This window comes from Anolis sagrei, chromosome 6, assembly GCF_037176765.1.
Source record: "Anolis sagrei isolate rAnoSag1 chromosome 6, rAnoSag1.mat, whole genome shotgun sequence".
Lineage (NCBI taxonomy): Eukaryota > Metazoa > Chordata > Lepidosauria > Squamata > Dactyloidae > Anolis > Anolis sagrei.
In genome coordinates this window covers 118,011,467-118,155,645 of record NC_090026.1, presented here as the reverse complement: position 1 = coordinate 118,155,645, position 144,179 = coordinate 118,011,467, and the positions used below count along the sequence as shown (strand labels likewise).

At 40.1% G+C, this 144,179-nt stretch overlaps 2 protein-coding genes across 4 annotated transcripts in view; both read right to left on the bottom strand.

The window, feature by feature from the left end:
• Positions 1-49,944, bottom strand: part of NCAPG2 (non-SMC condensin II complex subunit G2) — a 55,542-nt gene extending 5,598 nt beyond the window's left edge. Inside the window, exons 1-24 of the mRNA XM_060782573.2 lie at positions 49,829-49,944; positions 43,016-43,121; positions 41,397-41,585; positions 38,623-38,737; positions 37,711-37,871; positions 36,198-36,332; positions 33,639-33,733; positions 31,362-31,431; positions 28,943-29,029; positions 27,787-27,882; positions 25,333-25,458; positions 22,874-23,053; positions 21,976-22,128; positions 15,941-16,163; positions 15,231-15,334; positions 13,740-13,913; positions 12,488-12,558; positions 12,141-12,294; positions 11,846-12,019; positions 9,311-9,427; positions 9,081-9,218; positions 4,146-4,245; positions 1,901-2,088; positions 738-884 (exon numbers count right to left, since the gene is read on the bottom strand). Coding sequence (XP_060638556.2) covers positions 738-884; positions 1,901-2,088; positions 4,146-4,245; positions 9,081-9,218; positions 9,311-9,427; positions 11,846-12,019; positions 12,141-12,294; positions 12,488-12,558; positions 13,740-13,913; positions 15,231-15,334; positions 15,941-16,163; positions 21,976-22,128; positions 22,874-23,053; positions 25,333-25,458; positions 27,787-27,882; positions 28,943-29,029; positions 31,362-31,431; positions 33,639-33,733; positions 36,198-36,332; positions 37,711-37,871; positions 38,623-38,737; positions 41,397-41,585; positions 43,016-43,093 — 3,075 coding nt within the window. The 5' untranslated portion in view covers positions 43,094-43,121; positions 49,829-49,944. The remainder of the gene's footprint in view (positions 1-737; positions 885-1,900; positions 2,089-4,145; positions 4,246-9,080; positions 9,219-9,310; positions 9,428-11,845; positions 12,020-12,140; positions 12,295-12,487; positions 12,559-13,739; positions 13,914-15,230; positions 15,335-15,940; positions 16,164-21,975; positions 22,129-22,873; positions 23,054-25,332; positions 25,459-27,786; positions 27,883-28,942; positions 29,030-31,361; positions 31,432-33,638; positions 33,734-36,197; positions 36,333-37,710; positions 37,872-38,622; positions 38,738-41,396; positions 41,586-43,015; positions 43,122-49,828) is intronic.
• Positions 49,945-60,454: 10,510 nt separating this feature from the next.
• Positions 60,455-132,788, bottom strand: ESYT2 (extended synaptotagmin 2). Of its 3 annotated transcripts, XM_060782571.2 has the most exons (24): positions 132,330-132,787; positions 113,065-113,106; positions 111,299-111,433; positions 98,343-98,419; positions 97,550-97,622; positions 97,253-97,342; positions 90,121-90,176; positions 84,855-84,975; positions 83,237-83,413; positions 82,407-82,489; positions 82,035-82,083; positions 81,157-81,246; positions 80,452-80,547; positions 78,141-78,242; positions 74,640-74,702; positions 72,264-72,338; positions 71,901-71,987; positions 71,319-71,468; positions 69,730-70,115; positions 68,148-68,246; positions 65,585-65,716; positions 64,338-64,443; positions 62,726-62,775; positions 60,455-62,638 (listed from the first exon to the last, which is right to left on the bottom strand). In XM_060782571.2, exons 1-24 carry the CDS (start codon positions 132,684-132,686, stop codon positions 62,593-62,595), a joined length of 2,742 nt encoding a protein of 913 aa, XP_060638554.2. In that variant the 5' UTR covers positions 132,687-132,787; the 3' UTR covers positions 60,455-62,592. The 3 variants fall into 3 exon arrangements, with proteins under 3 accessions (XP_060638554.2, XP_060638552.2, XP_060638553.2); XM_060782569.2 differs by lacking the exon at positions 78,141-78,242 and having other exon boundaries at positions 132,330-132,788; XM_060782570.2 differs by lacking the exons at positions 74,640-74,702; positions 78,141-78,242 and having other exon boundaries at positions 132,330-132,786.
• Between the last annotated feature and the right edge of the window lie 11,391 nt (positions 132,789-144,179).

The following is a 144,179-nucleotide window of genomic DNA, read 5'->3' as shown; positions in this document are numbered from 1 at the left end:
TTATTGAAGCTTAGTAAATAGCTAGTAAAATAAATGCTTGTAAGGAAATAAGAAGGTTCCAAAAAGTAATAAGTCAGTAAAATGCAGTAACACAAAGCAATGTCCACACAAGATATAAAAGCAGTTCCAAGACAGCGTTTATCCAGGCAGGAATCAACAGGAAGCAAAGATAATTCAAAAGGCTAAAATTCTCCTCATGAGCAAGACCCCATGAACAGGATTTCCATGGCACATGAACTTGATTTCCAAATTATGCCTGATCTAACAGATTTTCCCTTATATCCCAAAGCCCAGAAATTGGTTTTGCTTTCCCCCACACTTGCCCCTTATCTGACGAAGCCTTTTGGAGCAACGTAAACACTGAGTTTGCTGTCAATCCTGGCTCATCTCCAGCCGCCTATCTTTCAACTCCCTAACTGGCTGCTCATTAAAATTTCCAGGTGTCAGATTGTTTTCCAAACCCAAAACTTGAGAGCTCACAGAAAGAGGGAGTAAACCATCATCCCTAGGCTCAGTAGGAATATTCTCATGAGAAATTGCCCTTTGCACTGAGGCCTCTCTGTCATTGTCTGTATGAAAATCATTGACCAAATCATCTCCATCTTGCACCTCAGCCTCAGCACCATCATTACTCTCATCATAAGCATCATGATCCTGGAACACAAACACAGGCTGATTCCCAACACTCCCATTCATACAGAATATACTTTTAAAGACAGTATAATAAAACCACGTACCTTGTGCTGCAGAGTGTAGCCTGTCTCAACTACTGCTGCAGCTAACAAGGAAGAAAGGACCCCGTGATGAACAGTCGGGCAAGTCCAACTACAATTCTGAACCATATGTATGAACTTCCCAAGAGGCTCTTGAACAGAGTGAATTAACTGAAAGAAGTGAGAAAATGTTTTACTAAATAACATATATTAGATTTAGCTTCTTTAAAAAATGCAAGTATTTATTCAATTAATGCACAGCAAATAAAGAAATGAGACAAACTAAAACAGCTTTCTGGAGCCCCTGGTGGCACAGCGGGTTAAACCACTGAGCTGCTGAACTTGTTGACTAAAAGGTTGGCAGTTCGAATCCATGGGAGCGGGGTGAGCTCCCGCTGTTGGCCCCAGCTTCTGCCAACCCCACAGTTCAAAAACATGCAAATGTGAGTAGATCAATAGGTATCTTCTATCTAACATATGCTCCTGGTGGCGCAGCGGGTTAAACTACTGAGCTGCTGAACTTGCTGACTGGAAGGTTGGTGGTTCGAATCTGTGGAACGAGGTGAACTCCCAGTTTCCGCCAACCTAACAGTTCGAAAACATGCAAACATGAGTAGATCAATAGGTACTGCTTCGGCAGGAAGTTAACAGCACTCCATGCTGACCACAAGTCCTTGGAGGTGTCTATGACCAAAGCTGACTCTTGGACTTAGAAATGGAGATGAGCAACATCCCCCAGAGTTGGTCACAATTAGACTTAATGTCAGGGGAAAATTTTTACCTTTACTTAAAACAACTTTAAAAATATTTTAAAACTGTACACTAATAAGACAAGCAGAAGCATACTGGTTTTAAGGACTAAAGGCTGGACGATGCCATTCAGCAGGCATGGGCAAACTTTGGCCCTGTGGTAGGGTGTTTGGAATTCTGGGAATTGAAGTCCAAAACATCTGAATGCCCAAAGTTTGCCCATGCCTGCCATACAGTCTTGCCTTCCTCATTAGCTACTAATTTCCAAAATTAGTAGCTAATACTCTTCTTTTCGAAGTAGTGTCCAAGCCTTGCCTGACCAATACAACTGGGAATCTTAGCTGAAAAAACGTTCCCATCTCATCACATTAAGTCTTCCATCCCCACCATCACAGATAATAAGTAAGTCATTCCAGCCAGATAAAAGCTACAAATACCTGAATCCCTTCTTCCCGATGTCTCCTGAGCCTGAGTGCCATGCATTCTAAAATCTTCTGGAACATTTTCTGAATATTGTTAAGAACTTCCACCACCAAACATTCACTGTCAGCGTTAGGGGCCAAGGAAGCCTCAACCATCTCTGTCAGGATGCCAAGTAACACTGGGATGAAAACACAGCCTCGGTCTAAAGCAAGCAAAAATGGGGGAAAAACTATTAGAATATAGTCTTAGCATTTGCACATCCAAAATAAACAACTGGAATAATCCTTAATTTTTTAAAATTACACAATCCTTCAATAAATCCAAAATTACAGGCAAACTTATCAACTTTGCTCCTATATGTGAGTATAATAACATGTGTTGTCAAAGGCTTTCATGGCTGGAATCACTGGGTTGCTGTGAGTTTTCCAGGCTGTATGGGTATGTTCCAGAAGCATTCTCTCCTGAGGTTTCACCCACATCTATGGCAGGCATCCATAGAGGTTGTGAGGATGCCTGCCATAGATGTGGGCGAAACGTCAGGAGAGAATGCTTCTGGAACATGCCCATACAACCCGGAAAACTCACAGCAACCCTTTAATAACATGAATGTTTTTACAAATAGTAAAACGAAAGAAAAAAAATACTTCATTATATTCTATCACATCTCCATTTGCATCTACCCTTTCATATTTTGACAAGTACAATAATAGAATATCTAATCACCCCAAAATAACTATACCCCCAAACTGTATTTTGATAATATGAGTAAATAGGCTCCCAAATCCCATCAATTTATTTTTGAACATGCACACCTGCCCAGTGAAAGCAACCTATAGTCACAAAATAGATAAAAAGCATACTTTTTGGCTTTGCTGTGTCTTTTTGCTAAAATGGGTAAAAATCCCAGTGAATACCTGAGGGCACTCAATGAATTATGGCATCAGCACACTGGCTGGAATTGATTTGTGCCCTGAATATATTTGTAACTGACATCACTGTGAATTATGCAACTCAGGGTAGCATCTGGATCAAGAACATGTTGAAATTGCTAACTTTTAGAAAACTTCATTTGACTTTTTTTGGTAATATATTATTATACGATACAATTAATACTTTTTTTCATGTCTGGAGTGACTTGAGAAACTCCAAGTTGCTTCTGGTGTGAGAGAATTGGCCATCAGCAAGGACATTGCCCAAGGGACGCCCGGATGTTTTACTATCCTGTGGGAGGCTTCTTTCATGTCCCCACATGGAGAGCTGGAGCTGACAGATGAAAGCTCATCCCGCTCCCCGGATTTGAACCATCGACCTTTCAGTCAGCAGTCCTGTCGGCACAAGGGTTTAACCCACTGTGCCACTGGAAGCAATTAATATTATTAGTACCAAATACAATAAACTTATTTTATGGACATTATCTATATAAATAAAAATGTAATGTTTTGTTTGTGGGATTAACATAACTCAAAAACCACTGAATGAATTGACACCAAATTTGGACACAATACACTGATCAGGCCAACGAATGACCATTACTCATAAAACACTGAAGAACACAGCAGAAGAGACTTAAAAAGCCAAAAAACAAAAAAGATTACATTAAAATGCATGCTCAAAACCACATAAATATGCAAACACACTTATATATTTACATATACACAAATATATATACAGGCACATATACACATATATACACACACAAAACACATATACACAGACTGGGCCACAGCAATGCGTGGCAGGGGACGGCTAGTGTTACAATAAATATGTAATTTCATCTTGTATCAATGTTGCTGGTTTGAACGTAAACATGACCCCTAAATATTAACAATAATACTGTTAAAGAATATTTGTAGTGTATTTGCCATACTTCTGCTAACCTAGCAGTTTGAAAACATGCAAATGTGAGTAGATCAATAGGTACTGCTCCAGCGGGAAGGTAACAGTGCTCCATGCAGTCATGCTGGCCACATGACCTTGGAGGTGTCTAAGGAAAACACCGACTCTTCCGCTTAGAAATGGAGATGAGCACCACTAAGAAGAGTCAGACATGACTAGACTTAACATCAAGGGGAAACCTTTACGTTTTATTTGCCATACAGATGTTACTATTCATTAATAATGTACTGGTGTTCCAATGACTACTGTATAAATGAAGCGATCTTTACTACAGCTCACAAACACAATGTTATTTAATCACAAACTTTTGTCCCAATTATTTCCCTAAGTCACTATGGGGATTATGCATTATAAAGAGCATACCTCCATCTAGAAGCATGGCTCCCATGGTCAGAATTCGTTCTTGAAACTCGGAATCACCAAGACCAACAGCAATCATATCTTTGCACACTGTCAGGTAAGTCTACACAGAAATAACAGAAAATTTAGCATGATGCTTAGATTTTTTTTTTATAAAAAAAAATCACTTTTCAGATTGTGATTTGTTACAAAATTGACTATAGTTGTTCAAGAACAAGGCAGAAACTAATTTTTCATATTTGACAAGATAACACAATCTAATTACTGAATGACTTTCAGTGATTTAAAAAAAACTTGTGGATTGTGTCCTGCTGTCCTTAAACCAGTGATTCCCAACCTGTGATCCGTGAACCAACAGTGGTCCGTAAGAACTAAAATATGGGCCTCACCATTAATACACTGTTGCAACAAGAGTGACTGGTCAAGGTTTATTATTTATTATTTATTTACTTATTTATATCTCGCCTTTCTTGACCCTGAGGGGGACTCAAGGCAGCTTACAGCATAGGCAATAATTCAATGCCTTAAAAACAATATACCTCTAATATACAATTAAATAAACATTTTAATTAAATTTTTAAATGAGGTTAAGAGCATGAACATATATAAAACATTGCAATTACAACTATAAAACCACATTATCCACAATCATAGTTAGGCCATTCCGGTAATCATTACATATAAATCCAAGTCCATCTATTGCACTGTGTCATTTGCTAAAGGCTTGATCCCAAAGCCACGTTTTTACCCACTTTCTGAAGGTCAGGAGGGAAAGAGCTGAGCTAATATCACCGTGGAGGGAGTTCCATGGTCGAGGGGCTACCACTGAAAAGAACCTGTCTCTCATCCCCACCAATCGCACCTGCGATGGAGGCGTGACTGAGAGCAGGGCATCTCCGGACAATCTTAATCTCCGAGATGTTAAATATGGTTTTCTTTGGGTAAGCAGATGGTTACTACTGAATGGCATATGTTCTGTATCTGAAACTGATGTGGTCTATCCAATGTAATTTTCTGAATCAGCACCCCAACTAACCAAACCGAATCTCAAGTTCAGAAAAACTCATTTGTAACCCTTTTGGTACGAATATTGGAAGTGGTCCCTGGTCAAAGTGGTCCCTCTCTGGTCAAAAGAAGGTTGGGAACCACTGCCTTAAACTAATTCTTAAGTAAAGAGAGTGTTTATTTAAATTGAGCACCTACACAAGCCGTTCACAGCAGTTCCCTATCACGATAACTGAGTTGCCTTCGAGCTGAGAAAGGCGGTATATAAATGTGGTAAATAAGTAACATTATTCTTCCATAATCTTGGAATTTGTAGAATGGTAAAGTATGTATTCCTGCCAGGGAGAATTATAGTAGTACCTAACAGAAAATTTAAAAGACTCCATCAAACCACAAATCCCAACATTCTGTAGAATGGAGCTACGGCAGCTCAAAGTCCTCCCCTACTAAACCTCAACATGAAGCTTAACTCAAGAATTTAAGGAAGCCAGACTCAAATATTTTCCAAGTAAATACCTGCAGATTGTTTCAAAGGACAACAAACTTGGAAGATTTGAGATGACTTGATCCAGCCACTTATTCAGTGCTACGCCTGTAATGCAAGACAAACCTAGTGCAAGCATGACAAACAGCTGCTTGGTTCCTGCTTGAAGTATCTTCAACATTAGGAAACTTCCCCTAATTTCTAGCTCAGTGATTCCCAACCTTTTTTTGACCAGGGAGGGACCACTTTAACCAGAGACCATTCTCCAACATTAGTACCAAAAGGGTTATGAATCAGTTTTTGGTCAACTTTAGATTCGGTTTGGTTATTTGGGGGGCTGATTCAGAAAATCACATTGTATAGACCACATCAGCTCTAGTTTCTGATACAGATCATATGCCATCCAGTAGTCACTATTTGCTCACACATAGGAAACTATAATTAATAATCTAGAGCTGATGTGGTCTATCCAATGCAATTTTCTGAAACAGCACCCCAAATAACTCCAGGAACAGGCCTAAAAGTGAAGACACCAAGGCACGTCCAGGTGCCACATGGAACAGCTCCACTCTGTGGGAGGGAGGGAGGGAGGGAGGGAGGAGGAGGAGAAGCAGCAGTCAGGAGGTTTGCTGTTGTGCCTTTTTATGGGTAGTCAGCCTCTCCCCTCCCGACATCCATTACTTTGGCACTATAAGAGGGTGTAATGAGACCATTCGCTCTCATTGCAATGGTGTAGTAACAGTGAGGCCATGGACCATATTTTAGTTCTTGGGAACCACTGGTGGTCACAGACCACAGGTTGGGAACCACTGGTTTAGCTGAAAGCTGTTTCAATTTTTATGCAATGTTTATAACCCTGTCCTGGGCCAAACAAAAAACCATTCTGCTCCACCTCATGCGTAGATGTCTTTTAGATATTTAAGCACAGCTTCCATGTCTCCTCTTAGTCTTCATTTTGTCAACATAATACTAGCAAAATTCCCAGATAATCTTCCATGATTCTAATGAAGACTCTCTGCTACATCCTGCATGTCAGGCATTTTATTTCATGGTCATTTCATAGCATTTAGAAGCTTTGCTATGATTTGGCATCTTTTCCGAATTGATGTTATCGTGGTTCAACTATCAGTATGCAGAACAGAATATAATAAAATAAGTCTCGTGGTTTTAAGGAGATTTTGCAAACCACATTTTGGTATGAAGGCTTTATTTATGATTGATTCCTTATCTCTTAAGTTCCCTCTAGCAACTGCCCGGAATTGCTGAGCAGATGAGAAGGGAAAAAAGAAAAAGGACACAATCTTCAGCCTCTTGAAAGAAGGGCAATACTTTTATAATCATGTAATAAAATAAAAGGCAGACAAGTACTTCCAAATTAATGGATTTCTAAACAGAGAGAAAACTAAATGTGAACAAGCAAATCTAATCTTTGAGTTGCCTCTGTGTCTGGATGCCAAGCCAAGTTTCAGACTGCTCTAAACTATTTATCATATATTTAAAGTATGTCTGTATTGCCTCCGACAAGGACTCAAAGAAAAACCAGTGAAAACAAAACAGAGCTAAACATTTTCAAATCATACCAAATTCCTCTTTAAAAACTCTTAAAAAGCAGTCTATTTATTTGTATTGTCAAAGGCTTTCATGGCTGGAATCACTGGGTTGTTGTAGGTTTTTCCGGGCTATATGGCCATGGTCTAGAGGCATTCCCTCCTGACGTTTCGCCTGCATCTATGGCAAGCATCCTCAGAGGTAGTGAGGTCTGTTGGAAATAGGAAAATGGGTTTATATATCTGTGGAATGGCTGGGGTGGGACAAAGAACTCTGAGGATGCTTGCCATAGATGCAGGTGAAACGTCAATGCCTCTAGAACATGGCCATATAGCCCGAAAAAACCTACAACAACCCAGTCTATTTATTTATTTACTGTATTTGTATACTGCCTTTCTCAGCCAATCGGCGACTCAAGGCAGTTTCCAACAAATCAGTACACATAAAACATAATATAAATTTAAACATTAAACAATATAAAACACCACAAGAGCAATAAAAACATCATCATTAGCATCTCCTTATTATCAATCTTTGTCCAGTTCCATTGTTAAGTCATTCGGTTTCCTATATTAGCTACTCTGCATTTGTAAACGCTTGCTCGAACAGCCATGTTTTTACTTGCCTACGAAACGTTAAGAGCAAGGGAGCAGATCTGATCTCCCTAGGGAGGGTGTTACATAGCCGAGGGGCCACCACTGAAAAGGCCCTGACTCTCGTCTCTGCCAAAAGCACTTGTGACAAAGGCGGGACTGAGAGCAGGACCTCCCCAGACGATCTTAAAGTCCTGGATGGTTTGTAAGGGGAGATACTTTTCTCATCCGGGGAGGCCCTGCTCTCGCTCCCGTCAACAGCACAGATGCGCCTGGTGGGGACGAGAGACAGGGCCTTGTTGGCTGTGCCCCCCCACCTATGGAACACACTCCCAAGTGAGGTAAGATCCACTCCCTCCCTCCTGGCTTTTAGAAAAAAATTAAAATAATGATTTTGGGACCAGGCTTTCGGGCAGTAGAAGTAAATGTATGCAGAATTTCAGAAAGACAATGACTGGAACGGCGATTCGACAGACGAGACTGTTTTATTGTTTTAATGATTGTTTTATTGCTCATGGATGTATATTTTTAATTTAATTTATGTCTAATTGTAGTGTATACTTGTAATTGTATTGGCACTGAATTTTTGCCATTACTTATGTGCAAACCGCTTTGAGTCCCCCTCAGGGTGAGAAAAGCGGTATATAAATACTGTAAATAAAAATAAATAAGTAAATACGTTCAGACAGGTAAGCTGGGCCAAAACTGTTTAGGGCTTTATAGGCCAAAGCCAGCAATTTGAATTGGGCCCGGTAGCAGACTGGCAGCCAGTGGAGCTGGCACAGCAAGGGGGTTGTATGCTTCCTGTTAGCAACCTGGCTGCTGTTCGTTGGACTAGTTGAAGCTTCCGAACTGTCTTCAAGGTCAACCCCACGTAGAGCGTGTTGCAGTAGTCTATACAGGATGTTACCAGAGCATGGGCTACTGTGGCCAAGTCAGACTTCCCAAGGTATGGGTGCAGCTGGCGCACAAGTTTTAACTATACAAATGCTCCCCTGATCTAAAAACAATCCTAAAATCCAGCTGAAACAGCAATTTCGAACACTGAATTCCATATGCAATAGTACTGGCTTGTGTGCCATCAGAAGCTATACCAGGCATGGGCAAACTTTGGCCCTCCAGGTGTTTTGGACTTCAGCTCCCACAATTCCTAACAGCCTATCGGCTGTTAGGAATTGTGGGAGCTGAAGTCCAAAACACCTGGAGGGCTGAAGTTTGTCCATGCTTGGTGTAGACTGAACCAATGTTAGTTCGCTTGCTTAGAAATTACAAAATGTGGAGTGCATTTCCTTCACAGCCACCCATTACCTGGACCACAAGCTGAGAGATTTCACTGAAGTGTCTTCCTTCTTCCTCGTCTGTTAAAAGGGTGGGCAGAATGCTATTTCCTACCCACGCTCCTGTTTCCTCCAAAGCTGACAGGTAATCCTGACCATCTGAGGCAAACTGTTAAAGCAGAAGAAGCAGAGGCATCATGGTCGTGCCAACTGTAACAAAAAGCATTTCTGCTCTACTGTTCACTCCTAAATTTACCATACCTTGTATTGAAGATGTATGTTCAACCTACAGTATAGGCCAAAGGCTCTCAATGCAGTTGGTTTGCAAAAGCCGGAAAGCCTTGCATCACTTTCTCGAATATAAGACTCCAGGTCATCCTGAAATTTCAAAAATTATATAAGAATTAGATAACATTGCAAAGAAACAATGTGAGTAGGCAACACAGATGTTGGATAAGACAGTGCAAACTTTTTTCCACTTCAGAAGACATGAAATCCCCATTCGTATATTAGAGCTAAGGTATTAAGTTTATTTATTTATTTAATGGCTCTACTTGTATACCGCCTTTCTCAGCCTTATCGGCGACTCAAGGCGGTTTACAACAAGTCTGTACACATAACAACAAAACAGTATAAAACCCACAATAGAAGCAATAAAAACAATAAAAGCCAACATCATTATCATCAACGTCTCCTAGTTAAATAAAGTTGTCCAAGTTTCATTGTCGAGTGATTCCATTTCCTATGTTAGTTACTCTGCATTTGTAAATGCTTGCTCATATAACCATGTCTTAAATTGTCTCCGAAATGTTAAGAGTGAGGGAGCCAATGTAATCGCCTTAGGGAGGGTGTTCCATAGCCGAGGGGCCACCACAGAGAAGGCCCTGTCTCTCGTTCCCGCCAAACGTACTTGTGATGAGGGTGGGATTGAGAGCAGGGCCTCCCCGGACGATCTTAAAGTCCTAGATGGTTCATAAGGGGAGATGTGTTCAGACAGGTAAGTTGGGCCAGAACCGTTTAGAGCTTTATAGGCCAAAGCCAGCACTTTGAGTTGGGCCCAGTAACAAACTGGCAGCCAGTGGAGCTGGCGCAACAAGGGGGTTGTATGCTCCCTGAGCGGCGCTCCTGTTAACAACCTGGCTGCCGTTCGTTGGACTAGTTGAAGCTATACTCACCAAAGAAGGCTAAAGATTTTGTGAAACTACAACTCTGAGTAAGGGCAAATATAGTGGTGTCAAACTGGTAAATTGGGCCAGAACCGTTTATGTTATTCTGAAGTTACGATATTCTGAAGCTCTTCAAGTATTCAGTTCAAACAATTAAGTATTGAATTCATTCAGTTAATTCAATTCATGCACTTAAGAGCTATACTGGAATCAAAATGGGAGTTGCATCAAATATTAAATATTTCAACACCAGTACTGATGTAAGAGGTGCAAAATGATTACATGTAAGGTAAAAGGTAAAGGTTTTCCCCTGACATTAACTTTAGTCATGTCCGACTCTGGGGGTTGGTGCTCATCTCCATTTCTAGGCCGAAGCGCTGGCATTGTCCACAGACACCTCCAAGATCATGTGGCCAGCACGACTGCATGGAGCGCTGTTACCTTCCCGCAGAACTGGTACCTATTGATCTACTCACATTTGCATGTTTTTGAACTGCTAGGTTGGCAGAAGCTGGGGCTAACAGTGGGAGCTCACCCCACCCCCGATTTGAACTGCCAGCCTTTCGGTCAGCAAGTTCAGCAGCTCAGTGGTTTAACCCACTGCACCACCGGGGAGTGGTGCAGCGGTAATTTTAGAATTAGTAATTTTAGAATTACTAAAATACTTAATTACTAGGCAGCACATCTTGACTTTTAAATTGTGTTTATCTTGGAGCCCCAGATGGCACAATGGGTTAAGCCCTGGTGCAAGCAGGCCTGTAGACTGGAAGGTTGGCGGTTCGAATCCAGGGAGTGGGGTGAGCTCCCGTCTGTCAACTTCAGCTTCTTATGCCGGGACATGAGAAAATCCTCCCACAGGATAATAATAAAACTTTATCTACCTAAGAGAACATAAGGCAAAACATTCAATTGCCATAAGAAAAGTCTTACAACAAAATTAAATATTGGAAAACTTAAACATAAATCCTATTAAAATAGTCACAAAAATTTAAAAACCAGTTCCAATTTTACTCCATCAAACGGAATTCAAAATACCAATGGCCAAAATTAAGAAGTGGACATGGTCAGCTATGAAAGGACTGGGCTAGAGCAACAGAGTATCATAGCGCTGGGGAAATGTATAAAGGGAAGCAGGGTCCTAGCTGATGGCCAAGGGAATGGTAAAACATCCGGGCATCCCCTGAACAATGTCCTTGCAGACAGCCAGTTCTCGCACACCAGAAGTGACTTGAAGTTTCTCAAATTGCTCCTGACAAAGAAAAAGGAAATTATGGAGTTTACTGCATCTAAATGTCAGAAATATGAACCTGAACTCAGATGGCCAAAGTGATATTCTTGACTAGTACCATGCAAAATAACAAAAGGGTTATCATGGTAAATGCTTGATGGATTCCTTTTTAGCAGACAAAGTTATTTGAATTGACAGTTCTATATTCCCATTTTTGCATTTTGCATGGAAATAATCTTTTGCACAATTTGATCCATAATATCAGTTAGTGAAAAAGGAAAGTCCTTGCAACATTAGAATAATCTGAATTAAGGAATTATTTGGCAATTACATTTTGGGGAAATCCTTTTAAGACAATTAATTCAGAGTACTGTACAAGATCATGAAGAAATGAGGGCTTACTTTTGCAGCTTCAAGAACTTTCAGAAGTTGGTTCAGCTTCTCTTTGGGCAATGACAACAGACAATTCCGATTCATATAATGCGTCAGCAAATACTCTATATAATCAAGTGCCAATTCTGGTTTCGATTCATGTGTTTCTTGGATACGTACTCTCCGTTCAGATACCCGGTTACTCTAAAAATTGGAGGGGAAAAATCTCATTTCTAAAAACAGTATAAGATGTCATTTAAAATGTTAAGGAAAGCAAATCAATTGCAAAAAAATCCTATATAAACCAACACTCTTAAAGTCCTACCTCTCTCCTGCTTGGCTCAGCAGCCAACCAATCACAGATTAATTCAAGAACGTGGCCCACTTTTCCCCAACGGCACAGACAGTCAAGCAGGGGAGAGTATTTATTTTCAGTTGTACCATTTTCCAGATTCTTCAGTTTAGAGATCACGCCACAACTGAAAAAACAACCCCGACAAAAACTTGATGTGTTATCTTATTTAAACAAACTCACATGTCAATTATTTATAGAACTTTTCAATACCTTTTTGATGGAAATGTTTACATTTATTGTTAGAGTTAAACATATACAATTAGGAGTAAAGAGTGTCTATCCACCATTTTATTTTTTCTCCCAAAATAAATAAATACCTGAATGTAGGAATACTTGCAGGCGTCATGAAAGATGCTATAATAATTATGGGTGCCGTACAACGTTCATCCTAGGTTGAAACAAGAAGAAATGTATTGACACAATCATTTTGCAAAAACAGTTCTAATACTAGGGGAAAGGAGGGATATATATAAAAGAATAACCATAAGACTGAGGCATAGACACTGAGAACTGGGAAGCCCTGGCCCTTGAGCACTCTAGCTGGAGGTCAGCTGTGACCAGTAGTGCTGCAGAATTCAAAGAGGCATGCATAGAAGGTGAAGGGAGGTGCATCAAACCAACTCTGACCAGGACCGCCTTCCACCTGGAAACCAATGTCTTCACTGTGAATCAAGAATAGGGCTCCACAGCCACCTACGGACCTACCATCAAGACACTACACTTGGAGGACCATTATCCTCAGACTATGAGGGATTGCCTAAGTAAGTAACCACAAGACTAAGGTGAAGACTAAGTAATGGCTCTCTGTCCCTGCCTTATAGGAAATTGGATGAATACGCAACTTTTCATATATATATATATGATTTGTATTTTATTGATTGTTTATTGATGTTGTTTATTGATGTTTTGTTTGTCAAGCTAAGGTGCAACTTGACAGAAGCAAATGCTAGATACACCAGATACAGGTGTAAAATCATGGACTCTGGAGACGTCAGGTTACAAGGAAAACTCAGTTTACTAAGCACATCTAAAACACGTCCATCTACAGCGAGCGACACACAGGAAAGCACGGGGAAAACTGAAAGTCAAAACAGTTCTTTGCAGCTGCTTAGCTCTGCTGCTCCAAACGGTTAACTCCCTAAATTTTCTCAGCAGCAGAGAGCATATCTCAAGGTCACTCAATCACAGCCTCAACATAAACACTTCAGTATAGCATTACATTCTAAGTGACATCCATATTGGCAATACAAGAATTACATTTAAAACACACAATATACCTCAACATATTCTGACATTGTTTGATGTACTTTGGGCTTGGCCTCATGTAATCCGCACCGAGTCCCTTGGGGAGATGGTAGCGGGGTACAAATAGCGTTTATTATTATTATTATTATTATTATTATTATTATTATTGGCAGAGGTGACTTATTTATATTGCTTCTTTTTCTTTATTCTGCTCCAATTGAATGTCAGACTTACTGCCCAGTAAAGAGTCATCCCAATAATAAATTAAAATCTGTGCTTTCAACCAACCTTAATCATTTTAAAGGTATTTGGCAGGGGATGTACCTTAAATATCTTTAAATATTCAGGAAGTACCGATGCAAATTTTTGAACAATATGATTTTTTCCTCCTTCGTTACTATCAAGCGCTTTGCGAATACTTCTCCAGAGAATCACGATGACTTCGAGCAAGCCGGCCATAGAAGGCACATCATCGACAGATAACACATTATCCGAAATCTGAAATGTAAATATTCGAACAACAGTATGTAATTACTTGGGCCTCCTGGTGGCGCAGAGGGTTAAACCGCTGAGCTGCTGAACTTGCTAACCAAAAGGTTGGCAGTTTGAATCCGGGGAGTGGGGTGAGCTCCTGCTGTTAGACCCAGCTTCTGCCAATCTAGCAGTTCAAAAAAATGCAAACCATAGAATCAGAGTTGGAAGAGACCTCATAGGCCATCCAGTCCAACCCCCTGCCAAGAAGCAGGAATACTGCATTCAAAGCACCCCTGACAGATGGCCATCTAGCTTCTGTTTAAAAACCTCCAAAGAAGGAGCCTCCACCGCACTCCTGGGCAGAGAGTTCCACTGCTGAACGGCTCTCACAGTCAGGAAGTTCTTCCTAATGTTCAGGTGGAATCTCCTTTCTTGTAGTTTGAATCCACTGTTCTGTGTCCTAGTCTCCAGGGAAGCAGAAAACAAGCTTGCTCCCTCCTCCCTGTGACTTCCTCTCACATATTTATACATGGCTATCATATTTCCTCTCAGCAGTCTCTTCTTCAGGCTAAACATGCCCAGCTTTTTAATGTGAGTAGATCAATAGGTGCCGCTTCGGTGGGAAGGTAACGGAGCTCCATGCAGTCATTCTGACCACATGACCTTGGAGGTGTCTACGGACAATGGTGCTCATCTCCATCTCTTCAGTTTAGAGATGGAGATGAGCACCACACCCCAGAGCTGGACATAACTAGACTTAATGTCAGGGGAAACCTTTACCTTTACCTAAGCACAAGTAAGTGCAGTTCCCCAAATCTACTCTTCCAATAAGGGATAAAGAAAAACAGATATCTAGGGAATACAATGTGCCTTATTGCAGTTTCCCACATTAGTTTTTTATTATTATTTTTACAAATGATACCAGACAAGAGCAATCCCTGGAATGGATCAAGCATCCAAATTGCATGTGGATTTGTACCTTAGCTATTAACTTCTGCACTTTTACTAGGCATTTCAATGCTACGAACAATTAAACTCATCAGTGACCCCATGATTAAACTGTAATTTAGGCAAATCCTTCAGACATCATATTAAGACAATCCTCAATTCCCTGATGCTTAAAAGTGTCCATAAACATTCTTGATGAAGGTGACAATACAGGGTTAGTCAAAATGAATAGGCCAATATATATATATTATATATATATATTGGCCTATTCATTTTGACTAACCCTGTACATCACCTACATCTTGTCAAAAAGAACATGTCAAGAGAAAGGCCCGGTGCAGACGCCATAGAATTACTTAGCATTTTCATATTAGAAGACTGCTGAATCCTTACACTCATGTTTTCTTTTTCGCTGTCTTCATCACCGCTGTCGGATGCCTTTAATCCCTGCTGGATGCAGGCGTTCAAACACCTCTGAATGGTAAGCATCAATTTAGCTAGAATTAAAGAACAAAGTGTACAAATGCAAAGGATTAATCAGAACAGGAACAGCGTAGGAAGTAAACAACAGCGTAGTTTAAGCATTTGGGGCTGCTTCTCTCATTAAAGAACAGATTTAAATGTAAATTTTGAGTTTAAACAAACAATAAAAAGTAAAACAGTAAAAAAAAAATATGTTGCTTAGAGCTTAATATTCCATTCACTGTTTTTTCTTTCTTTCTTGTTCATGTTTTCAATTGATTGGTAGAGACTTATACACTCTATTGTCTACATATTCTAAAATAAAAGACACATGAATTATTTAAATGTGGCTGGAGTTAACACCCTGGATCACTCAGAGACTGTGCACTGGGGAAAGTTTTAAGTACCACTCGCATTTAAAAATAAGCAAGCCAAATAGACACAAGCTTATACGCATGCATAATGCAAGTCAAGAATACGACCTCTCCAGCCGCATGCCGATCTTGTCTTTACTGGAATTTTAGAATCCAGTAGAAGCAGTTACAGGCGCGCAGGCATTTACAACAAAGCTCTGTAATTTATTTTAAATTATTTATTGTGACCTAAGCTAGCAACATGGACACAGCTTTCTAGACCTTTACCTATGTTGGTTGGGGTTGTGTTCTCGTACGCGTACTGATAGAACTTCCTGGCTGCGGCCGGATTCATCTGGATCAACGCAACGCAGCGCTCACACCAGACTTCTTCTGACTGATTGGTGGGGAAAAAGGAGCTGAACAGGAGACTTACTAGGCGCCGAGACACGGGGCGCGAGTCCATCTCAAGGCGGATTAAGAGACTGTCTATCGAACAGATTTTCCAAAACTGATTTGTCAGGATGGGAGGTGGGGGAGGAGGAGAAAAAGAAAGTTAGCATTATTAGAATAGTTATCCAGATTTCTTATCCTTTAAATATCCAAACCAATCCAATAAGCCTTTATTGGCATTTACATAGCAAAGAGGTATAAAATACAGTACAAATAATAGAAAAAGGAACTTCACATTTGCTACACATTCAGTTTTCAGACTTCATTCAGGAATCTTGCCATTGAAAGGCAGCAGCTAAAGTCTTGACAATTTAAAAACATAATTACTTTGTCTGAGTCACTGTAGCTTTTCACGGAATCTATAACATGTGTTAGTAAGCTAGATCTTAGATCCTGGTAAAGTGGGGGAAATGCTGGGGAAAGTGGAAGGCAAAAGGAAGAGGGGCCGACCAAGGGCAAGATGGATGGATGGCATCCTTGAAGTGACTGGACTGACCTTGAAGGAGCTGGGGGTGGTGACGGCCAACAGGGAGCTCTGGCGTGGGCTAGTCCGTGAGGTCACGAAGAGTCGGAGACGACTGAACAAATGAACCACAACAACAACAAAGTGAGCAGTGCAGAAGAATATGCGGGATGGAATCCAGCTGTCCTGTGCTACAGGGACAAAGCCTCTTATTGCATGGTAGACCATTGAGTCTTCCTCTATGGAGCGGAGATGGCATGATGTTAAATCTAGCCAGCATGCAGGCTCTTCTGTAAGAGGGGTTAGTGAGCTCTGCAATATAAAAGGCTGGGTTTCCCTGTATGAATGGAATTGCCATGTTAATAGGTGAACAGGATTTATTGGCCAAGCTCAACAATTGGTTATAGTCCCTTTCTAGCAGCCTCGTTTTAATAAGGGTAAAGATCTCGGTGAAAGTTAGCAAGTTCAAGAAATCGCTATCATAGCCCAATTGCCCGATCTTTGCTAGAACTGTAGAGCACCATTTTGAGTGGTGGAGTTCGCTCAAGGTGAGTTGGGTCAGAGAGTTGCTGGGCCTTTGGTAGTGGATAGATAACCAAAATTTAATAATGTTTAGCCAGATAGTGGCCTCTATAGAATATTGACCAGATTCTAGACATAGAACTGCATACGGGACACAGTTCGGGACACCAAATAATTTGTGGAGGCATTTCGAGTGGAAAGATCTGATGGCACTGTTATCAGGGGTTAACCAAATGGGTGCTCCATAGAGTAGTTGTGACATCGCCTTTGCTTGGAAGACTTGCAGAGCTAGGGGGATATATTGGTTGCCCCTGTAGTGGAAAAACCTCCTGGTAGCCCTGCCGCTTTAAACATATTCTCTACCAGTGGTTCCCAACCTGTGATCCATGAACCATCAATGGTCCACAAGAACGAAAATATGGTCCATGGCCTCACCATTACCTTATTGTTGCCTTGAAACCACACAGCAACGAAAGCAACTTGTCTCGCGAAATCCTCTTATACTACCACGGCAATGGGGATGTTGGGAGGGGACAGGCTGACTACCCACGAAAGATTATTACTACCACATCACCTCTAGATTATTAAATATAGTTTTTTGTAGACGAGCAAATGGTGACTACTGGATGGCATATGTTCTGTATCAGAAACTAGGGCTGATGTGGTCTATCCAATGCAATTTTCTGAATCAGCACCCCAAATAACCAAACCAAATCTAAAGTTGACCAAAACTTGATGCATATCCCTTCTGGTACTAATGTTGGAGAGTGGTCCTTGGTCAAAGTGGTCCCTGGTTTTTTTTTTAAAAAAGGGTGGGAACTACTGCTGTATACATACATGCCCTTTCCTCTGGCTAACAATGTGCTTCTGGTATGTATTCAAGCTCTGCTGCTAGTTTTTTTTTTTTTTACCGTGTCAGGAGCGACTTGAGAAACTGCAAGTCGCTTCTGGTGTGAGAGAATTGGCCATCTGCAAGGACATTGCCCAGGGGACGCCCAGATGATTTGATGTTTTTATCATCCTTGTGGGAGGCTTCTCTCATGTCCCCGCATGAGGAGCTGGAGCTGATAGAGGGAGCTCATCTGCCTCTCCCCGGGTTCGAACCTGTGACCTGTCGGTCTTCAGTCCTGCCGGCACAAGGGTTTAACCCATTGCACCACCGGGGGCTCCTATTGCTAGTTTATACAGTATTACTGTTCTGTTCTCATTACACACAGATGTGTATGAAACTATATTTTTGCAACAGATTGAATGATGAAAGCTGTATTTTTAATAGCTTCACACCCTTATTTTGGGTAACACATTGACATACTGTAAGTGTACATACACGGCTGCCTGATGCCTGGAAACACACCATGTTTCTTTTTCCATAACTAAGTGTAATAACAGATATATATGTGCAGTCTTATCCAGTCTTAAATTTATTTTATTTTTCAAAAACCTAAGACTTCATTGTTATGCATTCACTGGAGCAAATGAATAAAAAAAGTTTCAGGACAAAACAGACAACAGATACATTTTAACTATAGAAAAGAAAGAATGGCATCCTGTCCCTGCCAGACTACACACTTTTGTGTTGTAATTGTGTATATATTTGTATAAAAAACAAATTACATGGTATGTAAAGGCCTAATTCTCATTGTTAGTCTCATCTTGAGAAGACCAGTTGAATAAACAGGATCGAGATTTAGCGTCAAGTATCAACAGCATAACAATGACACCTAGCTGATCTCTATTTACCAAGGTCCCGGCAGCAGACACCATTGCACTAATCATCCAGAATTTCCCAGAAGACATCACAGCCCTGTTTCACCATTTCTCTTATGCAACGTAATGGACTAAAATGCCTTATATATAATGTAACTGAATATAATGAAGTAGACTTTGCTATATCTGAAGGAAATATGCATGTATGTGCATGCCTATCTATATGAATTCTTATACCAAATAGCATGAAATCATACCAAAACTGTCCATTCCTTTCCATGTAAATATCCTGGAACTCTTTTAAGATTTGAAAGAAAATTGCCTTATATATAAGGCATTTTAGTCCATTACGTTGCATAAGAGGAATCTTCTATAAAGCCATATAGCCATCACATCATATTCATCAGTAGATTCATAAGGATCTTAGCTCTTACTATGCAGCGCTTTAGCAGATGAGGCAAGAAGCAATGCACATAAGAACATCAGCCTTCTAACTCAGTTAACATACAATGTCATCCTAGTATCATCATAATCAGGCGCTCTCTCTCATCGTCTAGTTTTCCAAATTGTCTGCTAAGTCATTATATAGGCAATTCCTAAAGCCTTTTGCACACCTTATACTGTTAGTTATTTTATACTCAACCTATTCTCCATGCCAATCTCATCTATTTGAGAAATTTTACCTAATTAGCAGGCTTCAGCGGAACACAGGCACTCAAGAGTTAAACATAATGGGCTTTTAAAACAATTCTTAACTTACATTAATCCAATATAAGCATTATCTTAGGGCAGGCCCGTAGCCAGGATTTTGATTCGGGGGGGGGGGGGGGGGCTGAGTTTGAGTGAAAGAGGGTCTACCCTAGCAAACCTTTTGTATCATTACCCCAATACTCCCAGAAAGTCAATGGAATCATAACCTCTTGTAACCTTTTGGATCTTTGTCATGTTTTTCATGTATTTTTATTCCCTGGATTGTTATGTGTACTAAGGTTCCAGTTATAAGACTTTGCCTCTGCCATGGTCTTCTGGATTATTGCTTCCAAGTTTTAAGTGACTGTTTTTTATGGACAATTTTATATTTTAATTGGTTTTATTTTATTTTTTTGCTGAAGCTACATTTAATCTTCAATAAACTGCTTTGCTTATTCATTGGATTCTGGAGTATGGGTCTGGTTCAGAGGTGCCTTCCCAGCCCTAGTGTGTGACACATACGGGGAGGAGGAGGATTAGCACTTTATTTAAATTCTGATTCAGCTCATGGGGATTGACCTTTGTCCAGGTGGCTTATTATTAGAGAGATGGGCCAAAACTAACAAAATGAAGTTTAACAGTGACAAATGCAAGATACTCCACTTTGGCAGGAAAAACGAAATGCAAAGATACAAAATGGAGGACGCCTGGCTCAAGAGCAGTACCTGTGAAAAAGATCTTGGAGTTCTCGTGGACAACAAGTTAAACATGAGCCAACAAAAAAAGCCAATGGGATTTTGGCCTGCATCAATAGGAGCATAGTGTCTACGTCCATGGAAGTAATGCTACCCCTCTATTCTGCTTTGGTTAGACCACACCTGGAATATTGTGTCCAATTCTGGGCACTACAATTCAAGAGAGATATTGACAAGCTGGAATGTGTCCAGAGGAGGGTGACTAAAATGATCAAGGGTCTGGAGAACAAGCTCTTTGAGGAGTGGCTTAAGGAGCTGGGCATGTTTAGCCTGAAGAAGAGAAGGATGAGAGGAGAAATGATAGCCATGTATAAATATGTGAGAGGAAGCCACAGGGAGGAGGGAGCAAGCTTGTTTTCTGCTTCCCTGGAGACTAGGAGGCGGAACAATGGCTTCAAACTACAAGAGGGGAGATTCCATCTGAACAAGAGGAAGAACTTCCTGACTGTGAGAGCCGTTCAGCAGTGGAACTCTCTGCCTCGGAGTGTGGTGGAGGCTCCTTCTTTGGAAGCTTTTAAACAGGGGCTGGATGGCCATCTGTCAGGGGTGATTTGAGTGCAATGTTCCTGCTTCTTGGCAGGGGGTTGGACTGGATGGCCCATGCGGTCTCTTCCAACTCTTTGATTCTATGAGCTGTTTGATATGTTTTAAATGTGTTTTAAATTAGAGAAATGTGTCCTGATTATTTATTTTGTATATTTAAATCCCTTACCACTAATTTGAGTGGTTTTATAATTATATTCTGATGTCCTCTATATGATGGTTTATTATTCCAAGTGCTTTATTATGTTATGTTTTATAGGCATTGAATGTTTGCTGATTTTTTGTTGTTGTTGTTGTACACTGCTCTGAGTCCTTTTTGGTACATAGGGTGATATAGAAATAAATTATTATTATTATTATTATTATTATTATTATTATTATTATTATCTGCACAACCTGAAGAGTTGCCAACTAAATGCCATCACCATATTTGTAAGTGTCTTAAACCATATTTGTCCCAATGTTTTTAAGACACTTTGAATCCCAGTACTGGAGGAAAGTGGAATATAACTGAGTAAATAATATTAGGATTTACATAAATGTTGACTAGGCAGTCAACAGTTGATTCAATGAGGCTTGTCAGGTAGGGAGGGACTAGGAGTTGGATTCAAGCCAGAGCACTCAAACAGAGCACATAGACATGAAGACATGCTTATTTACCAACTCCTGTGATCTAACTTGCTGAACTGAGCACAAAATTATAATATCCATTTTCTGTGGAATATTGTTCTTCATGGTCCTGTACCCTTGTAAACAATTCAGCAACATCCTAAAACCCCCACCATCAAATCATACACCTTGCTGAATTCTCAAATATCACCCATTTATGGACAGCTTAATTTTGCAGCTACAAAATATCAAGGCATTTACAAATGACACAGAAGAAGCTCTCATTATTTTTTAAAAAATAATCAGGAGATAATTAAATAGCACCATTCAGTTTTTACTTGATTGCTGCACAATCAAGATAATTGCGAGAAAACCTGGAGGGAAAAAGATATTTAAACTTTCTAGGTACTGATTAATTTAAAATGCAACAATAGTAAATAGTCTGGCATGAAGTGTTAATGGGCTACTTGCACCCCTTTCCGAGTGAGATTGTTGAAATATTGATGAATGTACATCGCCTGAAATAAATTGCCTAGTTCTTTGCGCCCTGTCTGCAGCCTAGCAAACCTAATTTATCCTACCTTAGCAGCCTTGACAGACTTAATTTTCAGCAACATATCAACAAAAGCCACTCTAACTTTCTCCGAATTGTCATGGAGATTGTATTTCAGAGCTGGCAGTAGCTGTTCCAATAACGGGTGGCTTAGTACGTTGTCCAAAATTATAGGCAAGCACTGCAAGACAGAAAGGAAAACATCAATAAAAGGTTATCACAAGGAAACAGAGAATACAGCACTGAAACTATTCTAATTGCTAAACGCACGCAGCATGGAAAACTGGCCCAGGAGAATGACAAAGAGCAAAGCAACACGTTTTATTAAAATGTGATGTCTCAACGCAAAGTGCTATGTGTTCTGCTTATAAAATTTCTCTATTAATATTCCTTCTAGGAAGGTACGGCTGAACCGGAACAAAGACGGAGAATTATATTTACGGAGACACAAAGAAAAAGTTTTTACAGCTCCGAACAGCTACTTAAGCTTTCAGTCTCCAGGTACAAATATTATTAGCGTATGTTTATGCTTCGAAAAGTTTTATGATGTCTTCCTGCTTATTAAGATTGTATTCTCATTCCAATCAGATGTAATCGCCACATAAGTTTACTATTAGTTTAATGAATAGAGCCAAACTGCCTCTGCAACCCTTCCTCCTTTTAAATCTGTCATTAAAAGACTGAAAACGTCAATTTATATTGGCTGCAAAAGCACCTGGTGTGTTATTCTAGTGGCTCAAGTGAGAGCAAAATTTAATCGTCTCCAATGGAGCACAAAAAAGTCATGCATTTACATTTAAGACACTCATTTATATTACTGCAAATCATGGTTCACTGAGAGTGATTTTACAGGAGACATTAGCTTGCAACTTAAGAGAAACAATACTGTCTTAAAAGAAGAGATGTCGTTTAATTCCAAAACTTACTTTAAAAACAGAGCACCGGACATCTGCTGACGAGGTATCAAAAGCAAGCTTTTCAATGACAGCTTTTAAAAGATCAGCCAGCACAGTTGCAGGAATCATTTCCCAATATCTGAATGCTATTTTACTAACGCCAAGTACCCCTGTTGAGCGAACCAGAGGCTGAGGATCCTCCAAGAGACTCTACAAATTTGAGGAAGGTGATAAAAAAATGCGATTAATGTTACGATTGCCTTCTTCTTTGCAAGCAGGCAACAGTTATTTTGACAGAAGGCCTTCTTAAGAGATGGTGCTTAAAACATTTTCAGAAATGTAAACTTTTTTCTGATTTCTTCTATGCTTATATTAGAATTTACCTTGCTTAAATTTATTCTATTGCTATGAGGGTTATCCGGAAAGTAAGGTTAAAAGATTCCAATGCGCCTTCAGTGATTGAATGTAAGAAACTCCCTGACCAAACTTTGCACTAAACATCCTTTGTTGTTGTTCATTCGTTCAGTCGTCTCCGACTCTTCGTGACCTCATGGACCAGCCCACGCCAGAGCTCCCTGTCGGCCGTCACCACCCCCAGCTCCTTCACGGTCAGTCCAGTCACTTCAAGGATGCCATCCATCCATCTTGCCCTTGGTCAGCCCCTCTTCCTTTTGCCTTCCACTTTCCCCAGCATAATTGCCTTCTCTAGGCTTTGCTGTCTCCTCATGATGTGGCCAAAGTACTTCAACTTTGTCTCTAGTATCCTTCCCTCCAGTGAAGCACTTTATTTATAGTTCGTGCAATTGAATCCCCCCTCATTCTCGGATCCTCATCCTGATGATCTGCACCATCCTATCTCCCAGAGTTTTTAAAATTTTAGCCTTGAATGTGGCCCTGCCCAGTGAAATCCTGTTTTTAAATGCATGTTTTATATTGCCTGTGTCGTTTATTATATTTCTTTTCATTTTATGTATTTTATTTTCTGGTTACTGGTATGTTTTTGTATTACCATGTATGTGCTACACTGATGGGCTTGGCTTCATGTAAGCCGCACCGAGTCCCCCTGGGGGAGATGGAGCGGGGTATAAAGTTTATTTATTTATTTATTATTTTAAAATACAAAGAATGAATATATTTTAATCAAACTTGCCTGGATTGTCACATAGGGATTGCATTATTTTTTCACATAATCACCATTCGGTTCAATACATTTTGTCATCCATAGGACGGGTTTTTGATGCCTGTCTCATAGGAGTTCCCTCCACTTTTTTCAGCCATTTCATCACTTCAGTTTTCACCTTGTCATCGTTGGAAAAGTGTTTTCCACCAAGGAATTTCAATTTAGTTAACAGATGATAGTCACTGGGTGTGAGATCAGGACTGTGAGAGGGGTGGCTTAAAACATCCCAACCAAATGAAGTCAACAACTCGTGTTGCATGAGCAGTGCGCGGACGCACATTGTCATGAAGGAGACAGACTCCCACCGTCAGCATCCCACAACAAGTTTATTCATGGCTTCACAATATATTCCGTCACACACTGTCTTGACATTCTGTCCTCTCCATAAACTGAAACGATTTCACGATGAATCACAGCGGCATTCATGCCCTTAGCATTTAGATAGCATATTACAGCATAAACTTCGCACTTGGAGGGAAACGAAATGGGGATGCTCATCCCTAACCTTCACCACAATGCCAGTCGATGAACTACTGACGACTGGCAGTGCTCGTTCATTTCTGTTGGCTTCGCACTACATGGCAGTGATACCAACTTCCCCCATGAAAATTTCTCGTAAAAGCTACATGTCTTGTAACCTTACTTTCCAGACAACCCTCGTATTACAGCACCGTAGCTGTATAAGATGTTCATTGTTTTGCATCTAATTAAGTGACACAGTATTATTGCAAGGCTGGAAGGAAAGTCATCAACATTTGCTATTCTGCCGTCAATGAATAACTGCATTTTATTTATTTATTTAATGCACTTTTACCCTGCCCTGCTCCCCCCGAAGGGGACTCAGGGCGGCTTCACACAAGCACCATATGATGCTGTCAACAAGTAAACAATTCAAAGTACAATTAAAACATTAAAAACCATTAAACACATTATATAATTCATTAGACAGTAGACTGAACATGCCAGTAAAATCAAATCCAAGTCTAGGCAGATTCAGTGCCGTAAATATCCTAAGTCTTCTCTCCAATTGTCAGCCAATCCTATAAGGAATTTGGTTATCAGACTTTTCACTATAAATATGGCAAATAATTTTAAAGGCATAAGGTTTTCACTTCATTAGGTGCATGGAGTGCTATCCTCCATTAACACCAAAGATTCCAAAATAAAGCATTATTTGTTGTCTGTGAGAAGAAACAATTTTAAACTTCTAACATCACTTCAATGCAAGTAAAAGAAAGTGTTCTATTGCTTCTGCTAAGGTTTTGTGAAGCTGAAATATTTTTTAAGACACAATCCCAAAAGTACTTACAAAAAGTTCGTCAAATTGCCTTTGGATTTCATTATCAGTATCTTCTCTGTTGAAACCAGGATCCAAAATAGGAAATGCATCAACAAATAGCAATGCTGCATTTGATCGAACTTCTGAGTTCCTGGCCTGTTACACACGAGGGAAAGGGCTTAGATAAGTCACCGAATTGTAATTGGGTTGCCTTAACACCAGAGAAGGAAATTTCAGGCCCAATATCAGCTTTGCTGGGCTTTCTTTCACCGAAAACCAGCAATTTATGGCTCCTTCCCTTTTCAAACTACCCCCTTCCTAGCTGGCTATGATAACAAATTTTCCACTCAAATAGCCTGAATTTGATTTGTTCACATTATAATTAGGTCACTGAAGAACGGAAAACAGTTGGTAGTTGCAAAAACTGAGGACAAAGATCATGGCAAGAAGCTTATTAATGAATAAAAAATAAGTAAAAAAATTATAATAAACTAATGGAAGAGTACTAGGAATCTCTCAAAACACCCATGTTATCTGATCCCTCCTGAGATGCATAAACATTGCTGAGGGCCCTTCTGTCCCAGGATCTGATCCCAGGTTTTCTGCTTTAAACTGAATAACATGAATCCACACTGTCAGATAATCTGGGATAAACAAAAAACCTGGGATCAGATCTTGGGATAGAGGACCTGTCTGGAAGGGCCCTGAGAGGTGAATGGAGGAAAAGAAAGACAATAAAATCCTTTTATTTCATTGGAGAAAACAACTGAGGTTGAGAGAGAAATGAGGACAACTGGTGGTGTGATAGAAAAACATAAAGGGCAGCAGTGATACCTGTTAAATCTGAAAACACATTTGGTAGAGCTCCCCACTTTAGTTTAGTTCCCTGCCCCTTGCAGCAAGTGGGATTACACTCTGTAACACAATTTTTGTTCCTGGTTTGAAAAATGTCATTTCCTAACTCTCATAAAAACATGGGAAAATTTCATTAAACTGAAAAAACTTTGTTTTTGAGGGACATTAAAGAACATTTAATTTACTGATGACTCAATTGATGTAATTTTATTGGTATCTATTTCTATTTTGAAGTTTACCAGTAGCTGCTATATTTCCCAACCTTGGCTTATACTCGAGTCAATACGTTTTCCCAGTTTTTGGGTGGTGAAATTAGGTGCCTCAGCTTATATTCGGGTTGGCTTATACTCGAGTATATACGGCATGTTGTTTCCATTTACTCTAAAGAAGAACCATAAAGTATACAGGATGCTACTCTCCTTCCTCGTTTTGGGGGTTAGCATTTTAGTGCTGATGTTGGCCAAATATCTTTGCACTGACATTTTAATTAGGATTGACCATATGAATACAAGCAATCAAAACTCTTTTTATTAAGCTGACATCCTTTTGGAAGGCTCATAGTGATGTTACAAGTCACAATCAGTAGTTTTGCTGCATTTCAGAACCAAGGCACATATACGGCTCTGAGTAATAGATTTTATGAATAAACATCAAAGCAACACTTAAAATGGAGTGATTTCAAAATTAAGACTAGATGCCAAGCAGCCACGGCAGCTTGGCTTCCGAAAAAGGCTCCAGTCGTAAATTTCACAGTGCAAAAAGAAATGCAAAGGGACTGTGCATACGCAATGGCTTCATAATCTTATAACTTGGGAGATCATCATAAAGCTTATTATTATAAGTGCATCTTGGAAGTATGTATCAAGCTGCTCAGTGACATGGCTCTCAGTGATCAAAGGAAAGTAAGACTGACAGATTTATGCCAGGAATAAGAGTACAATACAATCGCCAGTATACTGTAAATAACGCTAAAGCCAACCACAGAATAAGGTCACAAACAAAAGCATGGGAAAGTCAGAACCATAAACAAGTGCAGAGGCAATGGTCACCAGTGTCATATTTTGATCCTCCACTAAACCCTTCCTTAGAGCTAGGTAAAACGTTAGGACATGGAGACTTCAAACCTTGGAAATTTGGGGGCCATTAAAGAGAAAGATTTCTGAAAAAGGTTGAGAACCACTGCTTTAGTCAGTTTTGGTATCACAACTCCCTCAATCCCACATCTCATCCTTGGCTTCATGGAGGTCATTGGCCAAAAACATCTGGAAGGCCAGAATTGCATCTGGTACATTATTTTACAGGTCCCAAATTACTGTGCACAATCTCTGTTTTCATTTACCATCCTGCATACATCCGAGCATAATAGGCACCCCACAGAATTCAACTTTCTGAGGTTTATTCATTTATTTACGACACTTGTATCCCGCCCTTTTCACACCAAAGGGGACTCAGGACAGCCTCACAAAGGGAACAATTCAATGCCATATATACATATCAATAAATAAACAAATGCATTAAAATCCAAAATAATTAAAACATCAAACAATAAACAGTACTGTTTTTTTTTTTTAAAAAAAAGCAAGGTGCTTAGAATATTTACAAAACATTACATTCTTGAGAAAGAATCACCTTTAGCGATCTCCAAAGAATAGGCTGGTAAAGTCGGTAAAGGACTTCTTCAACTCCTTGGCGGGATTTCGTTTGTTTGTGGAAATAGCTCAGGAACTGATAAAATAAAAAGAGAAGAAATGACCATACAGTTCATAGAATCATAAGAGTTGGAAGAGACCTCATGGGCCATCCAGTCCACCCCCTTGCTAAGAAGCAGGAATATTGCATTCAAATCACCCCTGACAGATGGCCATCTAGCCTCTGTTTAAAAACCTCCAAAGAAGGAGCCTCCACCACACTCCGGGGCAGAGAGTTCCACTGCTGAACAGCTCTCACAGTCAGGAAGTTCTTCCTCATGTTCTAATGGAATCTCCTTTCTTGTAGCTTGGAGCCATTGTTTCACGTCCTAGTCTCCAGGGAAGCAGAAAACAAGCTTGCTCCCCCCTCCCTGTGACTTCCTCTCACATATTTATACATGGCTATCATGTCTCCTTAGCCTTCTCTTCTTCAGGCTAAACATGCCCAGCTCCTTAAGCCGCTCCTCATAGGGCTTGTTCTTATAGTTGGAAGGGGCCTTATGGATCATCTATTCCAAGCCTCTGCTCTTTGCAGGATCTCCAGTTACAGCATCCTCATCAGACAGGTTTATCAGCTACAGCATGCAAGTCAGAGTGGACGCAAAGGATTTTGTCTGAAAATTATCATGCAAATTATTCACAGTGGGCCTTTTGAGGAGTTTGCATTCTCTTCTTATGGGACAGACCATAGAAGACCTCTGACTATTCAACATAGTTCTGGTGGATGATGCTGGACAGATGCAATAGTGGCAGAGAAGTATAATTTATTTGCTGTTGCCACTGCTGAAACACAGGCATTCCAACAGATCTGGACTAAATTCAGCCAGAACAGCTCTTAATATTACACACTGCTCTTAATACGCCACTCCTTTCATCTCAGCCAGTAGTCTAATAAACAACAGACCTTCAAGAACAATAGCATCTACTGCCCCAATAATTTGAGCATTTATTTGCTTGTGTAAATGGAAGATGCACCTTAGAAGGCTCCAGGGAATCTTCAGCAACACTTAAATGAATGGGCACATCAGCACAGGAAAGGATCCCAGAATGAAAGAAGTCTAAAAATCACTGTTTTAAAGATGTGAAGTAACACGTACCTCTCGTACTTTGGGATGCAATGGTGAATTCCTGGGAAGATGAATTGCATGATGCATGAAATCCTGGATGCAGCTGTGTTCAATTACCTGCAATAAGAGCAATGAATTGTTTCAAAGCCCAGTTCAATTTGTCAGTGATGGATTTCATATATAATAATATATAATGTGTATATAACCTGAAGCCTTTTCAAATATTAACCTAACCCACAACCGAGTTTCTCTCTAAAGACTCTCCTCGGCGTCCCACTGTTCCCAAAAAGGTATATAATGAAAAGAAAACAATTCTTTGCACAGCTTCATATGGGTTTCTGGGATTCATCTTCCAACTTTCTTCAAGGGTTTCTGCCAAGGTGTTAAAATGTCATGTTATGGGATGATGCTGTGACTGTAAGTAGTGATGAAGCACAAACTGAATGGAATTCGGCCTGATTTCGTGCAGTTTAACTTATTGATGTCAGGTTTAAATTACTGATGTTAGATCTTAATTTCATGTTAGGCTTTAATGTCACTTTTATATGTGGGGGTTTTCTGGTATTTTATGTTAGTATTGTGTGTATTATGTAGGAATTGAATGTTTGTCATTATTATGTTGGAATCCGCCCTGAGTCCCTTTGGGGAGATAGGGCGGAATCAAAATAAAGTTTTATATTATTATTATTATTATTATTATTACTATTACTATTATAGTGGCACCCAAACTTTGGTCATCTAAGTGTTTGGGATTCCAATTCCCAGAATTCTAGTTAGGAATTCTGGGAGCTGAAGTCCAAAATCCCTTGAGGGCCACTAGTTTAAACCAAAGTGGTCAACTTGGAGGCTCTCAAATGAACTTCAACTCCTGTTTTCCAAGCATGGGCAAACTTGGGCTCTCCAGGTGTTCTGGACTTCAACTCCTACTGGCTGTTAGGAATTGTGGGAGTTGAAGTCCAAAACACTCGGAGGGCCCAAGTTTGCCCAAGCCTTCTGTATACCTTCACCTTCTGGCTATGCTATATATATTTTTGAAAAATTAATTGCTGGTAGGCACTATGAGTTCTGTTAAATAAACAGGATATATATATATATATATATATATATATATATATATATATATATGAGAGAGAGAGAGAGAGAGGCAGGATATTAAAAAAAATAAACAAGCAAACTGCTGAATAGGAACCTGTTATCTCTGAACCAGTTTAATGGACTCCAATTTCCCTGTGATTCAAGCTAATGTGAAATGGGATTATACAACTGCTTCTTCCCATGAATAGACTAGTAAAATAATGAGTGCCTCTTATCTTTAAAAGTGTTTCAACACAACGCCAGGCTATTTGGTCACTGTACTGAAAACTTGAATACACACACTATGTCATTGTCAACATTGGCATGCATTTAAGGGGGCCGGGCTTTAGCACAGCAGGTTAACAGCCAATTTTGCCAATTGAAAAGTTGACAATTCGAAGCCCAACTTCTGCCTACCTAACTGTTTGAAATAGAGTAGATAAATAAGTACCACTTTAAAGTGGGGAGGTATTTAATGCACCCATAAGGAAATCAAGGAGGAAGTTTATGAACAAAGCTCTTCGGCAGGGAAGATGGGGCAACAGCACTTCCCATGGCCAGAACCAAGCACAAGCACCCAAGATGCCGAAGATGGGAAAGCCTATATATACCTCTATCTATGTCCAGTTGTTTGCCTTGTCAATGTATAACGGCACTGAATGTTTGCTGTATATGTGTTCTGTACTCCACATTGTCCCCTCTGGGGTGAGAAGAACAGAACAGTAATACTGCAAATACATAAAAGTTTAAAATAAATAAATAAATGTGCCTCACTGGAATAGTCTCCAGGTTGCTTAATAGTACCATAGCCTCTGTAGGCACATTTAGAGAATTTATTTGTGCTTCTACACAATGAAATTGCATGCCTCCCCCCCCCCCCCCACACACACACACACCACAAAACCTCACAACCATCCCTCCACACCACCACCACCACACAGCCCCAATGCCACAGCAGTGCAAAATCATGGAGTTCAACATAACCATGGATCAAGGATAAAGCTATCCTTCAGTTTTTTGTCCTTGCCTTTGTCACCCTGTATCGCCTGCCAGATGGCAAGAATTCAAAAAAAGAATATGCCGGGTTAGATGGATCCCCAAGAATGCTCTGAGCTTTCTTAAGGCTGCAGGACCTATACAGTTCTTCCAAAGAGGACTGGGCAACCAATCATTCGTTGTGCAGAAGTGGTGACCCTTTGGAGCACCTTCTTATTGCCACTGTGCAGTTACCAAACCATGTTCAGATGCAGTAGGTTCAAGATCAAAAATACACATACACTGAAGAGTAAAACCATATTAACAGTTTGGTTTTTTGAAACAGAATGAAAACCATATCTTGAAATGGAAAAAAAATGGTCAATTTTAAACAATATACCTCCAATATCTCTCCTGAAGCTTTCTTCCATGCTCGGAAATAAATTTCAGCAATATGTGTCACCAAAGACCTATGCGCATATATTAAGAGACAATTAGGGAAACAGAAGTCATAAAATGAGCATAGAAACATTTATTTATTTTGAATGCACATCCATGCATGCTGCATTCTTCCACACACAAAAAAACATTCAATTTTAGTAGCTAACAGAATATGAGATCCGTCTCAGTTTTTGTCTTTGTTGATAAACTCTAAAAGCTGGCTGGCCTTGCCCTGCCTGATGCGCGACATGAAGTTGCTGCTAACTGTGAGAGAAATAAGGTTGAACTCTGTGAAAGCCATCCTCTGTATGACTATGAGCCTCCTCCCAGTAGACTCAAATTAAGGAAACACTTAATGAGAACCACCACTCCTCTTTATGTTTCCCTTAATGCAAGAGAAACCAGGAAATCCCAAATAGATGACCCCCCACAAGGGTCTGCCTCCAGGAGCAAACCAAGAATAAAAATACTGTAAATAAATAATAAACCTGGCAAATTGGCACTACCTAGAAGAATCCTCCACCTTGTGCGATTGTGGAGCAGAAAAGGCAATTCTGCATCTGTATGCTTGCCCACAATGCCCTGCCTCATGCACAAAAGAAGAATTGTTTAAATCTACAGACAATGTGGTCGCTGTTGCCCATTTTTGGTTAAAAAATTTACTTAACTGCTTGTGTTTCCTCTATTTTTATCAGTTTTATACGTATTTATGCAATGCTTCAGACACAAAATAAATAAATGTTGCCTTCTGTGTTCAAATACATCTAAAACCTGGATAAAACACTTCATTGTTGTTTTATTAGCTTCTGCAATGCTAAGCCATTTTTCTTGCCTATGTGGACACTAGTACAGGGCTGTGCGTATTATTGAATGCAGATGTATCAAGTGGCAATTTCTTTATGAGGGGTTTTGTAAGACAACTGTTGGAGCCACATCTTCACGTAAAGAGAAATGTTACCATTTCCATCACTCATTCAGACCCAGCCTAATCATTTCAGCAAGTACAAGCAGGTAAGGTGAGGGGTAACCTGCTTGTAACAAAGTGGAGGTAAACATTCTCCATAGTGGAGAGAGCTATCCCATTTCATTTGCCTTAATCATTTGCTGATCTCATCAAAGTTTTATCTATTTATAAGTATGTGTTTTTAACTGTGTTGTGGCCTGCTTTGAAGAGAGTTGTGTAAGAAAAAAAATCTACTACTACTACTACTACTACTGCTGCTGCTTATTATTGTTGTTGGGATTTAACCCAACACTACCCAAGTTTGAAGTCCTCAACAAGTAGTTAGTTAGCATTAGAACAGTCTGAGGGTTTCCCTTCCCCATGTCTTGTGGATGATAGTTGGAATGTATCTATTTTGTTTTCTGTTTGGTTCTCATTTTGATTGGTTGTTTAAAATTGATCCTTTTCTACTGCAGGCTTTTTGAATCTGACTTCTACCTTCTTACACTTTAATATGAAGAGTATGTGCTGTGTGCTTTGAGATCTCTCTCTGCTTGTGTGTCAAGAGAGATGTAGTGATTTGTGTTTCTCTTTCTCTTGAAACCTTAGAAGAGATGGGTGTTAGAGTAGCTCAGACCCAGATCTTGATTATTAAGAAATGCAGTTATTTCTTAATATTGTAAATAAACCTTCTGTGATTTTTTAAGATTGGACTGCTATGTAATCATCCAGAGGAGCCCCTGGTGGCGCAGTGGGTTAAAGCCCTGAGCCGGAAGGACTGAAGACCGACAGGTCGCAGGTTCGAATCCGGGGAGAGGCGGATGAGCTCCCTCTGTCAGCTCCAGCTCCTCATGCGGGGACACAAGAGAAGCCTCCCACAAGGATGATAAAAAAAATCAAATCATCCAGGCGTCCCCTGGGCAACGTCCTTGCAGATGGCCAATTCTCACACACCAGAAACGACTTGCAGTTTCTCAAGTCGCTTCTGACATGACAAAAAAAAAATCCAGAGGAAGATAGTTGAAAGTATTACTTTCTCATACTTTCCCTCTACAGCCCCAGAAATGGCCATTTTGTGGGGAGGACATCCAAAAAGAGGATTTAATGGGTTTAGAATTCCAACCTCTACAGCAATGTAAAAACTGGGGGAATTCCTAGTTCCTAAAGCTGGACCTGTTTGGAAGAAGAAGCCATGTTTGTCCAAGTATTTGTATTCATAAACTATAAATAAGGATTTTGTTTCAGAATTCTATCATCTTATATGAAAGTATTTAGCTGGTAAGTGAAACATACCTAGGAGAACACTGCAACTGGTTTTTCACAGTCCCGTGTATCAGCTTAATGAAGTTGACATTCCATGTGAAAACAAAGCTCAGAAATCTTCTTCCCTGTAAAGGAAGGATCATTTAACTACAGGCAGTCCCCAAGTTACGAACAAGATCGGTTCTGTAGGTTTGTTCTTAAGGTGAATTTGTATGTAAGGAGGAACAGGTACATTTGGTTTGTTCTTAAGGTGAATTTGTATGTAAGGAGGAACAGGTACATTCAAGTGTAACTCCAGCCAAAAAATGTATTTCCTAGCTTTGGATAACATAGGGAAATGTTAACATCCCTGTGGTCTTTCCTTTGCTGTCTGTGCCTCTGTTCAGAAGATTTCACCTCACGTTCTGTCCATGTGAAAGATTTGGTTTATTAATTAATTAATTATTATTTATTTACGACATTTATATGCCGCCCTTCTCACCCCGAAGGGGACTCAGAGCGGCTTACAAGACATATATACATACAATATATTATATTATTAGCATAGTACAATGTCAGTATTAATTATTACTATATTGTACTATACCATTATATTGTAATATTATTAGTAATATTACATGTAATATAAATATATAATTATAATATCATATTATTATTAGTTATTATACTGCATTACATTATAATATTATAAATATTGATGGAAAAGGCCATCAATGTATCCCATATTGCTGTTGTTCTATCCCTATTTCTTGCGCAATAGTTTCTTTCTGCTGCACTCCTGATATTGTGAAGTGGAGAAGAATCGTACAAAAACACCCAAAAGCTTTACTGCACAATTGTAGCAAAATTGGGGGGGGGGGGCACAGAACATATATGTTGGATGGGACGGACACAAATAGGAATTGAGACAATGAGAAAGACTAATTGTGAGGTTTCCTTCACCAAAGTGCCAGTTTGGTGTAGAAGGATTGGGGATAAAGCTTCAGTGGGACATCTTTTCCCCATGATGAGTGTATTTCCCTTCCGAAAGATATTTCTCTCACTTCCTGTTCTCTCACCTTTGTTCTTAACTATGAGTCATTTGTAAAGTCGCATGTTTGTAATTCAGGAACTGCCTGTGCTGTTATTCCACAAATAGTCACATTCCCCTTTTAAAAGGCAGCAGAAGAATATTGCAAGAACCATATGGCTTGTACTGATATACAGTTAGGGCAGAATTCCAGCTTCCTTGGAAATAAGCCCGCAGCATGTCTTCAGCATGTGATTCTAAAATAGCTATCACAGCAGGACCATTTTCAGGGGGGAAAATCCAAGCAAAGAATAAATTAATTTAATTATGTTGTAGCTAAGTGGTTCTCAACCTTCCTAATGTTGTGACACCTCATGTTTTGGTGACCCCTAACCATAAAATTATTTTCATTGTGACTGTAAATTTGCTACTGTTATGAATCGTAATGCAAATATCTGATATACAGGATGTACTTTCATTTACTGGGCCAAATTTGGCACTAATACCCAATTTGACCAAACTTGAATACTGGTGGAGTTGGGGTGGGGGAAGATTGATTTAGTTATTTGGGAGTTGTAGTTGCTGGGATTAATCGCTAATACACAATCAGAGTATTCTGGACTCCACAACAATGGAATTGAACCAATCTTGGCAGACAAAACTCCCATGACCAACAGAAAATACTGGAAAGATTTGGTGGGCATTGACCTTGAATTTTGGAATTGTAGTTCTCCTACATCCAGAGAGCACTATGGACTCACACAATGATGGATCTCAACCAAATTTGGCACGGATACTCAATATGCTCAAATCTGAACAGTTGTGGAGTTTGGGGGAAATAGACCTTGACATTTGGGAGCTGTAATTGTTGAGATTTATAGTTCACCTACAATCAGAGCATTCTGAACTCCACCAACAATGGAATTGAACCAATCTTGGCAGACAGAACTCCCATGACCAACATAAAATACTGGAAAGGTTTGGTGGGCATTGACATTGAGTTTTGCAGTTGTAGTTCACCTACATCCAGAGAGCACTATAGACTCACACAATGATGGATCTGGACCAAATTTGGCACGGATACTCAATATGCACAAATCTAAACAGTTGTGGAGTTTGGGGAAATTAGACCTTGACATTTGGGAGCTGTAATTGTTGGGATTTATAGTTCACCTACAATCAAAGAGCATTCTGAACCTCACCAGCGATAGAATTGGGCCAAGTTTCCCACACAGAACCCCCATGGCCAACAGAAAACACTGTGTTTTCTGATGGTCTTTGGTGACCCCTCTGACACCCCCTCACAACCCCCCTGGGGTCCTGACCCCCAGGTTGAGAAACGCTGTTGTAGCTGAATGCCACAATTTTTCAAACATTAGTCAAATATCATAACCACTTCCTTCAAAAAACTGAACTGAACAACCGGTGAGTCTCAGGTTCCTGACAAATGTCAATAACACATGAGAAGTCTCAGCTCAGCTCTGTGTTCCCACTGTTTTGTCATTTACCCACTTATCTCCCATTTTAGTCATTTATCTGCCTAGAATCCATTATTTTAAAAGCTGTAAAAGTTTTCTTACCTCTTCTTTTTTCATATGCCAAACACTCATAAAGCATCGAAGTAACAAATCCTTCACTTCGTTACTCTCCTCTGAATCGTAATCGAAACACAGTAAGGCCCGATGAAAGTGCCATAAGCGGACTATATCTGCTCCCTAAGAGAGATGCACAATTACATTTTGGTGAGGATTATGAGGGACATAACTCCCATCAATCAACAGAGAAATACAAACAAATATTGTGGTCACAAAGATATCCACAAACACAGACAATAACACGTATCAAACTTAACACCTGCGGGACAAATCCAGTCCGTCAGGTCATTTTATGTGGCCTTCCAGATGCCTGACATTTTTATTCCTTATCATTAAACATCATGACTAGAGTTGATGGGAGTTGTGATACAGTAACATCTGGAAGGTTGGACTTTGTTGTTTAGTCAGGATAGTGGAGTTTGAAGGTAGATACAAGACTTGAGTATCTGATGTCTGACTTTAAAATGTCCTCTAACCTTTCCCCAACCACAGAGCCACAAGTGTTGTTGGGTTGCAATTCCCATTATCCCCAGTCCACATGGCAAATAATGAAAAGTGATGGGAGTTGTCATTCAATAACATCTGGGGACCCAAACTGGGTGAAAACTAAAGAGAACTGACTACTATGTAAAAAATACCAGTATATTTGCCCCTTGATATCCACGGATTCTCCGTCCATGGATTCAACAGTCCTTTGAAGGCAACGCTAAGGCTGATGTGGCCCTTGATGAAAATGAGTTTGACACCCTTGACTATAACATACACATAAGGGCCAGACTTAATCATCAGCAGCAATAGATCTTACCAATCAAAAGATTGGCAGTTTGAAGCCCGGGTCGGGGTTAGCACCCGACCTTCAGCCCAGCTTATTGTCCACCTAAGCAGTTCGAAAATAGCTGTGAGTAGAGAAATTAGGCACCATTTAAGCAGGGAGTTATTTTACGGAGCTATAAAAGAAATATCAGAAAATGCTGGTGATCAAAGGAAGGAGGATGTCTATGATCAAGGGTTCTTCTGGAGCGACAGCACCCCCTTGTGGCCAGACTCGAGCACAACCTCCAGGATGCCGAAGTTGGGGAAAATATCAACATATTTCTATCTGTTGTCTGTCCTGTCTGTTTAACAGCACTGAATGTTTGCTGTGTATGTGTTCTGTCATCTGCCCTGAGTCCCCTTTGGGGTGAGCGAGGCAGAATATAAATGCTGTAAATAAATAAATAAAGCTATGTTCTGCTATGCGATGAGATAAATAGATGAAGACTGTCAAACTGAGAATGTAAACATGGGTGCCATGATGTTTGGCCATGCTTTACTCATACAGTAGTAAGCTTAATTTTCTACTCTTCACCTATCCCTGTCTTTATTCAGTTGTAATAATTCTCAGGGATAGGTTTTCCCTCAGGAAAAAGGCAGGAGAGATCCCCTTTTGACCCTTATGGTCTACAACGCAATTGTGGCTGCCACAAATCAAACAAAAGTCTAAAAATATAAAGCATACCGCAACTGTTTTCTTCTCAAGGCTGCATTTCAAAAAGTGGACGAAAGTGGTTTTCCCAAATTGTTCCTTCCCATTCAGTCCCTTTGTCCACCACTGTTCACACAGGTCCTGGAGGGCTCTCAACAACGATTTTTCAGTGTCTGGTAAAGCAGAAATAATGCCTACCAGGAAAACGAACAAATAAGTTTACTGCAAGCATTACAACATTTCGGAATCAAAAAACGAATGCTAGCAATCCGAATGTTATTATAGACATGGTTTCTCAACCTGGGGTCGGGACCCCTGGGATGGTCACAAGGGGCTGTCAGAGGGGTCACCAAAGACCATCAGAAAACACAGTATTTTCTGTTGGTCATGAGGGTTCTGTGTGGAAAGTTTGGCCCAATTCTATCGTTGGTGGGGTTCAGAATGCTCTCTGGATGTAGATGAACTACAACTCCAAAGCTCAAGGTCAATGGCCACCAAACCCTTCCAGTATTTCTGTTGGTCACGGGAGTTCTATGTGCCAAGTTTGGTTCAATTCCATGGTTAGTGGAGTTCATAACACTCTTTGATTGTAGGTGAACTATAAATCCCAGCAACTACAACTCCCAAATGTTAAGGTCTATTTTCCCCAAAGTCCACCGGTGTTCACAATTGGGCATATTGAGTATTCGTGCCAAATTTGGTCCAGATCCATCATTGTGTGGTTGCCACCCTGTTCCCAACGATACAAAACACAAGTGAGTAGAAGTCTCTGTGCATCAACTTTAAAGTAACGCCACTTTCATCCTCCCCCCCCCCCCCCAATAATTCAAAACAAAGCTACCATACTCTGGTTAGCACAATGATTCGAGATTGATCAAGGACAAATCTGGTGCATATAAACAACAGACCAAAGGCGTTGCATAAGTTATCACACAAAATACATACCGTTTAATATCAAAGCACATTCCAAAAGAGATTGGTAATTTATATTTTCATCGGCTATAGGTATGGAAGTGGTGACTACAGTTGTCACGCCTTGAATCACAGCTATGGATCGTTCCTAAAAGTGACGAGGCAACATAGTTAAAAGGAGAGAGATGAGTAATGGGAACATCAGAAGCAGCTAATATTCAAAATAAATATCACAAAGATTTTGGAAACATTCAGGGATCTCCCCAAATTCCTTCCTCTGTATGTAGTGGAGGCAAAGGTTGTAGCTATACAGAAGAATTAATGTAGTTTGACACCACTTTAACTGTCCAGGCTCAAAGCTATGGAATTGTGGGAGCTGCAGCTTTACAAGTCAGGAATCCTTCTCAGAAACCCTGCTATTGGAGAATACCATGCCTAGATGGAAGCTAAAATAATGAGCTTTGTGGCGTAATGTAAAATAAACCATGTGTAGTTCACATTGGATCAGCTCACACATTGCCTTGCCAGAGAAAGAAAATATGCCACACAGCTGAATAGTAAAGAACAAGTAGTTCAGAACAACATATGTCCAATCTAATCAGTTGCATCAATTCACTACATTCCCTTTTATGAGAGATTTAAAATGGTCCTTTCTGTGTCCATATAAGAGATCTTCTTTCAGCAACCAAGAAGTAAATCAGTCTCTCTCTCTCTCTTCTTCTCTCTGCACCTGCTTAGCTCGAACCTGAACTAAAATGTAACAGTATCCAAAAGTCCCTGGCTCAGCCATCACCCTGGGCAATCAGCTTCATGAATCTTATATTACACCTGACACACACAAACTCAGATTCCTTGCATGCTCCAACAAGTCTGAAAGGTAAGTTTGGAGACCAAAGGGAGGCAGATGATGTGAAAAATAACTCCCCAGCATTCCCTTTCCTGCAATTCTCATCTGCATACAAGTGGTCAAATCTTTGAAACCTCTTATTTTCAATGCCATATAGTGCTACAGTGGGCATGAGCAAACTTTGGCCCTCCAGATGTTTTGGACTTCAACTCCCACAATTCCTAATAGCCTCAGGCCCCTTCCTTTTCCCTCTCAGCTGCTTAGTGGCTGAGAGGGAAAAGGAAAGGGCATGAGGCTGTTACGAATTGTGGGAGTTGAAGTCCAAAACACCTGGAGGGGCGAAGTTTGCCCATGCTAGATGCTCTCAAGCAATACTATGCTGCCTTTGTAGAAAGGGAGAGCTATTTTAACTACAGACAAGCCTTCCTTTCATTCATATTCACAAGACACTTGGGAACATTAAATGCAAACTGTTATTAGCATGTTTTTCTCACGGGCACTGCTGCAAATTGAAAGGGGACAGGGAACGTTTTGATATGAAGCTGAAGTTTGAATTTGCCCTGAACAATTCACAGAGTGGCCAGTACCTTAAAAGCACATAATAACTGCCTATCTATCTATCTATCTATCTATCTATCTATCTATCTACAGAGGTTGGACTGGATGGCCTTTGGGGGTCTCATCCAACTCAGGGAATCTGATGAATCAATCAATGGAGGTTGGACAGGAAGGCCTAGACTAGATGGCCTTTGGGGGTCCCTTCCAACTCTGGGAAGCTATCGATCTATCTATCTATCTATCTATCTATCTATCTATCTATATATGGAGATTGGACTTGATGGCCTTTGGAGGTCTCTTCCAACTCTGGGATTCTATCTATCTATCTATCTATCTATCTATCTATCTATCTATCTATAGAGGTTGGATTGGGTGGCCTTTGGGGGTTTCATCCAACTCAGGGAATCTGAAGAATCAATCAATCAATCAATCAATCAATCAATCAATGGAGGTTGGACAGGATGGCCTGGACTAGATGACCTTTGGGGGTCCCTTCCAACTCTGGGAAGCTATCCATCTATCTATCTATATATGGAGATTGGACTTGATGGCCTTTGGAGGTCCCTTCCAACTCTGGGATTCTATCTATCTATCTATCTATCTATCTATCTATCTATCTATCTATCTATCGAGGTTGGATTGGATGGCCTTTGGGGGTCTCATCCAACTCAGGGAATCCAATGAATCAATCAATGGAGGTTGGACAGGATGGCCTAGACCAGATGGCCTTTGGGGGTCCCTTCCAACTCTTGAAAGCTATTGATCTATCTATCTATATATGGAGATTGGACTGGATGGCCTTTGGGGATCCCTTCCAACTCTGGGATTATAGTTATCTATCTACCTATCTACCTACCTATCGAGGTTGGACTGGATGGCCTTTGGGGGTCCCTTCCAACTCTGGGATTATATCTATCTATCTATCTATCTATCTATCTATCTATCTATCTATGGAGATTGGACTGGATGGCCTTTGGGGGCCCTTTCCAACTCTGGGATTATAGGAATCTCTATCTATCTACAGAGGTTGGACTGGGCAGCCTTTGGGGGGTCCCTTCCAACTCTGGGGGTATTGCTATCTGTCTGTCTGTCTGTCTATCTATCTACCTATCTATGGAGATTGAACTGGATGGCCTTTGGCGGGCCCTTCCAACTCTGGGATTATAGGAATCTCTCTCTCTCTCTCTCTCTATCGCCAAGCATGGCAGTGAGAGAAGATCACTCTGAATATGAGCAAAAGTATGTACAGTCTCTGGACTAAAGGCCCATCACAGGAACATATGTGCCATAGAGTACTGTACTGGAAGGAAAGATAAGTGCCAGTTCCACCAGATGCTCACCCCGTATATCACCCAGCCACGACCTCTGTGTTCAGCTCTCTGGAATCGATACTATTACTTACCTTTTTAGAGGCTGTTTCAGTTTCCATGTCATCCTCACCATCTTCACTCCCTCTCTGCCATGCTTCTACTGGATCTTCCACCAAAACTTGGGCTAACATTTGCTTTAACTTCTCCCATAATGCTTCTTTCTGTTTCCTTGACATTTCTTGAAGCCGCTCGTTCAGGTCAAACGGATCACTGGCATCCTTCTGCAAAATTATATTTTTAAAAAATGTATTAAAATAAAGTACCAAAATGTTTTCATACTTCATGCCACACTGCAGTAAGACGAATTCTTCCTTGAACATGCCACCAGTTGCAAACAAAGACAACTGAAAAACCAGGATGGAGAAAATATGGTCAAAAACATGTTGAAGGCTTTCATGGGCGGAATCACTGGGTTGCTGTGAGTTTTCCGGGCTGTATGGACATGTTCCAGAAGCATTCTCTCCTGACGTTTCACAAACATCTATGGCAGGCATTCTCAGAGGTTGTGAGGTCTGTTTGAAACAGAAGAGCTGCAAGACCAAGAACAAGTCAGGAGAGTAAAAACAAAGATCCATCCAGAGGAAAAATGCACTTATCATACATCAAGGGAACCACTTACCCCATAGGGAAGCTGTTGAAGAAACACAACCTACAAATGATTTACAGACCCGCTAAGAAAATCCAACAAATGCTACGTTCAGCAAAGGACAAGAGGGATCCTCTCACATCTGCAGGAGTCTACTGTATATCATGATGCTGTGGACAAGTCTACATAGGGACCACCAAACGCAGCAAGGCCAAACACGAATCAAGGAACATGAAAGGCACTGCAGACTAACTCAACCAGAGAAGTCTGCCATAGCAAAGCACTCAATAAGCCAGACTGGACACAGAATATTATTTGAGAACACAGAAAAACTGGACCACTCTAACAAACACCATGTCAGTCTACACAGAGAAGCCATTGAACTCCACAAGTATGTGGACAATTTCAACAGAAATCTGGCTACCAATATTTAAAAAAACTCTAAAATCAGGACAGCAAACAAAGAACAACACTCAAAAAACAGGGGAATTCCAGACAGGAAACAATCAGGGCAGCTAACACCTCTCAACAAAGGATTCCCCCATGCAGCAACCAGCCAGGCTTTGAAGCTACAAGGCCATTCACTGCTAATCAAGGTGGCCAACTGCAACATTCACACTTGCCTCAAGTAGACAAGAGTTCTTTCTCCCACCCAGGACATTCCAGATACATAACCCTCACTTGCTTGGCTTCCAACACACCTCATAACCTCTGAGGATGCCTGCCATAGATGTGGGCGAAACATCAGGAGAAAATGCTTCTGGAACATGGCCATAGAGCCCAGAAAACTTACAGCAACCCTATGGTCAAAAAGTTTCATGTGATAATTCGGGGCTCTCCAGTGCTCCTCAAACTTCTGAGAAAAACAAACTAAAAATCTCCACTTTTGGTAGTAGTAATAGGCAAGAAGGGCAGAAAGATGCCCAACAATATTTTACAATCCCTGCCCTGTTCTCTTAAAATTAATTGGTGGAACCCGCTGATTTAATGAAGCTGCAACTTGTGCGTCAGCCCAAGGCTGCCTAAGTCTCTTCCTACATGAACCAGACAGATTTATTTACTTACATGAAGCTGGATGAAATGCAAGAAGTCATCAGTGGCACCATTAAGTACAGCTTGTAGAAAAGCCTCGCGTTTTGTCATGTTGTATTATTTTATAATTCACAAGAGTCTGCGGGGGGAAACATTGTAAGAGGAAAATCAATTCAATAACATAATTGCCGTTCGGACAGCTTAACTTTATGGTAGCAGTTCTGTAGACCCGACTGCCTGAATCAATATTTCCCAAAAAAAGTATATATATAAATACCACTGTAATTTTGCTTTAGGTAAAGGTTTTCCTCTGACATTAAGTCTAGTTGTGTCCGACTCTGAGGGTTGGTGCTCATCTCCATTTCTAAGCCGAAGAGCCAGCATTGTCCATGGACACCTCCAAGGTCATGTGGCCAGCATGACTGTATGGAGTGCCGTTACCTTCCCGATGGAGCGGTACCTATTGATCTACTCACATTTGCATGTTTTCGAATTGCTAGGTTGGCAGAAGCTGGGTCTAACAGCGGGAGCTCACCCCACTCCTTGGATTCGAACCGCCAACCTTTTGGTCAGCAACTTCAGCAGCTCAGCAGTTTAACCCTCTGTGCCACCAGGAGGCCCAAGTAATTATATACTGTTGTTCAAATACTTACATTTCAGATTCCGGATAATGTGTTATCCGTCGTGCCGTTATCTTCCCGACGGAGCGGTACCTATTTATTTCTACCCCGTCCTTCTCAACCCCTGAAAGGGGACTCAGGACAGCTTACATTTGGCACAATTTGATGCCATTGAATATAACAAAGCAAGATAACATTTAAAACAATAAACAGAACATTAATTAAAGCAATAAAAACAGTATTAACTGCCGTATCACCATTCTAGTCAAATTCCATATCCAAAGAGCTATTTGTGCCTGCTGTTCAAAAGCCTGGTCCCAGAACCATGACTTCAATTTCTTCCTAAAAGACAGGAGGGATGAAGCGAGCGTACCTCGTTGGGAAGCGAGTTCCACAGGCGGGGGGCTACAGCCGAGAAAGCCCTGCCTCTCATCCCCGCCAGACGTATTTGCAACACTGGCGGGTCTCCCTGGATGACCTTAAACTGCAAGGCAGGACGTAGAGGGAGATGTGTTCAGACAAGTAAGCTGGGCCAGAACCGTATAGAGCTTTATAGGTCAAAACCAGCACTTTGAATTGAGTTCGGAAGGGGATTGGCAGCCAGTGGAGCTGACACAACAAGGGGATGGTGTGCTCCCTGTATGTCGCTCCAGTTAGTAATCTGGCTGCAGTCCGTTGGACTAGTTGAAGTTTCCGAACAGTCTTCAAAGGCAGCCCCATGTAGAGTGTGTTGCAGTAATCTATTGCAGTAATCATTAATGAAAACTAGTCTAAAAGTGACTACTACATCTGTTATAGACGCCCACAGAAATACTATACTTCTCAAACCAACATTGTAGAAATTGGGAGGTACCTTAGGAATAATGCTTAGTTTCTTCTGCTAATGTCTTTTTTCACCCCAACAGCATCTACTTTCAGGGATGGGATTGGCCTACATACTCCCGGCCTTTCAGTTGCAAGCAAAATAAAACCCTTGCTTTTTCTAAGGGATTTTTTTTTTCAGCTGGGTAATTGGATGTTTCTGCCGGCTGCCGTTTTAATTTGGTTATGAGTCACTGTTCATCGGTCTGTTTTTTTATGGGTAGCAGTGGACGCTTCACTGTTGTCTTTGCCAATGTTTGCCCTTTTGGGGGCTGTCGCTGGGCAGAAAGGCTGTCTGGACCCATTTAGAGAAGTAAGTGGAAGAGTGGCTGTGTCAATAGGGCAGAAGGAGTTGTGTCTGCTCAGAGAAGAGCTCCCTAATTACAGCCAGCGGTCATCCTAACCTGCTGCACTTTTCAGAGAAGAAAGCACAAAGAGAAAAATACAAATCAACTCCCTGGAAAAGAGTAAAGTTTTTCCCAGAAAGGAAGACCAGCTGGTTTTGCCAGCTGTCTTGGGATTGCAGAGTAAAAAGGAAATAAATAATACTAACATTTCCAAAGCGGTTTTGTGGTTCAAACCAAGGAGTGATCTAGATAAAAAGCTGGTGGAGTTCAGAGGTAAATAAATGCCCCTTGCAACCGTATATTCCAAGTAAACCAAGAGATATGGTATAATGTGTGCTGGTACTTTGATGCTATGGAGTCGTGCCTACAAAGCATAAGTTGCTTTGGGAATTGCTTACCCTTGGGACTCTGACCCTCTTATTTAAAAGATTCCAGCACAGTGGTCAAGAACATACATTTTGAGGGCCTTAAAAAGCATGGGATGTGATTGCCTGATGCCAAAAGGGGTAACACAGTAAGCACTTTCATAATTAAATCATTTTCAAAAAATTAAAAGAATTTGTTGGTGTTGACTCTAATCCAGGCATGGGCAAACTTTGGCCCTCCAGGTATTTTGGACTTCAACTCTCACTCCAAGACAGGAATAATCCTCTGACTTTAAACACTACACGTTGAATAGGAAAAAACCAATTCTTTTATTGAAGATAAGTAAAAAACAGTAAAGCAAAAAGCACTTTAAAGAAATGGGTAAATCCAATTAGGTAAGAAGATAAGCAGGAACTAATTAGTCCAAGGTGGAGTTCAGCAAAGTCCACACAACTCTAATACAATCTAGAAAATCAGGAATACATTGATCCAAGGCTTGGGTAAGCAACTATGAAATCCAGGAATCAAAACAATGAAACAAGAAATATCCTAGCATGAATCTTTAAAGCAAGGCTTCCATGAACAAGGACAAGAACTTGGCGTGATTCTAAATGATGTTTCATCTAACTACACATCCCAAACTTGAGACTTTTATCCCCTCGTTAGCTAGGTCACTAGCGGTCAGAAATCGGTTTCTCTTTAATTGAGGCTTTGTTATTGTTTTCTGTCGAAGCCTGGCAGAGCGCCGAAGCCATTGCTCAGCTCTCCTGTTTTGACTGATCTCTTCTTGTCTATCTTTTGGCTCATTATCTACTTGCTCATTAATTTTTGCAGCTGGGCCAGGTGCCGAGCTGTTTTCATGTTCTCTCTCATAAGAACTCTCGGGTAACAATTCAGAAAGCACACCATCATCCCCACACCCCTCAAGGACATTCTGATGGGAAACTACAGGGATCTCCTGGTCATTCTCTGCATCAATATCACTGACCAAACCATTGCCATCTTGAAACTAGGAGCCCCCGGTGGCGCAGTGGGTTAAACCCCTGTGCTGGCAGGACTGAAGACCGACAGGTCGCAGGTTCGAATCTGGAGAGAGGCGGATGAGCTCCCTCTATCAGCTCCAGCTCCTCATGTGGGGACATAAGAGAAGCCTCCCACAAGGATGATAAAAACATCAAATCATCCAGGCGTCCCCTGGGCAACATCCTTGCATATGGCCAATTCTCTCACACCAGGAGTCACTCCTGACATGACAAAAATAAAATAAAATAAAATCTTGAAACTCATCCTGAACCTCATTAACATCATTCCCTACTTCCAAAGCACCCTGATCCTAAAACACAATCACAGGCTGAACTCCAACACACAATTCCTAATAGCCTACCGGCAGATAAGTCTAACAAAGATGAAGGGGTGAGAAATTCATATGGGAACGCACCTGTTTCCGACTTAAGAAAGCAAGTACGCATGCACATTCGAACAGATAGCCAGATTCATAGATCATCACGGCTTCGTGGGAAGCAGAAATTCCAGGGTAGATGTAATGCTTTCATGTCTGTTTATTAATGAGCTAATGGGCACCTTGCTCTTCAGTTCAGGCAACATGGCGTTCAAGTTAATAGCTGCACCTGGCTCTCTCGTTTCAAGCCTTGGTTTTTGATCCAAGTATCTCATGGTCTTGTTTTGCATTCCTGTTCCAAGTATTGCTCATGGTTTTGGATCTTAGTGTACTCGAACTATCTTTGGACTATTTTACCCTTGGATTTACAAGAGAGAATTGATTACCAACTACTTGGATTAAATACCTGATTTCTTTATTGCTGTTTTTTTCCTATATATATCTTTTTGTGTGTTTTACAATAAACTGTTTGCTTCTATCTTGGACTCTTGTGTGATGCTGTGGTCATAGGTGGCTTCAGTTCCGTGCTGTGACAGGGATCAATCTAAGTCCATTTATTCATAGACTAAGAGCAGCATTGGAAAAGAATAAACCTCACTTTTCCCCAGATAGAAAATCGAATTGGTTTTGTTAGCTGCCTTGGGACTGCAGAGTACTAACATTCAACAGAATAAACAAGTAGTAAAGTTACTGTGGTAGGACTATTAATTCTGGCTTGCGTGCTTTCGAGTCTCATCTGACTTATGGCAAGCCTAGGGTTTCTTGGCAAGTTTTGCTTTGCCTTCGTTGAAGGCAAATGGGTTTCCACAGCTGATTGGATATTTGAACCCTGGTCTCTAATTCTACTCTCAAGCCACTATACCACATTTATTCATTTACTATATTTATATACCACTACTCTCAACCTGGAGGCGACTCAAGGCAGTGTTTTGCTCTCTAGTGCTAGTAATCCATGTGCATGGACAAACTTTGGCCCTCCAGGTGTGTGTGTATATATAGAGAGAGAGAAAGAGAGAGAGACCCCGGTGGCGCAGTAGGTTAAACCGCTGAGCTGTTGAATTCACTGACCGAAAAGTCAGTTCAAATCTAGGAAGCGGGGTGAGCTCCCACTACTAGCCTCAGCTTCCGCCAATCTAGGAATTTGAAAACATTCAAATGTGAGTAGATCAATAGGTACCACTTCTGTGGGAAGGTAACAGCGCATCATGCAGTCATGCCGGCCACATGACCTTGGAGGTGTCTATGGACAATGTCGGCTCTTCATCTTAGAAATGGAAAAGAGCACCATCTGCTAGAGTTGGACACGACTAGACTTCATATCAAGGGGAAACATTTACCTTTATATATGTGTGTGTGTGTTTTCTGCTTCCTAATGGGAGGCGGGTATTCACAACGAGGTTTGTTTGTTCCTTTCATAATAGCAAACTTATCCTGCATGTTATTCCACAGAAACATGGGGTATATTATTTATTTCCTAAAATCAGAAAACAGCCCTGAAACCACCAATGTTATCTTTTAAAACTCAGCAGAGGAAGCAACAGGCTAGTAGGAAGAAAGAATGAAGAATTACATGGCAACATGTAATGGTAAGAAAGGAAGGTAGAGAACATGACAGTGTGTGCTCATACTTTTCTATGGTGTAGTGATTGGAGCACTGTCTAGGGAGCATCTACACTGCAAAATTAACGCAGTTTGATACCACTTTAACTGCCATGAGTTCCTAGGATTTGTAGCTTGGGGAAGCACCAGCATTCTATGGCAGAGAAGACTATAGACCTTGCAAAACGACAATTCCCATAATTCCATAGTAATGAAAGTGATATAGAACTGCATTAATTCTACAGTGTAGATGCTAGGGGGGCTCAATGCTGGGATTTGTAGTTTGGCGGGGCACCAACACTCTTTAGCAGAGAAGACTCCAGACCTGGCAAAACCACAACTCCCATAATTCCATAGCAGTAAAAGTGATATAGAACTGCATTAATTCTACAGTGTAGATGCTAGGGGGGCTCAATGCTGGGATTTGTAGTTTGGCGGGGTACCAACACTCTTTAGCAGAGAAGACTCCAGACCTGGCAAAACCACAACTCCCATAATTCCATAGCAGTAAAAGTGATATAGAACTGCATTAATTCTAGTGTAGATGCTAGGGGGGCTCAATGCTGGGATTTGTAGTTTGGCGGGGCACCAACACTCTTTAGCAGAGAAGACTCCAGACCTGGCAAAACCACAACTCCCATAATTCCATAGCAGTAAAAGTGATATAGAACTGCATTAATTCTACAGTGTAGATGCTAGGGGGGCTCAATGCTGGGATTTGTAGTTTGGCGGGGCACCAACACTCTTTAGCAGAGAAGACTCCAGACCTGGCAAAACCACAACTCCCATAATTCCATAGCAGTAAAAGTGATATAGAACTGCATTAATTCTACAGTGTAGATGCTAGGGGGGCTCAATGCTGGGATTTGTAGTTTGGCGGGGTACCAACACTCTTTAGCAGAGAAGACTCCAGACCTGGCAAAACAACAACTCCCATAATTCCATAGCAGTGAAAGTGGTACAGAACTGCATTAATTCTACAGTGTAGATGCTAGGGGGGCTCCATGCTGGGATTTGTAGTTTGGCGGGGCACCAACACTCTTTAGCAGAGAAGACTCCAGACCTGGCAAAACGACAACTCCCATAATTCCATAGCAGTGAAAGTGGTACAGAACTGCATTAATTCTACAGTGTAAATGCTAGGGGGGCTCAATGCTGGGATTTGTAGTTTGGCGAGGCACCAACACTCTTTAGCAGGGGAGACTCCAGACCTTGCAAAACAACGACTCCCATAATTCCATAGCAGTGAAAGTGGTACAGAACTGCATTAATTCTACAGTGTAGATGCTAGGGGGCATCTACACTGCTGTTGCTCAATGCTGGGATTTGTAGTTTGGCGGGGCACCAACACTCTTTAGCAGGGGGGACTACAGACCTTGCAAAGTAACAATTCCATAACAGTGGAAGTGGTATAGAACTGCAATAATTCTACAGTGTAGATGCACCCTCTGAGCAATTGGAATTCGTTGAAAACAAAGGGGGGGAAATGGAAGGAGAGTCTGTTTACAAACCTAAAAAGCTTCCTAGCAAGGACCGGATTCGGCTCCCAAATCCCCTTCCTGGAAATATCTAACTTGCCTGCCAACAATTCAATATATGTATATGACTTATCCCTTTTCAAAGAGAGTATACACAAAAACACGCCCGCCCTTACCCTAAAATTCTCGTTTTCAAACTCGCAACGAAGAATCCATCTCTCCGATTTGGCGCTTTCTCGCGGGACCGTTCAAATTCTCCCGCGGGCGGCGCCACTAAACACCGCCCTTCTACACTCACTGCGCACGCGCCCGCTCTAAATGGCTGGAAAGGGAGACGACTGACGAAAGAAAGCGGCGAAAGGAGGGTTCCTCCTCCGGATCCCCTGCTGCGCATGCGCACTAGTGCTTGACTTGCTGCAAGTAGGACAAAGCTGCACTCTGCAGTCAAAACAGGTTAAAAGTATCAAAGTTCAATGCAGTCGCCTCCGGGAACTATAGGATGAGGAATTGCAACGGTGAAATAAATATTTGCATTTAATTATGCATTTATTAAATATTTTGAAAATTGTATCAGTCCAGAAAACAAAGGGTATGTCTACACTGTAGAATTAACACAGTTTGATACCACTTGGGCTGCCATGGCTGAGTGCTGTGGAATCCTGGGAGTTATAGTTTGACAAGGCTTTTACCTTTCTCTGCAGGGAGTGATGCTGCCCCAGCAAAGGGTCCCTTGGCACTGAGCCATGGCAATTAAAGTGGTGTCAAACTGAATTAATTCTACAATGTGGATGCAACCCAGTTCAATGAATGACTAGCCGTCCCCTACCACGCATTGCTGTGACCCAGTCTGTGTATATGTGTTTTGTGTGTGTATATGTGTGTGTATATATTTGTGTATATATGTATGTATGTATATATATATGTGTGTGTCTGTGTGCATATATGTGTGTGTGGTTTTCAGTGTTTTTATGAATGACTAGCCATCCCCTGCCACGTGTTGCTGTGGCCCAGTCTGTGCATATGTGTTTTGTGTGTGTATATGTGTGTGTATATATTTGTGTATATGTATGTGTGTGTGTGTGTTTTTAGTGTTTTTATGAATGACTAGCTGTCCCCTGCCACGCATTGCTGTGGCCCAATCTGTGTATATGTGTTTTGTGTGTGTATATGTGTGTGTATATATTTGTGTATATGTATATGTGTGTTTGCATATATATGTGTGTTTTTAGTGTTTTTATGAATGACTAGCCATCCCCTGCCGCGCTTTGCTGTGGCCCAGTCTGTGCACATGTGTTTTGTGTGTGTATATGTGTGTGTATATATTTGTGTATATGTATATGTATGTATGTGTGTGTGTGTTTGCATATATATGTGTGTGTTTTTTTAGTGTTTTTATGAATGACTAGCCGTCCCCTGCCACGCGTTGCTGTGGCCCAATCTGTGTATATGTCTTTTGTGTGTGTATATGTGTGTGTATATATTTGTGTATATGTATATGTGTGTGTGTGTGTGTGTGTGTGTGTGTTTGCATATATATGTGTGTGGTTTTCAGTGTTTTTATGAATGACTAGCCGTCCCCTGCCACGCGTTGCTGTGGCCCAATCTGTGTATATGTCTTTTGTGTGTGTATATGTGTGTGTATATATTTGTGTATATGTATATGTATGTGTGTGTGTGTGTGTCTGTTTGCATATATGTGTGTGTGGTTTTCATTGTTTTTATGAATGACTAGCTATCCCCTGCCACGCGTTGCTGTCGCCCAGTCTGTGTATATGTGTTTTGTGTGTGTATATGTGTATGTATATATATGCGTGTTTGCATATATATATGTGGTTTTGTGCAAGCATTGTAATGTATTTTTTATTTTTACTTTTTAAGTCTCTTCTGCTGTGTATTTCAGTGTTTTTATGAGTGTCGGTCACTTGTTGGCCTGATATGTGTATTGTGTCCAAATTTGGTGTAAATACGTCCAGTAGTTTTTGAGTTATGTTAATCCCACAAATATACATTACATTTTTATTTATATAGATGTGCTGTTGAAGGCTTTCATGGCTGGAATCACTGGGTTGCTGTGAGTTTTCCAGGCTGTATGGCCATGTTCCAGAAGCATTCTCTCCTGACATTTTGCCTGCATCTATGTCATGCATCTTCAGAGGTTGTGAGGTCTATTGGAAACTAGGCAAGTGGGGTTTATATATTTGTGGAATATTCAGGGTGGGAGAAATAACTCTTGTCTGTTTGATGCAGGTGTGAATGCTGCAATTGCCCACCAATCAGCAGGCAAAGGAACCAGTCAGTGGGCACACGTGCAGTGAGTGTAGAAGGGTGGTATATAGTGGCACCGTCCGTGGGAAAAATGGGAACTCCAGACAAGAAACAATCAGGGACAGCTAGTCACCCCTTGACAAAGGATTCCCCCAGGCAGTAAGACACACCTGAAACTGGCAGGCCATTGAATACTAATCAAGGAGGCCAATTGCAACATTCACACCTACCTCCAACAGACAAGAGTTCTTTTTCCCAGGCTGGATATTCCACAAATGTATAAACCCTATTTTCTAGTTTTCAACAGACAACCTCTGAGGATGCCTGCCATAGACACAGGTGAAATGTCAGGAGGGAATGCTTCTGGAACATGGCCATGCAGCCCAGAAAACACACAACAACCCACCTATATGGATGTATGTTTGTTCCATCAAGGCTCCTACATGGCTTCATGGATCCCTACCTAGCTTGGCACATGTATCCTTCATTATCCAACTTAAAATCTTGGCCAGGTTTCAGCTACAAACACTCACCCCATTGGGGGTTAGGAACCCCAAAACAAGTAATTATGTATATATGCATGCAGTACTCAGAGGCAACCACAAGAGGGCAGTATAGATAGGCTGCCTAAGAGAGGCAACAAATGTAAGGTAACTACAGCACCAGCAGAGTTAACGTGTGCTGAGAAGCTGAATCTTGAAACTTTTATAAACCCACTAGCACAGTGTTCCTCAAACTTCCTGATGCCATGACCCCTTAATACAGTTCCTCATGTTGTGGTGACCCCCAACCATAAAATTATTTTTGTTGCTACTTCATAACTGTAGTTTTGCTCCTGATATGAATCATAACGTAAATATCTGATATGCAGGGTGTATTTTCATTCATTGGACCAAATTTGGCACAAATATCCGATACGCCAAAATTTGAATACTGATGGGGTTAGAGGGGATTGATTTTGTCATTTGGGAGTTATAGTTGCTGGGATTTATAGTTCACCTACAATCAAAGAACATTCGGAACTCCACCAATGATCGAATTGAACCAAAGTTGGTACACATAACTCCCATGACCAACAGAAAATACTGGAAGGGTTTGGTGGGCATTGAACTTGAGTTTTGGAGTTGTAGTTCACCTACATCCAGAGTGTACTGTGGACACAAACAATAATGGATCTGGACCAAACTTGGCAGGAATACTCAAATATGCCCAAATGTGAACACTGGTGGAGTTTGGGGAAAATAGACCTTGACATTTGGGAGTTGTAGTTGATGGGATTTATAGTTCACCTACAATCAAAGAGCATTATGAAACCCACCAATGACAGAATTGGACCAAACTTCCCACACAGAATCCCCATAACCAACAGAAAATACTGCGTTTTCTGATGGTCTTTGATGACCCCTCTGACACCCAAAGGGGTCCCGACCCCCAGGTTGAGAAACACTGTCATAGATTCTCAGCTGGTTCAACATAGTTTGTGGCAGCCACAAAAACAAAGTTCTGAAGTATTACAATTTGTTTCAAAGTAAGTATCACACAATTAAACAGGGAAATAACACTTTGAAACCAGAACATTTTTCAAATTTTATTACATAATGTTATTGTCATCATTACTAATAATTTGACATTGCATATTAAGCAGAGTATTTTTATTTCAGTAGTTCTGCATTAAAAAGAGAAAAAGTGACAAGGAAATCACAGCAGGTTGAATAATACGAAACATCAGCAATATGCCAGAAAACCCAAAGGTAGACACATGTAGGACTTTTGTGATTTTTCTCAGGATCACAAGTACAAGTAATAACGAGCCCACCACCCATTGTCAGGGTTTTTTTTAAAAAAGGTGCCCTCTTTCAACAACGCCCCCGTTTTGACAGGTCTGTGTGTCACTCTGGAATAATCTATACCTTTTATATTAATCTCGCAGTCATTATCGTCGTCCTGTCAAATCGAGTTAAAGCAATCTCAGGAAGGCGGCTTTCCATGCGGCGTTGCTGAGCGACGGCAAATGCAGTTTTGCTTCCATGCTGTCTTTTCATCAGGCCGGATCACGTTTCCTTCCCCTTAAATGAGCCTTCTTACTAGCTGTCAAGGAGACTCAAATGCCTCGGGCAAACCATTGTAATTTATTATTATTATTATTCATTACTGTTATCAACAGTATTACGAGTAAAATATTCCCTGTGATACTGTACAGCAGATAGCTGGAGAATTTCTTTTGATGGTATACCATGCCTGGCCCTTCAGGGATAGCTATTTTGACGCGAGAATCAGTTTTATTTTACACACACTTGACTTGAGCTGTGAGACCCTTTGAGAATTGTAAGTTATGCTATAGGAAAGTTTATTTTATATTCCACCAAGTAAACCCTTTTAGTATGTTTCTTTATCATTCACATTTAATTACAGCCTCCTTCCATTTCTATTTCTTTCATTTATTATACATTTTATATCCCACTTTGCTGGGATGGATAGAGCAGCAATAATATTTAGTTTTAGATGAACTTTTATTTTGCACATGTATACGCAAGTATTGTTATTTAAAACCACATTCCCTGCCATTTAGGGTGCAGAATATAATAATAAAACTTTATTTATATACAGCCCTATCTCCCCAAGACCACTTGGGGAGATAGGGCTGTATCTCCATGACTAATAGATAATACTGTATTTTCTGATGATCTTGGTGACCCCTCTGATACTCCCTGGTGACCCCCCAGGGGTCCCAACCCCCAGGTTGAGAAACACTGGTATAGGGCTTTATAGGTAATAACCTGCACTTTGAATTGGGCCCGGAAACTCATCGGCAGCCAGTGGAGCTGCTTTAATAGGGGCATGGTATGCTTCCTATAACCAGCCCCAGTTAGTAATCTGGCTGCCGACCTTTGCACTAACTGCAGCTTCTGAGCCATAGTAGTCTTAAGAATATAATGTCCACCTTCCCAATGTGCCATATTCACTTCCTTCCCATTCAGGAAAATGGAGAACCATAACTAGAATTGAAACTATTTTAAAATATACACTTAAAACAAAATAAACTGGAAATCTGGGGAATGTGCCACATCCCTGTCTTCCTGAGCAACAGCTGATCAATAAAACGTAATCTACAAAACACTCAGTTGTCATCAGGGGTAGTGAATATGCATAACTTTGAAGGCACTTGTATGCTACCCGTTGCATGCATGGAAGAGTCCACATACACTATATTCCAATTTTTTATTTTCCTAAAGGATTGCAATTTCTTGGAAAACTGCAGTGTCCACTCTTGTGGAGGTGACAATATTTCTCAACGCAAGCTTGCCTTTTTACCATTTTGATTTCTGCATGTTTAGCTTATGGTGAAGTGCTACAGACTGGAGATGCTTCTCTTTCACATAAGTCTGTTCCAGTGCTGTTCATCATTCCCCAACATTTTCACTGTAGTAATACACACTGATTTATTACAGGAGACATTTTTGTAAATGTCTCAGTAATGGTAATTACACACACATTTTTGGTTGGCTTCACATTTTTGTGTATTATATGAATTCACATTGATGAATCTCAACAGTTTTCTTTTGGGGATGTTAATTTGCAGAATTATGCAATTTCAATGAGCATGTAAATCTAAATATGCCGCCACAGGGGTTTGCTGGCTACAGCTAGTAATCATGGCATCAGTTTATGAAAATTTTGTTCCATTTCCCTCCCACCATTCAACAATTTACAGATGGAAAATGTGATTCTGTGTAGGCTAGCTTAGAATCGCAAGGTCAAAGCTAATTTCTGTAGATTCTTGTGTAGGCAGTAGAGGTCACATGCATTTACACACATTTCCAAATTAGACAGCTTTACACCTTTTATCCCCGAGTGAGACGTGAATGGGAAGAGAAGTCATTCATCAGGAACTGCAGCACCATCTAGTGCTATGTTGCATAAACAAGACAGCATTGGGATGGCACACCTTGTGCCGTTACAGCTTCATTTTTTAAAACTGAGAAACAAGGGAAAATCACACAACTGTTGTCCATACTTTGCATTTACAATAAATAGTAAATATTTTTCATATTTCCTTTTCATGTTTATTCCCATGCTCAATCGAAATCCTTTTCTCATTTTAGTGTTCTCATTTTAGTGTTGAACTGCAAATCTTAAACTCAGGTCCTCTCTGATAATACATCTCAGAAGCAGAGCTCAGAAAGTTAATTTTTTAAAATGGTCTCCTAAAATCATTCCTAACAGAGCTGTGGTCAGTTACACGACCCTGAGCACTGTCCTGTTGTTATGTATAGCTTATTACGTTCATTCTTCTTAAATAAATGGATTGGAACAAGCATATTAAAACCTGTATAAAAGCACATACCTCCCATAAGGCTTCCAGACAGAAAAAACAATTTTTTATGCTTATATTGTTATGTTAATCTTATGGTTATGTTGTTTACTCTGTTTAAGGAGCTCCATTGGCTGCCATTCATTTTCCGATCCCAATTCAAGGTGCAGGTTCTTAACTACAAAGCCCAGAACGGTTTGGGACACGCCTACCTGCATGACCGCATTTCTGTATACGAACCCACGCGATCTCTTCGATCATCTGGAGAGGCCCTGCTCTCGCTCCTGCCTCCTTCGTAAGCGCGATTGGTGGGGACGAGGGAGAGGGCCTTCTCTATGGTGGCCCCCTGACTCTGGAGCTCACTCTCTAAGGACATCAGACAAGTCCCCACATGGGCAGTCTTTAGGAGGAGCCTGAAAACGTGGCTGTTCCAGTATGCCTTCCCTGAATAAAGGAAACAATTCCCAGCAAATATCTTGAGATGCACTTTAATTACCCGTTGAGTTGTCCTTTACATTTCGTTTAAAACCCTCCTACTAGATACACCCTCTGTTCATGTCCAGTATTTATTTTAAAGTTTTTACTATTACATCTGGCCCGGCCATAGGTTTTTAAATCCTTGTTTGTTATTGTCTATATGTGAGTTATATTAATTGTATTATTTTGCTTATTCCCTGTTGTTTTTATTGATGTGTTGTTGTTGGGCTTGGCCTCATGTAAGCCACTCTGAGTCCCTTGGGGAGATGGTGGCGGGGTATAAATAAAGATTATTATTATTGTTGTTGTTGTTATTGTTATTATTATTATTATTATTATTATGTATTGATGATGTTATTTGGAAAACGCTCTGAGTCCCCTTGGGGAGATAGAGCAGTATATAAAGTTTTATTATTGTATTATTATAAAAAAACCTGTGTCCTCTACAAATGCTGTAGTTTTTTACATTCAGTAAGGCCCTATTTTTGAAGTACCAAAAGCTGCTGTGTTGCATTTTTTTGAAATAAATTTTATTGGTGACACATGGTTAATTTTGTATTATACTAAAATAAAAAAAATGTAGAAGAAAAGGGGTCTGGGAAAGAGGGAAAAAGAAAAGAAGGATTTTTAAACCAAAAATAATAATGCAGATAGAGGGAAAATGGGAGAAAGAATTCCCATCTAAATTCTTATTTCCATCTTTAATTGCTGGTATGTTGCATTTTGAGACACTTATTGAGATAGTGCCATAGTTCTGAACATTTTCTGGGTCACATATAACTTTTGAGACTCAGATGAAAGTTATGGACCTCCTCCTCAGAAAAATGCACCAAAATACAATTTTAGAACTAATTCAAAAGGGAAAAATACATTTTGTTTTTCAATCTAGCTCATAGACTTCTTTAAAAACAAGAGACCAAGAATTGTGGAAATTAGATTGTATTGTTTGAATATGCATTCTGAACACTGCTGAAGCCAAGAGTGGTGGGAATATAGGAAACATGTGGAGACTGATAAAAGAAGGTAATAGCCAACTGGACAAAAGGATTATGTAGGAAAGTACTTTGACATATGTTTTAGTTGTCTCATTTGTCTTTGCTAGAAGACTGAAATATCCTCATCCTTAGTTGTCTTCTGAACTGTAAAGAAAATATTCTCACAATGGAACCAAGGTCCAAAAAAATGTTGCTGCTTCATCCAATTTTTTTATTGTGTCAGAAGTGATTTGAGAAATTGCGAGTGGCTTCTGGTGTGAGAAAATTGGCTGTCTACAAGGACAATGCCCAGGGGGTGCCCAGATGTTTTGCCATCCTGTGGGACGCTTGTCTCATGCCCCTGCAAAGGAAGCTGGAGCTGTCAGGTGGGAGCTCACCTTGTCTCATGGATTCAAACCGCTGTCCTTCAAGTCAGCAGTTCAGCTGGCACAAGGGTTTAACTCACTGCGCCACCACGGCCAATCAATTAGGATGAGAAGTAACCAGCAACTCCTTTTCTCTTCTCTACATCATTTTTGGAATATCTCTCCTGTAATACAATAGAGCATTTGGATAATGGGATGTGCCAAATGCACTAATGACTGCTAATTAAGTTACAGACATATTTAAGAACATCTTGGGATGGTGAAATAAAAGACAACAGCCACAGTGACTTCCATATGAATCATTTACTGAATAAATACATGCAATTGCAAAATTACATAAGCAAAAAAGGCAATCTAAACTGACCACCCTTTCTTTTCCTTTCACCAGTTGCTGCAGGCCTGACAAAACAAGGGTTTACAAGGAAAAGCAATCTTAAATCCTAAACCCTGGTTAACACATTGGCTTGGTGCTTGGATTACAGCAGGCTCCTGCTCTTTTCTCCAGCAAAAGCAGTTTCTACAGTATGTAACAGTAAATACATTGAACAAAGCTTGGGTTTAAACACATAAAATATTTTAAGCTTTCCTTTTAAGGCACAGGATTTAGAAAACAACAGTACGGAAAGCTGGCATAATGACATTCAGTCTTTGATTTGCGAATAGCAGCTTCATGCTTCCTCCTCATTATTTTTATGAGTCACCAGTAAATTGTGGAGAGATTAGATCCATGCAAACAATTTGTAAGTTCTGTTTGGCATCTTTTTCCAGATTTTGGTCCAGATTTTCATTAGAGGTCCATTACTTTAAGGGCCACCCATGGGGACTCTTCATACTGCAAATTACTTTTTTTGGTATCTATTATTCAACACAAAGCAATTATCCCATTATGTTATTTCCCCATGCAGGAGTCCTAGAAATGAGGGTACACTGGGACCGAGTGGGTCAAAAAGATGGTGATTAATATTTCAAAAAAGAACTGGATGTGTATGACCTGCAATTCTCATTTTTTATCAGAGATCTGATTCAAGGAGCAGGACCAAAGTACACTTGGAAAATCTCTGGATAACATTCAGCAAATGAGCAAGCATTTCTGACTCCCTTTTTGTCTAAAAGTACCAAAACCTTAACTAAATTATGTTACAAAAAGTAGAATCCTTGGGGAAATGAGAAGTACATATTGTTTTATTATATTAATCTGTCTGGACGATTGCACACAGCATAATTAGAGCAGTCATGGGAATATCTTCTGGAATCCTGATGGGGAGGCAGTTAAAATTCTCAGCCAGAGTTCCAGTGCTTCACCCAACTACAAACCGCAGGGTGCAGCCAAGACAGTTAAAAAGGAACCATAGCACTTTGTATTCAAAAGTTTTTGTGAGCATCATTCTAGTATTAATAGTTTTCTGAGCTGAGACTGTACTCTGAGGCACACTCCTCAAATTATCAACATATGTCTAGCTGGTTTAGTTGGCACATTGTACCTGGCTAGTGGACTTCAAGGTTTTAGACCAGTGATTCTCAATCTTTGCCTGTCCAGGAGTTTTGGCCTCAGTTTTGGTCTCAGCTCCCAGAATACCTGGCTATTGATAATGCTGGATGGCACTTTTGGGAGTTGGGCCAAAACATCTGGAGAACTTGATGAGAGCCACTGTTCTAAACCAAACATGGGTAAACTTCAACCCTTCAGGTGTTTTGGACTTCAACTTCCATAATTCCTAACAGCTGAAGTCCAAAAACTTGGAGAGAGGGATGAAATTTGCCCGTGACTGTTCTAGATTCTCAACCCTGGAATCCTTTCATACTTGAGAACATGAAAGAGCAGGTGCAAGGTATCATTTTCAGTTCATCCAGCACGTTTTATTAATTAAACCCCCTCTAATTTCAACCGTAGATCTCAAAGAGCAACCTACATGTTCTAAGTTGTCCCTCACATGTCCTATTTATGGAGACCTTCTTTGAAGGCTGTCAAGTTATAGAAACTAAATCATTTTGCAGTCCTAAGTCAAGTCATCACACAGTGCTCCCTTTGACTGATGTCCCTTGCAGGCAGATCTCAATATTGAACTTATGTCCATCTGCAACAAGATTTCTCTACTAGTCATATTTTCTGCATATTTACTTGTATTTGCTGTTCTGTGTTCATGTTACTTATTCTCCCTTGTAAGAGCTCTCTAAAGGGAGTCAATCACTGAATATTTCAATATTTTTAAAAGAAGATTTGGAACCAAGCTATAGTTGTTTATGGTGACCTTTCTGTCACTGAGCCCAATTGTGCTATTCTATATATAGCCAAATATCCAGAAGTTTGCCTAGTAAAACCCATGCAAAATGAAACAAGGACGCCAGTATGTTACGTAGCATATGGACGTAGCATGTCAAAGCACAGGCTGACAAATGAAAATTATTTTATTTTCTAAAACTTAGTATGGATCATCTCAATATGATAAGGCAGGCACTTTGGGATTCTTAATAGTGTATTTAAAGGGCACTATGGGAACGTCTTCGGTGCAAGCTCAAATTAATGGTGCTTATGCAAGAGGTTCCTGCAAGATTTTCTCAATTGCCTAAACTCAGAGGTTAGACTTACTAAATTTTAATTATAAAGCTAATATGCATAAGTTTATTAATCTTTAAAAGTAAAGGACTGTTAACTATACTGTGTCTTGGGTTAAAATGCAAACACTTTTGTTGTTGTTGATAAACTCACCTGGAAAAACTTTAAAAGTAAGTTCCTTGATTTTGAAAGCAACCGTGAATACAAGGAAGAAAAAGTTCATGCTCAAATAATAATCTTCATTATACTCCCTCCCAAAAAAACCACTATTTTTGTCTCACTTGGGCCTATAAAAACCCAATGAAAAAGCTACACTGATTGCAACTCAGACTTGATTTAAAATGGTTCTCTTACTTTCTTTATCATCATTCAGAAGTAACACATTCAAATTCAGAGCTGGTTTGGTGGAATCTGTAAAGTGGGCATGAGCAAACTTGGGCCCTCCCTCCAGGTGTTTTGGACTTCAACTCCCACAATTCTTCACAGCCGGTAAGCTGTGAGGAATTGTGGGAGTTGACGTTCAAAACACCTGGAGGGAGGACCCAAGTTTGCCCATGACTACTGTAAATAAATCCCTTTCGTGTCCACGAAATGCTCCTTGTTGGGGATGTATGTATTATTAGACTCTAGCATGAGTCCTTGCAACAGAACGTAGTGGCTTTTAAATGGAATGTGACTATTACACGACTACTGAGGGTGACCTCCAAAAAGAGAGAGATCTCCCCCAAATTCTGTGAGGAGCAGCACTAAAGCAACCAGGCAAAGAGTCAATCAGACATGGATGGAGTCTTCTGTAACACAAGTTTCAGTTTAACTGCAGACAAACCAGCATTTTTACGATGACAACAGTAATTATACTCTGAAGACCCAGTTAATAAAGCGCCTCATATCGGTATCGATCAATATGATGCCACCACAAATGCTAGATTCATTAGAAGGGTTATTAAACTCTTAATCTTAATCACATCGTTGCATAGACAATTTTCTTGGCAGTAAGGATGGGGAAATCAATGGCTGCAAAGTGCATTAAATTACCGAAGCCTTCCATTTTCACATTATAGAGACTCCAAATGAACATATTGTGATTTTAGGACCTTGATAGACTTTTTAAATACAGTATTTATATTTTTATATATATATCTTCTTTATAATATTGGAATCTGTGAATTATATGCATTATCTGAATCAAATTTCAAGAATACATTTTCATATAAATATCAAAAAAGTTAATCTTTTGTACTCTCCCTTTTTGTAAGCCTTTTAGGCTGGAAATATATGGGCTAACTGGCGTGTTGATTTCGCCAGACTTTTAATCTCTATTAGTAAAATTAAGACCATTCTGCTGCCATGACCCTTCCCAGAACATGGCCTTCAGATTTTACAGCATGTGTTTAGAGCCGTGATTCCCAAACTTCGGTCTTTTTGAGGTTTTGGACCTCCTGTCCCAGAATCCCTGACTCTTGGCCATGTTGACTGAGGCTTCTGGGAACAGAAGTCCAAAACTTCTGGAGGACCCAAATTTTGAGATCACTGGTTTGGAAGAAAATATCCCTTAGCTACGACGTTTTCTTCTTCCCTCTAACCACGAAGGAAAATTCATTTTAAAAAATAGCATCTATTTACACAGCAAACACCTTGGTGTGAAGCTAAACAAGATAGGAAAAACAGGTAAACATCATCTCACTTTTCTCAAGGGTATAAATCCCGCCCGCCCCAAATGTTCCATTGTTACTCTACAAACCCTATTGCACATTAAAACAGTTGTAACAAATAAAGACAAGAAGGTTTACAGTTAAACTGACTTAAGCCTACATAAAATGTCCAGGTGTTATAAAACTGTTGGGGAGCAGTAGTGGGCCTAATAACTAAGAGTTATAAAAAATAATATTGGTACATTTCTGTGAAACAATGCTGATAAAATATATAAAGGTTGGCAAAAGTATGGGAACAGGAGCTTCTGGCAATCAACTTCCTATGGCGACGCATGAGGCCTCGTTCCATCTTCAGTCAAGTCATACCTACAAAATAAAACAAAGGGGGTGGAAAGTGAGCAACATCATCAAAAATAACTAAGAAAGAAAGTAAATCACAATGGCCATACTTACCACTGGGTAAAATTTTTGGAAAGTTCTTCAGATGCCAGTGGTATCAATACCTGTGTGAGATAAGAAGGTAAATAAGATTTGAAAAATGCAAAGCCATTATGAGAAAATTGATGTTGAATCATAAACAAATTAAGAGTGCATAAATAGAATAGAGAACTCTGCTGAGGTTCCCTTTCAAGCTTTAATGTCTTCAATCTCATTGCCACTAGTTAAGCTTTTGTTATAGTATAAATAGTCATGTATCAATGATGGTTGGGGAATTGTGTGTGTGTGCGCATGCGCGCGCACACACACACACAGTAAGATGGAAGTATGGAATCTTTTTATGGGTTTTCAAGGCTTTCGGCCTGGAATCTAACATGACTGTCCTACTCTCAGACCATATATGTTGTAGCTCAGCAGCAGTCACAGCAGACAGGGACTGATGGCTTCACTGATGACTTAAGAGTCAGGTGGGATTGTGGGCTTTCCTAGGATTTATTCTGATACAGATCTTAGGATTCCTTCTTATGCAGGCCAGGAAAGTGAAACTGTTTTAGATAGAGAGGCCAGCACACAGATGCAGGGTCTGACAATTTAATTGTCTCTGAATCTCAAGGTCAGGGAAAGGAGTTGGAACGCCCTGAGTCACCTTCGAGCTGAGAAAAGCGGTATATAAATGCGGTAAATAAATAATCATCCTCTCCAGATAAGGAGTCTAGCAAAAATGAAGGGATGACAAATTCACATGGGAACCCACCTGGTGCTTCTGACTTAAGCAAGGAGATTCACTTGCAGATTCAAACAGATAGCCAGCTTCATATATCCTCATGTCTTTGTGGGAAGCAGAAACTCCGGGGTAGATGCAATGCTTTCATGTCTGTTTATTAATACCTAACAGGCACTTTGCTCTTCAGTTCAGGCAGCGTGGTGTTCAAGTTAACAGATAGGCCTGGCTCTCTCGTTTCAAGTCTTGGTTTTGGATCTAAGTATCTCGTGGTCTTGCTTTGTATTCCTGTTCCAAGTTTCGCTCATGTTTTTGGATCTAAGTACTTCATGTTCATGGTTTGTATTCCTGCTCAAGTTTTACTTATGGACTTAAGTTGCCTTGGTGTTCTGGGACTATCTTTGGACTATTTTACCCTTGGATTTACAAGTGACAACTGATTATCAATTATTTGGATTATATACCTGATTTCTTTTTTTCTGGATTTTCCTATATTTATCTTTTGTGTGTTTTTACAATTAACTGTTTGCTTTTATCTTGGACTCTTGTGTGATGCTCTGGTCGTACGTGGCTTCAAGCCTGGGGTGCGACAGTATATGACAAACACATATGCATAGCTTCCTTTTATTTCTTGGAAAATACAATCTAATATGTTAGAAGGCATCTGCTGACACCTCGGCACCATGTGACTTTTTTCTCAATTCAAAGTCTGGTAAATTGGTAAATGAGGTATTATTAGAAGACACATAATTTACAGGGAAACAACTTTTGTTTCAGCTCAGAGTTAATTTGATGATACCTGTGCAGCTACATCATGAAGTGACAGTTTAATTAAGCTCACGTCGCAGCTTGTAGGCACAGGACTCAATTGCAACTGTGGCATGTTTTGCAATGTTTTTAACTTACCTTACCCAGGAGCCCTTTGTCTTTGGACAGGAAACCACCACTATTTTTCACTGCTACATCTAGTGTTCTCTTTTGCAGGTCAGCTAATGAAACGCTGTAATCGAAGCTGAAAAGGGAGAAAGAATTCGGAGAGTGTAAGGAAAAGCTTCAGAAATCTGCATTTTTGGGATTGTGAATATGAACTAAGGCACTGAATGTATTCCATAGCTTTAGAAGCTCTTAAAAAAATCAGATCCACAGGCCCACAGAATAAGATTGCTGAAAATTTGCAAAGAACTTTTGGGACCTTACATTGAAGAAATATTTATGGAAGAAAACCTGCATTTTGCTTCTTGATGAGTACCTCTCCCCAATTTTGCCCTCCATTCTTGTCTTAGAACTATCACAAATGCATCCTGGAAATGCTACTTTTTAATTCTCCATGAAGAAATTTGTTAAATTCAAACTTACACCTGCTCATAACACCCCTAATTTAATCAAAATCCTATATGTTATAAACTTATTAACACCTCTGAAAATGCCAGCCACAGACGCAGGAGAAACGCCAGGAGAGAATTCTGCTGGAACATGGCCATTCAGCCTGAAAAACCCGCAGTAACCCAATTTAGGCATGTTCCAAGCTCAAAATCCATAGACTGTAACAGCACTGATACAATCAGAAATCACTGGAATCCTAGCAACTGCAAATTGCTGACAGCATTTCTCCTAGGTTTATCAAAACCAAAGGCCATTAGTTGCTGATGTAAAACAAAATACAGCCAGTCCCCAAGTTACAAACAAAATAGGTTCTGGATGTTTGTTCTTAAGTTGAATTTGTATGTAAGTCAAAACAGGTACATTTTTAAAGTGTAACTCCAGCCAGAAACACATTGTTTTAAAGCTTTGGATAGCATAGGGAAGAGTTAACATTCCTGTGGTGTTTGTTTGGCTGTCTGTGCCCCTGTTCAGAAGATTTCACCTCTCTTTCTGTCTCTGTGACAATTGGATTTGGGTTGTGGAAATAAGAATTGAAAATAGAACTTCAGTGGAGACACCTTTTCCCCACGATAATTCTTCTAGGAGTGAATTTCCTTTCCGAGGGATAGGTTTCTATCACTTCCAGTTCTCAACTGTGAGTTGTTTGTAACTTGGAGACTGCCTGTATAGATAAGGCTTGTGAAATGAAGTCTTAAAAGTTTTGTTTAGTTTCAGTGCAAGCAAAATCATTTTATCATTTTTTTTCCTGAAATTGGAGATTGCAAACATACGCCTGATCGAAGACTGGATTTAAATTCTTCTTTGAAACACTGGTTTTTCTTCTTCCTGATCTCTTCTTATCAGGCAATAAATACATTCGAACATAAGGGTCAGACCCCTCTTCTGAAAAGGCGATCAGATTTCTGTGGCAAAAGAAAACAAAACAACAAAGTACAAAATAAGAAGCAGCAGAGGCCGTTGTTCATGTTAGGCTGGTTGTCCGCTGAGTGCACTATTGCCTAACTTTTTATCTCCCCGTTGTTTGCCTATATGCACTCAATCACCTGCCTCCCAGACAGAGGAATCTGGATGGCTGGAATCTAACCAAGCTCGTTTTCAAGTTCAAACAACTTAAGGGGAGTGGGCCTCTGGGTTCATTTATCAACAGGTCAATGTAATTATTGTGTTTTAACTCTTATGAAAAAGAGGAACCATCTCCTTCTCAGAGTATGTCACATAAAGCAAGAGCCTAGTCCACCCTGGGAAAACTTAAAAGAAGCACTGGCCCTCTCTATTCCATTTTAATGATGTTTTAATATATTTTATATATGTATTTAACTACGTTGTGCCCCACTTCAAGCCGAAAGGAGTAATAAATAAAAATGTATTATTATTATTATTATTATTATTATTATTATTACCAACATCATAATCATCATTAGATACACAAGAAGATTAATACACAGCAAAAATATCACTATGCTGGCTTTTGTATTTGATCACATGCCAGACACTTCCCAAGTCTCTAGGACTGTGTGATTTATCGACGAATACTGCATACAGATCCGAATAGGGTAGCTTTTTGCAGCTGACAGATGGTAATTTTATCAGCATCTATTGTTTTTAAGTGCAGGGCAAGGTCTTTAGGAACTGCAGCCAGTGTGCAGATCACCGCTGGGACCCCCTTACTGGTTTGTGCCAGAGCTTTTGCACAATTATTATTATCATTATTTTTATCATCATCATCATCATTATCATCATCATCATCATCATCATCTCTGCCACAGCACCACTTCCGGTCTTTTTGATTGCCCAGCCAGGAAAATGGTGACGGCAGCAGCTGACTGCTTGAGGCAGTGCAGACGCTTCCCCCTCTTTATGGAGAGACCCTCAACTTATTCACAGGTTATACCAAAACTCATACTTTTGGTTCCAAAATCTGTCATCAGCTTATACATGAAGTTTATTTAAACACATTGATATAGAGTCCTCAAATGCAGATTATTAGGAAACAGACTGGCAACACTATTTAGAGAAATCATAGGAATAGCTCAAAAGATAATGTGAGGATAATAATTTACTTCTCCATATTTCTTGCCCTGGATCTCATTAAATTGGAATAATTTTGTACATTCCTAGCCCTATTACCTGGAATTCTGCAATTCATGGTGCATCATAAGTGCAAACTGTATGGTCTCTCAAAGAAACATAGCCCTTTGCATAACAAGTAATTTTACACTCAGCTCAGATTGTTTCTTCTGGTGAAATATCTCATATCACCATAATCATATACATTACATGTATGTTTAACAGGCTCTATAAAGGAGCTGTTGTGCTCTATCATATTAAAATATGGCTAACGGTCCTGAGGGGGTGAAAATTGCTGGAAGAAACATTAACAACCTCAGATATGCAGATGACACTACTCTGATGGCGGAAAGCGAGGAGGAGCTGAGGAGCCTTCTAATCAAGGTGAAAGAAGAAAGCGCAAAAGCTGGGTTGCAGCTAAACATCAAAAAAACCAAGATTATGGCAACAAGAATGATTGACAACTGGGAAATAGAGGGAGAAAATGTGCAGGCCGTGACAGACTTTGTATTTCTAGGTGCAAAGATTACTGCAGATGCAGACTGTGGCCAGGAAATCAGAAGACGCTTACTTCTTGGGAGGAGAGCAATGTCCAGTCTCGATAAAATAGTAAAGAGTAGAGACATCAGACTGGCAACAAAGATCCGCCTAGTCAAAGCCATGGTATTCCCTGTAGTCACCTACGGATGTGAGAGATGGACCTTAGGGAAGGCTGAGCGAAGGAAGATCGATGCTTTTGAGCTGTGGTGTTGGAGGAAAGTGCTGAGAGTGCCTTGGACTGCGAGAAGATCCAACCAGTCCATCCTCCAGGAAATAAAGCCCGACTGCTCACTGGAGGGAAGGATACTAGAGACAAAGTTGAAGTACTTTGGCCACATCATGAGGAGACAGCAAAGCCTAGAGAAGACAATTATGCTGGGGAAAGTGGAAGGCAAAAGGAAGAGGGGCCGACCAAGGACAAGATGGATGGACGGCATCCTTGAAGTGACTGGACTGACCTTGAAGGAACTGGGGGTGGTGACGGCCGACAGGGAGCTCTGGCGTGGACTGGTCCATGAGGTCACGAAGAGTCGGAGACGACTGAACGAATGAACAACAACAACAACAATGGTCCTGAGAAAAAAACCCTGGTTGATTCTATTCAAGATGACTTAGAACTGCATGTGCAAGCAAAGCAGAACCTCTGCAGTTCTCTGTATAACCTAAATTAATGAGTAAGTAAGTCCTTGTATGTAACACCTCAGGAATGAACAATACTGCACTCACCTACATGTGTGAACCACCACCATAAGTTTGTTTCTTTGCGAGCTGTGACGAATTGTTAGCTGAATCTGCCCCAATGGAGACTGTCCTAACGTTGTGCCACTGTGAAAATCACAATAATATAAGTCAGTATTTAGTTGCTATAGCAAAACAAGCACATCTTTTCTTTTTATATACATACAGTAGTATATATTCCATATCAAAATGCATGTGTGTCAATTTTTTCTTGAACCATGTGCATGATTCTAATTTATTTTCAATAATAGCAAAAATTATATTCAAAGTGCCTTCTGCAGACGTAAGACAATAATAAATAAAATTAGCCTGATAAGCAGTGGCTGTTTGCAGATGACCAGGCATGGCGCAAATTGCTCTTCGGTTCTAAACAATAAAGCTCATACATATGTCTACGTTTCAATGAGAACACTATATCTTCTGTTTCACTCACCAGTTCACTAAGTTCCATGTTCTGAAAAACACAATGCTGTAAAGTTAACAGATAGGGCATCCCACCCTTGTTAGTTCCAAAGAAGGAGATTTTTAAAATGTCTTAGAATTGGTCTCAAAAGTTCCATTGGATAAATGAATGAGTTAGAAGAGGATTTAAGGTGAGTACATTTTAAAGCATGATTACAAAGGGCAGCCACAGTTATCAGAATGCCATATGAACAGAAAATGAACTGGAAGGCTTTTCTTGCTGATTTCAAATACCGCGTTTCCCCAAAAATAAAACACTGTCTTATATTTATTTTTCCTCAAGAAGACACACTAGGGCTTATTTTCAGGTCTTATTTGTATTACGTATGGTACAACAATCTGCATTTATTCAAATATAGTGCTGAGTAAAATGTTAGCCACAGGTTTACTTCTTCCACCTGAGGACACACAATACCTAAAGCAGATTGTCTTGCTCCTCACTTCACTGAGGAGACTTCCTGGGGGATGGGCCAAAGGGAAGTTGGAACCAGTGACTCACTTCCTCTCTCACTCAGGGAGGATGCCTTGCCTTGCTTTGCCTGGCCTGCCCAAAAGGAAAGAAAGGGCAGAAGAAGGAGAAAAAGGAGGAGAAGAGCAGAAAGCGAGAGAGAGGGAGGCCCGTACTTGCCTCCGCCGCCACTGAGGAAAGTTCTTATATTTCACTTTCTATGTCTCCCTTTATGCCTCAGCTTGTATCACTATGTCTTGTTTTCGGAGTCTGGCTTATATTGCACAAATACTTACAAATCTTGCTACGGCTTATTTTATGGGTATGTCTTATTTTCAGGGAAACACGGTATAAGGGTAAGTGAAGTCCTTAGCAGGGTTTCAAGACAGCAATACAAGAGTGAAGACTCCACCTGCTCTGATACAACTGCTGTTTGCATGCCCACTTTTGCTTCAACTGAGTACCCCATGGTCTTCTTCGTTTTATTTATATTGCACCTTTCTCCTACTATGGTAAACAGAGGGACATACTCTTGACTTTGTACCTTGACAGCTACAAACTCGAGAGTATGGCATTGTAGCACTTTGTAGCACTTGGTAGGACTCCTACCAATCCTAGGATTTTATACTAATGGTAAAAGAGGAAAAAATGTTACTGTACTTTTCAAGTTGTCTCAACCGTTGCCGGAGCTCCTGTGTGGCAATGGGAAGGGATATGTCCGAAGCTATACTCGGTGTTGGCTCTTTGACTGAAAGATGGCTAGGAGAATAGCTCAAGTTGGAGGCCAGGAGGCTGGAGGAACTCCTGCTGAGATCTGTTGGCCACTGAGGACTAGGATTAGAGGGAAGGCCTTTTTCAACTGCCTCAGTCTTTTTGTCAGTGTCTGCTGCTGCAGGAGCCGGGGGCTTCTTCAAGCTGACTGCTGGGGAAACAGGAACCTGAGGTTTGAAGGAACCTTTTCTTGCATCTTTGGAAACAGAGGGCCTCTTCACTTGGGCGGTGTGTTGGTAGTCTGGAGGCCTCTCCTGCTTTTCAAGAGAAAGGATCTAGCAGGGATAAAGCAAAGAAAACGGTATCAGCGCTTTTCTACAGTAAAGCTGAATACACAATGGCCCAGTGCACATATGAAATTGGAAAATTATTTATATACTTTCAAATTCCAAGGCAACTCTATTGGGTTTAGACATGATGATCCTACTCTCTCTCTGCAAGTCAATGGTACCTTCCCAATTTTGAAGGGAAGCAATGACCGCATAGGGAATCTGATGAAGAAACAAAACCTACAAAATATCTACCGTCCCACTAAGCAAGTCCAACAAATTCTACATTCAATAAAGGACAAGAGGGATCCTCTCACCTCTGCAGGAGTCTATCATATACCATGCAGCTGTGGACATGTCTACATAGGGACCACCAAAAGGAGCATTGCCCAAACATGAATTAAGGAACATGAAAGGCACTGCAGACTAACTCAACCAGAGAAGTCAACCATAGCAGAGCACCTGATGAACCAACTTGGGCACAGCATATTATTTGAGAACACAGAAATGCTGGACCACTCTAACAACCACTATGTCAGACTACACAGAGAAGCCACTGAGATCCACAAGCATGTGGACAATGAAGAAAATCTGGTTACCAGTATTAAAAAAAACCTCTAAAATCAGTAAATAAATAACATCATTCTGAAAACAAGGGAATCCCACACATGAAACAATGAGGACCAGCTAACACCTCCCAACAAAGGATTCCCCCAGACAGGAAGCAGCCAGGCTTTGAAGTTGCAAGGCTTTGCAATGCTAATCAAGATATTAATTGCAACATTCACACTTGCCTCCAACAGACAAACTACTTTCTCCCACCCTGGACTTTGCACAGATGTATAAACCCCCCTTGCTTAGTTTCCAATATACTTCATAACCTCTGAGGATGCCTGCCATAGATGTGGGTGAAATGTCAGGAGAGAATGCTTCTGGGACATGGCCATACAGCTCAGAAAACTCACAGCAACCCAGTGTACTCGTTTTTATTTTGAAGGCCTTTTCTTATTATCAATTAAACCTCAACACATCAAATAAATGATAGTTTGTCACTGCCAGTATGGTAAATCCAATCCCTGTCTCTCTTGGGAAAAAAACGCCACAGAAATAAGTGGGCTCTTGTCCACCACAGCCTGAAAAATGGAACCATATATGATGGCCGATATTTTGCAATATATATATTAATCGAGAAAGCTTTTTATACTTTACCCTCAGTGCAATCTTCATGTTTACAGTGCTGTTTGGACCGGAATTGTTAAGATGAAATCTCTGGTGCATAGTTAGATCTTCACTGGCAAGGAGCTGGTTGAGGGGAAGCTTAAAATTTCCCAGTGAGCACTGGTGTTGTTCATCCTTGACCTAGAAGGAAGATTTTTATTTCAATGAATCATTCTTAATAGTACTTTAGGAATCACAGTATCAATGCATTAGTTAGTTTGTTTATTTTTTCGTGTCAGGAGCGACTTGAGAAACTGCAAGTCACTTCTGGTTTGAGATAATTGGCCGTCTGCAAGGACACTGCCCAGGGGACGTCCGGATGTCCCCGCCTGGGAAGCTGGAGCTGACAGACAGGAGCTTATCCGATTCCCTGGATTTGAACCGCCGACCTTTTGGTCAGCAGTACTGATAGCACAAGGGTTTAATCCACTGCACCACCAAGGGCTCCTAATGAATTAGTTGCCAATGAAGAAATATAGTTCATAAATAATTGAAGGTAATAATTACAGACAACTGATTCAAAAAGCAGGAGGGCAAAGCCCTTAGAAGAACAAAAAGCAAGAAACATCTTACCTCAACTTCTAACTCTTGCCGTCTAGGGTTGTGAACAAAGAAAGTGAAGTTTTCTTCCCAGACTGGTTCATTGGTCTTGTAGCGTATCTATTTAGGGATGTGGAGAGGTTTTTGTTCAAATTGATAACAGAAAGTAAGTTCAGCTTACCTAACCTCTGCAGAAAGATGATGGGTGAATTTCTTTGCCTTAATACAACAGGAGCTGTAGGAATCACCACCCCACGCAGAGAATGCATGCAATAGGACACAGACTAAAACCATATTTCTTATTTTAGGACCTAAACTTGTGTGGAGAATATATATGTACATATATGTGTCATTTTTTATAACTAAACCAAACAAATTTAAGCAGCTGACACTCACCTTACTTTCCTGTGCTTTATGTCCAACAGTGAGTAGGACAAGGGGATTAGGGTTGCTGTTTATTTTCTTTCCTGACTGAAGAGGAGAAAATGAAATTCTTTTAATATACTGGTGTGTTTTTTTTCCCCATCAATTTACTAATTTTCAGTTCTGCACTCCACCTCTTACACAGTATTCTGAACCTTTACACGGACTGTATATTCTTTATGGGGATGTGCAGTGGTACTACACACCTACTTTGAAATAATTTACATTTAAGTTTCAGATCTCTTTGCATTCTCTTTTTACATTATCTTAGAATGAAACCTTTTAATGAAGTTTAATTTTTCATTCTTTAATAAGCATTTAAACCCCAAAGCCAATGAAGCAACATTACAGCAAATAAATTAATGTTGCCATTTGCATGCAAATGGGGGATATGAAGAAAGCGCAAGCTTAGAAAGCTATCCTGATATATGTATGATGGAAAGCTAAACTGATGTATGTATGTATGTATGATGGTTAAGTTGTATATCATAAAGCAATTTGCAAGAGGGCAGAAAATATGATTTCATAAAGGATTATCCAACTCTTACTACAGACCAACCATGTGCCATGTCTGAACCTTGCTCACCAGCTGTATAGCATTAGGTCAAACTGCAAAAGTAAACAGTGATTTACAATCATTGCAAGAAACTGAAGCATTCCTCCACCTTGAATGTCCGTTAATACGATCTGCATGTTACTCACAGCAATTATTTTGTTAGGAAAAAGGAGTTATGGTAGTTAATATGAAATATCTATTAATTGTTAAAACACATGATTTAGAATATTAATAATTAATTTGTATTAGGACTCCAGAAAAAATGTAATGTGATTAAAATAGACATTAAACATTATTAGAGCAAATCAGAAGGCCACAAACATAACATTTCAAATCAATGGTTTGGATTTTTAAAGAAAGAGTAATCTGAATTTTGTTTTCAATCCTATGCAATCTTTTGTTAATCTTCTGAGTTTTCATGATTAAATGAAAGTTAAAATTCTAGATTGCACAAATTCATACAATATTCAACCCCAATGGTATATTCCATTGACAACTCATTAAAAAATAATTCCTTCCATAATGTTTTTTTTAAATATTAATATCAATCTTTGTCATCTTTACTAATATTTTTTCTTTGTAAGCAATAATTATGTCTGCAAGCTCAAAATCAACTGCCTTTGTGAGACACAGATTATTTTGTAGCATGGCCATTCACAGGTTTTCCCTGTTCTTTTTTATTGCTGAATGCTTCAATAAGTATACTTTTTAAAAATCAGACAAAAGAACAAAGTGTGAAACAGTATGCCCATCTCTATAACCTGCTTTCAGAGAGACAGAAATATTCTAAATTTTGATTTTAATTTGTGAATCAAATATTCTAAAGCAGTGATTCCCAATCTTTTTTTGACCAGGAACCACTTTGACCAGGGTTCACTCTCCAACAATAGTACCAAAAGGGTTGTGAATTAGTTTTTGGTCAACTTTAGATTCGGTTTGGTTATTTGGGGTGCTGATTCAGAAAATAGTATTGGATAGAACACATCAGCTCTAGTTTCTGATACAGGGCATATGCTAACCAGTAATTGCCATTTACTCGCCCATAGAAAACCATATTTAAGAATCTAGAGCTGCGGACCTTATTTTAGGTCTCACAGCCCACAGGTTGGGAACCACTGCTCTAAAGAAATGTATGAATATCCCAGGAATATCAAAATGAAGAAAGTGTCCCATACAAATATATGGAGTAGGAATACCTACAGAATTTGTAATCCCTTATACAAGGGAGTCCTGTAAATGTTGGCCAGTGTTTCTAATAACCAGTATGTAAGGCAAGTCTCTCACTTTATTCTCAAATTAATATGGAGGCATGTCATTTTTCTACCTGGTTCCCAGTCAGGAAAATCAGGTGAGTTTGGTGCAGATTTGAAGCAGGTTCTCCACTCCAACTGACAGCCTGCATGCTGTGTCTACACAAAGCAGAATCTAGTGCCATTCTTTGCTCTCAAAATCATTATGAATTCCTTACTCTGGCAAAAGAATAGAGGCTTTGCTACTAGTTTTCACAGCTGAAAGTATGGTCACTTCTCACAATCTAAGTACAAATCTGCAAAGATGACCATGAAAGTAATATGTGGAAACTAAAATATTGACAATGTTTTGCAATATTTCAATGTATACAATGCAACAGTGATGTGTTTTGCAAATACGTAAACTGAACATCACTGTCTTTACTTCTTGGGAGCACCATGTTCTTTTAACACAAACGTAAACCAGAAGGTTTGTTTGGGAGGGGCAACCATGTGTCTCCATCTAATGGTGTGACTTTACATGGAAAGCTGTATTACTTTTACCTTTAGAGCTTTCTGAACAGCAGGCTTCTTCAAGGCGTCTGGATTATAATCTAATGGATTATTCTTTCAAATCAGAAGAAAATGAACATACAAAGGGTTAATAAGTCATGCAATGAAGCAGTTCCACTTGGTTAATTAAGGACAGGACAACAGCAGGAGACCAGACATACATTCTCAGAACGAACAAAACACAACAAAAAGGTTATTTCAAAATAATCTGACACAGTTTTTTTGTTCTCATTCCATCTTTAATTCCAGTATAATTTCAAACACCTTTTTTTGCTGTTGTGCTAAGATTTTCTTCCTTAGGCATTCTCTTCGCATCAAAACTATTCCACCAACTGGTGCAATACAGTATAAATGTCTTATGTGATTTGAAGGTATCCGTGGATTTAAAATAATATTAGCCATCCCTCTCTGACCATTTCCATTAACACTTCTGCATTTTTTCAATAAAAAAGTCATCACCCTGAAAGTGACCTGGACAAGCTACTAAACATCAAGGCAAAATTGCAATGCTATCAGCTAGTGGCAAAGGACACTGTTTCAGGAATTAGGTCTTTTAAGAAAAAGGAAGCAAGTGTTCACTGTGCCATTGTGCTCCATGACTTTTCAAACAGAACATGCTTCAACAGCTAAATTCTGTTTTAAAAATAATTCAGGAACAGAATATAGAAAGCTTTGCACTCATGCCACAACCCAAAACAAGAGCAAGTTTAATGACTTTATTATCTAAAAGATCTATTCAAATATTTAACCACATTTTCTATGAAAAAATAAAGATTTTGTTGTCAATCACATCTACCTGACTCTACACCGTTTTAAGATGTAGCATGAATTTGGAGGAAAAGGCAAGTCATGCGGAAAACTGATGACAAATACTACAGATGTGACATGTATTTGTCCGTTTGTGCATATTTGTGTGCCTTTAAGCTACCTGTCAATGTATGGTGATCCTATAAACTTCAGAGTTTTCCTAGGTGGATTTGCCAGTTCCTTCCTCTGAAATATTTCTTGGTCTTGGCTTAGAATCAGTGATTCTCAACCTGTGGGTCCCCAGATGTTTTGGTCTTCAAACCCTAATAGCTGGTAAACTGGCTGGGATATCTGGGAGTTGTACGTCAAAATACCTGGGGACCCACAGTTTGAAAACCACTGGCTGAGATGGATTAAAAAAAAAGGATATGGGACCCCAATCTGTAACTATAGCATCTTAAAACTGGATGTATATTCTCCATGGCCATTAGGAAACTAGGAGTCATATACAAGAATGTAACACTGTGCTAGAAGGAATTGGCTCCAAATTTCTAGTCAATTTAAGAAACTCTTATGTTCTTTTTCAAAGGGAAATTTCCTCCCTAATCACTTCTAAAACTGCAGGAGAATTTATTTGACTGGTGCCCAGGCCACACCAATGTCCTAAGAATCAAGAGCAAAACACCCGAGAACCTTTGAAACAAAAAGATTGCACATAAAGTTTTAAAAATAATCTTGCAGATAGATTTGCACTGTTCTTATGTCTGCCAAGAATGGAGATAAATCGTTTCTTCTGTTTCTGGAAATGAACTTTTCAATTCTTGTTGCTTTATTTGCAGAAGCGCAAGTGCCATGAATGTGTGCTAAAGTGCACAACTGTGATGAAATTTTACTGCAGTCTATTTTTTAAAAATCTTCCCAACTTAGAATGAGTACTACAACTGCTTTAGATCAAGACAAGGCAGCAATATCATACTAAAAGTAACAGACAGCAAAAGGGATTGCAATATGCATGCTGTTTTCAAGTAAATAAACAGTAAAATCTGATAAGGAGTCTTTAAATTAAAAGAAATAATAGGGGTAAACCATTTCTAAACAAAACAAAACATGACATCCACTTTAATTTGGGTCAAGTTGCTTATAAAATAATTTTAAAATCTTTATTTCTATTTTTTTCTGTGTCAGGAGCAACTTGAGAAATCAAGTCACTTCTGGTGTGAGAGAATTGGCTGTCTGCAAGGACATTGCTCAGGGGACAGCTGGATGTTTTTCCATCCTTTGGGACACTTCTCTCATGTCCCCGGATGAGGAACTGGAGCTGACAAGAGAGCTCACTCCACTCTCTGGATTCGAACTACCAACCTTGTGGTCAGGAGTCCTGCCGGCACAAAGGATGGTGCACTGTGGCTGATATATAAAACAGCCACATTGCACCACCAGGGGATTCTTTTTGATATATAAAACAGCCATGTTAGTGCAATGGAAAAAGTGATTGAGGATAAGGAACAAGGCATGGGATTAGGAGGAATCACACCTAGATTTTATCTCAAACATAAACATCTATAGGCTTGCATGTTCTTTCAGGATGCAGAGATTAGGAGTACATACTAGTAAATCCTAATTCATTATTCTGTGGTCAACTGGGATTTTAATTTGGCTAAAGCTATGAGAAAAAAATAATTTAACATGAAATTAAAAAGGATAGTGACCTCACACAAATAGGTGTTTTTTGCAGATCACGGTTGGGAAGAAAATCAAGGGTTGGCCATATTCTGTTTATAAATAAGCTAGTCTTGCTATCCTATATTCACAATGGCAATATCTGAAAACAGGAATCAGTACCAAGAGTCAATAAATGCAGACAACTTTCCAGAACACAGAAATTACTGTCTGTATACACCCATGATGTTGTGATCATAAAAGAATACCAGTATCCAGGCCAGTCTTGCTGCTGAATCTAGATTTTATTAGCGTTATAAACAATGATAGCACGTGTGGAATTTTTAGAACTGAATGCTAAATAAGTCATTTTTGAACTATCTTTATTTATTACAGTACTTGGTCCCCTGTAGAGAGTATAGTCCTGCCAGGGCAATTTACGTATTCATGAAATCATATATATACACTTAAAAGCCAGGTGAAAACAGACCCAGATCAAAAGCAAGGACATTCCTTATTATGTCAGGAAAGCTTATTGTGGCCCTCAAAACAGAAGTCACCTTTTCTTAACAGGTGGAAACATTTATATTTGGAGCCACTTCTTATTAACAAAAGGTCATTGAAGAAATGGCATATTTTCACATCATAGTTTTTGAAATCTTTTGCTGTGCAACTTGAACCAAATGAAGGGGATTCCGAATGCCACATAAACCACACAAAATACTTCAACCTAACTTTTTTACATAATTACAAGAGTTTGACTTTCACAGTTCATGGCAATTTCATTTCTCCACGAACAGATTTAACATTTGTTTTTAGTGAATCACACAGATCAATGGACAAACATGCCAGTCTTTGGAAGGCTAACTGGATATTGGCACACTTACCTATTAGCCTATGCTGAAAATATAATTTGAAAATCCAGTAAAAAGGATAACAATGCACTTTTAAAACCATGCACATAAACCATAAATGCATGCTTCATCATTCCGCTATGAAAACTAAGTGAGTTTAGTAGCACCAAACCACTCTGGCGGGTTTAAAAAAATGGGAAATAGAATACACATGTAACACACAAGAACTCACAAATAGTGCTCTATAGAGTGAGGTAGTATTTTCACAAAAGACTAGTCCCGAAGCTCTCCTCTCTTTTAAGTATCCACACCCAAAGTTTCCCTCGTAGATACTCTTTGGGAAAATGGAGATGGAAGGAGAAAGCAGAAAGTGATGGGATTTGGGCAGCAAGAATCTACAAGCAGTTTTACCATTAGCACCGCTGAGAAAAACAGTCAAAGGAGTCTGAAATTACTGACCATCACAAACACACACAAAAATAGTAAACATGTTAGCACGTATTTGTTCTCATTGGCTCCTCAAGGCAGTTTGCCTCCTCCCGTTCTTTGTATATTTCAGCCACAAGTCCATTTGAACAGCAAAATCATTTAACCTTTCAGTGATACTATTGCACTTTAAATGTATTTTGTATAACACATTAGTAAAACAATCTGGGCACCACCCACTTGCCATTTCAACATATTTAAAATGAGTAAGACTGGCTGCATTTGTAGACATCACTAAGTAAACTGAAGTTCAACTGATCCAGGGACTATCTGGGTAGGAGAAAAGTTTGTCTTTTTCAAGAAAACTCCATAGTTCTTTTTCTCTTAATGCTTTAAACTGTGCTCCTCCAGATGTTTCTGACTTCAGCTCCCACAATTCCTAACAGCTGCTAAGCTGGCTGGGATTTCTTGGAATTGAACTCCAAAACATCTGGAGGAGCACACTCTGAGAAACACTACCTTAAACCTATATCTGAAAGAGGAAATACTTACATAATATAGGTTTCCATGTAATAAAGCTTAAATGATAGCCTATATAACTACACATTTACACTCTGTTTGATTTTTTATTGCCTTTGTCCACATTTCAGAAAATAACATTATTTTGTATATGCAAGATTGAGTATTTGCGGTGTGAGGCTTCAAAGGAAGCAATGCTGTCATGACAGAGGGCATGTTTTCCTTTTCTGGAAGGAAAAGGCAAAGGTAAAGAGAGGAATGTAGTGCTTATTATAAACTGCCACACTATATTATAACTATTTTCCATTTACTGTAAATTATTTTTAAAGAGAATTCCTTGCTGGTTGCAAATTTCCCTTTTCATAATTACTAAAAGTACAGTGGGATTATATCCTGTCTCAGTGAAATTCCACACTAATATATAAATAAGATATCTAAACAGAGTGCGACAAGTGAGTTTTAAAAATCCGAACAGAACCAATAATTTTATCAAACAAAATATTAGAACGGGAGTTGGTATTTGGTAGAAGTGAACAAAAGCTTCCACTATTTGCATGTAATCTCATGTTCATGCATAAAAGAACTGAATAATAAAGTGCTACATGGCTCCTTCCAGAAACAAGATTTACATTGGCTTGGAGATCAGATTCACAGCATTCCTGTTACCCTGATGATATAATTTACACCTATGAGAAGAAATGACCACAAAACAACGCCCAACTCAAACCACTTAATGCTGGTCTTTATATATATACAAGTATGTGTGATACTGAGAAACAGAGGGGATTTTTTCTCCACCAATTCACTATTTCTGTTTGGTTCCACCACATCCCACATGCATCAGGCAGAGGTTGCAAAAGTTTGAGAAAATAGGTTTTTATAAGCGATCTCAAGTCCTTGTTTTGGCGAATAGGTGTGATATAGACAATGGAAATAATATCACCACCACCACCACCACCACCACAACTTACACTTTATTCAATTTTTCCCTGTAGCAAATAAGGCTACAATCTGGGAGCCCAGTAAATCACACCCTTTCCAAGCAAATAATTTCATATCCATGCCAATGAGTATTACTCAAGGAAATATACATTGGACCCTAGCTTTGAAAAGGGATCATTCTCCAGATGCTGTGGTATTTGCATCATCCCACGAGCTATGTGAATTGAGTTACTGCTGATATAACAGTTGTAATCCAGCAACATCTGGATGGCCACAGGTTCCCAGTTCCTCTGCTTTAAATACTCTCAAATATTAGCTCCAAAAGTATCTGGTTTTGAACCCAAGCAAAGATACAATGATGTCATATTTGGTTTGAGGGACTGATGACTTCTCTTTTAAAAGATAGTTGTTATAATACAATATACAAAAGATACAAAATATTTTACAAACCTATCTTTAGAACTTTGATAAGGCTCTGCAGAATTAGTTCAACTACATTTACACTTGCTACAGAAAGACGGCAAAATGCACATGAAAATGTAAAATAAATGGCATAATGTGAGTTAGTGAAGCAAAGTGGCATAGAAGTAAGCAATGAGAAACAGAAAATATGAAACATCCCTCAAGAGAAGTATCAATACCACAAGAGGACTTACTGGTAGGTTTCTTGCTGAATCCAAATAAAGGATAAGTAATGCTGACGAAAGTCCATCATTAGCTTGGTCTTTATCAGCTCTTATGCTTTTTAGCACCTAAGATTAGAGAATTTCTTTATCATTAATGTATGTATTTTTCACACCATATTGTAGTAAAACTTAAGTTTTAATATGCAAAATAGCTAAATAATAAAAACTAATTCAAATAATACACTATATTTGTATTTATTTATGTTTATTTTATGATGTTTTATTCTTCAATGTATATCATCAATGCATTTGGATTGTTGTTTACATGATTTTAATATGTTGTAAGCTGCTTTGGGTCCCATGAGGGAGAAAAGCAGGATATATATAAAGAATTATTATTATTATTATTATTTATCAAGAAATGAGGCAACATTCCTCTAAAAATAACATTTTTATTTGCTTGGCCCAACAACAAAGTACAAACAGATTTTATGAAAAAGATATTCCCCAAAACAAACATTTTCTGTAATGGTAATTCTATGTCATTCCAAATAATAATTTGGAACTGGTTGGTCAATTTTTGATTATTTACACCCAAACAAATCCTGATTGTCATCCCCCAATTTTTGTCAGAATATTAGAAGTGGTGCATGTCCATGTGCATAGATCTTTTAGAACTATATTTAGGGATCCTTGCCTTATTTAAAGGGACAGGCATACTATATCTCAACATACCTGGTCAAGATTTTCTGCAGTAGGCATCAATGTGAGCCACTCAATTTTTAAATGCAATCTTCCTTTGGAAACTTCATCCAAAGTAAACCACTGTAAATAAATTCAATAAAATGTGGTGAGAAACGAGTTCATTCCCTAATAAAGCAGCATACAGGCAGTCCCCAAGTTACGAACAAGATACGTTCTGTAAGTTAAGTTAGATTTGTATGTAAGCCAGATATATAGAGAGAGGGGGGGGGCAGCTAGTTTTGGATAGCATTGGGAATGGTTAACACCTCTGTGGTGTTTGTTTTGCTGTCTGTGTCTATGTTCAGAAGATTTCATTTCACTTTCTGTCCTTGTGATGATTTAATTTTGAAAATTCTGACTTGTTCTAGAAACAAGGATTGGTGATAAATCTTCAGTGGAGGCACCTTTTCATGATAAATCTTTCAAGAGTGACTTTCCCTTTTGAGGGATAGATTTCGCTCACTTCCTGTTGTTTCACCCCTGTTCTTAACTATGAGTCATTTGTAAGTCAGAGGCTTGTAACTTGGGGATTGCCTGTATACACCTTACTTGAGAAATCAGTAATACCCTTTGGAAGACACACAGATATAGCCCTAACATTACTTAATTGACAGAAAGGATCTATGCCATTTCTAAAATAGTAGCACCATCTCAACTTAGACACCTAATTTCTATGTGAATTTTAATCCACATGCCAATACCTGCAATTAAAACAAAACATGGCATCTTTGAACTTAAGTACAACTAAGCCATCACAACTTGTATCTTATACATGGTTAAGCCAATGTGTGATTAAGATGATAAGCTGATCACACTTAGAATATCAATCTCAGTTGCTCCCCTCCCTACATTGAACACATGGAACTCACCTCATCTAAGTAGCGCTCCTTTTCAACCTCAGTTAGGTCTATCATTAGACTAGGAGAAGAACACAATGCATTAATCTCTACAGAATGCAAAGCTGGAGTTGTTCAGGAGTAAAGCATGAAAAAACTATTAGGCTCTGTAATCATGTTATGCTTTCCCTCCAATAAAGAATTAAGAAAAGAGTACCTAAATTCTAAAGTTCCAATTTTAATGAAACTTCTAGGCATATATGCATACTAATAGAGATTTAGGACTTTAAAAAGACCCACGTGCAAGAAACATTCAACTGTATGTACAAAAGTAAAAATCAGACAAATGTTTCAAGTACATTGGTTGGTTGATAATTAAAAAAAAATCTCTTGCTTAGAATTTACCTTCCCAGAAAGTCATCCTTGTCTGGATCTTCATCAAAGAGCTCAATCTCCAACTCCTGCCCTGGGTGTTCATACACTAAGGCCTGGGAATACAGCAATTAACAACATCAGGATGGTTAATTCACGATTATATGGAAGATCGTATCAAGAATAAGTAACAATGACCACTAGATGACCTAAGTAGTTGTAACACATATCACAACCATCAAACAAAACTATGAAAAGCCAAAAGCTCAAGTCCTGTACTCATTTTCCCACATAGTTCTCACCTAGTCCCAAAATACATACATCCAAACAAGGCATACTACAATTTTTGTGATCTAAATATAAAACAAAGGTATGGCCTGCTTCTAAATAGGATCAAAGAGGAAAGTAGAATATGAAAGGCAAAATGAAAGAGGCATCATTCATTCAGCACCAAACCATGACTTGGCATTGCATCTGAATTTATCTCCTGTTCCAATATACCAAAACCAGAAAGATTATATGTGGATGAATGGCATTATCTTGTTTTGTCATTGTTACGTGCCTTGAAGTTGACTGTAGCTCATGGAAACCAAGTGCTAAGATATTTGATTTTGCAAGAATTATTCACAGATTATTTGCCTCTGAATGTCACGTGCCCAAAAGTCCTCCTTGGATCTACGCTTAAGCGGGACTTCAAATCCTGTTCTCTGGGAAGTCCTAATGAAACACTCAAGGTCCTACACTTTGCTGGCTTCAAAGATTCTCTCCATATAGGAAAAAGCAATATCTGACATTCCTCTCAAAGGCTTCAGTGAAACTAGTTAAAGAAAACCAAATATTGATCAATCATTGCAGCTTTTTACCTCATAAACTTCATTCCACTTTGGATTGAGATTTTCTTTAATAACTTTGCTTTGGAAAATTTGATTACCCACACGAATGACTCCATAAGGATCTGATTTTCCCTTGATCATTCCTTTTAGATAAGTATCTTTTCCAATAAGATCCTGAGCTTCAATGAAGTGTATTCGTAGTACACCCTGTTAGGAGGAAAAAACAAAAAAATTGATTACCATGCAATGTTCAACAATAATAATTATTAATTCGTTCTAGCTGTAGGAATGAGTAACAGTATTCTACAGCTTATCCATTAAAAAGTTGCCTACAATAAAATCTGTGGTGCACAAGAGGGAAAATATGACCATGTGGCATAATTGCTGGCATTCAACCCTTCAAAACGCAGTCCACTTGCTTGAAATGCCATTGCCATATTTTTACAACCTCCATATGGTCTCCACTGGTCTGTACTGGTTTATATTGGGCCCATAACCCTGGTTGGGTGAATGGGTTTATTAACAAAAGACCCTCCTGATAAATGTACAGCAGCAGTGTGATCCAGCACCAGTAGCCCAAAGTGATAAAAAGAACAAAAACACACAAACCAATGTTATCTCTTCCACAGGAGGCTTTTCTTTGCAGTAAAGAAATATAGAATCATAGAATCACAGAATCAAAGAGTTGGAAGAGACCTCATGGGCCATCCAGTCCAACCCCCTGCCAAGAAGCAGGAATATTGCATTCAAATCACCCCTAACAGATGGCCATCCAGCCTTTGTTTAAAAGCTTCCAAAGAAGGAGCCTCCCCCACACTCTGGGGCAGAGAGTCCCACTGCTGAACGGCTCTCACAGTCAGGAAGTTCTTCCTCATGTTCAGATGGAATCTCCTCTCTTGTAGTTTGAAGCCATTGTTCCGCGTCCTAGTCTCCAGGGAAGCAGAAAACAAGCTTGCTCCCTCCTCCCTGTGGCTTCCTCTCACATATTTATCATGGCTATCATATCCCCTCTCAGCCTTCTCTTCTTCAGGCTAAACATGCCCAGCTCCTTAAGCCGCTCCTCATAGGGCTTGTTCTCCAGACCTTTTATCATTTTTAGTCCCTCTCCTCTGGACACATTCCAGCTTGTCAATATCTCTCTTGAATTGTGGTGCCCAGAATTGGACACAATATTATCTGGCAGTATGGACTCATATAATCCAGTTTAAAGAAGAAAACATGAAATCAGATCCTGGGATGTAGGGCCTGTCTGGAAGGACGCTTAGTTTTCACAGAGGCCATGACTTTAACATGGGCACAGAATGGGGTTCAATGTACCACACATCTTAGGCTCAGTCTAGAAGGAAAACTTATTTCGATTAATGATAATGAGTAATCAATGATCTTTCCATATGTAAGCCCACTATCACATGAATAGGACAACTAGAGTGAGTTTTTCTCAGTTGCTTAATAACTGGGTCACAAGATGTCTGTTCTGATTCCAAATTCTTAAATGCTATCACAGAAAATGATGGAAGCTAGATTACAGTGAGTTTAATTTTCATTGTTTGTTATCTAGCTTCCAGAAATTATTCTACTTACACAGTTTATTTAATATCTATACTGTCAGACAGTGTATTGTTTCAGAATATTACGCCATGATTCTTACCTTTGGTATGGGGAACCGCAACTGATCAATCTGTACCTCACTGACAAGAGGAACAGTGATCCGATTTGGAAGCACCAAATAATTGGATATTATATCTAGTATTATAGTGTCTGATAAACCGCTGTTAAGGAGAAAACATAGGCAACTTTATTACAAAATAATAATTAATAATAGTTTGTATTCAAACAATTATTCTTGTTTTAAAAGCATGCCAATTCTAATCAATATATATTGCAGGATAGGAGTATTTCAACTCAGATTAATTTATTTGTTACTATTCTGCATGATGGATTTTCAGGCAAGTCACTACCATGTTTACACTTCTGACTTATGGCAACCCAATGAATTTGACAGGATTTTCTTAGGTAAGGAACACTTAAAATATGGTTTTACCAGTTTCCTTCCTCTGGAATATACAGCACCTGGTATTCATTAGTGGTCTCCATCCAACATCAACATACAGTATAGCTACATATAAACTGACATTTAGGTTTTTTGGTTTTGAAGGTACCTGTCTGTAATCACACAATCAAATGGGTATTTCTTGGCTCCACATATAAAAAATTTCAGAGACTTTTTACTGTTATTTTTATGATTATTTTTGTTTTATTGTGAAAGTATTTTTTTATGAAACAGCTCCTCAGTTGTTATATTTGTAAGTAAATTATTTTACCTATACATATTGGAATTTGGGGGGGGGGGGGTTGGCAGACTACCAGTAATTGAATTTTCTGATAAAATTCCCTGTTAACTATGGCATTTTTGAAAGATTAAAAAAATAGCAACTGTGTACAGCATGCAAAACAAATCTTCCATGTTCTTAATGCTATTTGTCTTATACCTGCTTTGTTAAGAAAGTTAGATTTAAACGTACTACATTAGTTTCTGTAACTAGCCTTGCTCCTGTGACATTTATCCACTATCTGAAATTGAAATACAATCAAACAATTCAGCCCCATTATTTACATGTATCCTAGCATTATCCTGAGTAACCACAAGATGGAAACAGTGCCTCAAAATAAGAGAAAGGACTAATATGGTTTATATAAACATAATTAATTCTTATTGTTATCTTTCAGCATAACTAGGGAAAATTAAAAGAATAATGAATAGAGTATAAGGTTTATTACTCCAGGCTATTATTTCTGATATGATATATTAAGGAAGCAGATATTAGCTTAATGCAAGCCATTAGTAAAAAAAATTAAAAAATCTTTTTTCAAAGGACTAAGTAAAACCAAGCAGCCACCAAAATGGATGAATTCAGAGCTTGTGAACAAATGGCAGGCTCTTTGACATATTCCCAACTCCATGCCATTTAAAGCTGCTTGCTTGTTGCAAGTTTATCAAGAGTAGCTATTGTTGAGAGATCCAGACATTTCAAGCAATCTGAATCAGTTAGGAATAATATTTGTTGTTACATGCCTTCAAGACAATATCTTGGCAACTCTATGCTAGAGGTTTCTTGATGAGAGTGAGACTTGTCCAAGACCACCCAGGGATTTCACCCTAGATCTCCCACAATCCTAGTCTGACTGGATCTCAGGAATAAGAGAATTATCCAAATACTCAGTTATTGCACTCAGAGAGCTGCTATATTAGCACTGCTACAACTGGGAAGAGAATTACAGTAGATTCCAAATGTGCATCAATCTCTAAGCACAAACAATTACTATTACAAAATTGAGATTATACATTGATGTGGACAACTGTGCAATAATTTCCTTTCATAAGGAGTGGACTGGAGGGAGTTGTCCTGTGATAAGATTAATAACAAATGAATCACAGCACTAATCCGAACTAATAATTGAATTATTATTTTAGAAATAATATCTCCAATCTATCTCTCTAGGCACATTCTGTTATGTACTAGATGTACCAAAACACAGCAGGCAGGCAAATAATAAAGAAAGATGGTCCCATTAATGGCCAGAGGAAAGGGCATGTGCCTTTTAGCATCCATTCAGCTTTAAATTTGCTTTCGTAGATGAAGTTATTTTCTAGTAAACTGCAAGGCATCTCACACATGGTATAAGACAATAATCTTTATTACAGGACTAAAGATGGGGGAGAGTGGAACCTCCCTCCCACAAATACTGGTAGACTTAAGATCCTTTATAATCTTTCATTTGGACCAAAAAAAACCCTGAAAACCTAGCATTGTACATTTTAATTATGACTGCAAAGATTCAGGCTAAGAAAAGAACATCTGAATTCTGTTGATATTAATAGATTTCAAATAACAGCATATGTCTTGGGAGTTAAATTGTTTATCTAGAAGACAGCTAGTCCTCAGTATGTGGAACATTTGCTTATCCACAGACTTTGCCATGGTTTACTTTCAACTAATTCCTAAATTAGACCTGCCCACAAGTTTAAACTAAAGCTGATGTTCTTACAAAAGCATGTGACTGAAATATAAAGTAACTAATCCAGTTAGTTATTATGATAGAAACATGTGATCCTGCCTTTGCCATCCTGTAAAAGGCAGGTGCCAGATTCTACACCCAAAGTCCCATGAGGAGCCCTCAGAACTCAGCAACCAATATAAATGACTGTAGTACCTGATGTTATGCTGGAAGTGCTTTATTTTAGAAGTGCTTTATTTTTGTTTATTTTTCCCTTTGCTATGATCGGCTTGGCAGCCATTGTAAAGTTATTATTCTTATTCTGTGAGTCAAATGTTTCCTTTTTCATATTATGTTTTTCCACTTTTAAATATATCAAAAATTGTCAAAGAGGGTTGGGTGGGCAGGGAAATGAAAACTGAAAGAGAAGGGGGAAGAAATGATGGTTTCAGCCACTGAGAATGTGGCACACCACAGTAACCAGCAGAAGTGGATTACTCCTGAGAATACTATACCAAACTTTTAGATTTATGTAAAACATTAATAGTATGTATTGTATTCTGCAGCTATTGTTGCATTTTATTGATCTTAATCGGGGAGGGGGGGTTGCCAAGTTTGCAAACTTTGTGTTTTTTGTTTGTTTGTTTTAAATACAATGCAACTTTTTGGTTCGCTCCTTATACGATAAATAAATTGGGGGGGGGGGGCGGGTTTGTGATGTTTATATTGGTTGTTGTTTTGTGTTGTTGTCTTTGCACTTTTTGTACATTGAGTGTTTTGTGAGCTGCCCCAAGTCCCTTCGGGATATGGGGACAGGGAAGAAATTTATTATTATTATTATTATTTATAAAAACTTATATCTCTGGACCAACTGCTAGTTTAAAATTAGGATAGTCAGTATTGTTAAAACCCAAGTTTGATCAAATTAAGCATTCTTAAAAGTGGCAAAGAAACTATGGTCAAGTTTTTCTACTTTTTCTATGTAGAACAGTATTTGGAACTGGGTAGTAGTTTCCTAAAAAGGAGTTGCCATAATAAATTGGATCAAGAATTTCTGGGGTGGGGAATGAATATCCTTGGGGGGGGGGGGGGATCATTTACAAATGCCAGAAAATGTTTGATCACTCAACAGCAGCATATAACCATTACAAGGTGATGCATAATGTAAACACGAGATGCATTACAAGGTGATGCATAATGTAAACACGAGTGAAGGCGTTAATATAGTTGCTGCATACACATCATTAATTATATAGCTGGAGAAAGGATCCCAGTGAGTTTGAAGTGACATCATGCAGTTTGAAAATTACGAGTAGAACTGAATTGAAATGTATGACAGGAGCGCATTTTGGAATACTGACTTTGGTATCGTTACTCCCATTTGTCTTCCATTATTCCTACCAACCCAGGTAAAAGAAAAATAAACAGCTGAGAGGCAGAACCTAATTAAGGACTTAATGGAGCTGTATTGGATGTATTTCTTTCTCTAGAACCTTAACCGGTCACACTAAGAATTTTTCATGTGCTGCATTTGGGAATTGCATGAACAATAAGATTTGATGTTTGTACACAGATTAAATTAAATTTACTTCAAATGGTGAGGGGAACAAACCATTAATCAAGACGAAGCAGAATAAATGTTGCTGGGTGGAGTGCTGCAAGCTAACCTCAAATATTTACTACCTCAAGACGAGACTTCTCTGAGTAGAGCAGAACAAGAATGACTACATTCTTCCCTTTCAAAGAGAAAGCCAAATATAATCGGAATACTGGCAGCGTGTCACACAGAAACACTTTGTTTCTTGCCAGCTGTTACACTACAGCAGTTTACCATTGATGCTACTGATCCAACAAAAAACAGAAATAAGAGCAGCATAGCATAACTCAGTCTTAATCGTCTATCATTCTGTATGGGTTTCCCTCATTGGCGCATTTTTTTTCTACAATTGAACACCAAAGTAAAAAAGTTACCACTTTTTTGTACAGTGTATTATCGTGCTTATTTTAATGATGACTTCAAGCATTTAGTTTGTGTCAGTGATGTTGCTGTTTTCTCAAGCACTATTTGTAGCAGGAAGGGAGGCTAGAAATGTAACATTAAATAATAATCACAAATTCTGTGAGAAGTACAAACTCAGTAGCTTCCAGAACAGCATTTCCAACCCAAATATTGCTTTTCTCAGCCATCCCTGCACAAAATTAGTGTAACATACTCCTATTGAGTTTGTATTTACCACAATGCTTTATTTTTAAAAAGTTACACACACACACACACACACACACAGAGAGAGAGAGAGAAACAGGCATAAAATCGGACATTTTAAACAATTCGCAGTGTCAATGCAACTACAATCTGCACAACAAACCATTGGTATTTCTGCTGCAGTAAGATGCCCCTTAGCTCTTTACTCTTAGCAGAGTAACAAAAGCAGGACTCCTGGCTCTAAACTAAAAGGATCAATGGTTTGAATTGGAAGAGGATTATACATCAACTGAACTGACATCTAGATGGGGAAATGGGGCAGATTTAATTCTTGGACACATTTTTCATCTCAGCCTCTCTGGAGCCTCCTGTACTACACATGAGCTTATTTCCCACTATAAACATATAAACAATGTCAGAAGCCGCTTGACAATTGATTAACTGAGTTTCCGCCAAAGCAACAAGGCAATGAAATGTCCTTTTAAAAACTGGAAACAAGAGTTTTATGATTATTTCTAGGAGATCCTGCTGAAGTAGACAGTATTCCCACATGTAATTGATTTAAAATACATGTAATTGATTTAAAATATGACAGAGAACAGATGCAATATACACAATTAATTATTTTCAAATATCTTATATGCATACACACAGAGAGTCACAGAAGCTCAATTGTGTATTTCTATTAAATCAGTTTTATTCGATTTCGACTTACTTTAGTCCTGGAATATCCAGAAGATTTGTCAGTCCTGTCCAGTTAATTTCCAAAAGCTGAAGACAAGGGGGAAAAACAGCGTATTAAACACTCAAAACTTCTACAGTTTAATAAACAGGAACAAGGGATATACATTCTAACAGAAGAAGAATTCAGAGGAAAAATCAGCTTCATGTGGGCACCTGGGAATTTCAGCAAATTATTCTGAATCTGAGCAAAGAATTCATTTTTATACTTCCATCTTTTTAAGTTAGTCATTCCTACAGTCAATCATTCACTTACAATGTGTGCGTTAGAAACATGGGGATGCTGGAGGGAAAATGGACTGGTGATGATTTAGGCTCACAGTCTATGAAGTTCTTCATTTGCTTTGTAATAGAGTCAAGCACTCGTATTCACTAGAAAAGTTCTCTATTCTAACTTCTATGATGATGTTTTGTAATTTTGTTTTTTACTTATGACGTGGTTAGAACAGATTTCTCTTTTTTGTTGAGCGAAAGAAAAACTCTCAGAGCAGAAAAATAGGTTCAGTGACCCTATAAGTAATCTTTGAACAAAAGTTTACAAGACCAAGAGTCACCATACATCATTTTATTATTCACACTCATTGTAATATAAAACAAAAATTAGTGGGGAAAACTGAAAGAGAAGCAGAGTGACAGAATAAAGGTAAAGGTTTTCCCCTGATATTAAGTCCATCATGTGCAGCTCTGGGGGGTGGTGCTCATCTCTTTTTCTAAGCCGGAGAGCCGGCGTTGTTCGTAAATGCCTCCAAGGTCATGTGGCTGGCATGACTGCATGGAGTGCCGTTACAGAATACTTCTAAAATGATGTTTTTGGAAGAGACTCCACCACAGAGAGCATCCTCTGATTCTTGCTTTAATTTTGCAATGTGCTACACTAGTATCTCTTATCAAATCTGGTAAGATACACCCCCCAAAGGTAGGTCTGAACTAGCAATCAAGAACAGTGAACGATGAAGAGTGTAAAGGATGGATAACCACCCAAAAAACTTATGTAACAGCTCTAGAAGGTTCTAAACCAGTGGTTCTCAACCTTTGGTCTAAAACTCCCAGAAATCCCAGCCAGTTTACCAGCTGTCAGGATTTCTGGGAGTTGAAGGCCAAAACATCTGGAGGCCCATAGGTTGAGAACCACTATTCTGAACAGTGTTCCATACAGGCTACAGAGAACCCTATTTGTATGAGTCAGAGAGACAATGAAAAAGAAAGATAATGCTTTGAACTGCTCCTGAGTTTAGTTTTCAAATTTGTGTCTCAAATTTGTGTCTCTTGGTACTGTTCTTGCCATCATCGGGCATTCATCCCTTCTAGATGATGCAATATTTTCAGATCCCGATAGATCACTTTACAGAGATCTTTCCTCAGTAGGATTTCCCATCCCCAAGTCCTAGAAGCACTTTAGTATAATAAGATCGCTGCACACTGCACTTATTTAATCCTACGTTCCTGCTGCCATTTCAGCACTTTTAACCCTGTACCCACTGCTCTGGCCAGCCCAGTTTTAAAGTGTCCTGATGTATTGTTACTGTTGTTGTTATTTTGCTTAACTATTTGATTTGCTTCTGTTTTGCTGTTGTGTTATGTTTTGCTGTGTAAGCCGCATCGAGTCCTTCGGGAGATGCTAGCGGGGTACAAATAAAGTTAATAATAATAATAATAATTTCTGTGCCATAAACACACAACACACAAACCCATCAAAAATACCTCACAGGCAGGAACAGGAGGATACAAATAAGGCAAACAGGGTTATATATGAACCAAATACTTAAAATCATTTAAGAGGAAGCAAAAAACTCTACAGCTTATTGCACTGATGAACAAAAACTGTTCTGACATCCCCAATACCTTAGAGAACTCTAAGCTATCCCCATGCTCTTGAACAAATATATATATTTTATAAAAGTCTTGCAAGTTACTGAGGCAAATGGCTAAGTGTGTTCTATTTTTCAAAACATCTTATATCAAGAAGCTCACTCAGGTTTGATACAACATCTTCCTATTCCATGTTGGCTCAAGCAGAACTACTGGGTAGAGGCATTAAGGGAAGGTGGTTTTTTAGAATACAGACAGCCATAACTAGAAAGCATTCAGTGCTATAAGAAGGGTTTCCCCAGTTATTTGTATTAAGATCCATAACTAAAAGCAAGAAATCATTCTTACTGAATCCCACAAGAAAAAAATTCCAAACCAATTCAAAATCTATTGTCGAAGGCTTTCATGGCCGGGATCACTGGGTTGTTGTAGGTTTTTCCGGGCTATATGGCCATGTTCTGGAGGCAATTTTTCTCCTGACGTTTCGCCTGCATCTATGGCAAGCATCCTCAGAGGTAGTGAGGTCTGTTGGAAGTAGGAAAAATGGGTTTATATATCTGTGGAATGACCAGGGTAATGTTTCAGCTGATCACCTTGATTTGCATTCAATGGCCTGGAAGCGCCTGGGGGGAATCTCTTGTTGAGAGTGAATTGATGTGCCTGATTGTTTACTCTCTGTTGTTTTGCTGTTGTAATTTTTGAGTTTTTTAATACTGGTAGCCAGTTAAAAAACTCAAAAATTACAACAGCAAAACAACAGAGAGTAAACAATCAGGCACATCAATTCACTCTCAACAAGAGATTCCCCCCAGGCACTTCCAGGCCATTGAATGCAAATCAAAGTGATCAGCTGAAACATTACCCTGGTCATTCCACAGATATATAAACCCATTTTTCCTACTTCCAACAGACCTCGCTACCTCTGAGGATGCTTGCCATAGATGCAGGCAAAACGTCAGGAGAAAAATTGCCTCCAGAACATGGCCATATAGCCCGGAAAAACCTACAACAACCCAATTCAAAATCATTCATAATACGTTAGCTAAACGTATCTTTATAAGCACCTAGCAGTCATTTTGTTACTTGATCAAGATGACTAATTTTGTAGCAACTACAAACAGCAGGATGTCTGACAAAATCTCTGCATGGCTCACAAGCCACAGAAAGCTTAAGCAAACTCATTAAACAAGTATGCTCAGAATTATTAATTTAGGCAGTGTTGCCATATATAGACATTAAGACTAGCAACAGAAAAAGACTCCAGCGCATACTGAATTATTGCCAATTGTTACTTTTGGCCTGGAAAATATGAGAAGAAGAAAAAAAATGTGACTAGTTGCCAAATAATTCCCATGTCTCTGTCCTGACAAAGTATTTCTGAAAAGTTTTTATTGGCTGCAGGCTCTCCGTTCTAGGTGACAGAAAAAAATTCAGTAAAACTTTCAACTTACACAAAAAGTTATTTCAGACTGCCATATAGTAAAGGTGGAGAGGAAGAAACACATGCCATAAAATGGGCCATAAAATCTCATTAGGAGTTCTACTACATTTTTTAACAGATCTTCTAAATAATTCATTGTAAGCTGGAAAAGCAGAAGTCCGCAAAATATTGATTCATCAGCCAACCTCTATTTTATTCCTTTTACCAACACCTCTCCCCTGCAGTTCTTTGGCATGTGTTGTACAAAAGGCTTGAAGGAGAAGCAGCAATGCTCCCCCTTTTCTGCTGGAGAACAGAGCAAAAGAAAGGAAACTGCAGGGAACAAGCAAAGATGAGCTGCAAGATGTCTCATGCGTTCTGTGCAGAGTTGGAAAATAAAGACCAGCAGGAATCTTTTCCCACTGAATTCTTATCTTACACAAACTTTCACCAAAATAAGAGAAATCATCAGTTCTCTCTGAAGTTTTCTATGACCGTCAGAGAGCCGAAGAGGCCCCTCCAAGATCCAGAGAAGGAACTATGCAAAACTCATGCTGTGTCTTCCCTATTCAAAATAAGAATGCAGCTGTCGGCTACTGAAGGTCCTTCTCGCCAGATCCTTACTGGATGTATCTGTGGATGCCTGTGTGAGATTAATCTGGACTAGGGCCAGAACACATCATGTTTACCAAAGTGTGCTACTGGAAACATACTCCGCATAGCAACTAAACTTTCTTCACTAGTACTATGCTCAGAAGCACAAAGAGTGGGCCCTCTGTATCTAATAGGGTTCCAGAACCCCCAGTGGATACTAAAATTCATGGCTCCTTAAGTCCTATTATATACAATGGCATAATAATAAAATGGTATATATAAAATGGTAAAATTAATATTATTTTTTTAAGGGAAGGAATATTTTAAAGCTGTGGATGGCCGAATCCATAAAGACTTAATTAACACTTTTCCTCACTCAGAAAACATGGTGAGGTCTTGGCATTTGTTATTTTGAAATCAAGTGACGGTTTAAATAAATTCTGTACATGGTTGTACAGCAGACATGCAACATATAAAATGTCATATTAAAAGCTCATTTGAATTATGTTAAACTGGGTTCTTTTTCCTTTTAATTAATTAGTTACTGTTGTAATGAAATCAGATCTGAATTTGGGTAATCTCCAACTAGAGTGTGAATAATGAACCATCCTAAATTTAGACCACAGGGTACAGTAATTAAAAAAATATCATATACAATAAGTAAGCCCATTAGTATGACTCTCAGATTTCTAAACAATATTTCAATGCGGTCTTTATTTTAATTTGAGGAATTATGCCTTTGCCTAAAGTGAAACAGGTGGCCATAATAAGAAAATGTGTATTTATACAGTTATGAATTCTCCTAAAAGAACAATATATAGTTTCAACAGTACTGAAGACTCAATCATTTCTGTTTTATAGCAAAAACAACTGGAAATAATTCCATGCTGATTTATGGATCAGATATAAGTCTTAGTTTTAAACTCTTGAGACAAGAGAAAATGTGCTGCCTATACTCATGAAAATTTCCAAAAGATCTTCTTTGCAGACTGGTAGTTTACTGAGATCTGTCCATTCAGTTGAAACTGACTATCACCATAAAGAGCAATGGGCAACAAGAGATAAAATTATTACAAATGTTACGGTAACCTTAGTACTCAAGTTTCCATGCCTCACAAAGAGTGGCATTATCTTCAGGACACTCTGATCGGTAGGATGCAAGCAACCCAAGAATCTCACTACCTCTGAGGTTGCTTGCCATAGATGCAGGCGAAACGTCAGGAGAAAAATTGCCTCCAGAACATGGCCATATAGCCCGGAAAAACCTACAACAACCCAGTGATTCCGGCCATGAAAGCCTTCGACAATACAACCCAAGAATCTCTTTTCATGCTATTCTAGAGGGATACCCTCCCCCGCATACTCTAGAGCGGATTTTAAAAATGCCAGAAAATGACAAAGGAATGACAGATAGTTTCCTTTCTTATTTCACCACTGGAAATGATCTCCTACATCAGAACTTTTGTGTGGATGGAAGGAGATTTACAGTTTACAGATACAGGATCTGCAGGAAAAGCTCAAAACATTATTATTTTTTATTATATGGCCAATAACAAAAAAGGTCTAACCATTTTACTCAAAATGGTATGCCTGAACTGCTGAGTGTTTTGGTCTGCTACCCAGAAACTCCTACTTGTCTTTTCTTGCAAGTGTGAATAGCTAAAACAACCGGGATCTTACTAGGCCATGGTTTGTCACTCCTCTAGGGAGCCAATATCCAGAAGCCTGAAGGAGAGATGCTGTATTATGCTCTTTTTTTTAGCTCCTGTTTACTGTAACCACTTTTGCTTACCAGAGAAGTTCAGTAGGTGTAATTAATAGACTTGTGCATTTCAGCTGGATGGTGATCCGTTTATGCTATCCAAATTTCGGCAGGCCCACAGATCCATTTTTGTGGACCTCTGAAAAACAGGCACCGCCTGCAAAGCCATTTTTGGCCTACAGCCAAAAAATGTGGCAAGATCTGGAAGGGGGGTTCCTGGGCTCCTGTTCCCGTCACTTTTAGAGTTATCAGGATGAAAATGGCCACACTCGGAGGACACATCTATCGCTGTTAGCTCACCAAGTTTCATAAGGGTCATCCCCTGATTTTTAGGAATTTTTCTTTTTAGAAATAAAAATAAAAAATTCCCAAAATGTGTTTTGCTGGTACAATTCTTAATGTTGTTGTTCATTCGTTCAGTCGTCTCCGACTCTTCGTGACCTCGTGGACCAGCCCACGCCAGAGCTCCCTGTCGGCCGTCACCACCCCCAGCTCCTGGACTGACAATTCTTAATAATTAACAATAATCTTCTATGTCCTGATGGGGATTGGAGTTAACAAGAGATGGTAAGTTTTGTTGGCCTGGCAAAGCTTCCACAGAAGCCCAATAGTTTTATTATTTTTAGGCAACATCCAAAATATTATTATTAATCGAAATTAAGAAGGTAGAGAGCACAGAGAAAAATATAATGAAAATATAGAGCGAACTTGTGATGAGATTGCAAAGGTAAGAAATTATTACGTATTGGTGGTAGGTTTAGGTAGGTAGGGAGACAGTTTTTCTAAAAATGAGGCGTTGCTGTTTGCTGGAATTCTTATAATTAATAATAGCAATAGTCTTTTAAAAGTACCTTCTGAAAGAGAGGAGAGAGGAGAGAAAAGAGAAACTAAAAGCTTTAGTAAAGGCTAAAGTATGACTCAAATCTCAGAGCCACCCTAAAAGAAAAGCGCACCTATCAAGAAGTTCCCAAATTCCGTGCACCTACCCACCTGTACTTTCCAGCTCACAGTCCCTAAAGAAAAAAAGAAAAAATCTAGGAAAATCTAAACATAAAATTAGCTTCAATGAGCTGAGCCAAAAGCTAAATCTGTGAGTGAGCGAGTGGCAAGGCAATCTGACTGCAGCAACTGAAGCACCTCTCTCTAGAGCCAGGATGCAACTGAGCAATGGAGCCACTCACTCCATTAAACAGACACAGCTTGCGTAAGACACATCATGGCTGTCTTCTATTCTGATTGGCCCAACAGGTAGGGCTCACAGGAAAACCTCATGCAAGCATGAAGCAACCTCTTGCGCACCGCGCGTTCCCAAATAGAACTGAAAGTAGCCACGACCAGCAGATGTGTGGTCCATTTTGGTAAAAAAAAAAAACATGTTAGCAGTGACCTTGCCATTACGGTCGTCTGAACAAGCCAAAGGCAAACATCCAAAACAAATCCATGCACAAGCCTAGTAGTGCACACCAGACTGCTTGTTCACAACTGCACAGAAGGAAGAAAATATAACGATTTTTCACTTACCGGTTTCCTAAGAAAAAATAATGACAGTGCTCCAATTAAGGGCATGTCTCCTAGCAGAGGTTCCAATATCACTCTCATTGTACCATGAATCTAGAAGAAAAAGACCAAAGTACTAAGCATGAATTGTAAATGGAATATTGAAAGTATATATTATTGCAGAGATCTGAATACTTAGAATGACACCAAAAAGAACAAAGTTTTGTTTCCAGTACGGTATGAGAATTACATAATTGATTTTATGGAATTTCTATCATAAGCGAATATGGTTGCATGATAGGTAGAAAAAATGAAACTTACCTGTATACTCTTCACACCAGCTCTGCAGAAGTATCTCTTTATCTCCAGGTCAATTTCACAATTGCCAACAAAACTAAGAGTGTGAAGAAAAACATAAGTAATATGGTATACATAAGAATGCATTCATAAATGATCATATGTTTAATGAGAATACATATATTAAAATTAATGTGCTTCTAAAATATGCCAAAACTGACAGTGTGGCTTCAGTTTATCACTAAATATCTGAGATTTAGAAAAATAAGTGTTGTTGTTGTTGTTGTTGTTGTTTAAAAATGACCCAAAGTGGCTAACAACACCAAAAACACCAGAATTTTTCAATGATTACAGTATACACACACTCAATACATTGTTTCATTTATTATGTATCATTGTGTTACAGTATTACTACAGTAATAATATAACTAACAGAAATGAAGGGAACAAGTCAGTAAGAAGATTACACACATGTATACAGGCAGTTCATTAATGTCACTATTGCCCTTCAACTCATACTTCTTGGCATATGTTTTTGCAACATAGCTTGTATGAAACATTATCTTCTGTTTGTACAGTGGGTAAAGCGGAACACTTTATCCATGGAGGGCATAAAGGCTGTGAATTATGTAAGGCTAAATTAATCTGAAGATCCCAAACATGACAGGCACGTTTCACATTAATGGAAAATTTATTAAGGCAAACCTTCAACCCTTTTTTTTTGTTAATATTTCCACAGTAACCAATGTGAGACGTAACAAAACACAGTTTAAAGTACATATGTTAAACAATATTAATGTACTTGTAACAAGTTTACCTGATTTGAAGATCCAAAATGATCTGCCTTTTATCCACATTTTCAGTGTATACTTTAACACCATCAATCCTAAGGGGCTAAAGTAAAGATTTTATTTTTAACAGAGCAACAATTCTATCAAAATTATCCTTTATGAGAAATAGCTTTTTTTAAAAAAAGGTGGAAAGCTAGACAAAACTGACCCTGTGCTTATTAAAATTCAAGCCTCAATATCCAAGATGTCTAACCAGATTGTAGATTTTAATGAATATGGGGCAGAAAGTATTAAAAACAGGAACTGGATTTCTTAAGATTATAGATCACAGGACAAGTAAATCATTTTAAAAAGCTTTCTGAAAACCTGTTCAGAGGCCACAGCATCAATTCAGAATGTCATAACAACTTGACACAAACAAGAGATCTCCGATAACTCAAAGGGAATGGCCATTTTAAGGTAGGAGAGGAAAAGGGCAAAGCACAGAATTATGATGATGGAGTTAAATATCAAAGGAAATACAGATTAGGGAATGAGCTTTGCCAAAAGAACTGACTGACGATGGAAGTTAAAATCAAAGGAAATGCGGATTAGGCTATGAGCTATGCCAAAAGAGCTGATTGACTGAGAACAGACCGTTTACAAAGCTATGGCAGATCTTATACACAGCCCTAGTGAAGAATTTGACTAAAACAGTGTTTCTTAACCTGGGGGTTGTGAGGGGGTGTCAGAGGGGTTGCCAAAGACCATCAGAAAATACAGTATTTTATTTATTTATTTATTTGTTTCACTTTTATACCGCATATTTCAGCCCTTGACAGGCGACTCAATGCGGTTTAGAGTGCAATTAAAACGCAGCAATACAACAACCGGGACGACAACGTCGCTCCACAACAATTAACATCAGACAGACAAATCAACAAACAACATATATAGCGCCTCCGTTAAAGTCAGATCCATTCTCATAGTCAATGTGCCGTTCCTATGTTCAGTTACCGTCTTCCTTAATTAGTTGCATTGTCTAGCCAAACGCTTCGTAAAGCCAGGTCTTGACCATTCTCCGAAACGCCAGCAACGAAGGTGCCTGTCTGATGTCTGCTGGTAAGGCATTCCATAGCCGAGGGGCCACCACTGAGAAGGCCCTGTCTCTCGTCCCCGCCAAGCGCACCTGTGACACAGGCGGGATCGAGAGCAGGGCCTCCCCAGACGATCTTAATATTCTGGTCGGTTCGTAGGCGGAAATGCGTTCGGAGAGGTAAGCGGGGCCAGAACCGTTTAGGGCTTTATAGGCCAAGGAGGGCACCTTGAATTGAGCCCGGTAGCGGATTGGCAGCCAGTGGAGCTGGCTCAGCAGAGGAGTGGTGTGCTCCCTGAGTGCCGCTCCTGTTAGCAACCTGGCTGCCGAGCGCTGGACCATCTGGAGCTTCCGGGCCGTCTTCAAGGGCAACCCCACGTAGAGCGCGTTGCAGTAATCAATCCGGGATGTATTTTCTCTTGGTCATGGGGGTTCTGTGTGGAAAGTCTGGCCCAATTCTATTGTTGGTGGGGTTCAGAATGCTCTTTGATTGTAGGTGAACTATAAATCCCAGCAACTACAACTTCCAAATGTCAAGCTCTATTTTCCCCAAACTCCACCAGTGTTCACAATTGGGTATTCTTGCCAAGCTTGGTCCACAGTGAGTGTTTGAGTCCACAGTGCTCTCTGGATGTAGGTGAACTACAATGCCCAAACTCAAGGTCTATGCCCACCAAACCGTTCCAGTATTTTCTGTTGGTCATGGGAGTTCTTTGCGCCACGCCTGGTTCAATTCCATCATTAGTGGAGTTCAGAATGCTCTTTGATTGTAGGTTAGCTATAAATCCCAGCAACTACAACTCCCACATGATAAAATCACCCCCAACCCCATGAGTATTCCAATTTGAGCATATCGGGTATTTGTGCCAAATTTGCTTCAGTGAATGAAACTACATCCTGCATATCAGATATTTACATTACGATTCACGACAGTAGCAAAATTATAGTTATGAAGTAGCAACGAAAATAATTTTATGGTTGGGGGTAACCACAACATGAGGAACTGTGTTAATGGGCCATGGCATTAGGAAGATTGAGAACCAAGCAATGTATAAGAAAAACTCTGCTTATGCACCAGGGGGACGGAACAGACATCCAAGAGATATGACAATATACTCCACACACAGATGTGTCAGAGATTAAATATTGAAAACACATTTTAAGTAAAGATTTAAAATAAAGGAGTATGAAATAATTATCTTTAAAGAGAATCCCTAAGGAATGCTGAAGAAACAGAGAGCATAAATTCTTGGTGAAGGTATGCAGAAAAAAGGATATAACCTTTCATTGAATAGTCCCAGATAACTACTTCTGCACTGCCACGTATACAATAAACTCTTTGGAGAGAAAGAAAGAGAATTGATGAAAGAAGCCCCAGAAAGAGATATTCAAATGGCTGAGTGTTGCTAAGAAGAAATATTTTTGTATGATGAATCTGAAACTAATTTAATGGAATGTAAATGGACTGAGCTTGCCCCAGTAAAGGGAAACATGCATTTTTAAAGAATATCAAAGATGAAATTATTTGTCTTCAAGAGACCTACATAAGAAAAAGAGATTGTAGAGTTTTGTAGAACTGAATTTGAATATTGTCACTATATTAGAAATGCTCCTGTGTTTGCTATAAATACAACCAGAGACCTTTTCCTAAGATAATTCCAGCCACTTTACCACAGAAAGAATGGGTTAAAAATGGAGGTTGTTGCTTTATGGTGATCTTTTGCATTTTGAATAACACAACTTGGAAGTTTTCAGCAAATAAAATTATTAAGATAATGACTTCAATTGGTTTGTTTATATGTAGCTTAAGGAAACATTTAATCGAGATAAGAGAAATGCAGACACAGGTTAAAGAAAATGATTTCTATTTAAAGTAGGATAAAGACAGTGACCATATAATTAAAAATGTATCAGTGGCATTTGAAATTAGAGACAGAATATAAACTGTGAAACAGTATATGAATAGGTTGGGCATAGTGCCCTATGGGACGAAAGGTAGTTCAGATATAAAATTTATCTGTGAAGTATTTTTTTTAAAACTGTATAAAATGATGTATAGATGCTATCTAAACCCAAATAAGCTATCAAAAATGTAACTGATGTTTACTTGTATGGTTTTAATTGTATTTGTTTATTTTTATATTTATATGTATTGGCATCGAATTGCTGTCTGCTGTAAGGCCACCCTGCATCCCCTTTTAGGGTGAGAAGGATGGGATACAAATATATGAAATAAATAAATAAAAATATCCTAGAATATTTTAAACCAATACTGAGCATGTCAAGATGAGGAGTGCTCCTTGTTTCATGTGTTGTGAACTTACAAGAAAGTAAAAAATAAAAGTAGATTTTGTAATGTTACCAGAAAGGTTTCTGCTAGATGTTATGGATAAAGAACTGAAGAGTCAATATCAACTACTTCCCTAATACACAACAGCAGAAAGAATATTATTTGCTTATGGTTAGAAAAGGATTGGCTCACTGACAATTGAATATTTGATTGTTAAGGTTGATAAAATGCCAGTTGAAGACTTTTTTAAAATATTAGAAAATATTGTCTTTTTGAGTGCTACAAAATCCACCAATGTAATAATCTGTGGTTATGGTTGCTAGTATTTTTGTAGGAACATTTAGTAGTGGTGTGCAATTCAGCCAAAAGGCATACCGTTTCAGGGTCCCTTGTCGGCTAGCCTCTCATTACTCAAATCGGGATGAGTGTTGCCATTTTCATTTGGTAAAGATTCGGCCTATTAGCTACAATACGAAACTTTAAAGGCTCAATCCTCAGTCATTTTAAGGCCTATCTACCTGAAACCTACCTCAGTTTTAGACCCCATCTACAACTGCAGGCCTGCCAAGTTTCAAAACAATTCGCCAATCTATTGATCATTTAGAATTATTTTAAGTTTTAACCATAATTGTTTAAAAAGAAAACAAATCGCAAGAGAGGGTTCTGGGAACTTGTAGTCGCCAGTTGTGTCCATTCTCAGCCAATCAGTGTATGGGCACAACCTGTGCTTTTTATTAGCTGAGAAACAGAGGGAGAGAAAAACTTCAACTCCAATCATGTTCCGAGAGGAACTCTGCACCTTTTCAATGCCTGCGCTGTGTAAGTGCTGGTGGAAAAGCGTGTTCCCAGCAGCACCGTCTCTGAAGGAGGAGCCTAGGAAACTTTCCAAAAAGAAATGGATGGACACTACTACTGCAGGGGAGGGAAAATATTGCTGCAATAATCCCATCTTCTCCATGAGACTCCTGCCTCAGGTATATTGCAGACTTAACCCCATCTTCTACAGGAGCTGACAAAATCCAGCTCCTTTAATCCATTTTCCCAGGTTTTCTGGCTCCCTCTTCCCCATTCTATTGGTGGAGATTAAATAAAATGGACTGTTAAATATTACAAACCATTTTTATTCAAACTGATTCGGGCCCAAGCCTAATAGAAATCCGTCAGGAATCCGTTCGGATCCATAAGCCTCCTGGGGCGGACCATCTTAATGGGTCCCCCACCTCTGCAGAGGTTGGAAGGTGTGGTGAGTCTAAATCTGACCAGATAGTGGTCGGTCCATGGCAACGGAGAGGTGGATAACTCCTCAACACCGCCACCTTGCTCCCATCCCTGACAGAAAACCAAATCTAATGTGTGTCCCGCACAGTGGGTGGGGCCAGATACTTGTTGGGACAGCCCCATGGTTGCCATGGATGACATGAAGTCCTGAGCCGCTCCTCCTAGGGAAGTCTCGGCATGTACATTGAAGTCCCCCAGCACAAGAAGCCGTTGAGACTCCAATGCCAGGCTCGAGACCACCCCCGCTAGCTCAGGTAGGGAGACCGTAGTGCAGCGAGGTGGGCGGTACGCTAACAGAATCCCTATTCTGTCCCGGTCGCCCACCCTCAGGTGGACACACTCGAAATTGGTTGACTGTGGAATGGGGCCTCTGGTCAGAGGGATAGAATTTTTATAGACCACCGCAACTCCGCCTCCCCGCCCTCCAGGTCTCGACTGGTGCTGTACAGAGAATCCTGGCGGACAAAGCTGGGTCAAATTAACTCCTCCAGCTTCATCCAGCCAGGTCTCTGTAATGCACGCCAGATCTGCCCGTTCCTCCAAGATTAGATCTTGGATGAAAGATGTTTTGCCATTGACAGATCTGGCGTTCAGCAGCACCATCTTCAACCCAGAGGGACTGCCAACCTGGGTACACCCACTTACCAAGTCAGGAGACCGATTACAAGTAATTAAGTTTTTTTTCCTTCTTTCCCTAGGCCGAATTTGGGCTGTAAAATTTTTACTATTTCTAGGCCGAATTAGCCGAATTGGTGGTCTCCCTTTCCCGTATCTCCCCCTCCCCGTCACGGGCTCTATGGGGGCCCCCCGGCCAGTGGAATACCCTTCTTCTACCATATTGCACTTAGAATTCGTAGTTTCAACCCATGACTTGTACCAGATTATATACTTTTGCCACTCAGTCTCAGTCCAATTCTTTCCTATTCCTGGTGTGTTAATTCCAGGATCCCCCCACCCGTTCCACCCTCTATTGTCCTCCCAGTCCACCAGTAACACAATAAGCAGACCCCAAGGGAGGAATGCTGACATTGGGGAACAGAGTTGATACAGGGTTGAGGTAGGATATTAGGTTCAAGTAGTAGTAGATTTTAAATTGCTAGGTCTTAAAGTGCTAAAGATTTAGTCTAAGCTGTTAAAGTGCATAGAAAGCTGTTAAGTGCATACAATAACGCGTTATCAGAGACTGACTGCTATGGTGGTCACTTAATAACCTTACTTATACAGGGTTAAAGTGCAAGTTGTTGGATGAAGTGCTGACCGTTGTATACCTTAGCAGCAATTGGCCCCTCTAAGTGCTAACAGTTGTAAAATTTGGCAGCAATAGATCAAATAAAGTGCTGGTAATTGGAAGACTTAATAGCGTTGGCTCATATAAAGTGCTGGCAGTTGGCAGGTATCAGCGTTGGCTCAGACAACAATTTACTAGCGCAATGAATGTGCAAGTTGATCGAATAGTCCTCAGTCCTATTGGTAGATGTAAAGTCCAGTTGGTCTCCCTCCTCCCCCTCCCACCATCAGTGTCAGGGTCGGGTGACTGGGGCCTTGCAGCAGAGTGACGGATCGCTAAGATGGCCACCGGAACTGCTGATGAGCTGGATAATTCCGGAAATGGAGGCAGTAACGCGGTGGGTGGCGTTACAGTAATGGCGGTTGATCACAAAGCATGTAACAGCAGCTATGTAGCAATATATATAGTTCCAACCACCCAGGAGACAGCCTAGCAGTCGTGAGGTTAATGTTGCTGGTTAAGAGCGTTGCAGGCTAGAGATCACGATCGCCGCAAGAGAGCTTAAAAAACGCTGAGTCACCGCGCGGCGTTGGTCAGGCTCTCCCAGGGAGGCGCCGAGTCACCGCCGGCTCACCCTGTCGAGCTTGCCCCAGCGGTATCGGGGCATGGGAGAAGCAGCCGGGACGCCTCCAGGCCTCGGAGAAAGTTGGAGTACGAGGCCTGTCAGTTGGAGTCGCGGAGGAATCACACCTCCGAGTGCAGAGGAGTTCAAGCTTGGCGCGGAAGGATCGGCACAGAATCCGGGGAGCGGGGAGCGGAGCCACGCTGGGGACACAGGCCGAGGGCTCAGATGAAAGTCAGGGCCAGATCGAGCCGTGGGTGGAGATGGACAATGCAGAACGGCAATTCGCTGGCACCGCAGCTCTCGGAGCGACAGCCAGCTGCCCCAGCAACTCTCTCCGGCTCGGCAGTCCCTCGGCAGCCCCACAATCCACTCCAACCAGCCCAGGCCTCCGCTCCGGTCCGCAGTTTAATCTAAGACGCGGATGAGTCCGAGCACAGCAACACAGGCAACACGGCGCACACTGCCGAGCTCCAAGGGCGGCCGCTCCGACCTCCCTCCGGTAGTCAACACAGCGGGTGGTAATTGGCAGCTGGCGGGTTAGATGTTCCAGGCCAGGTTAGACCGAGCAAACGGGCTGGGAGGGAGCGTGCTAGGCCGTATCGATAGTAGCGGCCTTCGCTCTACCTCCTTCCTCTCCCTTCTTCTTCCCTCCTTGGTTTTTCCTCCTCTGCTCCCCTCAAGCCCCCCTCCGGGGTCCTGAGGAGATGCCGGTTCAGGAGCCGATGACAGGAGTTCAGAATAGGGGCGGATGGATCAGATTAAGCTCGGATTAAGAGCAATCGCCTTACCCGGACGGGAGGTTAGCTGTTAGCAGTCGCCATCTTAACCGGAAGTTTGTCCGCCCCAGGAGGCTTATGGATCCGAACGGATTCCTGACGGCTCTTGGGGATTTTCCTGCCACCTCGGTTGGTGATTCTGTTGAAGCCCTGGTGTCTCTCTGGAATGGGGAGATGACTAGGGCCATAAACACGATTGCTCCGGAACGTCCCCTCTCAAGTAGCCGAGCTAAACCAGCACCTTGGTTCAACGAGGAGCTGGCAGCGATGAAGCGAAGGAAGAGGAGACTAGAGCGCGTGTGGCGTTCGGACCCGAGCGAGTTAAATCGAACACGGTTTGTTGCCCTATTAAGGGCATATGCCGTGGCAATAAAGGCGGCAAAGAAAGCTTTCTTTGCGGCCAATATTGCGTCCGCAAAGAACCGTCCGGCGGAGTTGTTTCGAGTTGTCAGAGGGCTATTGAACCCCACCACTCCGGATGGGAACCCTGACAACTCGACGGCCCGCTGTGAAGCATTTGCTCGGTTCTTTGCGGACAAAGTCGCTTTGATCCGCTCTGGCCTGGATACCACGTTAACGGCAGTCTCTGAGGATGTAACACGAGCATCTGCTTGTCCGATTTTGATGGATTCATTTCAATTGGTGAAACCCGAGGATGTGGACAAGATACTTGGAGGAATGAGAGCTACCACATGCATCCTAGACCCCTGCCCATCCTGGCTTCTAAAGGAGGCCAGAGGGGGATTGGCCGAGTGGGTGGAGGTGGTGGTTAATGCCTCCCTTCGGGAAGGCAATATTCCAGCCAGCTTAAAACAAGCTGTAATAAAACCGCTGTTGAAAAAACCATCACTAGACCCCACTCAATTCGTCAACTATCGGCCTGTTTCCAATCTTCCCTTTTTGAGCAAAGTCCTGGAACGTGTGGTGGCCTCACAACTCCAGGTATTCTTGGTAGACACTGATTATCTGGATCCGGCACAGTCTGGCTTTAGGCCGGGACATGGTACCGAGACAGCCCTGGTCGCCTTAGTGGATGATCTCCGCAGAGAGCTCGACAGGGGGAGTGTGTCCCTGTTGGTCCTGCTGGATCTCTCAGCGGCCTTCGATACCGTCGACCACGGTATCCTTCTGGGACGCCTCGCGGGAATGGGCCTTGGTGGCACTGTTTTACAGTGGCTCGGGTCCTTCCTAGAGGGTCGTACCCAGAAGGTGTTGATGGGGGACAGCTGCTCGTCCTCACAACCTTTGCCTTGTGGGGTCCCGCAGGGTTCAATACTGTCCCCCATGTTGTTTAACATCTACATGAAGCCGTTGGGAGAGATCATCCGGAGTTTCGGGGTGCGGTGTTATCTGTACGCAGATGATGTCCAACTCTGTCACTCCTTTCCACCTACTTCTAAGGAGGCTGTTCAGGTCCTGAACCGGTGCTTGGCTGCTGTGTCGGACTGGATGAGGGTGAACAAATTGAAGTTGAATCCAGACAAGACAGAGGCACTCCTGGTCAGTCGAAAGGCCGAACGGGGCATAGGGTTACAGCCTGTGTTGGACGGGGTTACACTCCCCCTGAAGACGCAGGTTCGCAGCTTGGGTGTGACCCTGGATTCATCGCTGAGCCTGGAGCCTCAGGTCTCAGCGGTGGCCAGGGGAGCATTTGCACAGCTTCGGCTCGTGCGCCAGCTGCGCCCGTACCTCGGGAAGTCGGACTTGGCCACGGTAGTCCACGCTCTGGTCACATCCCGCATAGATTACTGCAACGCGCTCTACGTGGGGCTGCCCTTGAAGACTGCCCGGAAGCTCCAGATGGTCCAGCGCTCGGCAGCCAGGTTGCTAACAGGAGCAGCTCTCAGGGAGCATACCACTCCTCTGTTGAGCCAGCTCCACTGGCTGCCAATTCCCTACCGGGCACAATTCAAGGTGCTGGCATTAGCCCTAAACGGTTCCGGCCCCACCTACCTCTCCGAACGCATCTCCTCCTATGAACCGACACGGACATTAAGATCGTCCGGGGAGGCCCTGCTCTCGGTTCCGCCTGCGTCACAGGCACGGTTGGCGGGAACGAGAGACAGGGCCTTCTCGGTGGTGGCCCCTCGGTTATGGAATGCCCTACCAAGCGACATCAGACAGGCCCCTTCGTTGCTGGCATTTAGGAAGAAGCTCAAAACCTGGCTTTTTGAGCAAGCGTTTGGCTAATCAGCGCAATTGTACACAGAATGACGGTAAACTGAACATAGGAACGGTATAAGGATATGAGACTGGATCTTGGTTGCGATCGAGGCACTGTATGAATGGTTGTGTGTTTGTTATTGGGTATGCTGTGTTTTAATTGTTATTGTTGTGGTAATTAATATTGTGTAAACCGCATTGAGTCACCTATTATAGGTTGAGAAACGCGGTATAGAAATAAAGCAAATAAATAAATAAATAATAAATAATATGTAATTAGATCCATAATGGGAGAATAATATTCCCACATCTTTATTTTTCTTTTAATTACATTTAGGGAGGGGTAGAGTCTAGTAGTATGTCTGCTTTTTCCTCTCCTTTTCTTCATCCTATTTCTTTATAGTGTGAAAATATACTATTTTGATTGCAAATTAGATCACTAAGGTTTTAAAAAATAAATAAGCTGAAGCACTGGAAAAAGAAATGAAAAATGGAGGGGTGTGGATTTTCTGTACGAGAACATAACCCTGAGCTCCCTTGCCCAATATGGCTGATAAGATTATCAAAACAAACATACCATAAATTGCTAAAACAGCTGTAATCTGTTTGTTAATCAAGAAACATTTTAAGAAGTGTTTTGAAAGACTATGACATCTTTGGCATTTCACATATACACAAAGTTTATTTAACACAGAAATATCTAGCCCAAAGAAATTACTCATAGCCAATATACCACCACATAAAGTTTTAAAACCAGCAGCTGGAACAGCAAGTACAAAGGTAATTATACCATCTAAGGCAGTGGTTCCCAATCATTTTTTACTAGGGACCACCTTGACTAGACACCACTCTCCAAATTAGAACTGTCATGAATAACTTTTCAATAACTTTAAAGCACAGGTTCTTTTTATTGCAATTTCCAGTGTGAGAGAGTATATCAGAACTTTCACACTTTTACACGAAGAATGACATTGACATACAGATTCTATGCAATTACACTGGATTCACAAACAACTGTTACACTGGACTACAAACCAACAAAAGGGGGGGGGGTTACATTTTCAATCACCATTCACACACATGTACCTGTATTCATCCTCATGCATACATCACCATTTCCTCTGCTTTCTCCTGGAGAAGAACATCTCTTAGGCCAGACCCTGCTTCCCTGCAGCCTGCCAACACAGTTCCAAAACTTCAAATGCCAAAATGCATCATATCCCTATGCGCAATGCCAAGGACCAGATTTCTGTTTTTCATACAGCAGAACCTGACTCCTTGCACAAAATCTAAGACTCCAAAAGCACACTTCTTCCTCTTCCCTAAAAGAAAGAAGGCCAAAGTGACCACACTGCTCCCATGCAAATCTTCCACTCTCCATACACCATCTCTCTCCTTTCCAATGGAGCAGAGCATGGTGGGTGAAACGGATTCCTCAGGTCTGACACAATTTGAGAATTATTAGATTGAATCTTTTATAGGCATATTCTGCTGATGTAGTAAATAATTGTTCTGTTTGAAATTATCTTGAGTCTTCACCTCCTGACCAGATGTTGATTCTTCTTGATTGGTGTTAGCCTTGTGTTGGCTTCCTACTTAACATAAGGAATGTTGTAAACATTTCCTTAACTTAAAAGAACCATTGTCACAGTTCTTATCAGAGTTTACTTTTCAGTTCTCATCAGCAACTTTTAATTATAATTCCACAGGAAGGCAGTTAGTCATTGCAGGCCTTAATATTTTACTGGTGTTTTCAAACTTATTAGCTCCATCCATTCATTCATCTTCTATACAGTTCATTCATACCCACACATATATTAAATCCACATTTATCAAATCTGCATATTAATTTTTTGTGACAGTACCAAAAGGGTTACGAAACCGTTTTTGGTCAACTTTAGATTTGGTTTGTTTATTTGGGGTGCTGATTCAGAAAATTGCATTGGATAGACCACATAAGTTTGAGTTTCTGATACAGAACATACGCCATCCAGTAGCCACCATCTGCTCACCCACGAAAACCATATTTAACATATGGCACTATAAGAGGGTTTTGTGAGACCAGTCACTCTCGTTTCAATGGTGTAGTTATGGTGAGACTTCAGACCATATTTTAGTTCTTGCGGACTACTGGTGATCCATGGATCACAGGTTGGGAACCACTGATCTAAGACAAATAGAAGGGCAAGGAAAACGCTTTTCCATTTAACTCTCCTGCACTCCCCAAATCCTTTTCCTTGTGTATGCTATCTTAAATTTAGACTGTACACCTGAGGGCATCCATCTTGTGAGCCACATTGGAAACATTTTTGGCTAAATCATGAGATCTAAATGGTTTAAACCGACGGATTTTAAATAATTAAAAGGCAAGCGGATACAATGCCATTCACATTGCCCTAAATGTATATGAATACTGCCTGCAATTTTTAGAAATCGAAATAATAGGCACACAGTATGACTCAAGTGCTCCATCAAGTCTCTCCTTGCCCCAAGCTATAGTTGAATTTATTTTAAAAGACATAGACAAAAAGTATGTTCCCTCTGACAGAATTCACATTAGCAAATGCTTATAAGTGGTGTCAAAACTTTATCAGAATTATTTTTGTCCAAATGCTTAATTCACAGTTGTCTGTCACTATTAGACAAGAACTAATATTGAAGGGTGAGTTATCCAATGCTTCTGGCCACTGAATCAACCACAGAACTGAGCAATCAAACTATATCTGCCCTGAGCAATGGTGCTTTATTACTATGTATTTATATACTGAGCAAGTTTTTCCAAAGAAGAATAGAATCATTAGTCAACACACATTTTGGTGCCTCAAATGTTAGACCTGTGTCCATTTGTCTGATATTTACTTAAGCAGGAAGCATTTTTACAACTTTAAATAATCTTTCAACATGAGTTGTTTTGCACATTCCAATCCTTCCTCTCCTGTTGTTCCATCACCATAGCAACAGCAATCAAGCACCTGATCTCCACTAAGATAGAAAAGATCTCATCCAAAAAGTAGTACTATAAAATACACAGTATCACCAGATTTTTTTTTTCATGTCAGGAGCGACTTGAAAAACTGCAAGTCACTTCTGGTGTGAAAGAATTGGTCATCTGCAAGCATGTTGCCCCGGGGATGCTCGGGTGTTTTGATGTTTTACCATCCTTTTGGGAGGCTTATCTCATGTCCACCAGATGACAAAAGCACACCAAGATACTGAAACATATCAAACCACTGCTGCAGACTATCAAAATGAGAAGATTCCTGTAAATATTTAGTCTGAATGTTTATTACCGATCCTCCCAAACCATTATGAATTTTTACAAGTGGTGGCAATGTACCAAAATAATTTTGAAATCAAAACATTTCTTCGCTTTAACATAGATAGTTATCATCAAGAAATTCTCCCTTTCCCAACGGCAAGGTATTTTCAGATATCTCACAGATAATGCTAAAAAAACAGTATTTTGAGAAAATATTGTCCACTTTCACACAGCCACAAAGTGTACACATCACACACAGTAAAAAGAAAAAAAACTCACAACTCCTACCTGGTGCCCGATATCAATTTTTGTGAAGCTGAAAGTACTCAGGTGATTGTTCGCTCCTCTCACTGCTGGTTCTATGGTTTCCCGGAAAAGTTTTTCAATAAATTGGCAAATGAAAGGCCACATGTGTTTTACAGTCTGAGAAGAAGAAAAAAGGTATTTTAGGGTTTTCAGTTACAATCATATGAATAGAAGTATTTCATAAAAATGATAATGTTATATGCAATTTACCCCTCATACAATCAGTGATCCCGGCAGCCTTTTAAAGGTTATTCCTATAGCTCATTCATAAGGCTTTATATGTATCTTTTCAACATATGTTTTTCAATTAAGTTCAATTTTAAAAATCTGTACTTGTATTTTATTATTTTGATTTCCAGTATATTTTCAGACATGTCCTTTATCAAAGAGATTGTATACAAGTTAAAAATACAGCATGCTTAAGGAAATAAGACTTCCTGCAAATGTGTGTGACTGACACAATAACAGCTCATTGCAAATTAGCAACCAAATCCAATCTGAAACCTTTTAATAGCCGACTAGCAGAGTGTGGACTAAATACTTTAGAGAAGTCTTTCTCAAACTTTGCTTCCCCTTGTGTTTTGGACTTCAGCTCTCAGAAATCCCAGACAGCTTACCAACTGTTAGGAATTGTAGGAGATGAAGTCCAAAACACCTGGAGGAACAGAGTTTGAGAAACACTACTTTAGAGGCACCAGATCCTGGATGCTAAGCAGAGTCTTGAATGAGACCCCACCAACAAATACCAGGCTATATTTTAGGCTATATTTTAGAAGAAATAACTAAAATAAATACCTCTGACTAATTCCTTGCCTAGGAAACCTTATGAAATTAACAGGCTCACCACTTGAATGGAAGTATATAAACACACAGAGAGAGCGAGCAGAGATTATAATACCCATATTCATTCCCTTGCACTATTACTAAACGCTGCAAATGATGTAACACATGTCTCCACGTTGGCTGCAAGTGAGCCCTGAACTGAAAGGGAAAATCTTCATGTCAAACTGTACAGGAAGAAACTACAGTCTGTTTACACATCTATGAAACTTTGCAAAGCAAAAAATAAATATGAGGAGACTACAGTGAATGAGCACAAAATGGAGCACACAATCCACAAACTATAAGTCAAGAACATAAAGGGTAGTGGCTGTATCATTTTCACTGGACCACAGAAGAATGCAGCCTTACATTGGCCTATGTGGAAACAGGACTTCATCTTCAAAAGTAACAAACAGGATAAATTGTTGCAGAGCAAAGAACAAATGTTTGTACTCTATACCATACTAAGACCATTCTTCTCATGGATGATGGATGACAACAAACTAGTTTTGGAAAATAGCCCACCCCAAGAAATTAGTTGCTTTGGAAGGAAATCGATCATAGAAGTCTTATAGAACTATCAGTTATCATGTATTATTAGTACCTGAAAATCTGTAAGAACTAATTGCCACTTACTTCAAAAGAAACAGAATTTCAAGTTATATTCAATATACTTTACAAGCCCAAGTCAAGAGGCTCTGAATTTTCGAAAGGAAGATCAGAAAGTATGTAACTTAGGTTTCTATAAACTATAACCTTCCAGATTTTTAACCTGCAACTCCCGTCATCCTCAATTAACTGCCATGCTGGCAACCCAAAACACCCGAAGAGTGCCATGGTGGGGAATGTTAAGAGCTGGCCAAAAGACAAGGAATAATATTTTTTATTATTACCAACGTTTTCAGGCAATAAGAGTAATAGCTTACCTTATTTAGCCATTCTGCTCTTTCTGTGTCTGGAAAATGGACCTAAGGGGAAAAAAGATGAAAATGAGAACAGATACTTCAAGATGAAATCACAATAATGCAGAAACATAAACTGGTAAACATAAGATGACTAACTGTTGCAAAAAAATAAATAAATAGTGATTGTAAAGACCACAAAAAATGAAGTCTGACCACTCTTGCTATTACTGGCTTAAATTAGGAGAGCATGGGTAACTTGAACATATTTCCTTTTCTCTAATATTGGGAGTTCTGGCGCTGGTTGGGAGCTGCCAGGGCAGCTTTCTCTCTTGTTGGTGATGGTTTCATCTGCCCGCTCCCTCAACCCTGCTGTGTCTTGGCTGTTTCACTTCTGCTACCACTGCTGTGTCATCAACATTAGCTACTTGGATTAGTTATGCTTAATCAAGTTGGCTAACTAAATGTGATTAGGAACATATGCCTCCACCAAGTTATTACAGGTTGAGTATCCGTCATCCAAAATGCTTGGAACCAGAAGTGTTTTGATTTTTTTCCAGTTTTGGAAATAAGTGCATTTGCGTATATGTATGTCATAAGATATCTTGGAAACAGGACCCAAAGTTAAACACAAAATTCATTTGTTTCATAGACACCTTATAAACATAGAGTGAAGGTAATTTTATGCATCATTTTAAATAATTTTGTGCATGAAACCTAGTTTTTGTACATTTAATTCTTCAGAAAGCAAAGGTTGTCAATATCTCAGTCACCCATGTGAACAATTACAGATTTTGGTTGCAAAGGTGAGATGCTCAACATGTACAGAGTGCATACATTGCAGAACATAGAGAAGCCCCATCAGATTGCTGGCACACTTGTTCTTAATGCAAAGGCAACTTGTTTAGGACATTGTCCTAATTCATTGCCGCAAAGAAAAAGAGGAAAAAGGAGGCTACGGATTCACAGTTACCATTATAGTAGACTTCTAATCTGCTTACATATTCAGTTTTACTTTGTCTCAGATCTCGAACACCTACACTAAAAAGACTATTTTTTTTAAACACTTGTCATATTTAATGAGTTGAAGTACACAAGAACTATCAATAATGTATACTGAACGCTTCTAAGTACAAGAATATATTTTATTTATACTGAGTTCAAACAGGCATTCAAGTATGACACAGCCAGATAACTATGGTAATAAAAGTGTGAGGTCTCCATACAACTTTTTCAGGGTTATTCATTTATGTTCTGTAGAATTTAAGTGTCTTTTTTGGTCTGAAAAAATTATTTCACTTGCACCAAAAAGAGAGTACAATCTATCCTGTGGTGACCATGAATCTAAATAACATGAAAATAACTGAGAAGTATGTAGAATAGCCTGAGATCCTCTTTTAAAAACATCTGAAGACTTCTGAAATATAAAATTTGAGCCCTTCTGTATATATTCTATAGTATTTCCTGACAACAATCAAATTAAGTTATTCTTAGCTACCTTCTAATCACCTCACATGACCTTAACCATAAACTAACATGGTGACCTCAAAATAGTTGACACAGAAAACAGAGGTTTGTACTATTTCAGGATACAGCAATCTAAAAACCTCTAAATACAGGCCAACTAAAATAACTGTCTTGCACTTTAAATTCTTTAGCTTCATTCACAGCCAGAACTTCACACAGTATCCTTCTCGTTCCTTCAGACATGTGGGTTTTACCATCCTTTCATTTAAATTTGAAACCCCATTTCAACCACAAACCAATAATGGGGCTGGCAAAGGCAGGAGCCGAAGGAAATAATGATAAATATGCACAGATATTGGTAATAAGAACATTACTGATTTATCTCCATGCAGTATAGCATACTGTATTTGACATTCCCTGAGGACCAAATACAATGCCTAGTATTCTGTCAGCCAAACAGAATCACCAAACTTAACGTAGTGACTTCTACATGCTCACAGGACACCCCAAGAAATGAATAAATGTGCAGAAGATATGTAGAATTTACACATTTGAAACCACCTCCTGCCATGCCTAACTATGGGTCACAAAATATGTGTGCTAGCTAAGCCATGCTTTGTCTAAGGAAATCAGAATTCAAGATAAGAGTGAATTGACATTTTATGTTAGTAACCAGCAGGAAGCGGAAAATGATTTGTAGCGTGCATACTCTTATGTGATATGTCAAAGTGTTTCCAAAATTTTCAAAATCTAGCTTTAATTTTTTTTTATCTGTGCACACCTATCCCAAGTACAAAATAATGATTATTAAAATGTGACCACTAATGCCTCACTCTCTTGATTTTCTTTTCCAAATCCAAATATATACAGTCCTTCCCTAAAAGCTATTAGCAACCTGTATATTAAAGGCATCAGATCCCATCTATCATAGAACTTAATCAGGATCAGTCCTGTATGAGAGATATATGCTATATTTCATATATATGATATATTTCAAAAGATGGAACAAAACTACCTCTGAGCATTCCTAAGCATTCCTTTCACAAATCCAGGAGTATGCCATAAGTTGACATGTGATCTAAAGGCACACACAGATCACAAATGATTACTTGCTATTTCCACTACTGGGAGTGGGTAAGCACACTCTGCCTATCAATTTGGGGGCATGCTTCATGGCACTAAAATTATTTGAAAGCATACAATCTGAGTCCAGTATGCTTTATGGAACATATTTTCCCATATGAACTTTATAACTAGAGCACAACTTAAGACTCTCAACTTTAGAATTGACACTTCTGCCAGTCTTTCATGAGGCCCATCAGAGTTCACTACTTCAACGTCAAATGGTGAAATTTGGAGAAAAAAATCACTCTATATATCTTCTGCAATTGTGGTAATAAAGTGGCTTGTGTTCTTTCATCATACTTAATGTTGTATTTCAGTTGCAATTTAAAAGGCTTTGTTTTCTGAAAAAGCAGGATTTCTGGAACAAAATATGGAGAGAAATTCTGAAAATGAGTTTATATCCAGCAGCTGCACTTCAGAATTTAGAGTCATGAAGAAGTCTTATTTATTACGCAGTTTGTCCATACAAGTAAAGGTAAAGGTAAAGGTTTTCTCCTGACATTAAGTCCAATCATGTCCGACTCTGGGGGTTGGTGCTCATCTCCATTTCTAAGCCGAAGAGCCGGTGCTGTCTGTTGACGCATCAAAGGTCATGTGGCTGGCATGACTGCATGGAGCGCCATTACCTTCCTCCCAAAGCGGTACTTATTGATCTACTCACATTGCATGTTTTTGAACTGCTAGGTTGGCAGAAGCTGGGGTTGACAGAAGAAGCTCACACCATTTTCCGGATTCAAACCTGTGACCTCAACAAACTCAGCAGTTTAACCCACTCGCTATCAGGGACTCCATACAATGTGGACAAAACGTCAGGAGAGAATGCTTTTGGAACATGGCCATACAGCACGGAAAACTCACAGCAACCCTGTAGTAGGCATGTATGTCATTACCTTTAAGAGCTAGCAAAAAAAAAAAAACCCTATTACACAGTCTAATAAAATTCTCAATTTGTTTTTCAGAACGCATAGCTAAATTTGCTCACAAATATACCCCATTATACTGCAAATCAGCAATTAGCTCAATCAAAATTTATTTAAGTAATTTTTATGAAGCCAAAGCTGTAGAAACATATTGTTTTCACAGAAATGGCAGCACATATTTTATTACTAAGCAGATGGAGAGCTTGGTCTTTGAAAAATACTTAGTCATTAAACCACATTTCACAAAAGGTTTATTCCAAACTTAAGCTTATGAGTTGAAATTCATACATAGAGTACTGATATAACAAGAAACAGGAGCAATTAAAACGGGTTTTTATATAAAGAAAAAGAAGGGGTGTTCTGAAAGCAAGTTTGTGAAAATATTTTGTTACCACTTAAAACTTTAAGCACACCTTGATGCCTCTGATCTAAGAATGAGGTAAGACCTTGCATGTAACTATCAAATCTGAAATCTATTTCTGTCATTAAAAAGAAACAGATAACCTGGATGTGTTTAGCAGCTGAAACAACATGGAACTTGGCTGCAACAATAGTTTAGATAGTATGTGTAAAATGTCTATAGACTGTGTTTTCTTAAATGTTTCGTATGACAATAAAGAGTTGAGAAAAACTTCAATTTATCCATGCTTCAACAATGAGGTCAGCACAGGACCAGCATAACATTTTCAAGACATCTTAATTTTAACTTCCTTCCTTTTAACAATATAGAACAGGAAAGGAGATTAAAAACAGATAATACTTCAGGACTCTGTTCTGAAAATGTTACAACATAAATTAAAAAGCATGAACTGCTAAAATGAAACCGGATACCACACCTTTTCTGATTGAGAATTATCTTCTGAAGCTTCTACATGCTGTAACATATGCTTCCTGAGCTTGCATTGTTGATGACTCTCCAAGTGTTTATAAAAAGAGACTCTAATATTTAGGTCAGGTATGGAATCTTATGACCCTTCAGATGTCGTTGGACTGAAAATCCCAGCAGAAGTAACCAGTAGAGCCAATGGTGAGAAATGTGTGAACTTGCTGTCGTAACAACTTCTGGAAAAACACATGGTTTCAACGAATATGAGGCTAATACCAGACCAAAGCAGTGAACTGGGATGGCTATTTTTTCCACCCCCATCTCCTGGTGTTCTTTTATTTGGTGATCCCAGGAGTTGAAATGCGGCTCTTTTATGTGCTTTATCAATGAGCTATGGCATTTGATTTTGCCCAAAATCCTCCTACAAACTCTCATATAAAACATAATACCATTATGAATGATGGCAAGAATTTGTGAAGATGCACAGCCATCTATCTAAATTTGAACTGCCAAATTACAATCTTATAATCTGTCATGTTATCTATTTTTGTTACTACTGTGGAAATCCTTCTGTGAAACAACACATGGCACACATTTACAAAAGAGCGAAAGCAAACATGACAACACATTCATATTTGTTGAAATCTACAGTTCTATTTCACAAGACAGATAAAAGTTTAACACTGTCTAAAAACCAATTCTTGTTACACTGAAATGTTTCAAAAGTACCAAATTCACAATATGCTAGTAAGAATCAGGAACTGTATGACCTTGTTTGCATTAAGATCATTGGTCTTCTTAAAATACTATTTTTTAATTTTAGTATGCTTGGAAGAGGGTTTTCACACCACATTAAAAAAACAAGCAATGTATTTCAATATTTATAAGTCCCATAACTGCATGTAGCTGTGCCATGGGGTTACTCTTCTTGCTAATTTTCAACAGGGGATTCTCTATTCATGGTCAGAATTAGCCTTAATAGCAACCACATTCAACAACCTACCATAAACTTGCAGTCAAACCACAGAAAAAAACAGGCATTTAGTTGTGCATTAAGAGCTTATAAACAGCTTTAAAGTCCATGACAAAAAGGACTTCTAGACAGGATTTTATAAGATTAGCCAGAAGACTCAAAAGAGTATTCTGCTAAGAGTGCATTTAAGAAAGCTATCCGATAAGAGAAGCATGGTCCAATTCTCAATTAAGGTACAATTAGTTGTCGGTATCCAGGAGGTTTTATCAATGGATTAAAATACCCACTTAACTCCTCCAGTGAACCTTGGTTTTATTATTTTATATAAGGGACACCAGTTTAATATGCCACTGTATATTGAGATGGCAGAGATGGAGAAAAATACAGCAGATCAAGCTGTACCTAAAAACTTACTTTACAGATTCTTGGACAAGCCACCAACATTTCTGCCAAGCTCTAATTCTGAGTGACAGGCTTCAATGCAAATCAGTTTTAAGGACCAGCAGCTATTAAAATGTCTCCACTCTTCAGAATCACAAGGAATTATACTCAATGTCCTCACTATATTGTTCCAGAACAAATATATATTCACTAACTTCAACCCTCAACCTTTAGTGTTATGATACAATACTGCATCAAACAATCTCCTATGTACGTAGTATTGTTGCTTTAAGAGTACTGTACAAAATCAAAAAAGTTTTAATTACTGCATACAGTTGTTATTTTTAGTCCATATGGGTACCCCCCCCCCCCAAAAAAAGTCCTAACATTCAAATTGCAGTTAGGCATCTTTTTCATTGTTATACAGATTTGCTACAAAGACAGATTAATCTCCAGGAGGGTGATGTGTTGTACAGATTATGCTGAATGTTTTGAGGACTTTGTCAGGGCTGCAGATTCAACTACATAATTGTCTGGTTTTCCTTGCAGGCCTTGGTTGTATGATTGTATACAAGCAGTTTTATGTATGACTGGAGATGCAATGCTTATTAGAAAACAGACAGGGGAAAATAGCAGAAGATGTAAAAAGGGGCTTCGGGTATACCATCCAGGTCTATTTTTGGCTCAGGAACACTGCAGTCGTTTCCCCTAAAGAAATGGTTACATAAGCCAAAAACACACAAAAATCTGTCATTGAGTTTACATGCTGTTACGCCAATTTTCGCAGACAAGTGCAATGATGGCATACGAATTTAAAGCTGTATTAACTTTTACGTCATGCATTCTATTTAAAAATAAGCCCGTCATGTTTTGGCAATGCTTGCAGTCACATCAAGAAAACAAGAGCTAACATTATACATTAAGAATCACTAAATTTTGGCTACAATCCAGTTGAATACTTCCACTGTCAGAACTATTTCCATTGGTAGAATCAAAAAGGAAAATCCCTTCTCTCCAAAGCAGCTCATGCACTTAACTCTTGTTCCAGAGGCCAAGGAAACCCTCCAGAGCTAATTATTGTGTGGCATGAATAACTATGATGTGGGGGAGGGGAAAATATTCGTTGAACTAATAGGTACCAGAATGATGCCAAATGTAGGCCTATATAAATACAGGTCTTAACATTTCCAGCCTAAACAGTAAATACTGTTAGTCCAATGCCATATCTTTACTTTCCAAGGTATAAGAAACCAACATTGCACATTTCCAAGTTCATAACAGTAATAAAGTGATCAGAACACACTTAGCCCAAGCAATTCAGATGTTAAAGTATATAATTTCTCCACTGTTTTAAAAATACTGGCAATACAGGATGTTTTGTGTAGTTGTATGTGTCTCAATATGATTATCACATTAACTAACTTAAAGATATGCAACCAATTAAACCCCATAGTGCAATGTTCTTTTCTTTCAGGAAACTTTTTAAGGGTTCCAGTTCTTTCTTGAAAATTGAAGGGTCTTTTACCTGAAGATTTCTCATCTAACTGTCCATTTCCACTATTTCAGCTACTTTTACTATCCATTCTTCCCTTTTTGGTATTTATTCTAAATTCCATGTCTACACATACACAGTTCTTGCTGCAGTTCTCATCAATCCAAAACAATTGCCTTCTTGCTGGACCATCAAATATGAAAAAAGGTCCCCTCGCAACAGGCATTTTTCAATTGTGGCTGGATTTTGGCTCTTTTTACAGCTGTCATGTAATATTGATAGAACATTTTGTAAAAGTTTTCCAACAGTGAATAATTTCTGAATATTTTTATTTTTACTTTCCAGAGGAATTCCAATTTGTACCATATGACCAATAAAACCCCTGGAGCTGGGAAGGACACTCAATAGAACAATTAATTGTAAAAATGGTATTAGAGGAGGAAATGAGAGGTCTGGAAGATAATGAAAACAGGAGGTGAAAACACTTCCCAGCATATAATTAAAACGCAACATCAATTCCAATTGAATACCAGGTCTGAGGAACAGATGGCCAGACCCAGTTCATTTAGCCTGCCATCAAACATATCAATAAACACCACTACAAATTGAAGAAATATGTTGATTATTGTTCATACACAAGAAATGTTCTGTGACTTGGTACTGTAATGCATTGCAAGAACTACCAAATAAATAAATAAATCTAAGTTAGTGCATGCAGACACAAGCTGGTATCCAGTTCTGTCTTCTGACATTTAAGTACAATTTGGCCTTAACAACAAAAACCTCACAATATTTTCAGTCATATGATAGTACTTCACTTTTTCCTGACCTGGTAAGTTCCACACCAAAAGCTGCTTTTGAAGACTCTGGGAGCTTCTGGCACATAACATCATGCATGAGAGTGAACATCACAGATTTTAGAGAAGGAAAGAAGCCTTACTTGCTACCTGCTACTATCACCATTAAAGAAAATTAACACAGTTACTTAAAAGACCTTGTATAGGTTGAGTGTCTCTTTTCCAAAATTCTTAGGACTAAAAGTGCTTAGGATTTCAGATATTTGTTTTTGAATTTTTGAATATACATAATGAGGCATTTTACAGATAGGACTCAAGTTATATACATAGAATTTTCTGCATGAAACTTAAGTTTTTGTACTATCATAAAGTACAAGTGTTACTGTCGCAGCCATGCATGTGGCAATTTTGGATTTAGGTGCGTTTCAGATTTCCAGATAAAGGACACCCAATCTGTGAAATATTACCTTCTGACACAAAGGTACTACGGCATTTTTTAACTGTAACAAAGTTTGAAGATAGGAAAACTGATTAGCATAGCATGACAAAAACATTAGATCATATGGATAGGCAAAGCTACTCTCACATTTTCAGGCTGTTTTTTGTTACATGAGTATAAGGAGAGCATAAAATGGTTATTGGGTTGCTGTAGGTTTTTTCCGGGCTATACAGCGATGTTCTAAAGTCATTTTCTACTGACGTTTCACCTGCATCTATGGCAAGCAGTTCCAACAGACCTCACTACCTCTAAGGATGATTGCCATAGATGCAGGCGAAACGTCAGGAGAAAATGCCTTTAGAACATGCCCATATAGCCCGAAAAAACATACAACAACCCAGTGATTCCGGCCATGAAAGCCTTTGACAATACAAAATGGTTATTAATTACTATGTTACTTTTATTAATAATCAAGCATTTCTAGTAACTGCATATCCATATTAATGAACTTTATCATTACTTCACTGTCCCTAATGTATCCCATCTCATTTGATGGAGCTTTGTTAATGCTTGAAGAATTTAGTTCTCAAGAACAGCTAAGGCATAGGTCCACATATTTTTAGCACTACACTATTAGAGGGCCAGGTTAAAATAGTACTGTTAATATATAAAGGGTGCAATGGAACACTTAATTCTGCATCACAATTATACAACAGTCATCCTCAAGTAAGGACAGTCATACTGACAGATAATAGAAGGAACATAGATGTAATGAAAAGAGAATCTTCTGAGTTATGCTAAGAATTAGTTAATGTAATCAAACTCTAATATATCTTGAAATGTGTTCCACATCATGTTAGGAAACATAACTACAACTGTGTAATTTTAACATTCAAAGGGTTTGCCTTTGAACTGGTGGAAATGCTGCTCTTAAGCCATGCTGCTATATGATAAGGACAGTCAAATGACAATGTAACACTCATCATGTGACAGTTATTTTCAGCCAAAGACAAACCGCAGTCTCATTTTAGTAATAAATTCACTATATATTATTCAACTGACTTAGTCCAGAACTTTTACTATTTCACATTTCAAGCTCAACTATATTTATATTCAAAAATCCCATCAATTAAACTTCCTCCTCAAAAAAAATGTTCATAACTTAACTCACAAGTTAACTGCATTAAAACAATGCAACTAACTTCTACAAAAATGTATTCAGGAACAGTGTAACTTTACTGATGGGAATTTTACAGCTGGACTAAGAATCAGTAGAAAAACATAATATTACACTGACTCATTATAGAGGAATGCCCTCCTCACAAAGTTTTTTTTATAAACATACAAGTTCTGCAAGGGAAAATGTGTATTTGTTTAAATTACACAGACATAACTACTGTGTTTTGGCCAGTGTTTTTCTTGCAATCCAGTCTTACAGCAAATACATTTTACTTCTGAATGTATATGTTTATAATCATAGTGCAAGTCCTATTGAAACTGGATAGGGATACAAATTATTTAAGATTAGGACATTAAATTCTAACTATGCAGTTCTACGTACATTTACCAAGGAGTTCACTTGTGTTAAATAGAATTGACTCCTATGTAGGAATGGATAAGACTGCAAGCTAGTAACTGTACAAGAAAGGTGGTGACTGGAGCCCCATCTACACCGACCATAATGCATTCAAAGTTAGGCCCGTCGCAAACTAGGTTCCTGCTGGAGAAAACCTTGCTAGCAAGTCCCTGACGTCATGAGCCTGCGCCTCTCTCCCCGCCCCTTTCTCCGCCCCTTTCTCTTTGCGAGCGTGGTTTTTCCTTTGCTAGGGCAGCATTGCCCGCATTTTCTCTCAGTTGAATTCTGCCAACTGAGAGAAAATGCGGGCAATGCTGCCCTAGCACAGGAAAAACCACGCTCGCAAAGAGAAAGGGGCGGAGAAAGGGGTGGGGCGAGAGGCGGAGTCTCGTGACGTCAGGGACATGCTAGCAATTTTCCTCCCGCAGGAACAGAGTTTGCGACGGCTCTTAGCGTCAACGTCAGGGATCAAACAACAAACTCCCACAAAAGCAAGCAAAAGAAATCCCTTAATATACATCAGTGCTCTGTGGTTTGTGTAATCACCATCCAGGCCTCAAACTCATTCTAGAATTTCCCATGTAATCATTTGCATAGTGAAACCACTTTCTTCAATACCAGTTTGAAATTGCATTAATGTAGATACAGCTTTGGCTATCCTTCTAGACCAGCGGTTCTCAACCTGGGGGTCACCTGGTCATTTGGGAGGGGTCGCGAGGCTGCCTTCATTGGCCCTGCCCCAAGGGCGCGGGCTCCTTCGCACGAGGCCTGGCCTCGCGCAAAACCCACCTAGCCTGCCTCGGGCTCTCGCCATCCTCCATGTGATGCAAATCCTACCTCACCATGCAAAGCCTACCTCACCTGGCTCTCCCCACTTGCCAGCCAGCAGGGATGTGAGCCAGATAAGAGGCTCCATGTAAGGTCAGGCCGCATGGTGGATCCTCGCACACCAGGCTCTCACAGCCTTACGGGCTGCCAGAGGCATGAGCCTCCCTGTCGGATGTGGGCCCAGACTCCTCCAGAATGCACCAAGCAACAGCAACTCCCTAATGTCAAGGTATGTATATTTTCCCAAAACTTTCCCAGTATTTTATGTTTGTCATTGGAGTTCTGTATGCCAGGTTTGGATCAATTCCATGATTGTTGGAGTTCAGAATGCTCTTTAATGATAGCGGAATTATATCTCCAAGCAACTGCAACTCCCAATTGTCAGGGTCTATTTTCCCCAAATGTCTCCAGTATTTTCTGTTGGTCATGGGAGTCCTGTATGCCAAGTTTAGCTCAATTCAATTGTTGGTGAAGTTCTGAATGCTCTTTGATGGCAGGTGAACTATACATCCAAACAACTACAACTCCCAAATGTCAGGGTATATTTTCCCCAAACTCCACTAGTGTTCAAATTTGGGCATATTGAGTATTCGTGCCACGTTTGGTCCAGATCCATAGTTGTTTGGGTTCACAATGCTCTCCAGATGTAGGTGAACTACATCTCCCCTAAATCACTGTCAATTCCTCCCAAACCCCTCCAGTATTTTTTATTTGACATGGGAGTTCTGTGTGGAGGTCTCAGTGGTCTGTGGAAGTCAGAGTTGAATCAGTTGAAGGTACTGCAAATCCCATCATCTGTTTTCCATACTCCCCAAACATATTTTTTCTGATTAATCATGATGCTTTATTTATGTTGAATTTGTAACAATGAAAACACATCCTTCATATCAGATATTTATATTACTATTTGTAACAGTAGCAAAATTACAGTTATAAAGGAGCAACAAAAATAATTTTATGGTTGGGTGTCACCACAACATGAGGAACCATATTTAGGGTCCCCGGTGTTAGAAAGGTTGAGAACCACTGTTCTAGACCATGGATTTTAAAAAGCACCTAAAGAGAAGCACACAAACAAATCTGCACAACCTTGAAAGTATTTTGTAAGGTCTGTTTATTACCAGGCTCAAGAAACACAACTGACATTTAAACTAATTTTGCTACTGAAGGGAGGGAAAAGGACATGTAATAAAATTAGAACTGGAAACATTTCCTCCTCAAATGCAAAGCCAAAAGAGCACTATTGTTTTATTTTAGTTCCAGAGGACTCAGATGTGGTGCTCCAGATGCTGCTTGGATGACAACTCACAGCAGTCCTCACTCCTGGCTATGATAGCTAGGGCTGAAAAGAGTTATATGCTGCACTCAATGCAACATCAAAGAGCTATAACCAGTTCTGGATAATAGCACAGTACACTCACAAGTTCTAGCAGGCAGCCTGTAGAAAGCCTCCAAATCTTAAACAACTACTCTCTTACAACAAGAATCATGACATATATAGTAATACAGAGACAAGACCCTACAACAAACTCTGACCCCATTTCTACTCTGGGAGCAATATCATTTGGAGGAAGAGCATTTCTCCTCCAAATATCTTCCTCTAAAGTGACATGCCTCTCTATACTCTACATTAGTCAAACAGAAAAAGATGTATTGCTTTCAAACATCAACATTAACCACTGGAAAGATAGAAAAGATCTGTATCATCTTGCCTGTCTCATGACTCTTGCAATACTTATTGAGATAGTCTCTTTGACTTTTAAGATTCCTCCATATTCTTTGAAATATTGTCTTTCTGGATCCTATTATGTTGTATCCCAATCCCAGAACCACATAGATATACTTCAAAACCTGAGACTTTGATACCACTCTATACTACCTCTGAAAGAATGGATGTATTCATGAAAGTTCAGGCTAAAACAAAGAAGAATTAGCTTTAATAGTTCTACCACGTTCCTTTTCTCTCCTACTCCATTCTTCTTTTTTATACTCCCAAGAATGTTAACAGCAACAAAATATCAAACTCTGTTGTTGTCGTGTGTGCCTTAAAAATTGCTTTTAATTTATGGTAACCATAAGCTGAAACTATTGTGTGGTTTACATGGCAAGAATTGGTCAGAGTGGATTTGCCTCCCTTCTTTTCTACTCCTAAAAATGTTGGCAATGACATAATGTTGAAATCATTAGATATACTATTAGAAGGAGTAACATATGCTGTAAAAGGCATTACCCTTAGCTATCTGTCACAGAAAAGGCATGGAAATTTGCAAAACAACTAGCCTGATTCTTGAATCTTGGAATGCTGACAAGATACATCTCTGACTTTTGAGATTCTTCCATACTCTTGCAAGAAAGAAAACATGTCTACAGTCCAACCAGAACAAGAATGGTGTTCAGAAAATATTCAGCATTGTGTCTCAATAGCATCATTATAAAAATTAATGGGCTGATGCTTTCTCTTACTATGAATCAGAAATCCATTTCTACTTGCTACAGCAGGTGGAGAAAAAGAGTAGCAACAATGGTTTTATAAGAGGGGGAAAATCACATTATCTATGTATTCACCTAAGATTGCAATAGCTATTAAATGCAATCCAAATAAGGCTTATTTTTAAATATACCGGGCATATAATGATGCCATATACTGATGGACATTTTTCCATAATTTACTATACTGATAACGTACTAATGGACCCACTTTTTAGGTCTGCAAGAAAATAATTATGAATTAAGTGATTTTTGAACTCATTCTGTTTAATCCTAGCATACACAGAAGCAGAAAAGAAGTGTTTTTAATCAGAATTCATAGAAATATTGAAGAAATAAATGTAATGTGGAAAGGAAAAGATATAGGGGAAATAGAAGGCAGTAGGGCCTCCACATCCATGGAGGTTAGGGATGCAGGATCCCTGCGAAAGTAGAAAAACGTCTCCAGGAATCTCTAGGTCCTCTAGGGTGTCTCTATCGATAACTTCTGTTGGAAGTTGACCATAGAGTTGCCCTGGAAGACCTATCGATTTCTGGAGAGATTGTAGTAACAAAATCTGTAAAATATCAAATGCACAAAAGTTAAGCCCACAAAACCACAAATGTGGAGAGCTTTATATAATAAATGGAGTGCATCATATCCTTATAAATGGAGTTCATCAAATCCTAATAAGTCACTATCCTGTAGAAAGCTCATAATGGAGGAGCCAGGAATTCTGGTTCTCAAGCAGCCCACTATATTTCTGTGCAAGTCAAAGTGGAGGAAACCGCCTGTCAGTTTACCTCATTTATATGCTGGGAGCAGAGGAAGAATGAAACATTATCTGCCAAACAGCTTACTCACCTGTTCGTAATTTTATGTTGCCTTTGGCTACAATGTAAGTTCTTAAAAATGACTTCAGGGAAAGATGTTCTAGAAGAAAAGGAAAGGAATCTTGGAAATCCTTCACACCTTTCAGTAGAGCTAGGATGTTGCCCTCTATTTTTGATACAAGGAAGGGGTTTTCAAGAAGTTCTTGCAAATCCTCAAAGCACTTTCCAATTTTTGTTCTAGCTTCTGCGGCTGCTGCACCATCCTATCTGTGCATTCTTCCCCACAACATCCAAGTCAATAAGACATCACATGAAAAATGCTGTATCATCATGCTATGTAATCAGTTTACTTTATGATTTTACTAAGGCCAATTATTATCATAGCCACATCATGCTTTTCCTTCAGTTAACTTAATTGAGTGTACATACCTGGCTCCCTTCCTCATTTTATGCTCACAAATAACATTATGTGACATAGCTAAGTTGAGAGAGTAACTTTGCCAAAGGTCACCCAGTAGCATTCATGATCAAGTGGAGACCTGAATCTGGATCCCCACAATTGAATTCTTTAATCTTTATATGATATTCTTAAATAATCATTGTCAATTACACAGTGAGTCAATTTGCCCTCAGTGAACTGGGAGAAAGGAATGGGAATACATCTTCATTGCCAACATAACTAATCTGCCACTCCCTGGTTTGCCATGCTGCACTACAGCAGTTTCCCTGCTCACATTCTCAACATACCAAAACAGGAAACATCAGCCCTGCCATCACAGAAAAGGAGAGAAGCACTTCTTCAATTCTTCACAGGAAAGATGAGCAATCAAACTCAAACAACTCTTCGAAAATGAGTCTGGCTTCCTCAGCATTCTTGTCACCCTGTAATCATTTATACCTTTTCCAGACTGCAAAAAAACCACCATGATGTATGTGGCTACATTTGAGGGCAATAAATGCTACGAATGCTGCAGTTCAACATAATTCTACCTTTTAATACTCTACAACTAGCCCCTACTTTAACAGAATCTATCTGTAGTTAAACCTTAAGAACTCTAATTTAAATCAATTTCTTGATTAACATAAGTTCTCGAATATTAAGAAATGTTCACGTTTCTATACTATTGTAAAGGCTCTTTCATTGATCTGCATAGTAAACATATATGCCTAAATCTTATCACTAGCTCCCAACTAAAGTAGACCCACTGACTCAATTGCTGTAAGTCAACACATATAAAACCCACTGATCTGATAAATCTTTTCCACTTGTGAAGAACAATGTATTAAGTGCAACGATTTTCAGCCCAGTTTCACATATTCTTTTCCATGTGTTCCAAAAACACAAAGCAGCTATCAGAAAAAAATCTGCACTTTATCCTCACAAGAGCTTCTCCCAGCCAAGTCTTATAGTGGCAACTTCCTCAACTACCTTGATAAATGTGTCCTGATAAGTTATGCTCCTTATTTAAGCAGGGATTGTCCAAACAAATGTGTGTGTCATATTAAAGATATATTAACAATGCAAACTGAAACTTTCTTCTTTCAATGAGTACTGGCAGTGTTGTGGATTTCCTTGCAAATTAGCGTTCCTAGTCACACCCACAAATTACTTTTTTACATGTCATGAAAATATAAAAGAAGATTAAACATTTAGCCAGCAGGACTCTCATAAGAACCATAAGCAACTATATAACTTATGAAAAGCAGACCTGAAAAGTTAATAAAATAAGATTGGCAGTGGGCAAGTTGAAAGTCAACAGATGCCGTCTAAAGAAGTTATAACTATGAGCAACTGCCGTGAGGAACCACTAGTATTTATCCCCAGAAATTATGGAGAGACAACACCTCTAAGGTACATGTACTCATAGCAAGACAAAATCTTAACAGGTAAGTCCTGAGGCTTCACAGGTAAACGTCAGTGGTAGAAAACAGAGAGAATAGGAAAGCTGCTGGTGTAGTTTTCACAATGCCAAGTAAATGCTATACTCTGTGAAACATCCTTCAGTAACTCATCAAGAAATTACTACTGGAGGGTTTAATAAGCTTCTTTTAGGCTAGGAATGTGACACCCAGAAAAATAAGGCATAGGAGAAGGAATTGATTGATTGAGATCCAAATGTACAGTCAGACCTCCTGAGACAGCTGCCTGTTTTCAGTAGAAACTAATTCTATTCAATCAACTGTCATGTTGTTTACATAGATATTTTAACTACAGCAAACAGATCCATCCACCATCCCCAGTAAAAAGTGTGAAACAGCCCAGACACACCTACAGGCTACACTGGAAGTTACTTCTAATGACCACAGCCCAAACAGGGTTTCCTGCAAAAGAGGCAACAAGGTTTCCAATTCCAAGAAAGATAGCAAGAAATGTGTTTCTTCCAGCATGGAGGGTGGGGATGAGAGGCTGACTGCAGACCTGCTTGGCTGGGGAGTTGAACTCACTTCTGACATTTTATTTAGGGTCAGTGGTTCTCAACCTGTGGGTCCCCAGATGTTTTGGCCTACAACTCCCAGAAATCCCAGCCAGTTTATCAGCTGTTATGATTTCTGGGACTTGAGGGCCAAAACATCTGGGGACCCAAGGTTGAGAACCACTGATTTTGGCAATTCCCCACCATTCCCCGCTTATGGGACTAAGCTAACAGCAGTATAAAATATAACAACAGAAACATTTTAAAAAGTACATATTAAAAACCAAATATTTGACAGTGCTGATAAACATAAAACCTGAACATTTAAAAAAGCATCCAAAAATCAGGCATAATGGGGAGGAAGTTGACTTGTCAGTGAAACACTAAAACCAAAGCAAGATTTTGGGTGATTTCCACAGTAGAATTAATGCCATTTGACATCACTTCAACTGCAATGGGCCAGTGCTATAACATCCTGGAAGTTGTTGGGTGCATCATGAGGATGATTGTCATAGATGCAGGCAAAACGTCAGGAGATAATGCCTGTAGAACATGGCCATATAGCCCAAAAAAACCTACAACAACCCAGTGATTCTGGCCATGAAAGCCTTCGACAATAGCTGGTAAACTGGCTGGGGTTTCTGGGAGTTGGAGGTCAAAACACCTAGGGACCCACAGGTTGAGAACCACTGCGTCTAGCTCAATGGGCAGCTAAACCAGGAAATCCCAACTGAATGGCCCCCCACGAGGGTATTCCTCCAGGGGCAAACCAAGAATGGCCAAATTGGAAGTCCCTGAACAGACTCAGAAGTGGAGTGGGCAGATCAAAAGACAACCTAGCAAAATGGCACTACCTAAAAGAATTCCACACCTTGTGTGACTGTGGAGCAGAACAGACAACTCCACATCTTGTCCACTATGCGCTGCCTCATGAACAGAGGAAGAATTGTTGGAGGCTACTGACAATACCATTGCTTTTTTAAAAAGAAAGACCTAAAAACCTGGCTCTTCCGTTGTGCTTTTGGGGATTGACCACTCAATCCATCTGGTTGTCTTAGCTTACAGCTGCCCTCAGAATAAAGCATCTTCCCACCCCTAAAATGGCTAAATCCCATGGTTCCTCCCTGTTGGGCTCCTTTCCTACCAATGCATTTTTATCCCTATCTCACCCAGGGCTTTATCCTTTTGACATTTTATCTCATACATTTGGCCCGCCCTCTGTGTCTGGTTTTACCATGCTGTTTTATAGTGTTGATTTTGTTATTTTATATCTTCTTATGATGTATTTTGTTATTGTGTGTTTATTATGTTGTATTATTTTGGGCTTGGCCTCATGTTAGCCACCCCGAGTCCCCTTTGGGGAGATGGTGGCGTGTTATAAATGAAGTGTATTATTACTATTATTATTACTATTATTATTACTACTATTATTATTGCTGTTGCCCGTTTTTGGTCAAAAGACATTTAGCCGCCTGCACTCCTTCTATTTTTATCAGTTTTATACTTATTTAGGCGATGCTTTTGATACAAAATAAATAAAGCTCAATGCTATGTAATAATGGGAGCCGTAGTTTTCCCAAGTCTTTAGCCTCCTCTTCCAAAGAGTGCTGCGGCCTCAGCAAAGTATAACTCCCAGGATTTCATAGCATTCAGCCATGGCTGTTACAAGTGCTGTCAAACTGCATTAATTCTACAGTGTAGGTGTCCCGCCCCCTTTCCAGTTTGGTGGGGCACTGGTACTGTTTGGCTACAGATGAAAGAAACTACAATTCCCTTGATTCCATAGTACTGAGCAGTGGCAGCTAAAGTGGCATCAACTTGCACTGATTTTACACCAGGCATGGACCAAGTTGGGCCCTCAATCCAGGAGTTTTGGACTTGCAGCTGAGGATGCCTGCCATAGTTGTGGGCGAAACGTCAGAAGAGAATGCTTCTGGAACATGGCCATACAGCCCGGAAAACTCACAACAACACAGTGATTCCAGCCATGAAAGCCTTCGACAAGACAGTAGTAGGCTGTTAGGAATCGTGGGAGCTCAAGTCGAAAAATCCCGGAGGGCCAAAGTTTGCTCATGCTTTTGCTAATCTATCTGGAGAATGCTGGATTGGGAAAAGCGAATTTACACCATTTTTCTGTTTGTGGGAGATCTCTCTTGCAGAAAGGAGAATAGACTTTGCAAACATAGTTGCTTCTATGACTTCATCACACCATACAATGAATCCACTTTAAATCTGGTTTTTGCCTCCTGCAGAATTCTGGGGTTTGTAGTTCAGTGAGGCTGTTAAAGGCTCTTCCCTAAACTACAAACCCCAGAATTCTGCAGGAGGCAGCAACCGGATTTATAGTGGATTCATACTCTAATGCAGGCATGGGCAAACTTGGGTCCTCCAGGTGTTTTGGACATCAACTCCCACAATTCCTAGCAGCCTCAGACCCGCTTAAGCGGCTGAGGGGGAAAAGGAAGGGGCCTGAGGCTGTTCGGAATAATGGGAGTGGAAGTCCAAAACACCTGGAAGGCCCAAGTTTGCCCAGGCTTGGTGTAGATACAACTCTGAGTCTTCAGAATAGTTTTCTCCAAAGTTACAAGTCATTCGTAGCGACGAACGAATCACAGAACTGGAAGAAACCCAAATATTGGGGGAGGGGGCGGGATCCAGTCCAACCCCTTTCTGCCACGCCCGCGGGGAGACACCATCCGAGCCCTCCTGACAGATGGCCACGCGGCCTGCGCTTCCGAACCCGGCTCTCACCCAGGCGGGGAGGTCTCCGGTGGCGACGGTGAGCCTGACGGCGCGCTCCTCATCGTGCAGGAAGGCCAGCGCCCGGCCCAGGCGGGAGGCCTTTCCCCCGCGGTGCCTTTGGACCCAGAAGAGGCCGACCAAGGCGAGCAGGACCCAGCTGAAGCTCAGCCCCAAGTAGCCCAGGACGTAGACCGGGAAGACCAGCGCGAAGCTCCGCGCGAACTGCGACACCAGGCCGGCCAAGTCCACGCTGATCATGGGCTGCGAGGAGGAAGGGGGAGAAGAGGGAGAAGGAGGCGGCGAAGGAGGCTCCGAGTCCCCGCCGGGCCCGGGCCCCGCTCTCGCCTGGGCCCCCGCGCCGCTCATGCTGGCTCCGAGGCCGCTGCTCTCCCGACGACTGAAGCTGAGGCGCTGTCTCCGGAGGGCGGGCACACGGGCAAGGCCGAGGCGGGGCCTCGCATCGCCCGCCCTCGCCGACACTCCCGCCTCACAGTTGCTGAGGGACGACAATAACAACAACTTCTACTACTACTTCCGCCGCCACTTCCGCTTTGTCTCATTCCCCCTCCCCCCTTTCTAAGAAATGGTTCGCCTCCTGCGTATTTGGAGTTGGAGGACCGAACCATTCTTTATGGAACGGGGGGGGGGGAGCAGAGTAAATAACACTTATTATTATCCCCCCTTCTAAGAAATGGTTCGCGCCTTCTGCGTATTTGCAGCTGGAGGACCGAACCATTCCTTATGGAACTGCGGGGGGGGGGGGGGGGTGTTCAAAGTAAATAATCTATATATATATATATATATATATATATATATATATATATATAAATGTTTTGTGCGTAATGAGTTCCTTAAAAACAAAAGAACCAATGAACGAAATCACACCAAATTTGGCAACAAAACGTCTCACAACACAAGGTATGATGGCACACCAGGAAGATCTAATGAGAAACTAAATGTGTCTGGCTATTTTCCCAGTGACCATCGATATGTCCTAAATTACTTTAATGCCCCCCAAAATAAAATTCTAAAAACAAGATTAAATTCAACAATTGTTTACTGAATACTCAAGGTATAAAAGTACAGTTTGATTATGATGGTGTAAGAACAATTAAATATAAACTCTGAGGTAACAAACTATAATTTCTATGAGGTAAGTATTCTATAAACTATAAACTCTATGGCATGTATTATCTAAGAATTCTATGAAGCATATATTATCTATTCTTTATAACATCTATTATAAACTCTAAGGCAAATATATATTATCTATGAACTATCTATCTATAACTATCTATCTATTACTTAGGCGATCCCTCGCTTTCCGAGGATGATTGTCTTCCAATATTCTTGTGGGTCCGTATGTGGCTGTGGAGCCCTATTCTTGCTCTGCATCTTCTTCCGCAGTGAGGGCATTGGTTTCCAGGTGGAAGGCGGTCTCGGCCAGGGTTGGCTTGACGCGCCTTCCTCCTGGCACGTTTCTCTCTTTCACCCTCCACTCGTGCCTCCTCAAATTCTGCAGCACTGCTGGTCACAGCTGACCTCCAGCAGGAGCGGTCAAGGGCCAGGGCTTCCCAGTTCTCAGTGTCTATGCCAGAGTTTTTAAGGTTGGCTTTGAGCCCATCTTTGAATCTCTTTTCCTGTCCTCCAACATTCCGTTTTCCGTTCTTGAGTTCGGAGTAGAGCAGCTGCTTTGGGAGACGGTGGTCGGGCATCCGGACAACGTGGCCGGTCCAGCGGAGTTGGTGGCGGAGGACCATCGCTTCAATGCTGGTGGTCTTTGCTTCTTCCAGCACGCTGACGTTTGTCCGCTTGTCTTCCCAAGAGATTTTCAGGATTTTCCGGAGGCAGCGCTGATGGAATCGTTCCAGGAGTTGCATGTGACGTCTGTAGACTGTCCACGTCTCACAGGCATATAGCAGGGTTGGGAGGACAATAGCTTTATAAACAAGCACCTTGGTATCCCTACGGATGTCCCGGTCCTCAAACACTCTCTGCTTCATTCGGAAAAATGCTGCGCTTGCAGAGCTCAGGCGGTGTTGTATTTCGGTGTCGATGTTGACTTTGGTGGAGAGGTGACTGCCAAGGTCTATCTATAAGCTTTGGCAAATATAAACTATCTATCTATGACAAATATTATTTATTTATTTATTTATTTATTTGATGCACTTATTAACCGCCATTCTCAGCCCATAAGGGCGACTCATGGCGGTGTACAGTACACATAAAAGACAATTACAAAAAAGCCAGTTTCAACAACATATAAACTATACAACAATTACAGACTACACTAAAAATCCGCTTCGTCTCTTAGTGGAGTCATAGCCAGTCTCATATTCCTTGTTCCATTCCAGTTCTCATTACCGTATTGTTTAGCACTTAATTAAATGCCCTCTCGAACAGCCATGTCTTAAGGCTTTTTCGAAAGGACATGAGGGAAGGCGCCTGTCTGATGTGTGCAGGGAGAGTGTTCCACAGCCGGGGGGCCACCACCGAGAAGGCCCTCTCCCTCGTCCCCGCCAGCCGTGCCTGTGAGGCAGGCGGGATCGAGAGAAGGGCCTCCCCAGACGATCTCAAGGTCCTCGTGGGCTCGTAGGCCAAGATGCGGTCGGAAAGGTATTTTGGGCCGGAACCGTTTAGGGCTTTGTAGGCCAAAACCAGCACCTTGAATTGGGTCCGGTAGCAAATCATGTATTACATGTATTATAAACTTTAAGGCAAATATGTGATAAGGATGGCCTGTACGGACTGCAAGCCAGACCAGACACTTTTTTGGCAGCTATCTATAAACTATGACCAAAAGGAATGGAGCCAAAAAGTCTTTCACCAGGCTCTGAGGCAGAATGGGCTGAACCAAAGAGCTCGGCCTATAGGGGGAGCCTAAGCTCCAACTCTAAAACTTGGCAAAATGGAACAGTCCAACAGGCAACAAGGAAATAATACTAGGCCAAGACATCACACAAGGAGTGACCATCACTCAAAAAAATTATGCTTTTGTCGTTTGGGAGCTGTAGTTGCTGGAATTTATAGTTCGCCTACAATCAAAGAGCATTCTGAACTCCATCAACAATGGAACTGAACCAAACTTGACACACAGAACTCCCATGACCAACAGAAAATACTGAAAGGGTTTGGTGGGCACTGACCTTGAGTTTGGGAGTTGTAATTCACCTACATCCAGAGAGCACTGTGGGCTCAAACAATGATGGATCTGGACCAAACTTGGCACAAGCACTCAATACGCCCAAATATGAACACAGATGGAGTTTGGGGGAAATAGACCTTGACATTTGAGAATTGTAGTCACTGGGATTCACAGTTCACTTACAATCAAAGAGCATTCTGAACCCCACAAACAACATAATCAGGGCAAATTTCCCATACAGAACCCCCATGACCATCAGAAAATACTGAAGGCCATCCAATCCAACTCCTTTCATCAGGGCAAGAAAACGTGATCAAAGTCCTCCTGACAAAGAGCCATCCAGCCATAGATAGATAGATATAGATAGATAGATATGATTCAAACACAGAGAGATATAGTATCATAGATTTGAAAGGGACCCTTAAAGAAGGACAATGATATGTTACATGTTCCAGAGTGGGCAAACCAGACACTTTCCACATCAACACTGACAAAGAAACAGCAAGAAATACTGGTTGCCCACAAGCAGAAAGAAATTACATATGTTAGAAAACAACACTTTCTCATTACTTTATATACCAGATCAACAGACTGGGCCACAGCAACGTGTGGCAGGGGACAGCTAGTACTTATTATTATGGGTTGCTGTGAGTTTTCCGGGCTATGTAGCCATGTTCCAGAAGCATTCTCTCCTGACGTTTTGCCCACACCTATGGTAGGTATCACCAGAGGTTGGGGGGTTTGTTGGAAACTGTAGAGAAATGTTTATTATAAAGTGTTTATTATACTGTGTTTAAACTGTATTTGTGTTTTACATTGGTGTATGGCCTAGCTGTGAGAGATAGGTTGCCATGGAGACAAGGCAGAAGAGGAGGTGGGAGGAGCTTAAAGAGAAAAAGGTTTGAAAGTGACAGTTAAGTTTCAGTCAGGAGGAAGAGACCCTGAGAAGAGTAGCAGAGTCAGATAGGACTCTGGGAGAGTAGCAGAGTCAGGAAAGGACTCTGAGAAAGTAGCTCAGTCAGGAGGAAGAGACCCTGAGAAGAGGAGCAGAGTCAGATAGGGATTCTGTGGAGTGAAGCAGTGTAGACTCAGTTAGTTTTTAGTGTTTGTGAATATTTCTTCAGCAAAGGAGCTGAAGGTGAAACCTCATTAGATTGCTTGAGTTAAAAAGAATCTAACAGAGGCGTTTTAGGATCGCCAGTAGTGGAAGACTGGAGATCAGTGGTTTGATCCGGTATAGGACAAACAGTGAGAATATTCACAACAGGGAACACTGAAATAATAAAGCGCTTCACTGTAGAAGGAGTTTATAAGATTGTAACATCAAAAGCCTGAATTGTATCTCAACCAAGCCATATTGTAACCATCAAGCATATGCCAAGCTCAACATCTTCATATTGCAACAATACGCTTTGTTTAACAATAAACTTGTTCTCTTTGTTATTTTAAAACTGCCTCATCTCCATTGATTTTATGTTCGGTGCATTCCACTCTACCAAAGTTACCTCACAACGCAAACAGAGACTAAACAGAGACTTTAATACCAGCGTCTCTATACATATTGGTGGCAGTTTAATTTAGCAGTCTCGGAACTTCCTTACAGTTCTTGGTGGCATTAGGTGGCATTAATACTTCTTCGCAGAAACTAAGTGAGGTTTATATATTTGTGGAATGTCCACGGTGGGAGAAAAACTTGTCTTCTTGAGACAGGTGTGAATGTTGCAACTAGCCACCTTTATTAACATTGAATAGCCTTGCAGCTTCAAAGCCTGGCTGCTTCCTGCCTGGGGGTATCTTTTGTTGAGAGGTGTTAGCTGGCTCTGATGGTTTCTACTCTGGAATTGCCCTGGTTTTTTGTTTTTTTTTAGTGTTCTTCTTTATTTACTGTCCTGATTTTTGAGTTTTTTTAAATATTGGTAGCCAGATTTTGTTTATGTTCATGGTTTCCTCCTCTCTGTTTAAATCAGAGATCCTCAAACTTTTTAAACAGAGGGCCAGGTCACAGTCCCTCAAACTGTTGGAGGGCCGAATTATAATTTGAAAAAAACATGAATTCCTATGCACACTGAACATATCTTATTTGTAGTGCAAAAGCTGCTTAAAAACAATACAATAATTAAAACGAAGAACAATTTTAACAAATATAATATTATTAGTATTTCAATGGGAAGTGTGGGTCTGCTTTTGGCTGATGAGATAGGATTGTTGTTGTTGTGTGCTTTAAAGTCATCACAGACTTAGGTTGATCCTGAGCAAGGACTAGGTTTGAAGACCCCTGGTCTAAATTGTCCACATGCTTGTGGATTTCAATGGCTTCTCTGTGTAGTGTGTAGCAGAAAGAGCGAACCATTTCTTAGGGAAACAGGGGAAAACTTTGGAGAAGTAGAAACGCGGCTGCGAAGAGGGTGGGCAGGAATCTGATAGTAGGAAACATACCTCAGGGCCTTATCTGGCACTCTCATAAGTTCCACTTCTTTCTACCTTCTCCCTTTAATTCCCCCCACCCCCAAATAAGAGGGGTATTGCCTGGAAGTTACCATTAAGGCCTGAACTGCATCGCTGGGCTGTGGCACGGCAAGTTAATAACCAGTTGCATTAAATCACTCATGAGTTCAAAGTCAACCCGGGTCGGAGTGAGCTCCCAACCATTAATAGTCTAGCTTGTTGTTGACCTATGCAGCCCAAAAGATAGTTGCATCTGTCAAGTAGGAAATTTAGGTACTGCTTTATGCAGGGAACAAGCTATGATGCTAGTATGATAGCTGGGTCCGGAAGCTCCGAGCGTTACGCACATTCCACAATGGCGGTTGTGAATAAGGAAGAGCAGCACACTGAGGTGGGAATATGTGAGGTTCCACTGGTGGTGTAGTTTAACACAATGACATTTCAATACATATAACTCCATATATGTAATAATTCACTTGACACCTAAAATGTTAATGATATCAAGCAAGCATTTCTATAGAGCTTCCCAATCAGAGCACAGGAGCCCCCGGTGGCGCAATGGGTTAAACTCTTGTGCCAACAGGACTGAAGACTGACAGATCGGAGGTTCGAATCCGGAGAGAGTGTGGATAAGCTCCGTCAGCTCCAGCTCCCCATATGGGGACATGAGAGAAGCCTCTCACAAGGATAGTAACACATCAAAAATCCTGGCATCCCCTGGGCAACGTCCTTGCAGATGGCCAATTCTCTCACACCAGAAGCCACTTGCAGTTTCTCAAGCTGCTCCTGACATGGAAAAAAAGATATCAGAGCACAATGTATTTTCACAAAGGGAAAATTTTCCCTGTTCTTCTATTTAAGGATGAGAGAGTGTGACCCAGAGGATCACATTACTGAGGTTGCATCTTCACTGTAGAATTAATGCAGTTTGAAACCACTTTAACTGCCATGGCTCCGTTATATGGACGCATGGAAGTTGTAGTTTTATTCGGCTTGTAGCCTTCTTTGCCAAAAAGTTCCAGTGCCCAAACCACAACTCCCAGATTCCATAGTCTTGATCCATCAAAGTTAAAGTGGTGTCAAAACTGCATTAATTCTACAGTGCAGACGCACTCTGAATGGAGATTCGAACCCTGCTTCAGGCTTCTCTTGATCAAGAAGGATCCAAATCCAGAACTGAAGGAACGGCATGCCTTTATCAGTTGTCTGGCTTTTATGGGCTACTCTGACCTCACCTTCTATCATGGGATATAAAATCCACCAGGCCATTATAAATTGGCTTGGCCAATTTAACACCGACACAGTCTGTTTATGTGTATTCAGCCAGGTTTATGAGATTACATGCATCTTTTATTTTCTCCCAGTTTGTCCCTAGCAGGCTTTTCACTCTTCCAGGCAAATTGGAGAACCCTGAAACACTGCGTACGTTACACATGTCTTTGCTAACCGTATACTCCCTGTGTGTATTCTGAATATTTAATACTGATAATACATTCTTTACACTTGTTTTCCACATTGCTGGCTAAGACGACAAATGCGAAGGAGGGAGTGTTGGAAAACCTAAGTATGTTTACTCAGGTGTAAGCCCGATGAACACAATAGGGCCCGTTTTTTGAGTCCACATATATGGCTGAACTCTTGTGCAAGAGGGTTGTTCATGTGAATCCAGTGAGCCTCTCTTGTATAACATGTCTAAGAGATTTGCACAGGTGTCACTCAGGGACACAGAACGGCCTCCGGATATTTTGAGAAGAGCAAGGAAGCAGCCACAGCAGCTGCATTATTCACACTGGAGTTCAGGAGGCTGTGCCTGTTACAGAAAGTCAAGTGGAATAAATGAGTGGAGTATATTTTAGGCAAATTATACTGGATCTCCCCATCTCACAGTTGGCCAGTTGTTTGTGTGCCCTGTGTCCTTCCTTCCCATATACTGGAAAGTTTTAGAATAAATCCAACACACAGGCAGAGGAGGATGAAGGTGACTGTATCAGTCTAGTTGATTTTGGGTTACAAATTACAATTTGCATATCCCTGAATGCTTGGGGTTAGAAGTGTTTGGGATTTTGGAATACCTGTATTTGTGTATGTTTACCAAACTCCATACCTTGAAGATGGGATACAAATCTAAACATAAAATTTGTTGATGTTTCATACATTATACATATTGCTGGAAGACAATATTTTCATAAATTCATTTAAATTGAGAGCAAAAAATGTCACAACCAAAACCACTCATGTGAACAATTTTAGATTGCGGAGTGCAAGCAGTTCCTGAATTACAAACATCCAACATTAAAAGTGAGAGAAATCTACCCCTAGGGAGGGAAATTCACTCCCAAAAGAGTTATCCTGGGGAATCCTTGTTTCCACAACAAGTCAAATTTTTCAGAATCCAATTATGATATCATCACAGGGAATGAAGGGTCAAATCTTCTGAACAGGGGCGCTGACAGCAAAACTAACATTGCAGCAGGTTAAACCGCTGAGCTGCTGAACTTGCTGAGCAAAAGGTTAGCAATTTGAATCCGGGAAGCTCCCGCTGTTATCCCTAGTTTCTGCCAACCTAGCAGTTTGAAAACATTCAAATGTGAGATCAATAGGTGCCACTTCTGTGGGAAGGTAACTGTGCTCCATGCAGTCATGCTGGCCACATAACCTTGGAGGCGTCTACAGACAACGCTGGTTCTTTGGCTTAGAAATTGAGATGAGCACTACCCCGCAGAGTCGGACATGACTAGACTTAATGTCAGGGGAAACCTTTACCTTTACACACACAAACACATATGGATGGCTGGAGTTACACTTAAAAATTTAGCTGTTCCAACTTACATCCACATTCAAGTTAAGAACAAACCTACAGAACCTATAATGTTTGTAAATTGGGGACTGCCTGTATTTAGATATTGCAATTCCAGAGGATACTTACTCTGTACCAGATGTTTTTCTTATATGTCAACTACAGGCATGCCTCTGATATCAGTTGGCTTTGACAATTAAGCATCTTTTTACTATTTTTTTACATCTGTCTAGCCTCTCTTTTCCTTCATTCTCTGTCCAGCTGGATTTTCATCATCAGTATTTGGTGAATGACAAAAGAGGACTGGAGAAACATATGATATTTGGATTGCGGCAAAGTATTTGCATTGAATAATGCAGTGAGCAAAGTTTAACCTGGGATTCTACTCTTGTCAATCCTGCAGTGCCCATTTGTACCAGCCATAAACCAGCAACATTAAGAGAAGCCCTTATTAAGCATGTGAGGACACCAAAATAGAGACAAGGGGAAAGCAAATAACTTGGCCATACCAGCTATTGCAAGCTTATTAAAATTTAATTTTAAAAAGATGATTGAAACAAAGACATTAAGAGAAGTGGAAGCTGGTGAAAGAGAAAGTCTTTCTTCAGAATGACTACATTTTGGAAAAAAAACTTCCTAGAGGGCCACTTCACCTAGCAATTATCAATCTGTGTTGTTCCTTTTCTTTTCTTTCCTTTTGCTCTGGTCCCAAAAGAGGTGGGATTTTTTTTAGTTCAAACTCCTCAAATATTTTAAGTTGGATAATGAAGGGTATGTGTACCAAGTCTGATCTAGATAGGTCAAGCCATGGAGGAACCTTTCTGGTACAACCAACAAATATGTATATAGATCAGTGGTTCTCAACCTGTGGGTCCCCAGGTGTTTTGACCTACAACTCCCAGAAATCCCAGCCAGTTTACCAGCTGTTAGGACTTCTGGGAATTGAAGGCCAAAACCATCTGGGGACCCCAGGTTGAAAACCACTGATATAGATAGATAGATAGATGACTGCAGATGTGAAGAAGGAAATAATGGCCCCTTCTACACAGTTGAATAAATTCCCACATTATCTGCTTTGAGCTGGTATACATAGCACTGTACTCAGGGCCCTTCCACACAGAGGTATAACCCAGGGGCCTTCCACACAGCCCTATATCCCAGAACATTAAGGTAGAAAATCCCACATTATCTGAGTGTGGACTCAGATAACCCAGTTCAAAGTAGATTCTGCAGGATATTCTGCCTTGATATTCTAGGGTATAGGGCTGTGTGGAAGGGCCTCCAGAAGATCAAGGCAAAAAATCCAACAATATCTGTCACACTGCCATGTATTCCAGTTCAAAGCAGATAATGTGGGATTTTATTCAGCTGTGTGGAAGGAGCCCCAGAATATCAAGGCAGAGTAACCCAGGGCCCTTCCACACTGCCCTATATCCCAGAACATCAAGGCAGAAAATCCCACATTGTTAGGCGATCCCTCGTTGGACGAGTAGGATAGTCTTCCATTGCTTCGATGCTGGTGGTTTTTGCTTCTTCCAGCACACTGACATTTGTCCGCTTGTCTTCCCAAGAGATTTGCAGGATTTTCCGGAGGCAGCGTTGATGGAATCATTCCAGGAGTTGCATGTGATGTCTGTAGACAGTCCACGTTTCGCAGGCATATAGCAGGGTTGGGAGGACAATAGCTTTATGAACAAGCACCTTGGTCTCCCTACGGATGTCCCGGTCCTCAAACACTCTCTGCTTTATTCGGAAAAATGCTGCACTCACAGAGCTCAGGCGGTGTTGTATTTTGGTGTCGATGTTGACTTTGGTGGAGAGGTGGCTGCCAAGGTAGCGGAAATGGTCAACATTTTCTAATGTTACACCATTAAGTTGTATCTCTGGCATTGGAGAGGGATTGGCTGGTGACTGCTGGAACAGCACTTTGGTTTTCTCGATGTTCAATGACAGGCCAAGCTTCTCGTGTGCTTCTGCGAAGGTGTTTAGATTAAATAGATGAAAGCTGGAGGGCCCTTCCACACAAACCTATATCCCAGAATATCAAGGCAGAAAATCCCACATTATCTGCTTTGAACTGGGTTATCTGAATACACACTCAGGTAATGTGGGATATCCTGCCTTGATATTCTGGCACATAGGCCTGTGTAGAAGGGCCCTGGAGACGAAGGCTAACCATTTTGACTTTGTATTGTCGAAGGCTTTCATGGCTGGAATCACTAGGTTCTTGTGGGTTTTTTCGGGCTATATGGCCATGTTCTAGAGGCATTTTCTCCTGACGTTTCGCCTGCATCTATGGCAAGCATCCTCAGAGGTAGTGAGGTCTGTTGGAATTAGGACAATGGGTTTATATATCTGTGGAATGACTGGGGTGGGGCAAAGAGCTCTTCTCTGCTGGAGCTAGGTATGAATGTTTCAACTGACCACCTTCATTAGCATTGAAAGGCCTGGCTGAGCCTGGGGGAATCTTTTGTTGAGAGGTGTTAATACATGTCTGGTTGTTTCCTCTCTGCTGTTGTAATTTTAGAGTTTTTTAATACTGGTAGCCAGATTTTGTTCATTTTCATGGTCTCTTCCTTTCTGTTGAAGCATGTGGACAATTTCAACAGAAAGGAAGAGACCATGAAAATGAACAAAATCTGGCTACCAGTCAGGGCCGTAGCCAGAAATTTTTTTGGGGAGGGGTTGACATTTTCGGGGGGGGGGGGTTGAAACCTGCCTCCTAGCTCACACTGAAGCAAAGAGCACAGCAGGTGGCAGAGCAGCCTTCAGTAGCCTGCAGCTCCATCCCTGTCAACCACCTCCACCAAGTCTGGCCTCCTTAATGAGAGCATTCAACACCCCCCCCCCCCAACTTGGTTGCTTCACTACATCGGCTATTGATGCAAGTAATGACAGCGTGAATAAATTGTCAATATTTGCCTGAGATAGTGCTTGCAGTTCTGGAGGGACTCTTAATTTTTGCATCTCATAGACTTAGCATAGGGATTTGGTTAACCAGTTAAAATTCATGAGTAAACCAGGTTTTTTAAAAAATCTGAAACATTTCGGGGGGGGGGGTTTGAACCCCTAACCCCCCCCCCCCCCGCTACAGGCTTGCTACCAGTATTAAAAAAACTCTAAAATTACAACAGCAAAACAGCAGAGAGGAAACAAACAAGGACATCTAATCACCTCTCAACAAAAGATTGCTCCAAGGTGTTCAGTTGAAACATTCACACCTAGCTCCAGCAGAGAAGAGCTCTTTGCCCCACCCGTCATTCTCATGTCTGTTGGAGCTAGGTGTGAATGTTTCAAGTGACTACATAGAATCATAGAATCAAAGAGTTGGAAGAGACCTCATGGGCCATCCAGTCCAACCCCATTGTGCCAAGAAGCAGGAATATTGCATTCAAAGCACCCCTGACAGATGGCCATCCAGCCTCTGTTTAAAAGCTTCCAAAGAAGGAGCCTCCACCACACTCCGGGGCAG

Coding starts and splice junctions, on each gene's coding strand:
- ESYT2 (XM_060782571.2), bottom strand. CDS start 132,686: ATGAGCGGCGCGGGGGCCCAGGCGAGAGCGGGGCCCGGGCCCGGCGGG. Junction 90,177..97,252: donor TATTTTTTCTTAGGAAACCG/GTAAGTGAAAAA, acceptor CCTTGTCTTCAG/CTTTTGGAAATTAACTGGAC. Junction 82,490..83,236: donor AGTGGAATGAAGTTTATGAG/GTAAAAAGCTGC, acceptor CTGTATTCCCAG/GCCTTAGTGTATGAACACCC.